The sequence below is a fragment of the Rhinoderma darwinii genome, chromosome 8 (assembly GCF_050947455.1).
Source record: "Rhinoderma darwinii isolate aRhiDar2 chromosome 8, aRhiDar2.hap1, whole genome shotgun sequence".
Lineage (NCBI taxonomy): Eukaryota > Metazoa > Chordata > Amphibia > Anura > Rhinodermatidae > Rhinoderma > Rhinoderma darwinii.
In genome coordinates this window covers 95,122,617-95,239,525 of record NC_134694.1, presented here as the reverse complement: position 1 = coordinate 95,239,525, position 116,909 = coordinate 95,122,617, and the positions used below count along the sequence as shown (strand labels likewise).

General features: G+C 44.1%; 2 protein-coding genes across 6 annotated transcripts; one reads left to right on the top strand and one right to left on the bottom strand.

Annotated features, from left to right (window-relative positions):
• Positions 1 to 43,856: 43,856 nt before the first annotated feature.
• On the top strand, positions 43,857 to 95,342 carry LOC142659622 (integrator complex subunit 6-like). Of its 5 annotated transcripts, none has more exons than XR_012850354.1 (19): positions 43,857 to 44,205; positions 44,330 to 44,407; positions 68,502 to 68,651; positions 69,453 to 69,542; positions 69,906 to 70,089; positions 70,372 to 70,500; positions 70,907 to 71,070; positions 72,411 to 72,563; positions 78,262 to 78,394; positions 78,489 to 78,583; positions 82,234 to 82,344; positions 83,587 to 83,802; positions 86,094 to 86,217; positions 86,385 to 86,527; positions 89,582 to 89,819; positions 91,814 to 92,197; positions 93,601 to 93,694; positions 94,320 to 94,561; positions 95,021 to 95,342. XR_012850354.1 is itself a non-coding variant. In XM_075835931.1 (18 exons), exons 1-18 carry the CDS (start codon positions 44,095 to 44,097, stop codon positions 95,025 to 95,027), a joined length of 2,604 nt encoding a protein of 867 aa, XP_075692046.1. In that variant the 5' UTR covers positions 43,857 to 44,094; the 3' UTR covers positions 95,028 to 95,342. The 5 variants fall into 5 exon arrangements, 3 of the variants coding, with proteins under 3 accessions (XP_075692046.1, XP_075692045.1, XP_075692047.1); XR_012850353.1 differs by having other exon boundaries at positions 94,320 to 94,660; XM_075835931.1 differs by lacking the exon at positions 94,320 to 94,561.
• An 11,299-nt stretch (positions 95,343 to 106,641) lies between these two features.
• On the bottom strand, positions 106,642 to 116,251 carry MMGT1 (membrane magnesium transporter 1). Its single transcript, XM_075834377.1, has 4 exons — positions 116,119 to 116,251; positions 110,764 to 110,816; positions 109,688 to 109,791; positions 106,642 to 108,260 (listed from the first exon to the last, which is right to left on the bottom strand). The coding sequence occupies exons 1-4, from the start codon at positions 116,195 to 116,197 to the stop codon at positions 108,098 to 108,100; spliced, it is 399 nt and encodes a 132-aa protein (XP_075690492.1). The 5' UTR covers positions 116,198 to 116,251; the 3' UTR covers positions 106,642 to 108,097.
• Between the last annotated feature and the right edge of the window lie 658 nt (positions 116,252 to 116,909).

Here is a 116,909-nt window from a genome sequence, read left to right as displayed (position 1 = left end):
CTCCATTCATCATCATCATCATCATCACTACTGCTTCCTGCACTGCACCTCCATTCATCATCATCATCACTACTGCTTCCTGCACTGCACCTCCATTCATCATCATCATCATCATCACCACTACTGCTTCCTGCACTGCACCTCCATTCATCATCATCATCATCATCATCATCATCATCATCATCAGTACTGCTTCCTGCACTGCACCTTCATTCATCAATCATCATCACTACTGCTTCCTGCACTGCACCTCCATTCATCATCATCATCATTGCTACTGCTTTCTGCACTGCACCTCCATTCATCATCACCACCACTATTGCTTCCTGCACTGCACCTCCATTCATCATCATCATCATCACTACTGCTTCCTGCACTGCACCTCCATTCACAATCATCACTACTGCTTCTTGCACTGCCCCTCCATTCATTATCATCACCACCACCACTACTGCTTCCTGTACTGCACCTCCATTCATCATCATCCCCACCACCACTACAGCTTCCTGCACTGCACCTCCATTCATCATCATCACTACTGCTTCCTGCACTGCACCTCCATTCATCATCATTATCATCATCATCATTACTACAGCTTCCTGCACTGCACCTCCATTCATCATCATTATCATCATCATCATTACTACTGCTTTATGCACTGCACCTCCATTCATCATCATCATCATCATCACTACTGCTTCCTGCACTAAACCTCCATTTCATCATCATTATCATCATCATCATTACTACTGCTTTATGCACCGCACCTCCATTCATCATCATCATCATCACTACTGCTTCCTGCACTGCACCTCCATTCATCATCATCATCACTACTGCTTCCTGCACTGCGCCTTCATTCATCAATCATCATCATCACTACTGCTTCCTGCACTGCACCTCCATTCATCATCATCATTGCTACTGCTTTCTGCACTGCACCTCCATTCATCGTCACCACCACCACTATTGCTTCCTGAACTGCACCTCCATTCATCATCATCATCATCATCATCATCACTACTGCTTCCTGCACTGCACCTCCATTCACAATCATCACTACTGCTTCCTGCACTGCCCCTACATTCATTATCATCACCACCACCACTACTGCTTCCTGTACTGCACCTCCATTCATCATCATCATCATCATCATCACTACTGCTTCCTGCACTGCACCTCCATTCATCATCATCATCACTACTGCTTCCTTCACTGCACCTTCATTCATCAATCATCATCACTACTGCTTCCTGCACTGCACCTCCATTCATCATCATCATTGCTACTGCTTTCTGCACTGCACCTCCATTCATCATCACCACCACCACTATTGCTTCCTGCACTGCACCTCCATTCATCATCATCATCACTACTGCTTCCTGCACTGCACCTCCATTCACAATCATCACTACTGCTTCCTGCACTGCCCCTCCATTCATCATCACCACCACCACTACTGCTTCCTGTACTGCACCTCCATTCATCATCATCCCCACCACCACTACAGCTTCCTGCACTGCACCTCCATTCATCATCATCACTACTGCTTCCTGCACTGCACCTCCATTCATCATCATCATCATTACTACAGCTTCCTGCACTGCACCTCCATTCATCATCATTATCATCATCATTACTACTGCTTTATGCACTGCACCTCCATTCATCATCATCACCACCACCACCACTATTATAGCTTCCTGCACTGCACCTCCATTTATCATCATCACTACTGCTTCCTGCACTGCACCTCCATTCATCATCACCACTACTACTTCCTGCACTGCACTCCATTCATCATGGCTACTGCTTTCTGCACTGTACCTCCATTCATCATCATCATCATCATCATCACCACTGCTTCCTGCACTGCACCTCCATTCATAATACTCACTACTGCTTCCTACTCCACCTCCATTCATCATCATCATCATCATCATCACTACTGCTTCCTGCACTGCACCTCCATTCATCATCATCTTCACTACTGCTTCCTGCACTGCACCTCCATACATCACCACTACTGCTTCCTTCACTGCACCTCCATTCATAATCATCACTAATGCTTCCTGCACTGCACCTCCATTAATCATCATCACTACTGCTTCCTGCACTGCACCTCCGTTCATAATCATTACTACTGCTTCCTGCACTGCACCTACATTCATCATCATTATTACTGCTTCCTGCACTACATCTCCATTCATCATCATCACTACTGCTTCCTGCACTGCACCTCCATTCATCATCACTATTACTTCCTGCACTGCACCTCCATTCACCATCACTAATACTTCCTACACTGCACCTCCATTCATCATCACTGCTTTGTATTGCAGTACACCTCCATTCATCACTACTGCTTCCTGCACTGCACCTCCATTCATCATCACAAATACTTCCTGCACTGCACCTCAATTCATCACCACTACTTTTTACTGCACTGCACCTCCATTCATCACCACTATTGCTTCCTGCACTGCACCTCCATTCATCATCACCACTGCTTCCTGCACTGCACCTCCATTCATCATCACCACTACACCTCCATTCATCATCACTACTGCTTCTTGCACTACACCTCCATTCATCGCTAACACTTCCTACACTGCACCTCCATTCATCATCACTACTTTTTACTGCACTGCACCTCCATTCATCATCACTATTGCTTCCTGCACTGCACCTCCATTCATCATCGCCACTGCTTCCTGCACTGCACCACCATTCATCATCACTGCTGCTTCTTGCACTGTACCTACATTCATCATCGCTACTGCTTCTTGCACTACACCTCCATTCATCGCTAACACTTCCTACACTGCACCTCCATTCATCATCACTACTTTTTACTGCAGTGCACCTCCATTCATCATCACTATTGCTTCCTGCACTGCACCTCCATTCATCATCGCTAACACTTCCTACACTGCACCTCCATTCATCATCACTACTTTTTACTGCACTGCACCTCCATTCATCATCACTATTGCTTCCTGCACTGCACCTACATTCATCATCGCTACTGCTTCTTGCACTACACCTCCATTCATCGCTAACACTTCCTACACTGCACCTCCATTCATCATCACTACTTTTTACTGCAGTGCACCTCCATTCATCATCACTATTGCTTCCTGCACTGCACCTCCATTCATCATCGCTAACACTTCCTACACTGCACCTCCATTCATCATCACTACTTTTTACTGCACTGCACCTCCATTCATCATCACTATTGCTTCCTGCACTACACCTCCATTCATCATCGCCACTGCTTCCTGCACTGCACCACCATTCATCATCACTGCTGCTTCTTGCACTGCACCTCCATTCATCATCGCTAATACTTCCTACACTGCACCTCCATTCATCAGCGCTACTTTTTACTGCACTGCACCTCCATTCATCACCACTATTACTTCCTACACTGCACCTCCATTCATCATCATCACCACTGCTTCCTGCACTGCACCTCCATTCATCATCACCACTGCTTCCTACACTGCACCTCCAGTCAGCATCACTGCTGCTTCTTGCACTGCACCTCCATTCATCATCGCTAATACTTCCTACACTGCACCTCCATTCATCAGCGCTACTTTTTACTGCACTACACCTCCATTCATCATCACTACTGCTTCCTGCACTGCACCTCCATTCATCATCACTACTTCTTCCTGCACTGCACCTCCATTCATCAACACCACTGCTTCCTGCACTGCACCTTTATTCAGCAGACTGATATAAGCTGTAGTCTACTCCAGAGAGGCCTCAAGGAAATTGAAATTCCTCCAATTTGGTGTATTCAGACTATTCATGCAGCTGAAGAAAGCGATTGCAAGAGTAACACTACTTAGGGGGAATTATTATTTAAGTAATTCCTTAATATTCTCTTACAATTAGTTTCGAAGGTGGAGCTTTACTTTATGCACAATTGCACTACTGTATAGGACACATTTATTCATACTGAGTGTGACTACAGAGGCAGTCTGTGTAGAAAAAATCAATAGCTAAACTCATGTATCTGTTCTGTTCCACTTTCATTTTTAATGTACATCAATGTGTGTGCTAAACATCACTAAAGCTCTTTATTCGTGAGCAAATGAGGCCCTGGCTGCCATTGTTCCACATGCTGAATGATATTGAATTCTTTCTTACAGCTAAATGCAATGTCTTACAAAACTGGATGGGGCACAGAACAGCTATTCACTGAGTGTGACATGCCCTACACACACTATATATATATTTCATAAACGTGTTGAATGTACCCTCTGGATAGCAGATTTCTTGCAGAAATAAGGGGTTCACAGTTTTCAGCATCTATAGCAATTGCCTATACAACACAGGACACTTGAAAAAAAACACACGTCATAAGGTAAATACAGAGAAAAAAAGTAAAACCAGGAAGTGCTCGCAGAGGAGAAATACGGACGGAACAAACGGATGACACACGGAAGCCACACTGACGCCATAAAAAACAGTCGTATTCGTGAAACACGGCCCTTTTTTTGCGCACGCAAATCAGATGCGCTTGTGTGAATAAGGCCTAAAGTAGGATCTTTTATTTAATATTATAATTTACTAAATGTTTACTTAAAAGTACTTTAGGCTGGTTTTCACACTTTTTTTGCAGGCGGAAAATCAGCCTCAAAATTCCGTTTGGAATTTTGAGGCAGATTTTGTTCTGCCTACATGCAGATTTTCGTGGCATTTTTCACCCGCGGCCATTGAGCGCCGCGGGCAAAAAACGGTGCGAAATACGCTTTCTCTGCCTCCCATTGATGTCAATGGGGTGTCAGAGGCGTAAATGCCCAAAGATAGGGCATGTCCCTTCTTTTACCCGCAAGACGGTTTTTCCGCTAACGGGAAAAATACGCCTCTGCCTCCCATTGAAATCCGCGTAAAAAAACTCGTATAATGCGTGGCTGCGTGATTTTTGCGCAGCCGCCATCATTATGACACTCTGTATGTTTGTAAACAGAAAAGCACTTGGCGGTTTTCTGTTTTCTTTCATACTTTTTACTGCTGTTGCGCGAATTACGCGCATCACACGGAATTGCTTCCGTGTGCTGCGCGTGATTTTCACGCACCCATTGACTTCAATGGGTGCGTGATGTGTGAAAACGCACAAATATAGGACATGTCGTGAGTTTTACGCAGCGGACACGCTGCGTGAAACTCACGGACAGTCTGCACGGCCCCATAGACTAACATAGGTTCGTGCGAAACGCGTGAAAATCACGCGCGTTGCACGGACCTATTATACGTTCGTCTAAATAAGCCCTTAGACTGTAAATTGAAAATAACACAGTAGTTTGCTCTACACAAACCCGGTCACATAAATAAGCTCCGATGATCTAAACTGGTGCGCTGGCAAGTGTGAGAATATTTATGCTAATCCAGATCCACGAAAGACGTGTAATGTTTAAAAAAGGACATCAACTCTGCAGCTCTGACCTGAGAATACAGCGTGGCTATTGTTTTAAGCTTCTGCTCTTGCCTAATAGATATATTTGCAATGTAAAATACCAGTTACATTCTCCAAACATAGATGCCTATTCACAGAGGCAACTTTTTCCTGTCACCTGTGTGTAAAAAAGCTTAGTATTTCGAGTAACCTTTTATTCATATATCAGGTTAGGCCTCAAGCACACTACAGTGATATTCTTCAGTATGCTGTTTTTTTTCAACGGATAGCACACTGACCCATTAATTTCTATGGGGCCCTGCACACATCCATGTTTTTTCTTTGCGGATCCGTGTATTTGCTCCGCAAATTATAGAACAGGTCCTGCTCCTGTACGTTTTTGCGGATCAGTCTCCCATGTGTCAAGCCATCCATGTGTGATCCGTGTTTTGAGGATACGTGATTGCTGTGCAGCACAGCAAGCGTGATCTCGCTGTAAATGACAGCACAGCGTCATCTTGATGTGCTGTGTGAGTAAGTCACACACAAACGTTACCGAAGTGTCGGGATTGTGAATAGACATCACGTCCTGGCTGAAGGTGATGTCTATTTAGTGTCAAGACACTTCAGTAACGTTAATGTGTGTGTATGTGACTGCACATATTGAACAACGCAGGGTCACTATGTGCAGAGTAAATGAATGGAGAGAAGTGTATGACACTGATTGGTCACTGATTGGTCAGTATTATACACTCCTCTGTACAACGCCCACTTGGTCAAAAGTAAAAACACGCCCAGTTGTCTATTTAGAAAGTCATTAGCATAAAGCTAATATAGGTCATAACTTGGTGAAAAATGATTGTTTTCTAAATAAAAAACACTGCTGTAATCTACATTACAGCGCCAATCACATCATGTACAAGATAGGGCACTTATAATGTGGTGACAGAGCCTCTTTAAATAGTATTCTTCAAATGAATGAACTTTGTAATACATTTAATTACATGAATTTGCACCCTAAGGCTTCGTTCACATCTGCGACGGGACTCAGTTCATGGGTTCCGTCTGAGCTTTCCTTTCAACGGAACCCATGAACGGAATCTAAAGTAAAACAAACAGAAACCATAGGTTTCCATTTGCATCACTATTGATTTCAATGGTGACAGATCCGGTGTAAATGGTTTCCGTTGTCCGTTGTTTTGACAGAAAGAATAGCGCAGTCGACTACAGCATTGATTCCGTTAAAACGATGAAACCCTTAGAAATAGTTTCCATTTGTTTCACTATGGATTCTGTTCACGGGTTCCCCTGACGGAACGCTCCGACGGAACCCATGAATGGAGCCCTGACGCAGATGTGAACGAAACTTTAATAACATTTCTCCTTATCTAGTGGCTTCTGTATTTAACTGATATGCAGTATATGCTGAAAACAGATTTTATGGAGCGCCAGATATAAGGGAGGTGCAGGTGTTTCCAAATGCAGTTCATTTAGTAAACTTGTCCAGGCTTAATAAAAAGGATCTCCTTTTTTCCAGAAAAAGCGTCATTCTTGTCCAAGGGATGTGTCTGGTCTTCAAGGGAATGGGAATGAACTGCAATACCAGACACAGCCAAAGGACAAGATTGGCGCTGTTTCTAGGAAAAATTAGCAGACCCTTTTCTCTAATCCCGGACAACCCCTTTAACAGATGGCCGTTGCCCCTGTACAAATCCGAAATCAGCTGTCCATACTATGCTATGGGCCACTGCTGAATCTCTGTGTGCCTTACATTTTTAGCTATGCACGTGGAGGTTTCTATTGATTGCTGTTCTTTCTGTTGCTGAGCATTAGTCTAAGGGTATGTGCACACACACTAATTACGTCCGTAATTGACGGACGTATTTCGGCCGCAAGTCCCGGACCGAACACAGTGCAAGGAGCCGGGCTCCTAGCATCATACTTATGTACGATGCTAGGAGTCCCTGCCTCGCTGCAGGACAACTGTCCCGTAGTGTAATCATGTTTACAGTACGGGACAGTTGTCCTGCAGCGAGGCAGGGACTTCTAGCATCGTACATAAGTATGATGCTAGGAGCCCGGCTCCTTGCACTGTGTTCGGTCCGGGACTTGCGGCCGAAATACATCCGTCAATTACGGACGTAATTAGTGTGTGTGCACATACCCTAAGGCTGGATTCACACGAGCACATTATGTCCGTAATGGACGGAACGTATTTCGGCCGCAAGTCCCGGACCGAAGACAGTGCAGGGAGTCGGGCTTCTAGCATCATAGTTATGTACGATGCTAGGAGTCCCTGCCTCGCTGCCGGACAACTGTCTCGTACTGGAATCATGTTTTCAGTACGGGACATTTGTCCCGCAGCGAGGCAGGGACTCCTAGCATCGTACATAACTATGATGCTAGCAGCCCGGCTCCCTGCACTGTCTTCGGTCCGGGAGTTGCGGCCGAAATACGTTCCGTCCATTACGGACGTAATGTGCTCGTGTGAATCCAGCCTTAGGTAAATCCAAATATGATGCCGCTTAATTAAAATCACTAGCCTTGGCACTTCAGAATGGCTGCCAATACTACTGATAGGAATTCTGCCAGAAATCAGCTTTTTAATGTTGAAAAATAAACTTGCTTGGAAAGAACTGGCATTATTCAGAAACATCTGTGATCAAGAAAATTGTGCTTGCTGAGTGAGGACTGCTATTTTTTTAAGTTAAAATAATATTGATTGAAAAAGCAATAAAAATATATTATATCAATACACTTCATAAATCTCTGCATACATTTCCTCTAGATTTAAGGGACAACCACTTTCCCTATCATATGGATGCCGTATCCCCCCTCTATAAGCCAAAACAGAGACAAACTAACAGCCCTCGCCCTTCTGGACCTGGTCCGTCCTTCTATCACATGGTCAGCCATTCATTGGCATGTACATTTCCCCTGCAGGAGGGGAAGGTATGGCTAGCTACAGCTTTCTGAGGTGATAACAGCAGTTTGCTAGGACTTCTGGAGCTATAGGACTTGTTCACACGTAACCGAATTGCTGCAGAATATTTTTGCAGCAATTCAGCACATACTATCAGGATTTCCGCTGCGGAAAAACCGCACCATTTCCTGCTTTTTTTTTACTGCAGAAATTGATGCGGATTTTACTGCATTTTTCTCAGTGTTGGGAGATGGTGACATCTCCTCTGAAAAACACAGCAATTCAGTCCACTTTGAAATTTGACATGATGCGGTACAGAAAATACGCACCGCAGGCCAATATCTGGTTAGATTTTTTACGCAGCATGTGAATGGGATTTGTTAAATCTCATCCACTTTGTTGCTACTGTATTTTGCTGCATATTTTCCATCCACAATCCAGACCTGCGGTGCGTTTTTTTAAATTTGCAGCATGTGAATTTATGCTGCGGAATCGCTACTCTACTGTTGCGAGTCTTTCCCATTGAATTCAATGGGGAGGTAAAACCCACAACAAAGAGCTATCTGATGCGACTTTAGTAGCGGAAATGCTGCGATTCCGCAGCAATAATGGCAAATGAGAGAAAAAAAAGCTTTATTTCATGTAAAATTCATTAAAAAGAGCTTATACTTACCCCCAACCATAGTCATAGTGACACGATCCTCTGTTCTGAGCGCAGCCCGCCCTCCTGGGATAACGTTTCATCCCATGTGACTGCTGCAGCCAATCAAAGGCTGCTATGGTAACATGGACTACAGCATCATCCCAGGAGGCCGGGCTGCGCTCAGAACAGAGGGATGCGTCGCCATGACAAGGCACGGGCGGTAACTGTGTTTTTATTCCAGCAGTATTTCCACAGCAGACATGCTGCTTGAGAAACTGTGAGGACTTAGTCCACAGCAGAAAGCGGACTGCCCATGCGCCGGACATAATACGAGTGGCGCAAACCTGGAACTACAAGAAAGGAAACAGTGATGAGCGCAGGGCTGAGTTGGGGAGGGTTCGATGCAGAGAGCACTTGCAACGCTTCGGACCACCCTGAGTGGTACTTGTAACCTAATTTACATATCGGAATAAAGTGGATATTCTCCAAAAGAAGGGTGATAGCAAGCAATACAAAGGTATGTGGGCACATGGTTTTAAAAGGTCTACCAAACACAGGTACTTGTTTGATAGGCAAAAAATACCTGACAAATTCCCTTTAAGAATTTCTGTCTGACTTATTGTTCTAATATATTCCAATATGTTTTTTGTAGGTTTGCAACATATTACAATCAGTATAAATTTCTCATGGAAAAAAAATGTCAATTTAAGTTTTACATTGGCCCGTAAGGGACATTTTTGGTCAGCTTTTATTAAAACATTATGCTTGTGGCTATAAGGCCAAACTATTTGTATATGTATGCATAAGTATGGCAAGCCTGACTGCACTCAAAACCGGAAAATTCTGTCATGACCGTAGTTAACCCGAATAACATAGTCACAAGTTTCCAGGAAGCTGAGGTATGGGTAGTTGTTTGTAGGTTAGGTCCACTGAAGGGCTGCTTTACCTCCCCCTGAAGTAAAGAGGTAACCGTGGTTACCAAATGATTAATTTTCTACAACTAGGACTTTATTCACATTGCTTTTGGTGTGTCCGTTCCGCAAATTCTCAGGGAAAGCTCCCGGCACATATGACAAATTTATCTACTGGACCCCAATAACCAAACAGACATTATAAGAGTATCTTATTGGCTTCTATCAAGGCGCAATACGTTGGTATACAAGTTTTTCAACTGAATGAAATAATGTAGTCAACTGCATTCCATACAGGGGATCCAGAAAGAAACATGTGCACTGCATGGTATACGTTTATTTTTCCTTCAATGTAAAACTATATATCATATAATTTTACCCTTTGCTATGCAAAGGGTGAAGTCCGCAGTAACATCCTATTTCCCTTAGTGTGACATGGGGTAGTACGGTTAATGCCTGCATTTTCTGATTTTTAGTGGAACTATACTTTAAATTCTATGTCCACCGTTACAACCATTTTATTTTTTATTGCACCAATGCATCTCAAATAAAATATAATAATTAGGTCAAATGACTGAGGTGGCCAATAAGGCATGCTTAGATTAGCTGCTATGGTCACCTGACATGATGTCATAATGGATGTCTTTTTAATATGACGGCCCTTATGGTTTCCAAACAGCAAGCATATTAAAAAATAAATATTACGCTATTGCTAGCACAGTACATGGGTTTTCAAAGATTCACTGGTCACTCATAATACCCCTATAAGTTCTTGCTAAACAAAGTAAATAAACGCAACTCTAACAACTTCAATACTCATAGCCCAAGCAAAACCTACACATAAATATGAAGGTATTTTTAATGGTATTATTCAGAATTATTCCAGTGCGATATTACCACTGATAATTATATCAGATTGTGCAAGGAACCTATGTATAATACTTTGGTTAGTTGCATTCGATATTTGGTCCTTGCTATGTGCAACATCTGGAAGCGGATCATAAGGTCATCTGGCTGCCAAATTATATCATATATTCACCTGATTCATGAGGAGCCATAGCAGGTTTACATGACAGCAACATCATTTAAAATTGCTTAACGTGTACGTTTTGCCACTATTCAATGGACTCCCGGGACCTTAGATATGGCTTTGTAAGGCTTTCCTGACAGATAAACACTCCTCAACATTGAAATTGCAACACCAAGTAGGATAAGTTCTGGAATTGTGGAAATCACAGGATCAATGGACATGTTAATGATATGCAAATGATTATAAAATGGAAACAACATATTCCAAAGATTTGAAATGTATTTGGTATCGAGTATGAGTGCCAAGCGCAGAAATACACGCACTTAAATGCCTTGGCATGAGGTTATTAATGGGGGTGCCTCCGACTGGACAACTGATGACCTATCAACAGGATAGATCATCAGTATATGATTGGTGGGGGTCCGACACCCGGACTCCGCACTGATCAGCTTTTCCAGCTGCCTCCGAGCACCAGACATCCATGCCGGAAGCAGATGGCTCAGGTCATGGAATAGTGGCCGAGCTGCAGTACTGCAGCTCTGCTCCTATTTAAGTGAATAAGAACAGAGCTTCAGTTCTGCAGAACAGCCGCTATGCAGTGGTCGGAGCCATACCCTTCAAAACATCCGGTGCCCGGATCTGGCCGGAGCAGCTGATCTGTGCGGGGTCCGGGTGTCGGACCCTCACCGATCATACACTGATGACCTATCCTGTGGATAGGACATCAGTTGTCCGGTCGTGGACAACCCCTTTAATGGTTGTCTGAGGAATGTTATGCCACGCTGAATGCACTTGAGCACACAAATCATCAAGATTTTGCCGACCAATGACGTTCCAGATGTGCTCGATGTGAGACAAGTCCGGAGACAATGCAGGCCATGGTAGCACGTTTAGGCCATGCAGGCTGCTCACAGTAGCACCAGCAACATGCGGCCTTCATTGTCCTGTTGAAAAACGGCTTCTGGGACACTTTGACGAAATGACCGTACCACTGGTGTAATGGCAGGAAGGAGGTGAAGGGAAAGTGAGCCCTAATCTACCCACCGCCCTGTCCCTGCCTACTTGCAACGACCCGCCCTAGGCGACGGGGTACAACTGGGCGGCGGTCCCTACGCTGTCTAAGTGCACGGGAGAACTAACAGGGAACACGCAAGGGAAGGGGAGTAGCCCACGGAACGCCGCGAGGAAACGGAGCGGTGAACGAATAGTCAGGACCAGGATGAAGTGGAGTATACCAACGTGAGCACGGAGAAGGAAGCAAGCCAGGGGCAAAGCGAAGCAGGTAAAGCGGAACTGCAGCAAGGCAGAAGCACGGCAGAAGCAGGCTGGAGCAAGCAGCAGTGGGGCCAGGAATCCAGAAGAATTACAAGCACTGAGGAAGAGAACACGGCAGGTAATAAAGGACAGGGGGCGGAGCTAACTCCGACTGACCAGGCCGCTATAGGCTCTCCCACTCCTGAGCCTGCCACCCTGGTTGGTGGGAGACGGTGTCAGTCTAACAGGTCTGGCCTCAGGTGTGGATTGATTAATCCCAGGAGTATACCTAGACGTAGTACCTGGCAGATCCCTAACAGTACTCCCCCTTTTATGAGGGGCCACCGGACCCTTACTAAGAGGACCCGGTTTAGTAGGGAAGAGAAGGTGGAACCTCCTGATCAATACCCCAGCGTGAACATCACGGGCAGGTACCCAAGTCCTCTCCTCCGGCCCGTATCCTCTCCAATGGACCAGGTACTGGAGGGAGCCCTGGACCATCCTACTGTCCATAATCTTGGCCACCTCGAATTCCACCCCCTCAGGGGTGAGAACGGGAACAGGAGGTTTCCTCGAGGGGGACCAGGACGGGGAGCAGCGTTTGAGGAGGGAGGCATGGAAGACGTCATGTATGCGAAAGGATGGGGGCAGCTCCAGACGGAAGGATACAGGGTTGAGGACTTCAATGATCTTATAAGGTCCAATAAATCGGGGAGCAAACTTCCTGGACGGGACCTTAAGGCGCAAGTTCCTGGACGACAACCAGACCAAATCCCCGACGACAAACCGGGGGTTAGCAGAACGTCTACTATCAGCCTGAATCTTTTATGCGCTCTGGGACGCCTCTAGGTTCTTCTGAACCTGGGCCCAGACTGTGCACAGTTCCCGATGAACATCCTCTACCTCAGGATTATTGGAACAACCAGGGGAAACGGAGGAGAACCTTGGGTTAAACCCGAAATTACAGAAAAACGGGGAGACCCCTGACGAGTTACTGACCCGGTTATTCAGGGAAAATTCAGCAAGGGGAAGGAATGAGACCCAATCGAATTGACAGTCAGAGATGAAACACCTTAAATATTGTTCCAGGGATTGGTTAGTCCTTTCCGTTTGGCCATTAGTTTCGGGATGGAAGGCGGAGGAGAAGGACAGATCAATCTCCAACTTTTTACAAAAAGCTCTCCAAAATAAGGAAACAAATTGTACCCCTCTGTCAGAAACGATATTGACTGGGGCCCCATAGAGACGCAGGATGTGTTTCACAAACAAAGAAGCTAACGTCTTGGTGTTAGGTAGCTTCTTAAGGGGCACAAAGTGGCACATCTTGCTGAAGCGGTCTACTACCACCCACACCACCGACTTGCCCTGAGATGGGGGCAAATCGGTGATAAAATCCATGGAGATATGGGTCCAAGGTCTCTGGGGAATGGGCAAGGAACGTAGTAGGCCCGCAGGTCGGGACCTAGGGGTTTTGGACCTAGCGCAAACCTCACAAGCGGCGACGTAAGCCCTAACGTCTTTAGGCAACCCAGGCCACCAATAGTTTCTGGTAATGAGGTGTTTGGTGCCCAAGATGCCAGGATGACCAGATAGAGCGGAGTCATGGTTTTCCCTGAGTACCCTTAGCCGGTATTGCAGGGGAACAAACAGTTTGTCCCCAGGGACGTTCCCGGGAGCTGAACCCTGATCAGCCGCAATATCAGAAGCTAAATCAGAATCCGTGGCAGAAACGATTATACCAGGGGGTAAAATACAAGCAGGATCCTTCTCGGAAGGAGGATTGGCCATGAAACTACGTGACAGAGCATCAGCCTTAATATTCTTGGACCCAGCCCTATAGGTAACCAAGAAATTAAATCTGGTAAAGAATAGTGCCCACCAAGCTTGTCCAGGATTAAGCCTCTGGGCCGATTCTAGGAAAACCAGATTCTTGTGATCCGTAAGGACCGTTACCTGGTGTCTGGCCCCCTCCAGGAAGTGCCGCCACTCTTCAAAAGCCCATTTAATGGCTAGAAGTTCGCGGTTGCCAATATCATAGTTACTCTCCGTGGGCGAAAACTTCCTAGAGAAGTAAGCACAGGGGCGGAGATGGGTGAGGGAGCTGGTACCCTGGGACAAGACAGCCCCCACTCCCACCTCGGATGCGTCAACCTCCACAATAAATGGCTCCTCTTGGTTGGGCTGAATCAGCACGGGGGCCGAGATAAAGCACTTCTTGAGGGTCTCAAAGGCCTGGACGGCCTCAGGGGGCCAATGGAGGACATCAGCACCCTTGCGAGTAAGGTCCGTAAGAGGCTTAGCGACGACCGAGAAGTTGGCAATAAATCTCCTGTAATAGTTGGCGAACCCTAAAAAACACTGTAACGCCTTAAGGGAGGCAGGTTGTACCCATTCCGCCACAGCCTGAACCTTGGCAGGGTCCATGCGGAATTCATGAGGAGTGAGGATTTGCCCTAAAAATGGTATCTCCTGTACCCCAAAGACACATTTTTCAGTCTTAGCAAACAGATTATTCTCCCGAAGGACCTGGAGCACCTTCCTGACATGCTCCACGTGGGAGGACCAGTCCTTGGAAAACACCAGTATGTCATCAAGGTACACAACAAGAAAATTACCCAGGTAATCTCTCAGGATTTCATTAATAAAATTCTGGAAGACAGCAGGGGCATTACACAACCCAAAGGGCATAACCAGGTATTCGAAATGACCCTCGGGTGTGTTGAACGCCGTTTTCTACTCATCCCCCTCTTTGATGCGGATAAGGTTATATGCCCCCCGTAGATCGAACTTAGAAAACCATTGGGCTCCCTGAACCTGATTAAAAAGATCCAGAATCAAAGGAAGTGGGTACTGGTTCCTTACGGTGACCTTATTCAGGTTACGATAATCAATGCACGGCCTAAGACCACCATCCTTCTTCCCCACAAAGAAGAAGCCAGCACCTACAGGAGAAGTCGAGGGGCGAATGAAACCCTTGGCCAGGCATTCTTGGATATACACCCTCATAGCTTCACGTTCAGGACATGAAAGATTAAATATCCTACCCTTAGGAAGCTTGGCACCAGGCACCAAATCGATGGCGCAATCGTAATCTCTATGGGGGGGCAACACCTCGGAGGCCTCCTTAGAAAACACATCGGCGAAGTCCTGAACAAACTCAGGAAGCGTGTTTACCTCCTCCCGGGGAGAAATAGAGTTAACAGAAAGACATGACATAAGACATTCATTACCCCATTTGGTAAGCTCCCCAGTATTCCAATCAAACGTGGGATTATGCAACTGCAACCAGGGAAGACCTAATACCAGATCAGACGATAATCCCTGCATCACCAGTACAGAGCACTGCTCCAAATGCATGGAGCCAACCAGGAGTTCAAAAACAGGAGTATGCTGAGTAAAATAACCATTAGCAAGGGGAGTTGAGTCGATACCTACTACAGGGATAGGATAAGGTAAATCAATAAAAGGCATCTTTAGAGACATAGCAAATGCCACAGACATGATATTAGCAGATGAGCCAGAATCCACGAAAGCACTGCCCGTGGCAGACCGGCCAGCAAACGAGACCTGAAAGGGAAGCAAAATTTTATTGCGTTTCACATTAACGGGAAATACCTGTGCGCCCAAGTGACCTCCCCGATGATCACTTAGGCGCGGAAGTTTTCCGGCTTTTTATTCTTGCGCCTGGGACAGGTGTTCAGTAGATGCTTGTCGTCCCCACAGTAGAAGCAGAGACCATTCATTCTGCGAAACTCCCTACATTGTCGAGGGGACATGGAGGCCCCGAGTTGCATAGGTACCTCCGAGTCCTCCGTGGAGGGGCGAGGGGACGGGACCTCGGGGGGGATCGCAGAAAAGTCAGAGGGGAGCACATTGAAACGTTCAAGCTGACGTTCCCTGAGACGTCGGTCAAGTCGTACTGCTAGGGCCATAACCTGGTCAAGGGAGTCAGAAGAGGGGTAGCTAACCAGCAGATCCTTCAGGGCGTCAGATAATCCTAACCTAAACTGGCACCTTAGGGCCGGATCGTTCCACCGAGAAGCTACGCACCACTTTCTAAAATCAGAACAGTATTCCTCAACCGGTCTCCTACCCTGATGTATGGTCACCAGCTGACTCTCGGCTAAAGCAGTCCTGTCAGTCTCGTCATAAATGAGTCCGAGGGCAGAGAAAAAACGATCAACAGAGGAAAGTTCAGGGGCGTCAGGAGCCAAGGAGAAGGCCCACTCTTGGGGCCCTTCCTGGAGTCGGGATATGATGATACCCACCCGCTGGTTCTCGGAACCTGAGGAGTGGGGTTTTAGGCGGAAATACAGTCTGCAACTCTCCCGGAAGGAGAGAAACGTCTTACGGTCCCCTGAGAACCGGTCAGGTAACTTGAGGTCGGGTTCTAGAGGTGAGGTGAGGGGTACTACTAAGGCAGCGTCACCCTGGTTGACCCTCTTGGCTAGGGCCTGGACCTGTAGGGAGAGGCCCTGCATCTGCTGGGTCAGGGTCTCAAGGGGGTCCATGATAGCGTCAGCGTAGGAGAATGGTAGACTAGGTATGGGCTTGTAATTATGTAATGGCAGGAAGGAGGTGAAGGGAAAGTGAGCCCTAATCTACCCACCGCCCTGTCCCTGCCTACTTGCAACGACCCGCCCTAGGCGACGGGGTACAACTGGGCGGCGGTCCCTACGCTGTCTAAGTGCACGGGAGAACAAACAGGGAACACGCAAGGGAAGGGGAGTAGCCCACGGAACGCCGCGAGGAAACGGAGCGGTGAACGAATAGTCAGGACCAGGATGAAGTGGAGTATACCAACGTGAGCACGGAGAAGGAAGCAAGCCAGGGGCAAAGCGAAGCAGGTAAAGCGGAACTGCAGCAAGGCAGAAGCACGGCAGAAGCAGGCTGGAGCAAGCAGCAGTGGGGCCAGGAATCCAGAAGAATTACAAGCACTGAGGAAGAGAACACGGCAGGTAATAAAGGACAGGGGGCGGAGCTAACTCCGACTGACCAGGCCGCTATAGGCTCTCCCACTCCTGAGCCTGCCACCCTGGTTGGTGGGAGACGGTGTCAGTCTAACATTTCTGGCCTCAGGTGTGGATTGATTAATCCCAGGAGTATACCTAGATGTAGTACCTGGCAGATCCCTAACAACTGGTTCCCCAACAAAACACCGAGCTGTTAGTGTACCTGAAATGAAGTCTAGAGGGTCTGGCTGCCATATGATTATGGCATGGGGTGGCATAATGTAAGAGTAGGACCAGTGTGATGTTCCCTAATGAAGGCCTCTTCATGGCATTGCCCACGTGCACTCCAGACCAATCTCCGGCAATTATTGCGTCCGAGAAAAAAGTGGGACTCATCATTGAAGAGAATAGACCTCCATTCCAGCCTCCATTGCCGTCTTGCTGTGCACCATGGTAGCCTTTGAAAGCAGTGGCGTGTGTTCAATGGAACATCTGTAGCTGGACGTCTGTCTCGTAGCCCAATGTCGTGCAAACTCCTTCTGGTGGTTTGTGTCGAAACCGGTTGCCACTCTTGGATGTGACGTGCAATTTTACTTGCAGTACAGAATGGATCACTACACGCTATTATTACAATCAGACGATCCGTCCGCGCAGAGGTTCGCCTCCAAGCACCTCTTGCTTTTATTCCCGTTGAACAGTGCTGACATCTCGGCCTAGGCGCGTAGTGATCTGCCGGAGTGATAAACCAAGGTCTTTAAGTTCAAGGATTCTGTCCTTCTCCGTTTACAACAACAGGCGATAACTGGCATGTCGACGAACAGGAGGCATCACACATTTCAATATTGAGGAGTGTATTTCATCTTTTCATATCTCTTTGCACTTCTGCAGAGAAGACCATCTAAAATTCCACAAATACATAGTAAAAGAGTGCCAAATTATAGGAAGGCTTTCGTTGCAATAATTGCTGCATATTTTTAGAGTCCAAACTAAATATCTCTAGATCTTGGAACAGTGGTGTACATAAAAGAGAGAGGAAGCCATAGCAAAGATCAAAACGCCCCTTTCCCCCATTATGGTCAACCTAGACTGGGGTCCCTTTCTCCAAGGGCCCCAAAGCAGCCATATGGTCTGTCTTTATGGTATGTATGAACATGCTTTGGACGTCATCTATGGTTCGTTATGAGCTGATCAAACTGAAACACAATTAGATCATGTGTAAAGGGGTTGTCTGCTTGGTAAAACCCTTTTTGTCAGAAGGGTCCCCATCGATAAGCAGATCACAGGGTGTCCTGCTGCCGGGATCCCCAACAATCCTCTGTAATCAGCAGAAAACTGCATTACCTGGTGCCCAATTTCCTATGTGGGAGATGCTCTTTGTAGCGGCCATTAATGGGTGTAGGACACCCTTCACCCCCTCTATGAACTAAAGTATTCCTTAGTAGAGTATTTAACCCCTTAATGACGAGCAACGGATATATCCGTCACAAGCAGGTGCTAGTTCCTGCATTACGACGGATATATCCGTCGCTCTGATCTGGTGGGTACTGCCAATTTACCCACGAGATCAGCAGCAGGAGCACGACTGTTATACACAGCCTGGCTCCTGCCCCAACTGCCGGAATCGAAGTGCTCTCTCCGATTCCGGTAGTTTTACCCATTAGATGCCGCTCTCAATAGCGACAGCGGCATCTAATGTGTTTGACAGAGGGAGGGAGCTCCCAAAAAAGTGGTTTTATTTCGTAAAAGCGTAAAAAAAAATAACACATACACGTATAAGGTTTTGACTCAAACAATAAAGTTAACACATTAAACTGCCGGGTGAACGGCGTCCAAAAAAACCCACAAAAAAATGCCAAAATTCCTTTTTTACTCCCATTCTCCCCATAAAAAAATAAAATAAAAGTTAACAAATAAGTCCCATGTACCGAAAAATACTACCAATGAAATCTACACCTTGTCCCTTGTCTTACAAATACATTCGGCCCTTTGAAGGCAAACATAAGGCTGATGTGGCCCTCAGTGAAAATGAGTTTGACACCCCTGTGTAACTAATTTTTTTTTTTTACGTTTTGACATGTCATAGTAAAATGTCAGAAGTTTTGATTGATGGGGGTCCGAGCACTGTGCCACTTCGTTTCTACATGGCTTTTATCGGAGTGGTGTAAGGGCTCAATAGAAAGTCTACGAGTCCGTACACTGCTCACTTGGCTTACCAAGGAAGTCCGATCAGAAACGAAGCGGCACAGTGCTTACTCGAGCACTTCTGCTGCTTTGTTTTAGCGATCGGTGGGAATCTCAGTGCTCGGACCCCACCGATAAAAATTTCTCACATGTCACTATAACATGTCAAAAGTTTTTTTAAAGTTTAGTTACTTTTAAGATCCTTCGTCTCCCTCCATTATGAATTGAATTCTAATAAGACTTACATAGAGGCAAAGTACATTTTGAGACTTTCTCAAGCTGCATATTTTTACACTTTTAAATTTTAGGGCTTCCTATATAGGATCTCTCTTAAGCATAGGCTCACCATGACCATAATTCAAAAAATAAGATAGCTAGTGGCTTCTTATTGAAACTCACTCCCTTTAGCAGCAGGAGAGTTCTGATATTAAAGGGATTTTCCCATTAAATACATTTATGGAATATCTACAGGCTAAGCCATAAAAGTCTGATAGGTACCTCTGGGACCCCCACTTTTTGTGAGAAAAGGGGACCCCTGAACCTTGATCACCCTGGTAAGGTGGCCGCCACATCCAGGTGGAAATTGAATGTAGTATGTCTGCAGCTCACCAGGCAGAGTGGAGGGTCAGGGTTGTCTTCCTGTTAGTTATAGCGAATTGTGAGAGGGGCAGTTAAGTGACCACTGGACACAAAGAACTGAGCTCTATATAACGGACACTAAATCCTACCCATCATAGATGACAGTGGTCATCACTGCATAATTAACGCCAGTAATGAAATACCATAACTGGCACTGGATTCTGGAGTCACGAGTGTATCGCCGGCACTTGACACTATATGAAAACAGTAAGACCCTGAGACCCTGTTCACACAAAGTTTTTTGGCATTGATTTTGACGCAAAAAACGCAGAAAAAAACAGCGGCACTAGTTTCTGAGCATTTTTTGCCCGCGGTCCTTGCATCAGCTTCAATAGCCGTGGGTAAGAAACGCTGCAAAATAAAAAGCGATAACCGCGGCAAAAAAACGCAGGCAGGTCAAGATCTGCCTCAAAATTCCTGAAGGAATTCTGATGTGTATAAAGGCTGATTGAGAACAGAGAGAACAAATAGGCGCTACGTAGGGTGAGTACGACAGATTAGAAATGGCTTTCTCTGTTATGTATAGTAAAAGGCGGCTCACCTTTAGGGGTTGTGCATGGCTAGGCACAACACTATTGCGGTGCCAGTTGGTTAGGAAGGATGCTGCCGGTGCCGTAATCCCTAGAGAGTCAGGTGCCAACCTCCACTGTGAAAAAGAGACACCATCCAGGCGCAATACTTCCACGAGTCCAACACTTTTTAGCAGAACGCCTCCAAACATCTGCTTATTATTTCAATGCGAAAACGGCGTTGAAAAACGGCCGCGTTTAAAAAAACGGCCGCGAAGAAGAAATGTCGCTTCTTGGGACGTTTTGGGAGCTGTTTTTCATTGACTCCATAGAAAAACAGCTCCAAAACGGCCGTAAATAACGCAGCGAAAATCGCCAGTGGCTTAAAAAACTTCTGAAAATCAGGAGCTGTTTCCCCCTATCTGAGATACAACCACTGACCTAGATACCGTTCACCATTTTATAATTATTACATTGGTCACAACGTCTCTTAAAGAAAACTTGCAAACTAACCTTAAATAGGACACTAGGCAGTTAAATGCAATCAGGAATTATAGCATTAGCAAAGAGAGGTTACACTAGAGATATAAGGCTATGTTCAGACAACAAATTTCCATCAGGAAAATCTGTTGCGGCGTTGCCCAAGAATTCGCAGCAGAAATACGAGGCTGACCCTCGGACTTCTGCCACAAGTTTGCAGTTAAGACTGCCCCGGATCCTCATGCAGATTAGCTTCATGAAGTAACAATGCTGGAACATCTTTTCCTAGAATTCTCCATTGTGCCATTCCTTTATTATTTCTCCTGGAGATGTATGAATAAATTGACAGTTTCCATTCCCCTTGTCAAATGGGTGGGTTCCTACATCTTCTAACACTGTCACACCCATTCACAAGGGGAATGGTAACACCTAGTTTTCAATTTATGCATACAATTCCAGGAGGAATAAGGTCATGTTCACACGTGGCGGATTTCCTCCGCAACTGTCCGCATCAATGCCGCACAGAATCTGCGTTGCAGATTCTGCTGCGGATCTGCACAAAATGTGCAGTAAATTGATGCGGACTTGCTGCTGCGGACTGCGGTAAAAGTACTTCCCTTCTCTCTATCAGTGCAGGATAGAGAGAAGGGACAGCACTTTCCCTTGTGAAAGTCAAAGAAATTCATACTTACCGGCCGTTGTCTTGGTGACGCGTCCCTCCTTCGGCATCCAGCCCGACCTCCCTGGATGACGCGGCAGTCCATGTGACCGCTGCAGCCTGTGCTTGGCCTGTGATTGGCTGCAGCCGTCACTTAGACTGAAACGTCATCCTGGGAGGCCGGACTGGAGACAGAAGCAGGGAGTTCTCGGTAAGTATGAACTTATATTTTTTTACAGGTTGCTGTATATTGGGATCGGTAGTCACTGTCCCGGGTGCAGAAACAGTTACTGCCGATCGCTTAACTCTTTCAGCACCCTGGACAGTGACTATTTACAGACGTCTCCTAGCAACGCTCCCGTCATTACGGGAGCCCCATTGACTTCCTCAGTCTGGCTGTAGACCTAGAAATACATAGGTCCAGCCAGAATGAAGAAATGTCAAGTTAAAAAAGCAAGACGCATCCGCAGCACACATAACATGTGCATGACAGCTGCGGACTTCATTGCGGAAATTAGAATCTCCATTGAAGTCAATGGAGAAATTCCGCCATGAGTCCGCAACCAGTCCGCCACTGGTCCGCAACAGACAGAGCATGCTGCGGACACCAAATTCCGCTCCGCAGCCTATGCTCTGCAGCGGAATTTTACGCATCGTCTAAACGAACACTGCTAAATTAAAGTGGAAGTCAATGGACAAACGGCTCCGCTGCGGATTAACGCTGCGGAGTGTCCGCAGCGGAATTTAAGTGAAATTCCGCCACGTGTGAACCCAGCCTAACAGAGGAATGCCACAACGCAGAGTTCTAACAAAAGAGTTCCAGAATTGTTAGGCTGGATTCACACGAGCATGTTCGGTCCGTAAAGGACGGAACGTATTTAGGTCGCAAGTTCCGGACCGAACACACTGCAGGGAGCCGGGCTCCTAGCATCATAGTTATGTACGACGCTAGGAGTCCCTGCCTCGCTGCGGGACAACTGTCCTGCACTGTAATCATGTTTTCAGTACAGGACAGTAGTTCCGGGAGTAACTGGTCTTTTTGTGTTAAAGAATAAAGTGCCATTAACCAGTCGCCTGATTCCTAGTTGGGGACTGTACAATGCTTATTGCTATTCTTGGACTTCGGTCCATTTCCCTGCTCTAGGCAAGTGTGACCCCAAAAGGCCTCATTGAGGTGATGATGTGCAGGGAGACAGAAGATAGTCAGGAGTTCACATCACTGCGCCACCTAGTTAACGGTTTCCGTGAGTTAGTAACGCAGGGAGCAGCTATCAGTGATTCTGGAAGGGGGGGAGATTTGGTAGGTGCATCTTCACATGTCTGTAGTGTGAAAACTCACAAATGTACAAAAGGTCCACAGACTAAAATATCTTCAAAGATGGATATGACCAGTAATACAGATTGAAGACTAGAAATAAAATCGTACATTTTTGTAGAAAGTGGCAACACCTATGGGATTTACATTTGATACCTATTTCCACGTCTCTTTCTCCTACGGTGACCCCTGATCCTCAAGCACAATTCAATTTCCATCTTCTAAGCGATGACTCAATTCATCCTCCAGGGTTCACATAAAGCACTTCTGTTTGCCCTACTTCCATTCAAAAACATTAGTAAGATAACTTTTCTGTATTTTTTTGTTCGCTTTTCTGAATTCAAGATATCGCTTGTCTAATAAATTATGTACATGTTTTTCAATAACAAGAAAGTTGCACAACTTTTTCAGCTTGTTTTATTTTCAGTCCATTAAATGTGTGCCAGGTTCAGTGTGACTTGCTGTGACGATAATTACCTGCAATGAGTGTGTCACGTGGACAGGAGGGAGCTGTTTGTATTAAAGGACGTGTTAGCGTTATGTCTATCGTCATGCCCATTGTATTAAAAGGTCATTCACAACTTTTTATCATTTTTCCAGAAATGGAAATACAATGTAATGTAAAAGCAGGACTCGTACATACTTAGGTCTCATGCACATGACGGAGCCGAGTACAGGAGACAGTACGGCGGCACCTAGAAGCCCGTGGTGATCCAAACTAGGACGCCAAAGGGAATCTATGTGTTGTTGTACAATGCTCCGTCAAGTGCCATTTGTATGAAGGCAATCTTTTCTAGCTCCATAATATGACATACAATGGAATATGCCATTTGTTTTTTGTCTGATTCGTACAGAAGAGGGCAGAAAAAACCTATATAGGAAATTGCATACAGAGGTAAAATAAAGCCTCATGCACCTCATGCACCTCTTTGGGTGCTCTATTACGGATCAGTACAACACAGAGCCGTATTACAGCCATGTGGGTGAGGGCTTAGGCCCCTTTAACACGGCAGTATTGCGAGGACTATTTAATTTCAGTATTTGGAAGCCAAAGCCAGGGGTGTAACCTACACAGAGAAAAAGTGTAGTGGAAAGATTTGCACCTCTTCTATGTTTTGGACCCACTCCTGGTTTTATCTTACAATTGTTGAAGTCAAATACTGCCGTCTGAAAGTGGCCGAAGGGCTTATTCAGCCGAACGAGTGTAAACTCAGACATGAAAAACTGTAGTTTTTCACGTATCCCTCATAGACTTGAGTCTATTGAGGGATCCGTGAAAACGGACGAAAAAAAGGACGTGTCCTATTTTTTCACGGGACCTTCACACAGTCCATTAAAACAACGGCCATGTGAACAGCCCCATTGAATTGAATGGGTCTGTGTGCTGTCCATTTTTTTAACCGACAGCTCACGAACGTATAATACGCTCATCTGAATAAGCCCTAAGACACAGTGTTTACTTGCATTTCAGTGTTTCCCCCTTTTTTTCCCTCCTAAAAACTGCTGCATACACAGGGTTTTTGTTTGTAACCTTTTTGGAGTTTCATTTTTGGGGTCAAAGGTGTTTTTTCTTTCAAAACACAGCATGCTCCAGGTATGCTTTTTTTTTTTTGCGTTTTTCACAATAGGCTTCTTAATAAATTTCAGAAACAACAGGAAAACGCATGAGCAAAATTACACTGAATAAAAAAAGTCTAAAAAGCCAGACAAAAACCCTGTATAAAGGAGGCCTAGGTTTCTGATGCCTTCAAGCATCTACTCTCCGGATCTGCTCTGCCTATTCTTTTAGTTTTAGTAGCAGTCAGACTATCTTAGAATATTTTGTGATGGTCAGCAGGGCCAGCTCCAGGTTTATGTGGGCCCTTGGGCAACACAGACTTAGTGGGCACCTTTGGGGGGGAACATACGGCTGCAGTAAAATGCCAAAAATCGTCACTTTGTGCCCCCATAAAGACGTTAGGCCCTGTTTATGCCCACATATAGAAGTTAGGCCTCCAGTTTGTACCCCCATAAACTTAGTGCCCTCCCAGGTAGTGCCACACAGCCCCATACTCCCAGGTAGTGCCACATAGCCCGACGTCACTGTCTATGAAAGAGAAAAGTTGGATCCAGCGCTGTGAGAGGTTAAAAAGAAACCATTTCCAAGATTTAATGGTATCGATGTTTAAAATAGGATCATGGGAGAAAAAATAAAGATGTCCTGAAGTGCAGAGAGTTTTCAATGAGGTAGGTAGCCTACACGTTTCGAACGCTAGCTGCGTCCTTATTCATGGCCTACGTTAGGGACAACCCCAGAGCCATAGTCCCGGGCAGAGCACTACTAGCACTCTGCCTGGGAGTGGCGTAGCTAAAGGCTCATGGGCCCTGGTGCAAGAATTCAGCTTAGGCCCCCCCTACCCCTCCCCAACACCACCTGGCCCCTGCGCACGCCTATGGCCTATGCCCAGCCTGACAGACCCCATGAATGCCCCTACAGTATAATGCCCCCATAGCTGCCCCCACAGTATAATGACCCCCCCATAGCTACACCCCACACAGTATAATGCCCCCCATAGCTGCTCCCACAGTATAAATCCTTCACACAGTATAATGCCCCCATAGCTGCCCCCACACAGTATAATGCCCCCGATAGCTGACCACCACAGTATAATGCTCCCCGTTCTGCCCCACACAGTATAATACCCCCATAGCTGCCCCAACAGTATAATGCCCCCATTACTGCCCCCCACAGTATAATGCCCCTATAGTTGCCCCATACATTATAATGCCACCTCAGCAGCTACAATATGACCCCCTACCATACCTAGTATAATGCACCCATATGTACCTAATAGAAAAATAATAACATAATTACTTACCCCCGTTCCCACGACGTGTAGAGGATCCTTTTCCTCCTCTGCACTGTCCTGTGAGTTACTCGTCGCAGACAAGCGCGATGACGTCACTACATCGCGCCTGCCTGCACCGAGCTGCTAACGGCACAGTGAAAGCTGGAGCGAGGCTCCAGCATTTAACCCCAACTGAATCTGCGGACGCAGGCTCAGTTGGAAGCGTGACAAGCGCGGTCAGCGCTATGTGGCAACGGGGTTAGGGGCCCGGTCGCAGTTACTAGCTACGACAGGCTGGGACCCTGCTCTGGTCCTGACATCACTGTCCATATATGGACAGCGATGTCAGGGGTTTTCCCAGAGACGGAGTCCCGGAGCAGAGCCGCTAGCGCTCTGCCTGGGACTCCTCTCCTTCTTACATCACTGTCCCTATATGGACAGTGATGCCTTAACGACAGCAGCAATCAAAAATAGATATTGGGATGCACTCCTCAATCAATTGGCGTGGTGCTAGTAAGGTAGGGACGAGAATCCCACAATATTGGAAATATATAACCCCAGCACACACAGAGGTACGCAAAAGATCCAGATGCAAACAAATTTAAGTTTTATTGCAACAAAAGATGGTAAAGTTGAGGTGGAAAGCGACTTGGTAAAGACGTTTCGGCCGAACCTCGGCCTTTGTCACGGTCGCTGTAAGACGATATCACTGGTATGGGTTGTCCGCCGGATACCAGTGATATCGTCTTACAGCGACCGTGACAAAGGCCGAGGTTCGGCCGAAACGTCTTTACCAAGTCGCTTTCCACCTCAACCTTAACGACAGCAGCGTCAGCACCCGACGAGCGAGTGGGCCCCCCCAAGTGGAGTGGGCCCCGCCACTTGCCCGGGTTTGCCGGGTGCTGACGCTGGCCCTGATGCTCAGTGTAACATCGTCATGCTGGGAGTTTTACAAGAAGGGCTCTATGTATAAGTTTGTGGCCCTCAAACTGTATCAGAACCACAGATCTTAGAATGCTCGCAACTTGTACTTCCACAATATCTGACTTGTTCTACAACAGATGGAGAACCATAGGTTTGAGCTGCAGGAGACTACACAGGACGACCATCCCTCATCCCTCCAGCTGTTGAGATGATACATTTTTCATAAAGTTCTAACAGCAAGTCCAAGCCAATAGGAGCTTGTCAATGCACAACAGCTGGGGAGCTTTGGGTTGTCCGAGTTGCATTACATGAGCAGCTTCATTAACAAATGTTAGAATTTTTTCTTTTACAAGTAGGACATTGTATTTATTTGTATTTATGCTGTTACTTGTTCTTTGGAGCAAATTGTCCTCTTTCCAAACAAAGCAGAAAATGACAGGATCAGAAAGTGTCTTTTCATATGTACGTCAGTAAATGCATGGTTAGCAAACAGCCTACAGTCATTGGTTGTAACTCCCGCTGAGGCTGCAGACAAACAGAGGATGAGTGAGCACCGACCGCGACTGTGGCAGAATGCATGTCAGGCGTTGTAATCCGAGCAGGTTCACACAGAGACATGGCTGTTAGCAAAGCTTTTGGCAAATCCTGGTAGCTGGATATTAGGGTATGTTCACACGCACTAATTACGGACGTAATTCGGGCGTTTTTGCCCCGAATTACATCCGAAAAATGCGCCTCGATAGCGTTGACAAACATCTGCCCATTGAAAGCAATGGGCTGACGTTTGTCTTTTCACACGAGGCGTATATTTACGCGCCGCTGTCAAATGACGGCGCGTAAATAGACTCCCGCGTCAAAGAAGTGACCTGTCACTTCTTTGGGCGTAATTGGAGCCGTTATTCATTGACTCCAATGAAAAGCAGCCCCAATTACGTCCGTAATGGACGCGGCGTTCAAGCGCCTGCACATGCCGTTATGGCTGAAATTACGGGGATGTTTCCTCCTGAAAACATCCCCATAATTTCAGCCGTTACGGACGCTGCCGTGTGAACATACCCTTAATGTGGATCTATGAGTTTATACAAGTTATAAGAAAAAAATCCAAAAAACTCTTTTAGGAGATATATTACTATAAACTATTCATCAAAGTACGGTTTGTAAACTGCGTTAGGGTTTGTTCACATCTGCATTCACATATATATACGTTTTTCTGTTCTTTGATGGAATCGGTGACGAAGTCTTCTTATAGAGCTTCCAATGCAGATGTGAACACAACCTAAATACTTGTATAATTGGAACCTATACACACTCCTCAACATTGAAATTGCAACACTAAGAAGGACAAGCCGTAAGTTTATGCAAATCGAGGAAGTTTCAGGTGTCACTAAGATCTGCAAATGATCAAATTTTCAAGCACCGAGCTCCAATCTGTGGCATGTGTGAGGGGCATAAAAGTCAGATTGAAAGCAAAGTTTTTTAGCCACAAGAAACCTCAAAAATCGGATCAAGTGATGTGGGATGATTGTGTGATGCTTTCTGTTCTTTTACGTGCCAGTTATCGCCACTTTTGCAAGCTGTGAGGGACAGAATCCTTGAACTGAGAGACCTTGGTTTATCACTCCTGCTGATCGCTACGCTCCTAGGCCGATATGTCAGCACAGTTCAACGCTGCGATGTGTCCCAGAGGTTGGGATAACAACAACGAACGAGAATGACAACAAGAGGTGCGTGAAGGCGAACCTCTGCACGGACGGATCGTCTCATTGGAGGAATGACGTGTAGTTATCCATTCTATACTGCAAGTGAAATTGGACATCACATCCCAAGCCTATGGTGGCAACCAGTGTCAACATAAACCATCAGAAGGTGTTTGCATGACATTGGGCTACGAGCCAGACGTCCAGCTACAGGTGTTCCATTGACCACGTGCCACCGCTCTCAAAGGCTATCATGGTGCACAGCAAGACGCCATTGGAGGTTGGAATGAAGGTCTATCCTCTTCAGCAATGAGTCACACTTTTGTCTCAGACACAATGATAGCCGAAGATTGGTCTGGAGACCACGCGGCTAATGCCATGAAGTCACACCGGTCCTACACCCGGGATTATGGTGTGGGGTGGCAATGTACGGTAGCCGGACCCCTCTAGTCTTCATTTCAGGTACACTAACAGTTCAGCGTTAATTGATTTGGTTGGGACTCCAGTGGTACGGCCATTTATCCAAAGTGTCACAGAAGCCATTTTTCAACAGAACAACGCCAGGCCGCATGTTGCTATTGCTTCTATGAGCTGAGGCGTCTCCGGACTTGTTTCGCATCGAGCACGTCTGGGACGTCATTGGTCACCAATTGCAAAGGGAGCTGCTAGCAGCCAACCTTGATAATTTGAGTACCCATGTGCATTCAGCGTGCCATAACATTCCTCATTGATAGCATGCCAAGGCATGTAAGTGTGTGTATTTCTGCATGTGGCGCTCATACTCAATACTGAATAAATAAAGATGTTTGGAATATTTTGTTTCCATTTTGAAATCATTTGCATATCATTAACATGTCTATCAATCCTGTGATTTCCACAATTCCAAAACTTTTCTTCTTGATGTTGCAATTTCAATGTTGAGGAATGTATTTTCCAAAAGAGAATCTCACACAGGTACCTCAAATATACAACAGACCAAAACCAGATCAAAAGATTTCTTTGTTCTTGCTTTGGTCTGATGTTAAACATTTGTACAAAACCTGGCTGTGAAAATGTTTCCTCGACCTGTCCATACCCGCAGATTATAAAACGATAAATTTTATTACTTCCGTTAAAGGGAATCTGTCAGCAGTTTTGGGACCTCAAAACTGCTGACAGTGTGATATAGGGGAGGTGGAGGGCATTGTAACGATACCTTTTTGTCTCGGTCATGCAATATCAATGACCGAGAAATCGATGTTTGATTCTCCCTGGTGCTGCAGTCAAAAGTGTCACTGAGGCGGGCACTTGATGTGGAAGTGCTCATTGGCTCACCTCACTGCACGCTGCCAGCCCCACCACTCTGCTCTGAGTGATGGCTCTAGCGGTCTCCTAATTGGCCTAAACATACAAAATGCACAAAGAAAAAAAAAAAATATCCCAGCAATTCCTCCCTTCATCTCCTCCTGTTATTTGATTTTATTTTGTCTCATACAGCCATTTCCCTCCTTGTCCTCCTCACTGTCCTGTGTATGGCTGTAAGGCAACTGGCTGCAGCTGGAGCCTACCCCCTCTGCCCTGTCTGCAGTAGAACACACTCATTGTAAAGCCCCGCCCCCTCAGCTGTTTACCAGCCAAAAATGGAACAGATCAGCAAGAAATTAACCCCTATGTTCTCTGCAGGATTTCTACAAGACTTTTTGTTTCAGGAACATGCAGAAGATTCTGCAGACTTACAAACACTGTTTACTTTTATCAATCATTTCTATGTTTAGTGTTCCTTTAAGGCTGGGGCTACACCTAAACTTTTTATTGCTCACTACAAAGCCATCTTTTATGTTTCTTCTCTACTTGCTACAGGAACTGGATGGTACCTACTGTAGGAACTGGTTCTCCTGCTTGTCACGTTGGGTTCGTGGACCCACTGGGCTGTACCGCCTTGGTGGCATGTCAGCTGGCCAACAGGGCGCAGGTTACAGTCTATAGTTCGTATAGGGTACCTGTGGCAGCTCGGACAGTAGCAAGGCAGGCTCGACTGGGACTAGGCAGCAAGTAGACGTCAGGCGTGGTGTAGCAGGACAGACGTGGTATACAGCACAGCACGACTTCAGCTCAGCACGGCACTTGACCAGTATAGCAGGGGATACAGAAGCAGGGAACACTGGGAACTGGGAAACACTAGGAGACCATTTGCATAGACAAACTTAGGGTATGACAACAACGCTCAGGCGTGAGAGGAAGGGGCTGAGCCCTTCTTATAGTCCAGGGTGCTATGGGCTAATTAAACATGAAAGTCCGATGCGCCCGCTGCCCCTTTAAGGCCCTACGGGACCAGGCCGAGGAGAGCGGAAGAGAGCCTGAGGAGGAGACTGGGGCCAGCGTTCGGAGATCCATGGCTGCGGGCGTCAGGAGGGAAGTGAGCCTGACGGCCCGCGGCCATGGGCATGACACTGCTGAAGGAACTGTATGGTGCCTTGCTTTCTTTTACTGGATCTTGAATAGAAGTCGCAGTTCTGGGACTGGTGATCTTGTTATACACATCTAATTTATTCGACTACCACTTTTTATCTTGGTGTTTTGTAGCAGCTAAGGAGCAATTCGTTTTAGCAATGTTTGTTCACCAACATTATAGATTTGCAGGAGCCATCATATTTTCACCTCCAGTGAGGATGCAGTTGCTAGAGCTGGCTGGTGTTACTTACTTCAGCCGGCTCCAGCGACGAGTTCCAGCAAGCAGCTGCAGGGGACCGCGACCTGGGAATCTCATTGGGAAAGTCCAAAACTCCTTGCGGGGCTTAAGAGTATATAATGCAGAGTTTCCTTGGACTCCACAACCTAGTCTAGCTAGCACCTAACCGATTGCCGCTTAGATCCATTTCTCCGGTGAGAAACTTAGCAGGAGCTGGCTATAAATATGGCTTCATTTGCGACATCACAGACATTCTACGCCCACTTACTGATGTCACATGCATTGCCCGCCTCTCACACTGACATCATATAATGACATCACAGGCACAGTCTCATTCCAACATTAATGTTGTGTGATGTGAATGACATGCCCATGCCCCACAGTGATATCAGGTGTTATAGTAGACATATCACATAACAGACATGGATGCTTCATTTATTTCTTAGCTTGTTCAGGAATCTGTATCTAAAGAGGGAGTACTTATTCAGCAGCATGAGTCACAAGTTCACACACAGTGTAAAATATATGCTGCGGAACTCCTGAAAATTGCTCATATAATATCTACTGTTCCCTGTAAGCAGCAATTTAAAGGAACACTAACCCTAGATAGCTTTAAAAAAAAAAGTGTATATAGTAAGAGCTGCTGATATTTCCACATATGTGTATAAGTGATTCTAGAGGTTTTCAGAACTGGAACGAAAGGTTCTCGGAAGGTTATGATTATAGGGGCAGACATTTTTTAGGACTTCCTGTCAGTAATCTTATTGTGGAACACTATAGTCAGCCTCTTTACATCCCAAAATGGCTGCTCCCAGGCAACAATAAATAATATTCCACTACACTGTACATATAAGATAACACTTGCCTAATTGTCCGAAGTCTCCTGAAATAGGGGAGATCTCCTGGATTCCCAGCAAAGCAGGCAGGACCCCTACAAAAGGCTGCTGGCAGCTGCCACTAGTGGGATTTACCGTAGCTGCATAGTATGGTCTGGTACTTATCTCAATAATAATAACATGAATATGAATTTTACATATAAATTTGGGGATCAAGAGAGAATTCTTAGATGTGTATTTGAGTGTAGAGGAGGGACAATTGCAAACTAGGGGATATTGGAAGCCCACAGCAACTAACACACTGTTAAGGTTCGATAGTTACCATACTATGCACATTATGAAATCTCATCCGTACGCTCAATTTTTAAGGTTGGGAATCAACAATAATGATGAGATGTTCTTTGAACAATCGGAAGAACTTAGTCAGAGATTAATTTTACAGGGGTATCCCTCTCATCTAATTTCTAATGCCTTTGAAAGGGCAAATAAAATGAGACAAAGGTCCCTATTACAACCCCAACGAAAGCAAAAAATGGATAACAAGGATAACAAGCGATTCGTAGTGTCTTATGCTCAGGTCAGAATTTGAGAGATTTATTAGTGAAGGGCCGTTTTGCATCAAATAAAGAAAAAGGAGGCTGGCTGTCAAAACTAGGGCCGAAAGGTAATCACAGATGCGGTCAGTGTAAATTTTGCAACTATCTTATACGTACCAAGTACCTACACATAGGGGGCTGTACGTTTTACATGAATGAATTAATTACCTGCAAAACGCAGTATGTAGTTTATGCAATTGTTTGTCCATCTGAAAATTTTTAGAGGTAAGACTATTCGTCCTAAGGAAAAAAGATTTGGTGAACATGTTCGTTCCCTAGAAACGGGAAAAGGCTGCCCTAGATTAATGCAACATACGTACGAGTGTCACGGCAATGATTACCGAGGCATGCCCTTTGCAGGAATTGTTCATATAAAACCAGTCCCTTCAGGGGGAGATAGACATCAAACTTTGTTACAAAAAGAGGCTGAGATTATTTTAAAAACGGAGGTGCTAGGACCGCTTGGTCTTAATGACCGTAACGATCTTGGCTCTTTCCTAACATAAATTTTGTTACAATTGTTCTCGTGTTATGTACACAGCATGTTTTGGTTACAATGTATAACTTATTGTTTGATAGTGTGTAACCTCTTTTGCTACTTCAATTTGAAAGGATATTATGTATGCTAATATTGAGCAAGGTATATAATGAGCAAAAGAGGAAATGACGCCAGGGCATTGAAAAAGCGTGTGTAGCGCGAAACAGCCGTAGGGTTATTTCACATCATACAGACCAAGACCTTGATGAATAAGGAAGTTTTATTGCCACAGACGGTGAGTGCCTCGATTCTTTCTACCTTTCTATATGTTCTTCTATTGCTCCCAAATAACATCACATAACGTCAGCTCTAAGAATCTCCAGGAACATTTACATACATATGTGTGCAGAATATTAGCAACTCTTTTATATGGTGCACTTTGAAAAGGTCACCTTCAAAGTTCTTTCACAGGATCTACGTGTTTGTAGTAGCCCAGATGCTGTATACATGAAAATATTGCTTTTATCCACAGTAAAGAGCTAGACAAACAAAAAAAGCTATATATAATGTGTCAAATACAGGCTAGAAGGCAAATACATGTATTAAAATGATGGTCTGGGACCTACGCTAGTACTTAGTACCTAGTTATACGTTGTCTGCTTTGGCCAATCCATTTTGTTACAAATTTTCCACTGAAAATAAGTTGTTGTTTTTTTAATAAATTCTTTTATTTATCAATTTTCAAACATAACACGTTAATGCAAAAAGAATATGCAACCATATAGTACTACGGCACGCAGGCCGGCATATGTGGTCATCCTGTATGGAATGTGTACAAACAAAGTCTTGTCCAACCTTCATTGGGGCTAGGGCCATGCCACTGAAAATAAGTTGATCACAGGATGTCTTACTGCTTGGGAACCCATCGATCAGATTTAATCTGTGGAGAAACTAAGTACTAAATGGGACTGTCCAGTTTCGAAACCCATTTTCCTGCACCCTATTAGAGATTTTGGAGTTAATAGGGGGGGGGGGGGGTGTCCTCTGTTCAGGATCCTCATCTCTTGGCCAGAGTGGAAATCGGATACAAAGAGGACTCTAGAGGACCTGTCCTGTCCTCCATTGCACAGACAACCCATTGATGTGAATGCTAGAAATGAAAGAAAAAGACACACAAAGCGCACATAGTGCATCAACCGATATAGAGGAGGAGGTATTTACAGGGGGTCCAATGTGCTAACCTGGTTGTGTTGTGCTGGGAGCACAACATCCAGAGAGATGTTGAATATATTAATTCAATGATTTGTCGGTCATAAAAACTTGCAGCCTAGGCTCCGGTCTGGAACAAGGATTCGTCCAGAAACAACATTGAGAAGAGGAGAAAATCCGGATAGTTGCCCTGGCGCAGCCGACTTCAATGAATTCTGATATCTGAAGAAACAGATATTGGAACTTTGTAATGTTTATAGATGGTTTATTAGTATTTCGTACATAAAACAACGCGTTTCGAAGCCGAACTGGCTTCTTCCTTAGGTCAAGTACAAGGGATAAAACAATTGGTGATGCATGCAGTTTAAATAACAGACTAAAATGGTGAGGAGCAATCAATTGATCGTTGGTGTGTGGCCTGCTGGTTCATAGGTCACAGACATTTCAAACGATCGCAGAAAACAAGATCGACTATGATAAAAGCTGATCTGAAAAAAGTGGTTAAATCTGATAAAAATTTGTTTTCAAAAATATAATATAATCGCTACCTTCGTAGAGTAGAAGTGGGAACATTAACAGCAGAAAATTGCATCATTAAAAATTACGAACAATATTTATTTTATTCTCTTTTTGCTAGTGATCAATTGTAAAAAACCACAACAAAGGATTTCTAAACACAAGACTAAGGTGCACAATCCAAGGTGATTAGATGTATACATCGAAAAGTTTTTGGAATGAATGAAATACATTTGTTTATTGAATTCTCAGAATTCTATCCGTATCTTGGAAAGTAGAGTTGCTAACAGATGATTGGATTTTCGTTGTCACCATGGTAACGGAGTTGATCTGGTTCACAGGTCACTAACCTTGAGTGGGATCGTAAGGAGCTAGATCAGCTACAATAACGTAAGTATTTGCTAAAGATTTAAACACCTTATGGAAGTAACCAAGTGAGATAGATGTCCTAAAAGTAATTACGTTTTAGTTGTTGCTATGGTTACTGGATGCTCAACCAGTTACTGTTGTATAGGGGCTGGTATATTATCCTGCTATACGAGCAAGGCATACGGAATCCTGGAAAGATCAGGAAAATCTTTAGCCCACGTTTGTCTGTTGGGGGGATTGTGTGGTGTTTGCAATTCAACCGCAATCCCGGTGCAGATCCTATGGAGTTTACAATGGATTGCATCGCTCAATTGTGGAAATGCTGTGTAGAACCAATAAGTATTCGTCTGCTTGTTTGATCGAATCTGACCTATTAGGCTGGATTCACACGAGCATGTTCGGTCCGTACTGAAAACATGATTACAGTACGGGACAGTTGTCCTGCAGCGAGGCAGGGACTCCTAGCGTCGTACATAGTTATGATGCTAGGAACCCGGCTCCCTGCAGTGTGTTCGGTACGGCCGAAATATGTTCCGTCCTTTACGGACCGAACATGCTCGTGTGAACCCAGCCTATTGGTATGTGCACACGCTAGCTGTCATTTACGGCTGAAATGACAGACTGTTTTCAGAAGAAAACAGCTGCGTCGTTTCAGCCGTAAATGCTCCTCCTCGTAATATACGAGGCGTCTGTGACGCTCGTATATCTTGAGCTGCTCTTCATTGAGTTCAATGAAGAACGGCTCAAATTACGTTGCAAAGAAGTGCCCTGCACTTCTTTGCCGAGGCAATTTACGCGTCGTCGTTTGACAGCTGTCAAACGACGACGCGTAAATTACAGGTCGTCTGCACAATACGTCGGCAAACCCATTCAAATGAATGGGCAGATGTTTGCCGACGTATTGTAGCCCTATTTTCAGACGTAAAACGAGGCATAATACGCCTCGTTTACGTCTGAAAATAGGTCGTGTGAACCCAGCCTAAGGGTATGTGCACACACACTATTTACGTCCGTACGATGCTAGGAGTCCCTGCCTCCCTGCAGGACAACTGTCCCGTACTGAAAACATGATTACAGTACGGGACAGTTGTCTTGCAGCGAGGCAGGGACTCCTAGCATCGTACATAAGTATGATGCTAGGAGCCCGGCTCCCTGCACTGAGTTCGGTCCGGTACTTGCGGCCGAAATACGTCCGCAATTACGGACGTAATTAGTGTGTGTGCACATACCCTAACTGTTATCTAATCCTGTGAGATTAGACATAGCCTTTAGCTCGTTCACTGCCCTTAACCACTGGGGATGTTGGCATTCACCCCTTCACTACCCTAGACTACCAGTGATGTTACCGTTAACTGTATGGCAGTTTTGAGTCACTGGATGGTGATGTAATGCTGGTTTCACACCACGTTCCACTCTCCCGATCATTTTTTTAATCAAAAGTAAAAACTCATCCCAGCACAAGGGGAAGGGAAACATTCCCTAACGTTATCTAAGTGAATGTTTCGTCCTTGTGCTGGGGTGTGTTTCTAAGGGTATGTGCACACACACTAATTACGTCCGTTACATACGGACGTATTTCGGCCGCAAGTTCCGGACCGAACTCAGTGCAGGGAGCCGGGCTCCTAGCATCATACTTATGTACGACGCTAGGAGTCCCTGCCTCGCTGCCGGACAACTGTCCCATACTGTAATCATGTTTTCAGTACGTGACAGTTGTCCTGCAGCGAGGCAGGGACTCCTAGCATCGTACATAAGTATGATGCTAGGAGCCCGGCTCCCTGCACTGTGTTCGGTCCGGTACTTGCGGCCGAAATACGTCCGTATAATACGGACGTAATTAGTGTGTGTGCACATACCCTAATTGTGATTAAAAAAATAGAACAGAAGAAAAATATAAATAATCACACACCTGAATTCAATTTAAAGAGGCTCTGCCACCAGTTTAATACTTCCCTTTCTCCTACCTAATCTAATAAACGCTTTGTTGTAGAGAACTACGGTTTTGTTTTTTTGTTTGTTTATTTTTTGTTTGTTTATTAGTGACAAAGTTCTAATCATTTTTACATTTTTGCAAGTTTTTTCTAAATGCCCAATCAACATCATACACTTCTGTTCATTCATTCCCAGCTTTATTCACAGCACAGCGTGATCTCGCGAGATCACGCTGTGACGTCGCTTACTCCCGATGTCTGGTCATTCTCCCGTCGCTCTGGTGAAGGAACTGCGGGAGTAAGTGACGTCACAGCGTGATCTCGCAAGATCATGCTGTGCTGTGACTAAAGCTGGGAATGAATGAAGAGAAGTGTATGATGCTGATTGGTCAGTGTCATACACTTTTCTTTACAACGCCCACTTGGTGAAACAAAAAAAAAAACGCCCAGTTGGGCATCTAGAAAAAATGTGCATAAATGTAACAATTATCAAAACTTTGTCATTGGATTGGATTAGGTAGGAGATAGGGAAGTATTAAACCGGTGACAGAGCCTCATTAATCTATCGATGTATCTAGCTATAGGCCGCTTTACACGGGCCAATAATTGGGCAAACGAGAGTTCATATGAACGTTCGTTCCTGATCATTTCCCTGTGCAATCAGGACAAGGATCAGCCGATGAACGAGCTGATCGGATCTTTTATATGGCCAATAATATGGCTGCTAGTCGGTAGCACATCTCCCTGTGTAAACTCGTTTTCACGGCCAATATCGTGTAAATGTCTATTTATCTATCGTTACATATAATGTGTTTCAGAATGGCGTGTGTTTCTATTTTAACTCTATCTCCAGCCCTTAGGCTATGTTCAGATTTGCATTGTGGTTTTCAATCATAACAGAAGCCAGAACGCTCTGCCAGATGATCCATCATGTGATGTATAGCAGTATCGCTCGACTGACCCCATTGACTTACAATGGGGTCTGTCAGGTTCTGGCGTTTTTTTCCGTCTTTGACGGGAAGAATAGCGCTGCATGCAGCGCTTTTCTTACTGTCAAATTTGCCAGAGCTGCCTCTGATGGAAGTCTGAACAAGGATTTCATCTTTAACATATTAGGCTTGGCTTCGTACAGTAGGTAGAGAATGAAGGAGTGGCAGTCAGCATTGGATCTTCTATAGTGTGTTACATAAGACCAGATGGAGTTGTTCTTCTTTTTAGACACTTCGGGAAACATTTATCAAATGAACAGCACCAGAAAAGTAATGAGTGTTAGAATAATGGTGCACGTTAGGGTATGTTCGCACGCAGTGTTTTCAAGTGTTTTTCGGGGCGTAAACGCCTTGAAAAAACGGAAGCTGAACGCCTCCAAACATCTGCCCATTGATTTCAATGGGAAAAACAGGCATAAGCATCAGATTCCGTTCATTGGTTCTGTTAGACCTGTCCGTTTGAGGAACCGATGAACGGAATCATAGCTTCCGTTTGCATTACCATTGATTTCAATGGTAATGCTTCTGTTGCAATTGGTTTCCGTTCCGTAAGGTTTTTGTTTATTTTTTTCGTTTTTGTTTTACAATCTGGTTGACTGAGTTGTAAAGAGACGCATCAAAGGGTAATCAAGTTACAATGGTTATGCCAAATTTATTATTGACTTATGTGTATGACAGCCATAAGGGAGTAAATGTCTAGTATACGTCTAATTGCACATAATATACTATGAAGCATGCACCATTTTCATAAATTGCATTTGCCGCCAATGTATATTAGTTTAAGACTGCAGTTTGACACGTCCGTCTCAATATATTCTTTTTATAAGGTTCAATGTACTAGCTCCCTCTAGTAGCAGCAGCAGGCAGCCTTCATGTTACTCAAAAATATATATTAAAAAATTAAAGGCTATGTACACCTATGAAATAATTTATTTATATATATATAATTGTCTATCAGTGTCATTGGAGCAACTTCTTAAATACATTATGAAATATTATTTTTACTTTTTGAGATACAGCTGCTTTGTATTTTGTATACAGAGCGGTTGTATCGTGGGCTAAGACCTGAATCCGTCAGGTCAGTGGCACTGACGGGTTCAGTGTCCGCAGGTCAGGATCGAGATGTTACCGATCAGATCTAAGTTCATAACTTACATGTGATCGATTACAGGTGGATCTGACATGCAGGACCCGCTGACACTGAACCTGCCAGTCCCGTGGATTCAGGTCTTCGCAAACAAAAAGGTCTGCAGTACCTAAGGTGTCTATTATGATGTACTTCAGCAGCTGGGACAGAGCACTGTATAATACATGGAGGCCCCACCTCACAACTTACAGGACAGGACTTAAAGGATCTGCTGCTAACGCCTTTATACCAGATACCACACGACAACTCCAGAGGTCTTGTGGCATCCATGAGTCGACAGGTCAGAGAAGTTTTAGTGGTGAGTAAGGGTATGTTCACACGCTTAGCAAAAAATCTGAAAATACGGAGCTGTTTTCAAGGGAAAACAGCTCCTGATTTTCAGACGTTTTCTATTCAAACTCGCATTTTTCGCAGCGTTTTTTTACGTCCGTTTTTAGAGCTGTTTTTCTATAGAGTCAATGAAAAACGGCTCAAGAAGGGACATACACTTCCTTTTCGCTGGCGTTTTTTTACGCAGCCATTTTTCAAAACGGCCGTGTAAAAAACAAGGCCCTGTCGGAACAGAATGCCGTATTTCCCATTTAAATCAATGGGCAGATGTTTGGAGGCGTTCTGCTTCCGATTTTTCGGCCCGAAAAACAGCCGAAAATAAGCCATGTGAACATACCCTTAGTGTTATGGCTGTACAATGTATTTGACACTTATGTGCTGCCTGAACAAACGGCAGGGCTCAGAATAAGGCCGGATTCACCTGAGCGTGTTGGGTCCATGATATACGGACCGTATGTCAGCCGCATTTCCCGGACCAAACACACTGCAGGGAGCCGGGCTCCTAGCATCATAGTTATCTAGGACGCTAGGAGTCCCTGCCTCTCCGTGGAACTACTGTCTCGTACTGAAAACATGATTACAGTACGGAACCTTTTTCCTGCAGCGAGGCAGGGACTCCTAGCGTCGTAGATAACGATGATGCCAGGAGCCCGGCTCCCTGCACTGTGTTTGGCCCCATGCACACAAACGTGTTTTTGCGTCCGCAATTCCCCCGAAAATCCACGGGAGAATTGCGGACCCATTCATTTCTATGAGCCCATACACACTATCCGTGTTTTCACGGGTCCCCGCATGTCCGCAAATCCGTGCCGCACAAACTCAGGACATGTCTTATTACGGCACACAAATTCGATGCGGACATGCCCATAGAAGTCAATGGGCCCGTGGAAAATGCGGGTACACCTCCGTGTGTCAACCGCAGTTTGCGGATTTGCGGAAGTGTTGCTAGGCGACGACCGGGAATGAGTTCTGTCGTCATCCTGTTTTACCTAGGCTTTTTTTTTTTATCCGCATTTTGCGGATTACATACGGATGAACTGCGGAGGACATTTCACGGAACACGGTCCTGGAATTTGCGGACCAGAAAAACACTACGGTCGTGTGCCACTACGGGAAATGCGGCTGACATACGGTCCGTATATCATGGACCCAACACGCTCGTGTGAATCCGGCCTAAGGGGATGTTCACATGTGGCAGATTTGTAGCAGAAAGTTCTGTAAATGCAAATCTGTTCCCTACATCTGTATAAGGCTTTTTCTGCGGCATGTTCGTGGATTTTTAAAACCGCATTCAGATTTTACAAAGAAATATATATATATTAGAACAAAGAAATTCCTGCAACAAATCTGCTGCACGTGAACATACCCTAAAGGACAGTTCTGCAGATTTTAGGGGGAAAATAATTATGTGGAAAACTTCAGTTCAGACACCTTTACGTTTTTGGCAAAGCTATCCTTAAAATGCAACAAAAAACAGGGCACACAATAAACTCTCCCAGCCACTCCTTTCTGTTTCGTTCATTGAGAGATGTGAACATAAAGCTCGTGGCCAAGAATTCACCAGAATTTACTAACTACAAGATATGAGAGTGGTCACTGACATGAGACTTCTGAGATCGGTCTAGTGACACCCTGTGTCATATTTATCAATGGCCGAGGGCGAAAAACTCAGAAAAAAAATGCAGGCAGTCCAAAATCCGCCTCCAAATTGCTAATGGAATTCTGAGGCCGATTTTTTTCTGCCTGCAAAAAACTCTGTGTGAACAGGGCCTAAGTGCAACATTGATCTTCCTTTACTTTTATTGCACTTTATAGTTTGTGCATGTGAGAGGTTTCCCAACACTTCTATGGCATTGTTCAGGAATGTGTGCTGTGTTGCCTAACAGCCATGTGGTACACTAGTTTTTCTGTAGGCATTCATCAATGTGCTGCAATGGGGAAGATTTACTATTGGTGTTGGCCAGAATTCTGGCCTAAGTTGCACCTTCTTTTTGGCGCAAATCTTTTTAGACAAATTTATTCAGGAAATGTGCCAAAAAGAACATGTTTTTGATTAGTCTAACAAGAGTGGCATGGCTTATCAGAAGAAGGGGAGTAGATTAAGATCCGCCAAAATTTTGCCACAAATAAATTAGACCAAATTTCGCCAACCAATAGGTGATATAAAGTTAGACAAATGTGTCCAAACCTGCGCGACATTTATCATCCAGCATGAGCCACTGTCATAAATTTTGTGGCTGTAGTCTAATTCTAAACTCTCTAAATTTAAGACACTGGGGCAGATTTACTAACCTAAGATTTAGGTTGGGTTCACACGAGCACATTAACGTCCGTAATGGACGGATGTATTTCGGCCGGAAGTCCTGGACCGAACTCAGTGCAGGGAGCCGGGCTCCTAGCATCATAGTTATGTACGATGCTAGGAGTCCCTGCCTCTCCGTGGAACTACTGTCCCGTACTGAAAACATGATTACTGTACGGGACAGTTGTCCTGCAGAGAGGCAGGGACTCCTATCATCGTATATAACTATGATGCTAGGAGCCCGGCTCCCTGCACTGAGTTCGGTCCGGGACTTCCGGCCGAAATACGTCTGTCCATTACGGACGTTAATGTGGTCGTGTGAACCCAGCCTTAGACATCATAAACGTAGACCAGGCAGTTTGAAGATGAGCCAAATTTATGACATTGTTGCCTCCTGTATGATAAATTTGGTGCATCTTGTAGACACTTTTCTGTTCCTTATACCAACCCTTGGTTGGCTTAGTCTTCGTTTAGCGCACTTTGCTGTATTTAAAGCCATGTCCCTTTTTTTTTGGACTCTTTATAAAAAAAATGTCTTGTGAGGCGCAAACACCTGGTAGTAAATTTGTCTAAAATGAAATGTGCTAAATTGCGTTTGGGATTTTTAGACACAGTAGTAAATCTGCCCCAATGTGTCTTCTACTGGAGGAAGAAAAGACGTGCACCTCAAACCACGCAGGAGGGCATAGTGCCAGCAGGCAGGGCTTGCTTATTTCCATGCACTTTACATACAGCTCTATAGATGCAGGCCAAAGTATTGCTTGCCATAGGCATTACATAATGGGGATAGTTACCAATTTTCCACTGTACCCGCCGATAGCAGGATTAACCGGACGGGCCGCCATGTCTCCCATTGGGGAAAACAAGGATGGTACAGGTTGGCTGTTTTGTTTCCCTGTAAAAGATGGCACCAGAGACCACGGGTGTTATATATTTTTGTCTACAAAACTAACATGCCGGTTTGGCTGACCCATATAGGCATGCTTAAAGTGGAGCCAGGGTAGATAGCTCACGTCTATGACCAATTTAAAGGGATTTTTCAACATTTGACTTTTATGGTGTATTCACTGGGTATGTTATAAAGTTAGATCGGTGAAGTCTTAGCGCTGGGACCCCAGCCTATCCAGGAAGCGTGGGCACCCCATTATTGTCTATGGGCTAAAGCCATTTGTTGGAAAAGTTTTCTAAGGGGTGGTGGTTGTTCACTTACCTGCCCTAACAGATACCTATATGGACAGGATACAGCAAGGACCAGTGGAGGAAGGCGCCCCCGGAGCTGCTGCTTTCCCTGAGGGGGCGGGGCACATCAATACCCCACCCCCATGCTGCTCAGAGATGTAATGCATTGTATGGCCACTGTAGCTGGCATTAATGTGGGCATTGTAGTTGCTATGTTTTAAATCGGCACTGAGACTGGTCGAAAGTGTCTCTATTATCTCATACATAGACCGCATCTAAACAATACCACCTGCAGACATGGTCCCTAATATTCAGCACATTTCATAGAAGTGTAACATTGATGTAGGAGTTATATAAACACCCTGGTAAGATGTAGGGCTATATGCCACCAAATCTAGCTAAAGAATGTGCCCACACAAGAAAGTGGCAGCCATAGTCACACTCTGCATATGCACTAGTACTACTTTACCATGGAGCAATGTAAGGCCCCACCAAATCCCTTCACATTCAGTAGCCTCCTCGTCCTTGACGTTTTTGATAAGGAGACTATTAAATCTCTATTTACAACCAACTGTAAACGCCCCCTCCTCCTCCTTTACAGAAATGCTACTGAGCATTGTTAAAAATACATTCCTACGGGAGGAACATGACCAGTCCTATACCCACACAGCGACACATCATGCCCACACTGCATACACAGCCCCAAAAATGGACACCGACAAAAGCCCTGACAGACTACAACTCCCACAACACAAAGCGGCTTCTGCAAAAGGCCGAACCCAAGTTATGAATATTCATTTATGTAAACGACCTGCCAGCCAATGGGACGGCGCGGGACCACGTGATGTCCTGGTATGGTTTTAGAAAGAACTGCTCATTAATATGTAAACCGCGGCCAGCCAATGAGGTGGTGGGCAGTCACATGGTACGCTGCTGAGGGTTTAGGAAGAGAAGTTATCTATCAGTGAACACGGTTAAGAGACTCAGAGCTCAAGTGAGCAGTACACGGGGCGGAGGGCCGTCCTGCGGCCGGGGACCCATAACACCACAGAGAGGGGGCAATACCCCTAACCCCCAAAATAACTCAATATAGACAGCGAACTATAGATGAGCAGCGACCCAGTGGGCTATAAACGGCAGCATTAGGCTGGCGCTTCGGTGGGGTTACCGCCTAGCATGCGCTAAAAATGCCTATTTTACTGTTCCTCATAGACACGTCCGCCTCTATGAACCAGCGGACGTATTTGGGGACGTCGTATTTGGATATTGCCAAAGGCGCGGTTGAGATATTTATGAAGGTAACAGTACTTATTCCTCAGGCGCTGAGGAGAGACTATGATGGGGTGTAATGTGTGTAGAATATTTGGCTTGTTGACTATTCTCTGCTATTGACTCCCCCTTATTGTGTTTGTGTCCCCGCAGCTGCGTGCCCGGGATCCGGCTAGTAGGGGCGACAGGTACATGCTGGTTACATATGACGAGCCTCCATACTGCATCAAGGTAAACGCATTTACGGCTGCTCCCCCTCCCTTCCCTGTTCCCCACTGCCACCCGACTCCGTGGCGGTTTGTTGCAGGGGGCATGTTAGGCCGCCTTTAAAAAAAAAACTGCCCTTCGACAGGGACTTGACCTAAAGTAGACACCAGCGCCGGGGCGGGGGGAGCCCTCGCAGACTGAGGCGGGCGGGGGTGAGTAGGGAGGGGGTATTTCGGCGGGAGTAGCCGGGTCGCAGCCAGTGAAGATGGCGGACATCTTGCTTTTGTATGGGTCTGAAGCGCTTGAGATGGAGGTGGGGAGGAGAGTACTGGAGGGGAGGGGCGAAGTGACGTCACCAGTGTATTTTTCTGACTGGTGGAGGGTGACTCCCGGACACGCCCCTTCCTGTTTAGCTTCGCTGAGCGGTGATTGGCAAGGTAATCAATAATACAGAGGCTGGCGCGGAGACCTGTTCTCTTGTCACCTCTGCGTCCTCGTGACCCCGGCGCAGTTATATTGTGGTCATACACTGGCTGTCACGTCCCTCAGCAGGGTACAGGAAGTTCATATAATATTGCCTAACAGTAATGCAAAGAAGTGGATGAGTACCAGAGATTCTGATAGGGTATTCACAATTAACCAACGGAGGGAAAGTGGGGTAGTTGCCCAGATCAACCAATCAGATTCTACCTTTCGCTTTGCAGGTGTCCTTTGGAAAAATAAAAGCAGGAAGCTGATTGGTTGTCATGGGAAACAATTTCACTTTTCCTTTGCACCAGTTTTAATAAATCTGCCTCACTAAGTTTACAGAAAATACTTTTAGTTCAAACAAGCAGCATTGACCGCTCAACATTACTCCCTAAAATCCCAAATGTATTAACGTGGCTGTCCTACTGATCACCCCGCAGGCGCGTGTTATAGAGCAGGAGGAGCTGAGTAGATCTATAGCTTTGTGGGAATAGATCAGTATAACTTGTAATTCATTTTAAAGTGGTTGTGTCGCAAACACTACCTCTTGAGAGAGAATTTTCCTCTGCAGGAGAAATATTGCATTAAATGCCGGCCACTTAAATAAATCGCCATCTATGTAATGCATGGGCGCACTAGGTCAGCCAGAGCGGCTTTCCATTCTGGCACATATAGAGGGGCGACCCTCTATAAAGTTAAGTCGCGCCGCCCCTCCCCCCCTCTTTGATCCCTGCTGACTCTGGCTTTATGTAATTATGTATTTAATCTTTTATTAGTATTGGGTTAGATGAGGTGTCGGACACAGCGGCTGCTGGTCTTTTCAACGCACTGATGGATTCGGCTCACAACGTTGTTCTGCAGCTTCAATGTACAGTGGGTACATAGAAGCTGCAGAACCGAAACAAAGCAAAATTTTTAATAAAACTATATTAGAAAAGTGCTTGGTATACTAAAATATACGTTACATAAAAAAAAAAAAGTTTCCATAGCCTTTAAAGCATACCTAACTTTTCAGATGACTTTTCAGAATAAGTTGTCATGTGTGTGTACATGAGGAATAAGACTGTATCTGGCCATTTTATTATTTATTTATTTTTTAGCAGTCTTCCACTCTGCAGGCTCTAAGGCTGGGTTCACACGAGCATGTTCGGTCCGTAAAGAACGGAACATATTTCGGCCGCAAGTCCCGGACCGAACACAGTGCAGGGAGCCGAGCTCCTAGCATCATAGTTATGTACGACGCTAGGAATCCCTGCCTCTCCGTGGAACTACTGTCCCGTACTTAAAACATGATTACAGTACGGGACAGTTGTCCAGCAGAGAGGCAGGGACTCCTAGCCTCGTACATAACTATGATGCTAGGAGCCCGGCTCCCTGCAGTGTGTTCGGTCCGGGACTTGCGGCCGAAATACGTTCCGTCCATTACGGACGTAACATTCTCATGTGAACCCAGCCTAATTCTCAATTGTCACTGAGCTAGTGGGTGGGGCCTAACTGCTATCATGTCTACTAGTCACAGCACACAGAAGAGGAGAGTCCTGCTCTCCTATCTCTATCACCTATATAGAAGCTGCAGCAGCATGGAGGAGATTATACAGCAGTAATGAGCAGTGTAGCTGAGAATCCGGCACTAATGTGACATATTAATCTTACCAGCAGCCTCTGTCTCGTCTTTCTGCTCCCTTACTCATAGACCTCTATGGACAGTGTCTCGCTCTGCTCCTGCCCCTCCTCCTTTCTCCTCTCCGTAGACTTCTATTGGCAGGCAGTGAAGGGACACACCCCTACCTCTGCTCTGTAACGAGGGACAGATTTTGCTTGACAATGAGGTGGACAGCAGAGTAAAGGAAGGGCGACACCTAGTGGCAGTAACTTCACACAGAATTTGCATGGATAAAACAAACTTTGTAATTTACTTTGTTAACATTTAATCTATATCAGGCATACTATTAGATCAGCATAAGTTGTTTGGAAAGTTAGTGGCCATTTAACCCTCGTATTTCTTGTTCCTAGTCCTTTCCTAAGATTTGATGTCAAAGACAGGAATGTATCCTATAGGTGGCCATGCGCATTAGACTAACGTCAGCTGATGGACCATCTAATGTGTATTCGGTGTTCAGCAGATGTTGAGGAAAAAAACCAGGTTGGCTATACCAAATTTCAACCCACCTGGGCCTTTGTTCTGAAGGGGGATAAGCCGCCGCCAGCAGAGTTTGACAGCGGCTAATTCTCATCTCCCCATTGAGAACATATTAACGCTCAGCTGACCCGAGCACGCATGTGTATGGAGGAGGTCAGGAGTAATAGCGGTCGGTTGCTATCGAAGGTGTATGGCCACCTTTAGAATAGGGAGGACTGCTGATCTGTCTATGGAGGTGAGACACAGTAATCCGATTACAGCATGTGCTTTTGAATGGCACCCGATGCATCACTTTTTAACCCCTTATTGACCAGGCCAATTTGAGTTTTTCCATTATTGGTTTTTCCTCCCTGCCTTCCAAAAGCCATAACTTTTTTATTTTTCCGTCGACATAGCTGTATGAGGGCTTATTCTTTGTGGGACAAGTTGTAGTTTTTCATGGCACCTTTCTTGCACCGCATAATGTACTGGGAAGCTGAAAAAAAAATACTTGTGGGGTGAAATGAGCAAAAAACAGTAATTAAGCCATTTTTTGGGGGGTTTTGTCTTTATGGCATCCATCGGGCAGTAAAAACAACATATTCACCCTATTCTACAGGTTGATATGATTATGTCGATTCCAAATTTGTTTTCTTTTGTTTTACCACTTTTAGGGCTCATGCACACGACCGTGTTTTTGTCCACCCGTAAATACGGGTCCTTGGTCACACGTATTCGACCAGTATTTACGGATCCGGTGTCACCCGTTTAACACCCGTATTTACGGGCACGTTTTTGGCTGCAAAATTGCACTGCACTAATCGGCAGCCCCTTCGGTCTATCAGTGCAGGATAGAGAGAAGGGACAGCCCTATCCGTAATAAAAGTAAAAGAAATTCATACTTACCCGGCCGTTGTCTTGGTGACGCGTCCCTTGACATACAGTCCGACCTCCCTGGATGACGCGGCAGTCCATGTGACTGCTGCAGCCAGTGATTGGCTGCAGTGGTCACATTGGCTGTAACGTCATCCCATGAGGCCGGACTGGAGGAAGAAGCAGGGAGTTCTGGGTAAGTATGAACGTCTTCTTTTATTTTTTTTTCTCACAGCTTTATTTTTACTCTGATCGGTAGTCACTGTCCAGGGTGCTGAAACAGTTACTGCCGATCGTTTAACTCTTTCAGCACCCTGGACAGTGACTATTTACTGACGTCGCCTAGCAACGCACCCGTAATTACAGGTGCACACACGTAGTCACCCGTAATTACGGGAGCCCCATAGACTTCTATGGGCTGCCCGTGCCGTAATTACGGCCTGAAATAGGACATGTTCTATCTTTTTCAATGGCACCGGCGACTTCCTGTAAGCATACAGGGAGGTACCCGTGGCCAATAGAAGTCTATGGGCCCATAATTACGGGCCGTAATTACGGGAGTTTTTACGGTCGTGTGCATGGGGCCTTAGAGAGAAAAAAAACTATTTGCAAAAAAAAAAAATGTTTTGTGTAGCTATGTTCTGAGAGCCATAACTTTTTTATTTTTCCGTCAATTTAGCGGTGTGAGGGCTTATATTTTGCTGGACGAGCTGTAGTTTTTGTTAATACTACATGCGACATTTTAATCACTTTACACACAGAGTGAACTATTTCCAGCACTTTGTTTATTTTAATGTTGATGATTATGGCTAAGGCCGTCCATTAATTTCTATGAGCCTGGATCACAAAACACCACCCGCCTGGGCCTTTGTAATAAGCCTGGACCTCCCGTAATAAGACGTGTCCTATCTCTTTGCGGTCCAGGCTCCTGGGACGTGCACGGACCTTGGAAATGACAGCCGTGTGCATAGGACCATTGGAATGAATGGGGCCGCAATTCACCCGAAGATTTGCAGGTGAATTACGGCTGCAAAAGTACATTCGTATGCATGGGGCTTTACAGTTAATGAAAACCACAAATTTAGTGTCTCAGAAAATTAGAATATTATATAAGCCCAATTTCAAAAATGATTTTTAATACCGAAATGTTGTCCTACTGAAAAGTATGTCCAGTATCTGCCCTCAATACTTGGTCGGGGCTCCTTTTGCATGAATTACTGCATCAATGCGGCGTGGCATGGAGGTGATCAGTCTGTGGCACTGCTGAGGTGTTATCAATGCGGCGTGGCATGGAGGTGATCAGTCTGTGGCACTGCTGAGGTGTTATCAATGCGGCGTGGCATGGAGGTGATCAGCCTGTGGCACTGCTGAGGTGTTATCAATGCGGCGTGGCATGGAGGTGATCAGCCTGTGGCACTGCTGAGGTGTTATCAATGCGGCGTGGCATGGAGGTGATCAGCCTGTGGCACTGCTGAGGTGTTATCAATGTGGCGTGGCATGGAGGCGATCAGCCTGTGGCACTGCTGAGGTGTTATCACTGCGGCGTGGCATGGAGGTGATCAGCCTGTGGCACTGCTGAGGTGTTATGGAAGCCCAGGTTGCTTTGATAGCGGCCTTCAGCTCGTCTGCATTGTTGGATCTGATGTCTCATCTTCCTCTTGACAATACCCTTTAGATTCTCTATGGGGTTTAGGTCAGATGAGTTTTCTGGCCAATCAAGTGCAGTGATACTGTGGTTATAAGTCCTGCTGGAAAATGAAAGCAGCATATTTGAGTTTCACTTTTTTAATTGAATTACTGAAATTAACTTATTGATATTCTAATTTATTGAGAAGGACTTGTGTGTGTTTGTATATATATATTTTACGGCGTTCACAGAGTGGGTTAAACAACGCTATATTGTAATAGTTTGGACTTTTACGGTGGCGGTGATATCAATTATGTTAACTTTTTAAAAAAAAACATTTTAACATTGCTTCAGGGAATAAATGGGAAAAGTTTTTTGTTTTTTTTAATATTTACATTTTTTTTGGGGAACATAAAAAAACCCCCCTGATGTAACTGTTTTTTTACTTTTTTTATTTTTTTATTATTAGTCCCGCCTAGGAGGCTTGAAGCAGCGATCTGATATACTGCAATACTAATGTGCCAGAGGGAGGGCTTCAAAGGAGTACAAAGGTGGCAGACCTGGGGGCCTTCATTAGGTCCCCAGTCTGCCAATATGACCATTGACACCCCCCTATCGGAGGGGGCCTACCCCACATTCTAAAAATGTAAATGCTGCGGTCGCGATTGACCGCAGCATTTACGGTGTTAACTGGGTGGAAATTACACTACGCAACTAGCCGTTGCACTGATAGAAATAGGTTATGCGTTCACTTTAAATTAGAAAATATCACTGCCTGTATGAACGATTAAAACTTGAATTTTATTATGGTAATCAAACACTAAAAGAAGGCTTGATAGCCAAACAACTCTTCAGGCGTTAGCACAGCGACCAGACGGGGTGCAGAAAAGGTAACACACAGCTATGTGCACCTCAAATGCCAACGTGTTTCTCCCCCTTGTTAATTTATGATATAAACATCTGGTCATCCATGCCAGTAAAATTGCGTCCCTACGCGTTTCGGCACCCCTAGTTTGCAGGGTGCATCATCAGGGGTCACACTAACTATTGAATTAGAACACCTAATGGCCGGCAAGCGCTTATTGCGTGCTCTGACATTCACCCCGCTCATGCACGACACTAGTCAGCTGGTCACCAAAGCATGGATGACCGGCTGTTTGGACGCCCATTCACACAGAGCATTTGTTTTTCAGACTAGCGGAGTTTGACATGAGCTGCCTGCAGTCTACTGGATCCTGTAATGTCTAGTGGAGGGAGGATTTCTTTATACAGCGGACAGGGTGGGTCATGGCATTGGCTGCTGTTGATCAGGGTGTCACCTGGCAGAACAGGTTAGGTTATACAACCATCTCTGCACCTCCGGGTTCTAGCTGAGTAAGACTTCAGAGGTGACCAGAAGTTGTTTAAAGTTCAGCTGATTTCTGTGTTTCTTGGAAAGCTGGGACACAGACAATATAGCTCCGCTCACAGCTCACACTGGGGTTGTATCCGGCCTTCCTAGAGCTCTGAATAACCCCTGGAACTACAAGTCTCAAACAGGACAGCTGGGAAAATGTATTAAAACTGCAAGGAAAAAGTGGAGCAGTTGCCCATAGCAACCAATAGAAAAAAAACAGCGGTTTCCATTCAAGGAGCTGCAATCTATGCACGGCAGCTCCACATTTCTAGAAGGCCGGGTTCACACACAGCGTTTGCTTGTGATTTCAGTGGCGTTTTTTGTGTCGCCTCCCAAAAAAACCGATGGCGGAATTAGTGTTCTTTTTTTTTTCTTTTCATTTCTACCCCACTAAATTTTGTTTTTAAAGTTTCTAAATACATTTATATGGTACAATAAATGGTGCCATTAAAAAACAAACATTAAAAAAAACCCACGTCTTGCAGTAAACAAGCCCTAATACAGCGATGATGATGGGAAAAAAAAAAAATTAAGGCAGGAAGGATAAAAACTCTGCGGTTCTAAGGGGTTAAAAGCGTATTTGAAGGCTGGGTTGCAACGGATCGCATACTCTTCATAAAACTACGCAGAGTATACGACTAAGAACCCGCAAGGAATCTCCGCCCGAAAAAATGCACCAAATTGTGGTGCAGGTTTTTGGGTGGAATCTCCGCTGCGAAAGTCAGTGGTAAAAAAAAACAACAAAAGTTTACTTACCCCGTTCTCCATTGTTATAGCAACGCTTTCTTCTGTTTTGAGTACAGCCCGGCCTCCAGTGATGACGCTGCACCCTGTGATTGGCTGCAGGAGCCACATGGGAAGAATTGTCATCCCAGGAGTCCGGGCTTTACTTGGTACAGTGCAACACATCGCTTTGACAACAGCCGTATAAGCTTTTTTTTATTCATTTGAAATAAAAAAAAAAAAAAAGCTTGGTTTCTCATTTGAGATTTTTGTGGCGAAACCACAGCGTTTCCGCCCCAAAAGTCACATTCTTGGCTATTTGTTGTGGGTTTTACATCCCAATTGAATTCAATGGGGAAAAGCAACGGATACGCGGAGTAAATTGACATTCTGCGGATTTAAATTTCGCACCGCAGGTCAATTTATGAATGTTTTCGCTATAGATTTTATTTTTTCTGCAGCGTGTGCATTAGATTTGCTAAATCTCATCCACTTTGCTGCTACTGCTGCAGAACTTCCTACATGTGATGTTTTTTGAGGCACAAAGAGTCCTTCCTTCCCTTTCCCGCCGCAGTCATTTTTCGGATTTTCACTTTTGTCCGTCCCTCCCACCTTCCAAAAGCCATAACTTTTATAAAATGTTTCCATCAATATTGCCGTACGAGGGCTTTGTTTTTTGCATGACGCGTTGTAGATTTTCACATCACCATTTATTGTACCATATAAAGTGGTGGGAAACTGGAAAAAGAGCGATTCCTCAATCTTTTGGGAAGTATTGTTTCTATGGCGTTCACAGTGCGGTAAAAACGGCGTGTTAACTTTATTCTACGGGTTAAAACAATTACGGTGATTACAAATTGATATCGTTTTTTTCATGTTTTACTATTACAAGGGAAAAACCTGGTTGTTAAAATTTTTTAGTTTTGTTGCCATATTCTGAGAGCCATAACTTTCTTATTTTTCCGGCAATTCAGCAGTATGAAGGCTTATTTTTTGCGGGGCTATGTTTTAGTTTCTATTGGTACCATTTTGAGGTACATGCGCCTTTCTTATCACGTGTTTTCAGCCCGTGAGCCCGCTCCTTGCCCCCCCCCCCACCTGATGTGCGCCGTATACGGCAGATGTCTTGAAGTGGTTAAGAAGGAAAAGTATAAAGACACTAACATGTCTTCTCACAAAAAAACTTCATAAACTGCATGTGTGTTTCCATTCTTGTGCTAGTTTTGATAAATCTCCCTGTTCCCGTTTCCTGCAGCGTAGACTGAACACCAGTCACACCTCGGGAGAGGGGAGTGTAAGGCCTTATTCACACGAGCGTATTTAACGTCTGTTACACACGTGAAAAAAACGGCCGTCGCACGGACCTTAGCAATTCAATGGGGACATTCAGTGTTTTTCACGCAGCGTGTCTCCGTGGTGTGAAACTCACTGCATGTCCTATACTTGTGCATTTTTTGCACATCACGCTCCCATTGAAGTCAATGGGTGCGTGAAAATCACGGACAGCACACGGACGCACATCCGTGTGCTGTCTGTGATTCACGCAACAGTTGCTAAAGAAATGATGAGAAAATGAAAAACACCTCTTTCAGTTTATTTTGCCGACGTAAAAAAAACTGCGTGAGATACGGATGACATACGCGTGTAAAAAAACGCAGAGGCGCACCGTACACGGATGTCACACGGAACTGCAACGCAAGAAAACCGCTGCGTTTTTTTACGCGTGCAAAATGGACACGTTCGTGTGAAAAAGGCCTAAATCGTACATATAAACATTTACATGGTCTCCTGTTGGATTTTGATGCAGGTGTGTGATGAAGTGAAATAAAATATGGGGGGGTTCCAATACCCAAGATTTTACTTTTGCATTTCTATATTATGTTTGTTGTTGTTTTTGTTTGACTGTATACGATACATTTAGCAAAAACATATATTTACAAGTCTAGGGTTAAACACGTATCACCCGCATGCTGCTGAAATCCGCACAGAAATCTGAGCATATTTTCAAATTCACATTGTGTTCATTTCTTCTAGATGTCCACTGCAGATTTAACCCCTTTCAGTGTAGAAGGGGGAAAATCTTCAACGATTTGTTGCGGGAAAAATCCACAAAAAAATATGTTAAGTGTGCGGGTACCCTGGAAGTTTCGGTGGCAAAATCCTCAAGTAATTGGCCGCTTTTTTTGTAAGTCGTCTTCAGGCATTCTGTGGTACAACAGAGGCATTTACTGTAAATTGAGTCAATTGACATATTTTTTTGACAAATATTGTGTGGCACCTGCTGACAGGTCTTTTTTGGAGTTACGTAACCTTAAGGGTATGTTCACACGGCAGCGTCCGTAACGGCCGAAATGACGGGGCTGTTTCCAGGAGAAAACAGCCCCGTCATTTCAGCCGTAACGGCATGTGCAGGCGCTTGAACGCCGCGTCCATTACGGACGTAACTGGAGCTGGTTTTCCATGGAGTCCATGGAAAACGGCTCCATTTACGTCTGAAGAAGTGACCTGACACTTCTTTGGCGCGGGCGTCTATTTACGCACCGTCTTTTGACAGCGGCGCGTAAATATACGCCTCGTGTGAACAGACAAACGTCAGCCCATTGCTTTCAATGGGCAGATGTTTGTCAACGCTTTCAAGCCGTAATTTCGGACGTAATTCGGGGGATAAAACGCCCAAATTACGTCCGTAAATAGGCCGTGTGAACATACCCTAATAGTTTAGCAGTCCTGACTGCTTTTTTGCCTTTAGAAGGACGTCGCTGTGGCGTTGTTTTCAGGCCATCCACTTTGCAGAACTGCTTTATGGTAAGGATGTTTTGGGATATCTCGCATGAACAGTTCACTGGAAATAATGACTGATAATTGGTGGGTGAGCCATAAGACATTTCAGTGGTAACGTGATCTTCTCTTCCATAATAAATGTAAGCATTGTCCTTTAATCAAAATTTAGTTTTTCTGTCTTGGTTTTCTTTCGGCTGACTTTTAAATGTTCACTTCAGATCAGGTCGTTCTAGGTGAAAACCAGTGAAGCCGTGTCCATCTCATGAAGATATAGGCCAAGTTCACACATAGCGTAAACCGTGCAGGATTTCTGACTGTCTTTTCTGACAGCATTTTAGCAGAGAAATTGACATTCTGCAGATTGAGAATCCACACCGCGGGTCAATTTCTGAACTACTTTTTTTGCGTTTTTTTTTTTTTACGCAGCCTGTGTATGAGATTTGTTGAATTCTTCTCCACTTGCTGCTACTGTAATACACAGCGGCATCGCCGTACGGATATTCTGCGGTATTTTTACGCTACGTGTGAACGTTACTTTAGGGTGCAGTGCCACCCGGCAGATTTTAGAACTTGTCAGCGACGAAAAATATCAGTTATTCATCTGGATGGAACGTGAAGAAATCCATGCACCTGCTGCAGAAACAGTCGCATTCAGATGATTGAAACTGGTTTTTAGTTGCAAATATTTCTGCAACAATATCTGCAGAGTGTGACTGCAGCCTTAAAAGGAACTTGTCAGTCATTTTATGCTGCCCTCTCAATCAATGACTGACAGCTTTCTCCCTATGCACAATGATACAGAGAAAGCTGTGAATCAGCCGCGGCTGGCCAGGCAGCTCGTGAATATGCTGGAAGTGACGGTCTGCTGAAATCAACGTGTCTGTCACTACTTTATGCTGCCCTCAGGGCAGCATAAAGTCATTGACCGGTTTCCTTTAAGGTGACCATGCACATTAGCTGTCAGGACAACCTCCCAAACACATGATGCTGAGTGGTCATGTGTAAATGAGTTGAGAGGAATAAGCCACCGCCAGGCATCGGGAAACCAAAGGATTGGGCTTGTTGAATTCTTCAGGTTTGGCCGATGTTCCTCTAATGTCTATGGGCACCTTTTTAAGGTCATGAATCTGATTACTTTTTTTTCCCTAGGCGTGCTTGTCACATAGGTGATCGGTATGTACATTTTTGTCACTTTTTGAGAAAATTACTGGTCAAATGATACATGCAGCATTGTTTATTGCCTGCATTGAAATGTATTTACCTCCTGGATTTCTATTAGGCTTCAGATTTCCAAACCTTTTCAGCGTATATGTTTTGGGAATTGTTTTTTTTCTGTTCTCTTCACTGGGTGAAAATTGCAGCATCAATAGACTGTTGTAGACAAAGTTCCTCCATTTTCACAGCTAAAGCTGCTTTTACAGACAAACGTTTTTGTTTTTTCATTGTTGGGTTTGTATGTAGCAGTGATGCAGTTCTCGGCACCACCAAGTGTGAATGAGGGCTTAGGTGGTGTCTGACATCTGGTATACACCAGCCAATGTTCGTGTGATACATCCGATAATTGGAATCGTCTTATAAGCGTGTATTTCACAAAGCTGACAAGAATATTTTCCTTTCGGGATTTTTCGTTCTCCTCTCTCTGGACTTGTTTCCAGTTTTTCCATGTGGTAATGACACAGGATAAAAATGTCAGCACAAGTGATGATCTTTGTAAATGTCAATATGCTTTTATTTCATATGGCTTTGGACCATTGACACTAATTGAATGTTGCACCAGTTTGTTTTTCGGATGCCGTGTGCCATTTCACAAAGCTGTATAGACTTTTATAACTCTTGCCATTTTTCAGGAAGAATGTTAATGACTGTTCCTGTCTGGACAATTAATATCTAGCTAGTAAAACAAATTATTGTTTACAAATGCGTTGAGTCTCGAAATATTGGTTGCTTGCCCTTCAGTGGAAAGAAGTGTTACTTGTTTTGCCCTTTGTGCTGCTGCTGGTGTAATTGCAGCATTCGAGCCAAGCTAGATTTATTATTTTTTGGGGAGGCTATTGTTTTAATCAAGGTTTTGTTTTTAATTTTTTAGTAACCTTAATGGCTTCATTAGGGTGTAATTGCTGAGGTTGTCGTTGCTGGGACCCCAATGATCCCGAGAAGAGGGGCTGGAGAAATGGCCCGTGCATATCCTGTCTCTTACCATTGAAGTGAGCGGAGTTCACACATGGAGATTTTTGTAAATCCTATTCCCAAGGAGAGTAAGGCGATGTTCACATGTAGCGTGTTTGCTGTGGATTTGTGAACGGAAAATCCACAGCGCAATACAAAGCGGATGAGATTTGAACAAATCTCCTCAACGTGCTGTGGACATTTTCTATGCAGAAATCAAGCGGAGGTGCAAATTTTTAATTCCGCAGCAAGTCCATTCCTGATGCTGAAAGGGTTTACAAGCAAGATTAAAATAAGACAAATAATATACTCACTACCCCAGGTGCTGCCATGGCAACACTTCCCTGGTCCACGCCGGTCTTTGTACACTCGGCCTCCAGCTATGACGTGTTGCGTCAACACTCGCCACGGGGAAATCGGTGCCAAAACCAGATCTGGTGCAGATTATCTAGCGGTTTCCTCTGGATTTACTGTGGGTATATTCCACAGTAAACCCGGTTCGTGTGGACATAGCCTTACTGTGGACATAGCCTTACTGTGGACATAGCCTTACTGTGGACATAGCCGTACTGTGGACATAGCCGTACTGTGGACATAGCCGTACTGTGGACATAGCCGTACTGTGGACATAGCCGTACTGTGGACATAGCCGTACTGTGGACATAGCCGTACTGTGGACATAGCCGTACTGTGGACATAGCCGTACTGTGGACATAGCCGTACTGTGGACATAGCCGTACTGTGGACATAGCCGTACTGTGGACATAGCCGTACTGTGGACATAGCCGTACTGTGGACATAGCCGTACTGTGGACGTTTTTCCTATAGGAAATGGTATCCCCCGCCATTTCAGCGGCCTATGTGCTAATTTATGAATAAATTGACAACTGAGCGGTCTCCCTGCCCAGTTGATGTTGGGTAGTAGAGACTGCCCAGTTGTTACTTTATTCATAAAATAGCATATAGGCGGCCGAAACAAATTGGGCTTATTGTGGGGGAAGGTAGGCTGGCAGAGAGAGAAATGAAATCAAAGCTGGAATTTAGGGGAAGGCAGGAATCAAGGTATGGCTGCAATTTAATGTTTTAAAGGGGTTTTCCCAGAAAACACATGTATCCCTTATCCATGATTGGGGATACATGTGTGATCGCTGGGACCCTCTGAGATGAGAATGGCAGACAGAATGTCCCCCTGTAGTGCCCCATGAGAATGGAGAGCTGGTGCGCATTCTGTGCCAGCTCTCCATTAATTTCTATAAGACTTCCGGGACCGCTGATGGAGCACTGGTCTCATGGAGTACTTTGGGGGAATTTCAGGTCCCCCATTCGCCACATTGATGGGGGACCCAGCAGTCCGACACCCCCCCCCCCCCCAGTGATCAGACACGTATCTCCCATACTGTGGATAGCAGATACATGTGTTTGTGGGAAACCCCCTTTAAGTGGTAATCATTTAACTTTTCCATTTTTTTGTCATGTTGCTTAATACTTGGAATAACCATGTCTAACCTACAGTATACATGTATATTGCTGACCTAGTATGCCTGCATGATCACATACAGGATTTTCCCAGACCCTCTGCATACCTGTTCTATCACCACCATGGATATAAGTATTGAAGTTATTACATTGTAAAGTGATAATGGGTAATGGTTTATATGAAGCAGTGTTTTGGTAAATTGTTCATGCAACAAACAATATATAATGTGTGAACTGACCCTATATGTGCAAGTACATGCGGAAACAAGCCGTACCAATGTAAGAATAACCAATAAATGTAAGACGATGTCAGACTTGGAAAACGAGTCCTATAATGGCCATGAATAGTGTTATTCCTCATGTACAGTCCTATGACCGCTTATTCTGAAAAGTTACCTGAAAAGATAGATATGCTTTAACAAACTAAGATTTTCTGAAGCGGGCAACCCCTGTGAATTATAAAGATTATAGTCACAATTGTGTTTTTAAAGGGGCCTTCAAGGAGTTAAGTGAATTAATGAGCTTCAGTACCTGGCACAGCCGCCTATACGGACGAGCTGATGTACCTGTGTAAGATTTGGCGCTTGCTGGAAAAATCTTGTAATAATTAAAGTATAGCTAAACGTTTGACAAACTTCTGACATGTCATAGTGACATGTCAGAAGTTTGGATTGGTCGGGGTCCGAGCTCTGAGACCCCCACCAAACTCTAGAACGAAGCAGCTGAAGTATTTGTGTGAGCGCTCAGCCGCTTCGTGTCTGTTCGGCTTTTTCCAGAAAGCCGATGTATCGGAGTACGGGCTCATAGACTTTCTATTGAGTCCGTACACCGATACATTTATTTCCGGAAACAGACATGAAGCGGCTGAGTGCTCACACGAGCGCTTCAGTTACTTCGTTCTTGCGATTGGTGGGGGTCTCGGTGCTCGGACCCCACCAATCCAAACTTCTGACGTGTCACTATGACATGTCAGAAGTTTGTCAAACGTTTAGCTACACTTTAACATTTTTGGGCTATACTCACCCATTCAGGATTTGCCTGACGTGTATTTATTTTTATTTTTTTCAATAGTTTTTATTAACTTTTTCCAAAAAAAGAACCCTGAGACAAAACATAAATAAGGTATAGAAGCACATACATAAAAATACATCATACAGGCATGGCACTACAATATACTGTAACAGAGTTATACAGTTATAAATGACAAAAGAATCGCACATTACTATTTCCCCTCTTCTTTTAACCCTCCCTCCCTAACCCTCAACATCCCAATTTACCCGAGAGTACCATGCAAACTAATCCTGCGAATAATCAATTATTGGAGGTGGTTATGTCTGCACTTGTATGCATGCAAAATAAGACTAGTGAGCTTATATTCAAACAGACCCGTGCATCACAGGACAGAAGTCTCGAAGAAGGTCTGCAGCAGGCAAATTAGGCGTTTCCAACCACACCGCCCATTGGCTTTCATATTTTTTCCTTGCCCCGGCTTTAGATATAGATGCTTTTCCATTTGAATAACTCCATTAATCCCATTAAGAAGTTTCCTATAACTTTCAGCCAACAACTTGCGCGTTTGATACGATATCTTTTGGGCAGTCAATTTCAGTGGTGCAGGTAAGGGTAGCTCCTCAACATAGCCCAACACTCCTACTAAATAGGTTCGGGAGATCATGACAGATAGTAATGTAGTTAGGAGACTAAACACCTGTTCCCAATATGGTTGAATAACCGAGCAACTCCATAACATGTGCATCAAGTCTCCACAACTATTTGAGCACCTTGGACAGGTCGCATCTGTTCGAATACCCATCTTCTGCAAAAGTACTGGAGTACGGTATACCCTATGGATAACAAACCACTGTGGGTGACAATGAGCTACATTAAGTGAAATTGTAGGAGTCCCTGACAAAATGGTACACCACATTTCAACTGTAATGTCTCCTACATCTTATGACCACCTTTACCTCAAGCGATCCAGTGAGGAGGGAATCGCATATCCTAATAGTTGACTATATATATATATATATATATATATATATATATAAAGGAAATCCGTCCCCTCGTGGAACCTGCATCCTCCAGTATATTTAGGATAACCGAGGATTGAATCTCCGAGGATGCCTGAGCTCCTAAAGCGTGTCTTAACTGCAAATATTGGTAAAAACATGAATTTGGTAGGGTAAATTCATCTTGTAGTTGCTGGAAAGTTTTATGGATCGAATCGTGGTAAAGGTGCGTCACAAGTCTAATACCACTACGTTCCCAGAGCTCAAACCCCTGTAGTCGATGAATCTCTCATAAACGGGCATTGACACACAGTGGCGTCAATTTAAATTTAGTGACACCAATAATGCCTTGCAAGTCTCGACACTTCCACTATATCTTATGCATAAAAGTAGGATCGTGGGTACAGAATTAGGTAAAAGTCTAAATTTATGTGATTCCAACAGGGGGAACAAAGGTCCCCCACCAAGTAAATGTATCAGTATTTTTCCATTTGAATCTCCCGGTTGTCTCGTCCCCCATCATCTGAAATGCTGTAGCTGTGAGGCCAGGAAATATGCTCTTGGATTGGGAACTGCCAGGCCACCCTCATCCGTCGGAAGTTGTAACGTTTCCAATTGTATTCTGGACACCCCCCCCCCCCCAATGAACCCCCGAAATATTTGATCCGGTCTATGGAATAACGAATTTGCTATCCACACTGGTGAGTTATGCAAGATAAACAGTAATTGGGGCATAAGTATCATTTTAATTAAACTAACCTTCCTCACTACCCCTAAGGGCAGTCTCATGCCATGCCTCAGTCTTCATTTTAAATTTGCCAAGTAGTGCCAATAAAGTCATGGGGATTAAGTCCATAACCCGACGAGTAATCTGTATGCCCAGATAACTGAATTGTGTAGCGGCCTGCACTACTTCTGCTCCCATCGGTAGGGGTGACACTAGGGGGTCAATGGGAAGAAACACTGATTTATCCCGGTTATTGGGAAAACTGGAGTATTCCCCAAATTCTGAAATAGTACGGATAGCACATGATCACGACGATCCCATATCTCCCAAGAAAAATAAAACATCTTCTCCAATTCGCTATACCCCAAGCCCACTATTCCAGGATCGGATCTCAACTTTGTTGCCAATGGTTCCACAGCTATAGCAAAGAGAAGGGGAGACAGGGGGCAACACTGCCGTGTGCCCCATCCCAATTCTATTTGGTCAGATACCGTATTATTAACTCCTAAGCGAGCAGTTGGAGCTCTATGCATAAGCTTGATCCATCCAATAAACCACTATCCAAATCCCATTTTTCCAAGACGGTCCACAAATAAATCCATTCTACACTGTTAAATGCTTTGGTCACGTCTAATGAAAAGACCAAGTGCCTGAATTATCTGGGACCACCTGGAGATAGAGAAATAAGCGACGTATGTTAAGAGCCATCAATTTGAGGGCATAAAGCCAACCTGGTCAGGGTGAATTACTGCGTCAATGACCGAACCCAATCGGATTGCTAATATTTTTGCCAATATTTTTACATCTGTGGTGAGCAAAGATATAGGACGATACGCATCTGGAGATTCTGAATTTTTATCAGGTTTTAACAGAAGTATTATTCAAGCCTCCCCTCCTCCTCAGGCGCCTGTAATGTACACAATAGTTTAGGCAATAAAATCTCTCCATATAACTTATAAATTTCCACCGGGAGTCCATCCGTACCTGGCGCTTTCTCATTTGCCATTTGTTGCACTGCTAATTGCATTTCCTCTAACGTGATGGGGGACTCCAAACTAGAGCATTGATCAAGTGTCAATCGCGGAAGAGTAATAGCCGCCAGGTAAGTTCCCAAGGCCTCCTCAGAGGCCTGAAAACAAGAAGAGTACAGTAAACAATGAAAAGATTAAAAAATTCTCAAAATATCGTAAGAATCCGTTACTAGACTGCCTCTATCATCACGCAATACTGCCACGAATTGTGACCTTCTTTGCGCCTTAGCCACCGATGCCAACAGATGTCCTGTATGCTCCCCCGCCTCATAGTATTGTCGCTTCATGAACATGTGCTTACATTCAGCATGGTGTTTATCATGAGCAGTACTTTAAATGTAAAGGTGAAGGGTCCGCTACATATCTACTTTCAGTGTCCTGTACCCTCGATCACTTTTCTATGCCCAATTCCGCACTTTTCCTCTTTATTCTACAGACTTGTAAATTCCCCTCAAAAACGCTTTCATTGCATCCCATTCGACAACAACAGACGTAGATAATTCCATAGCTTTTTTAAGTACTGCACATGAGAAGGGAGGCGGTATATACAATGCCATAATTATACATGCCTCACCATAGAGCGCCATAAATGCATATATATCGACCTTCCACATCCACAGTCGACCTGATCTACTCAAATGGTAAATTTCGGTGCACTAAAACACTCACTCCCCGAGAGTAGGAGGAAAAAGTAGAATAGTCCGCCCAACCTATCCAAGCTCTGTTAGGGTATGTGCACACGACCTCGAATTACGCCTGAAAAGACGGCTCCAATACGTCGGCAAACATCTACCCATTGCGTGCAATGGGTCTTACGATGTTCTGTGCAGACGAGCTGTCGTACACGTCGCTGTCAAAAGACGGCGTGTAAAATTACGCCCGCGTCAAAGAAGTGCAGGGCACTTCTTTAGACATAATTGGAGCCGTTTTTCATTGACTCCAATGAAAACCAGCTCCAATTATGTCCGTAAAAGACTCAGCGAAAAACGCGTGCACTTGTAAAAACGTCTGAAATTCAGGAGCTGTTTTCGCCTCAAAACAGCTCCGTAATTTCAGACTTATTTGGCGTTGTCGTGTGCACATACCCTTAAGGTGATGAACAGAGTCCACCATAAGGTGCGTCTCTTGAAGGCAAATGATAGCCGGTTGATGCTCCCGGAACAGACAAGAAAACTGCTGCATTTCGTAACGTCATTCAGACCTCTAACGTTCCATGTCAGGAAGTTAATCTTCCCCGCCATGAGAGTAAATTGGTAATAAGTGAAGTCTACTCTCCTTCTACCCCCATCTTAGTCTACCTAGATCAAGTATTGCATGGTGCTCCCCATCCCACAAATAAAATAAAACATATACAGAAAAATAAAAGTTCCTTCCCCCAAAAAGGAGGACGAGGGTAATAAAGTTTTGTCCCAGTCGGACCGGATCACGTAGCATGATGCTTAAAGTATCATGAAACCTATATAGTATATTCAGCGGTGTTAACAGTCCCAACAACATAGTTTCCCCTCCCGCCAAAATAGAACGATTCGTATCTTGCATGTATTTCCGTTTATAATCCCATCAATAGCCTACTTGGGCATTCTATCAGTAGTGAACTGATGATACGTTCAGTTGCACTAACATGTACTCACAGTTCTACTGAACCAAACCTAAGAAATTATAACAAACTGGCATATAAAGTCCTCAGGTGTCTCTTCCTCTTGCTTGCCGGATAAGATTTTCGTGACTGTCCAGCCAGTGAGCAACCTCTGCAAGATTACGAAAAAAAGTGGGTTTCATCAAGCGCCACAACCCCCAATTTGGCTGGGAATAACTTGCCATAAGCAATATTTAGCTGACTCATTCGCCTCTTAACCTCCAGGAACTTTGCCCTTTTTCGTTGAACCTCTGTTGAATAATCCGGGAAAATGGACACTTTGCTACCAGCAATAGTCAGATCTGGCTGATCCCTGGCTTTTCGAAGGATACTGTCCTGGTCTTTATAGTGAAGCAGTTTGATCAGGACCGGTCTGGGTGGGGCTCCTGGCGGGAGGGCAATGATTAGGAACAAGCATCCATATGAACGCTCGTTCGTCCGATCATTGGCTCCTGTAAAAGGGCCTTTAGTGTCCATTTAAGGCATGTAAAAGATTAGCTAAAATCCTGTACTGTTGAGCGCTTCCTTTTTAAAGTTTTGAACAATTGAACAGTTTATGTGGATAAGGCGGCTCTGGCCTAGTTTACATACCACGTGTATTTTTCATGCCAGTAAATGCAAAGGGAACTTTCTGCAAATGTTTCTAAAAATCAAGTGAAAATGCTAGTGTTTACATCGTGCTTTCCCTTCCATATGACGGAAGAACGCAGCTAAACTGCTGGGGAGTGCAGGTCCATCACACAGGGTTCTGTTATGGACTACAGTGATCTTATTTCCAGAGGGCCGCTTCCCTGTGGGGGGATGGTGAAATCATCTAGAACTTTACTTGAGGTTTTTTTTTATTCTCTACAATTATTGGGTGGAAAAATCACAACCGAGAAGCTGAATGTGTGAATAGATGCACTGAATAATGATTTTTGAATAATCTGGGATGAAAAAGTTAATTTTATCTTTTGTGCCAAGCTCAGAGGGATGGTTTCCTCTAGAAAAATGATGTGGTTTTTTTTACCACATTGTGATGAGGGCTAAGACCGTGCACAAATAGTAACGTGAGGGGCATTATATGCATACATTGTTTTGGGCACCGAATCATCAAAGGATTCGAGATAAAATGTGTATATATATATATATATATATAGGCGTGGGCTACATAATGAATATTTTTGTTATTATTATTCAAAGAGAATGTCATCTGCCCGATAGGTGACAAGGTAGTGCCAGACTGACAATCATGTAATTGGCATCCATGCTTTTTGGGATGATAAATTCCCTTTCAAACACGACCTGGACATATTGCTCTGGCAGCATTGAAAGTTTGGGGTTTCTGTAGCACAGGGATCAGCAAACTTTGTCAGTCCAGCTATTGTGAAACTACAACTGCAATGACAGCCACAAGCTTTAATATTCCAGCCAAAGGGGGTCAGGGCATGCTGGGAATTGTAGTTTCACAGAATCTGAAGGTTGCTGACCCCTGCTGTAGGATGATCATTTTCTTATTCGCTGTTTTGTCAATGGGGCTGCTATAGTAGTTCGCATGGCTTTGCTCTTCTGTCTATTGGGTATATCCTGTGGTTAAGATTTCCAGTAAAATTGAGAGGAGAGTGATTTTGGGATCGTTTGTGGAAATTTCAATGCATGAGACTTCCGACAGACGGCTCTTGTCATTCTGTTGCTTCTAGGAGTTTGGAACTTGGTAGTAAGTGTTGCAAACAAGCAGAGAGGATTTTGATGCGCTACCCTTTGTTCTGTGATTTTGTAGTTGTGCTGTTGTTCCTAGCACTTAGGCTCTATTCACACGACAGAGTCCGAGTGTCGGCCGATTAAAAGGGCCGTTTTGGTCAGTTTTTCTCGGCCGTTTTGTTTCTGTTCCGGGCATTGTTTCCGTTTTTAACGCCCGACTTTGACCGGTTTTGACCTTCTGTTGTTTTAACAGAACCGTGCGGCCGTTCCGTCAAAAATAAGGCAGGACCTACTCCTGTCCGTTTTTGACGGAACAGTCTCGGCCTTTTCATTGATTTTGTCCGTGAAACAACGGACTGTACACGGAAGCTATTCGTGTGCGGTCCGTGTTTCACGGAGTCGTCATTAGTGGCCGTACAATGGCCGATCGATGTGTGCATGAGGCCTTAGAGTTGTGAAGTTACTGGACGTCTGGAATGGCGGGAGGGAGAAGGGGTTAATAACTGAGCCCTTGTTTTGTGGTGTTTCCCTGCATATTGGGTTTGAGGTTCAGACCATAGATGGATATGGATTTATAATGCCTCCACTTCATCCTTACATTCTTTGCTTTTGTAGCATGAGGTATTGGACCAGATATAGACCTAGAAACCTCTCTGCTTTTCCACATTCAGGGGTGTAGAGCGGTGGTGTAGTAGGGAGGTGGTGTAGTAGGGAGGTGGTGTAGTAGGGAGGTGGTGTAGTAGAGCGGTGGTGTAGTAGAGCGGTGGTGTAGTAGAGCGGTGGTGTAGTAGGGCGGTGGTGTAGTAGGGCGGTGGTGTAGTAGGGCGGTGGTGTAGTAGGGCGGTGTTGTAGTAGGGCGGTGGTGTAGTAGGGAGGTGGTGTAGTAGGGAGGTGGTGTAGTAGGGAGGTGGTGTAGTAGGGAGGTGGTGTAGTAGGGAGGTGGTGTAGTAGGGAGGTGGTGTAGTAGGGAGGTGGTGTAGTAGGGCGGTGGTGTAGTAGGGCGGTGGTGTAGTAGGGCGGTGGTGTAGTAGGGCGGTGGTGTAGTAGGGCGGTGGTGTAGTAGGGAGGTGGTGTAGTAGGGAGGTGGTGTAGTAGGGAGGTGGTGTAGTAGGGCGGTGGTGTAGTAGGGCGGTGGTGTAGTAGGGCGGTGGTGTAGTAGGGCGGTGGTGTAGTAGGGCGGTGGTGTAGTTGGGAGGTGGTGTAGTAGGGAGGTGGTGTAGTAGGGAGGTGGTGTAGTAGGGCGGTGGTGTAGTAGAGCGGTGGTGTAGTAGGGAGGTGGTGTAGTAGGGCGGTGGTGTAGTAGGGAGGTGGTGTAGTAGGGAGGTGGTGTAGTAGGGAGGTGGTGTAGTAGGGAGGTGGTGTAGTAGGGAGGTGGTGTAGTAGGGAGGTGGTGTAGTAGAGCGGTGGTGTAGTAGGGAGGTGGTGTAGTAGAGCGGTGGTGTAGTAGGGAGGTGGTGTAGTAGGGAGGTGGTGTAGTAGGGCGGTGGTGTAGTAGGGAGGTGGTGTATGAGAGCGGTGGTGTAGTAGGGAGGTGGTGTAGTAGGGAGGTGGTGTAGTAGGGCGGTGGTGTAGTAGGGCGGTGGTGTAGTAGGGCGGTGGTGTAGTAGGGAGGTGGTGTAGTAGGGAGGTGGTGTAGTAGGGAGGTGGTGTAGTAGGGAGGTGGTGTAGTAGGGAGGTGGTGTAGTAGGGAGGTGGTGTAGTAGGGAGGTGGTGTAGTAGAGCGGTGGTGTAGTAGGGAGGTGGTGTAGTAGAGCGGTGGTGTAGTAGGGAGGTGGTGTAGTAGGGCGGTGGTGTAGTAGGGAGGTGGTGTATGAGAGCGGTGGTGTAGTAGGGAGGTGGTGTAGTAGGGAGGTGGTGTAGTAGGGAGGTGGTGTAGTAGAGCGGTGGTGTAGAATGGTGGTTTGCAAAAAAGGAAACGTCAGTTTTGGATGTGCTCCCTCCGTTTGAATGGGTGGTTTTTGGGTCACACGGACTGTTCTTTTGACTGTCTGGTTTCACAGGGATAGTTTTCTTACAACAAGGAATTGCTGCCAGACTTGGTATTCATCCGCTGCTCTGCAGGCTTCATTATTTGTAGCTCTTGTAAGGTGAAAGACTGCAAACTGCTTCCCTCGTACTGTGCAAGCGACACTTCTGGATCTGCCGGGTATCTGACTACTTCATATGGTTTTTCGATTTTTAGTAGCCTTGTTTTCCTTTACTGACCTGTCAAAGTATCCCCCATTTTATTTACTTTGTATATAAGATTCCTACACAGCCCTGCTCTCTTGGAACAGAACAATGGCCGACGTTTATCATGCAGGATTTGCCAGGTTTTGGCATAAACTGAGGAAAAAAAAAGTGGCAAAGCACAAAGTGCAACAAGTTTTTGATAAAATGTATTACCTTTTTGTCACTCCTCAGATGTGATAAGTGGTCGTGGTCTCAAAGTAAACATTGTTTTAGTCAAGCTTGGGTTTTTCGATCTCTCACTGAAAAAATGGCAGAATTTATTAGGAGGCATGAACGGTTTTAATAAATTAGGTGCAAATCACACCAACTATCTCCTTTACTAAGGCTGGCACAAGATACACCAGTCTTCGTAGATGTGTTTTCAGCATATTGCGCTCTCCTCGGCAGGCAGCAGCTTTCCATGCCAATAAATCGAGTGTAAGTAAAATGTACTCCACAATAGACAGGACTTCATATTAGTTATAATTTTTCCTGGCCAGCCGCTTCACTGCAGGGAAAGCCGTTACTGCCCAGGAGAGCTACGTCTTATCCCGAAGACAACATCAAAGCAGATTTGACATGTTTTTACTCTGTTTTATTATAATAAAAATAAACTACTATATGTGTTAAATATATTCATGGTAACCCTCCTGGCTCATGAGGAAAATAAAAAGCTGGAACTATAGTTAAGTCTGTCAGTCGAGTATAAGATAAAAAAGCACTTCTAGGGGTATTCCCATCTCCGACATTTATGGCATATCCACTTATCTCTGTTTCCGGAAAGTGGCTGGAGCCAAGTTTCCATGGCAAAGGGTAAATCGGGGGTCAGGGGGCCCCGTTCTATAGATGGGTTCGCATCCAAGAGGTTGGACTTGCATCTATCCGACATTTATGGCATATCCTGTGGATGGGCCATAAATGTCCGAGATGGGAAAACCCCTTTTAATGCTGCAGATTTTGCCAGTCAGTCCCTGACTTCTTGTGGGCACTAATGGTGATCTGATCTCATGCAGTAACTAAGTCACCCAGTCATTCTACAAATGACTTCACACAAAGGACAATGCAGGGACTTAATAAGGCCACCTTCAGTGACAATATAGGTCTAAAACATCATGTAAGCACTGCCATTCTTTCTTGGTAGAATTGTACTGTGAGAACTGGAGTATTTTAACATTTGCAGTCATTTTCTTTACAGGCCGGCTGGAAGGAAAATCATGCAACGTTCATGAATGAGCTGAAGAACCTACAAGCCTCCGGACTCACCACTCTTGGCCAGGCGCTAAGATCCTCTTTTGATTTACTTAATTTGAATAGGTTGGTGTCTGGAATCGATAACTATGGACAGGTGTGTATCACTAAAATCAACTTTTTTGTGTAATCTGACTTCTCAATATTTTAAGATTTATGGTTGCGTTCACATTCTGTTCACAGCATTAATGCTAGTTGCTATATTCATGTGTGCGGAATGCTATGATTGACTATATATTTTGCACCATTGTGGCCTTGACTGGGCACATGGCACAATAATTCAGAAACTAATCTTGCAGCCCTACACCCCCCCCCCCCCAAAAGGCGTTTTTACGTAATTGGGAGGTGGTCATTTCTAGAGTCTCCATATCCAGCCTCCAACATTTTCCCTAATTAACATTAATTTTGGCTTAAGCAAACGCACATGTTAATTCCAATAGAAGAGGGAGAGTGCAAGTGAGACATTTATCTTTTAAGGGTTCCCTGATAGGTCAGTAGAATCAGCTGCGAAAACTGATGGGTACGGTCCTTTGTGGCCATGCTACTTGGGGCAGTACCCCAACTTGGACTAATTGTTTTCTAAAAGTAAACACACCTGTGTGCTTGGCAGCTCTTTCTTGGACATCAGATTGTCAACTAATTCTGCAAAGATCATGGCTTTTACTGACCGGAATCGTCTAATTACTTCCCAAACGGAGGACACTTGTTACTGGCAACCCTTTTATGCATTCGATAGTAAACTGATCCTACAACAGACAGCGGGGTGAACTGCCAGGAATCTGACGTCTATAGGCGGTTGTAGACCATTTGTACGTGTTGGTTAGACACGTGTAAAAGATAATTTTGCTTGTAGAATTGTGCGATTAATAATAAATATTGTGCTATTCATGTTTTAAAGGGAAGAAATCCGTTCTTTTTGGAACCATCCATTTTAATTACAATCACAGATGGAAACAAACTAACAATCCCTTCAGGTGTTCTGGAAGAGGTAAGTGTCATTTTTATTGTGTATTCATATTAATGTCTGAGTATTGTTCCTCTATAATTCTTAAATAAGGCTCCGTTTACACTAGCGGCATGGGTTCCATGTATAATCTGCTATGCTGCATCAGTCTTCTCACAGATACCTGCAAATCCTGATGGATCTTATTAACTTTAATGGGGTCCAACAGGGTTCTCATATTTTGATAACCGGAACGGCGCTGCAGACGGCACTATTCATGCTGTCACGAATACAGCGAAAACACCATTATCACTATTGTAAACGAAGCCTAACCCGCATTCTTTACATTATACTGTCTAAGCAATTGGAGGGCGTATTATTTATTTTTTATTATTCTGCTTTCTTTAGCTCCATCTTCCCCTTAACTCTCCGTTGCCTGGAAGTGAGCTTACAAAAGAGCCATTCCGGTGGGATCAAAGGCTGTTTGCACTTGTACTTCGGCTTCCAGGAGCATCGTCTGTAGATCCAGAGCAGGTTGGGAGTGTACCCTCTGATGAATCTGCCGTTACTCAGATGTGTGAAGTCACTGGAGGTAGGATGCCCGTTCTTTGTCCTAAGCGCAACTACTTATAATGACTGTTCCTGATGGATGACTCGGGCTAAACCATCAGAAAAATGTAATAGAATTATGTAGGAATTTTCCCTATTTTTGTCCATATGGAATAATCGGGGTCACATCAAGACTGCGATTACCCATATTTCCACTTTTTTTTTCCATTAGTGTGAAGCTTTCAAACCATTAATAAGCACATCAGGTGTAAATTCAGGTGAATAGATGGTTACTTTACCTGTATTTTATTTATTCTTGTTTTAGGCCGGTCATACTGTGTCAGGACACAGAGGATGTTGAACCAATGTTTGGAGTCTTTAGTCCAAAAAGTTCAGAGCGGTGTTGTCATCAACTTTGAGAAGACCGGTCCTGACCCTACTCCAAATGCTGAAGGTAAAAAAGGTTTTGACTTGGTGCACACGATGGAGGAAAAATGACACCCTGGGGCTTCTGCTTGTCTTTACATCTGGGACTAGCTGAGGAGTTTAATATATATCAACGCAGCAAATATTTACTGTGGTAGGCAATTTGGGGGAGGTTTGCTTTGCGTGAAATCTTTCAGGATATTGCAAAGTGTTAGCGAAAATTCAATCCAAATTGGCAAATGGCCACCTTTCCAAATAATCCCATAATGTGACCTCAAATTCTCACAGCCTTAAGGAGACCCATGAAACAACCTGTGTGTCTGCAGAAGATAAATGGCAAAACCTCCGTTCTTAACAAGACGCCTCTGTAAACTTGTTTTATCATTCGTTTTCCATTTTTAATTAACCGACTATTTTGTTTTGTTTTTCTGTAGATGTTCTTCCAGATTCTGTTAGACCCAATAATTCTTTTGCTCCACAAGCCTGGCACAGTTGTCATAAACTGATCTATGTGCGGCCCAATCCAAAAACTGGTGTTCCTGTTGGACACTGGCCGATTCCAGAATCCTTCTGGCCTGATCAGAACTCTCCAACTTTGGTAAGTGCACTTTTGGTAGGTCATAGTTTTAGATTTTGCATAAACACATCCACACCTGTACAAAGGGATTTTTTTTTAGTTTTATATAAATAAAACTTAAAAGGGTTTTTCCAAGATTGTGAAAAATACCTGTATGAGACTGAATGGTCACACCAGGTGATGCCACCGTAGCTCAGAAGTAATGATTTCTCATTTTCGCGGTTACCCGCTCTGTGCAGTACTGCTGTTTGGATGCCAGCAAGACCTGCTATGGGTTGGATTATTATATAAAGGACTACAGTTCCCATGATTCCTCTCCTATTACAGACATTGTCTATATTTACAGCTGCCTGCATGCCCCTCTGTTACAAGCTGTAAGGTAGTGCTGTAATTACTAACGGTCTACACACATATCACAGACTCTGCTACTGACACTGCGCAATCTGCTGCCAAATCTATGACATACCAAAGAGGGGGGGGAGTGCAGGGACTAGAGGAGATAAGTCCTGTGTGGGACAGGGGATGTAACCACGTGTTCAGAATAGGAAAACCGAACACAAGCAGGAGGTAAACACGAGCCTGGTCATGTGACCATGTCAGACTGGCTTACAGAGGCATTTCAGCTACAGACAGTCTGTTAGTAAGTGCTCTTGCACACGACAGAGATCGGGCTGTGAAAAACGGTCCGAGTGTTGGCTGGATTTCCCGGGCCGACTGCGGTACGGATGGACAGGACTCCTAGCGTCAGACGTTTATGATGCTAGAAGTCTCTAATTCCCCACGGAACTGCTCTTCCATACTGTGTCATTTTGTTCAGTACGAAACAGCAGTTCCCTGAGGAGGCAGAGACTCCTAGCATCATAAATGTCTATGATGGCAGGAGTCCCGTTCACCTGTAACATGGTCGGGCAGGGAAATCCGTCCGACACAAACTCTGTCGTGTTCAAGGGATAAGGGATAGATCTTCTTGTATGTAAACCAGCTGCACATCATTTTTAAAAACTGGATTTGTTGAAGATTAGAAAAACAAACCTCACCATTCCTGTCCTTGGGTTGTCTGGTTTTGCAGTTTTCCCATGTTTCGTCAAGTTCAATTTCCTGCCTAGAAGACCGCTCATCAGTATTTATGAATCATTAATATTGATGACCTGCTGATGCTCTTTCATCTGTAAGACGTCCGTATTACATGCGTTTACTAATGCGCTGAGTATATTAATCAGCTCTCCCAACATTTCATATCTAGTTGTCATGTATACAAAATGAAAACAAACACCAAGTTATTTAACACTAGTGCAATTCTCTGTCATTACACCTACCAATGGTGTATTAATATTTGCGTTTTTATTTTGTATTTTTTTCAGCCCCCACGCACTTCGCACCCTGTGGTGAAATTCTCATGTGTTGACTGTGATCCTATGGTCATCGATAAACTACCTTTTGACAAGTATGAGCTTGAGCCGTCTCCACTAACACAGTATATTCTAGAACGAAAATCTCCTCATACCTGCTGGCAGGTCAGTGCAACGTGGCATCTGTGAGGTATTGCTGGTATATGATTCATGCCTTAGTATCCCTATGGTTGAACGATTAACTTTACAGACCAGATAAAAAGAATCTGAAAAATCTCTTATTTGTAAAGCTATTTTGGTGGGTTTTCATTTGTTCTCTACCAGAGTATTGTCCAAGCACATGGTGGGAAAGCGAGAGACAACTATTCTGTATTTTACATTAGCGCAAAAAATCTGTTCACACAGAGTATGTTCACGCAGTAGCAGTGACACCCCCCATGCCTGTTCGGGTGAAAAGACTGCAATCGCACCCTCGCTCATGCTGTGGCACTGTCCATATCTGATTGGACAGTGTCACAGCCACAGTAACACGCCCCCTTGACAGTACACGCCCCCTTGACAGTTCAGAGGGTTATTTAAATATCGGGCGCCAAATATAACGGCACTGATATCTAAATAACGGAGGGAGGTAGAAAAAAAATGTAAAGTGCCCCAGGGTTTGTTCAGCCCTCCCCATTACATGCTGCCGATGTATGGGGAGGTGAAAGGTTCTCTTTAACCCGTTAGTGACCGGACCATAGTGTTTCTACGTCTGTCACTAACGGGCCTTATTCCGATGCCATAGACTTTTTACGTCGCTGTCAAATCTCCCTGCTTTCAGCTGCCAGAGGTAGCTGAGGGCTGGGGGCGTCCCTGCTCGACTGGGTGAGATCGATATAAATATCCAGTTTAACCCCTCGGATGCGGTGCACAATAGCGAGCACCGCATCTGAGCGGTTTTGGAGAGAGGGAGGGAGCTCCCTCTCATCTCACGGACACCCGGCGATAAGATCGCCGAGTGTCTGTTTCTCCGATGGCAGCCGGGGGCCTAATAAAGGCCCCCAGGTCTGCCTGTAGCGAATGCCTGCTAGATCATGCCAGAGGCATGACCTAGCAGATGCCTGTCCGTTTTACACGGACAGGCATAATACACTGCAATACAAAAGTATTGCAGTGTATTATAAATGCGATCGGAGGATCGCATAGTAAAGTCCCCTAGTGGGACTAGTAAAAAAGAAAAACCCACTTTTCCCCTTACAAACTGCTTTATTATTAACAAACAAAATAAAGTAAAAAAGTTACACATATTTGGTAGCGCCGCGTCCGTAACTACCCCGACTATAAATCTATTACATTACTTAACCCGCACGGTGAATGTCATAAAAAATAAAATACAAAAACCTGCAGAAATTGCTGTTTTATGTGAATCCAGCCTTAAAAAAAAAAGTGATCAAAAAGTCGCATCTACTCCAAAATGGTACCGATAAAAACTACAAGTCGTCCCGCAAAAAAAAAAAGCCCTCCTACAATTGCATCGGCGAAAAAATAAAAACGTTACGGCTCTTCAAATATGGAGACACAAAAACAAATAATTTTGAAAAAAAAGTGTTTTCACTGTGTAAAAGTAGTAAAACATACAAAAACTATACAAATTTGGTATCGTTGCAATCGTAACAACCCGCTGAATAAAGTTATTGTGTTATTTATACCACACGGTAAACGGCGTAAATCTGGGACGCAAAAAAGTGTGGCGAAATTGCTGTTTAATAAAAGTTAATCAATAAATTCTATGTACCCCAAAATGGTGCTATTAAAAATGACAACTTGTCCCACAAAAAACAAGACCTTATACAGCTATGTCGATGCAAAAATAAAAAGTGTATAGCTCATTGAATGAGACGATGGAAAAACATAAAAAATGGCTTGCTCATTAACGTCTAAAATAGGCTGGTCATTAAGGGGTTAAACGACATCAACCATGTGGTTATCCAGATGTCCACAGGCTTGACTGGGTACTAAAGTGAACATAATAAGTTAATGGCAGAAATATTTCCACCTCTCAGATTTGTGGGTCTAGCATTGGAGTATAATACAGGCTGTAACTCCAGATCAGTACAAGATTCGTGATGTGATGTATTTACAAAGTTACTTAACTATATATAGAATGAACCTTAACCCCTTGCGTACCTTTGACGTAATAGTACGTCGCTGGCCACTTATGCCAGCGTACCTTCGACGTACTATTACGGCGCAGGAATAAACTGTCACTATGTGAAATCACATAGTGACAGAACAGCGGCGGCAGCTGTCATTGACAGCTAACCGTCTCTGCTACCGGCCTGGGGACCAATTAGCAGTCCCCAATGCCGGCGATTGCTGTGATTGGTCAGTCTCTGAAGACTGACCAATCACAGCCGTCTGTGACGTCGTCTGCAGGAGAAAGCTCCTGTCACTTTCTCTGATCTCCTCATTTCTGTGAGATACGTGAGGAGATCAGAGAAAGCAGTGTAAAAAAAAAACAAACACTTTTTATTAACCCCTTCCCGAAAATGGGCGTATAGTAACGCCCTGAGGATGAAGCGGGCACAGGAGCTGTGCTCGCTCCATCTTCATCGGATGTCGGCTGTAATATACAGCCGACATCCCACTGCAACTACAGCGATCACTGTCCTCTCCGATCGCTGTAGTTTAACCCCTTAAATGCCGCTGTCAATAGCGACAGCGGCATTTAAGTGATTGATACAGAGGGAGGGGGCTCCCTCTGCACCCCATTGCCCCCCCCGCGAAAAATCGCGGGGTTCTGATGGTTGCAATGGCAACCAGGAAGCCTAGCAACGGCTTCCTGGTTGCCAGGTACGGGAGCCTATTAGGTCCTGCCCAAGGCAGGACGTAATAGGCTCAACTGTCAGTTGTAAAGTGACAGTTACAATACACTGCACTACATCAGTACATAGAGAAGTAGTGCAGTGTATTGTACAGGGGATCAGAAGATCAGATCTTCCAGTCCCCTAGTATGTGTAAAATAAAAAGTGAAAAAAAAGTAAAAAAAAAAGTTTTAGATAAATAAATAAATACAAGTTTTACGTAATAAAAACAATAATCGCCTTGTTTCCCTGATCAAGCCCTTTATAATTAGAAAAAAAATGAAAAAAAAGACAAAAACTAGACATAATAGGTATCGCCGCGTTCGTATCGGCCTGACCTAAAAAAATATCATATTATTTATCCCGCACGGTGAACACCGTAAAAAAAATACCATAAAAAACAATGGCAGAATTTCCTTTTTTGGTCACGTTGTTTCCAAAAAAATGGAATAAAAAGTGATCAAAAAGTCGCGCGTAGCCAAACATGGTACCAATAAAAACGACAGTGTGTCACGCAAAAAATGTATGTACTCCGCACAGATTACATATGCCCCCACATTATAAACTGAAACACCAGTAAAACACTAAACAAAACTACTACCAAGCAAAATCTGCGCTCCAAAAGCCAAATGGCGCTCCTTCTGGGCCTGGCAGTGTGCCCAAACAGCGGTTTATGACCACATATGGGGTATTACCGTACTCTGGAGAACAGTTTAACAATTTATGGGGCGTATGTCTCCAGTGGTACAAGCTGGGCCCAACGCATTGGGCACTGAAATAGCATATATGTGGAAAATGTCAATTTTCAATCTGCAACATCCACTGTGCACTAATTTCTGCAAAACCTTTGGGGGTCAAAATGCTCACTACACTTCTAGATGAATTCCTTGAGGGGTGTAGTTTCCTAAATGGGGTCACTTCTCGGGAGTTTTCACTGTACTGGTACCTCAGCGCAATGCAACATGGCGTCAAAAACAAATTTTGTAAAATCTCCACTCCAAAAACGAAATTTCACTTTTTCCGTTTAGACCCTTGCCGTATGTCCAAATAGCCGTTTACAACCACATATGGGGTATTTCCGTAATCAGGAGAAATTGTGTAACACATTTTGGGGTGTCTTTTCTCCTGTATTCCTTGTGGAAATGAAAAATTCTGAGCTAAAGCTACAGGTTATATTTCACGGACCAATTCTAATAAAATCTATAAAACACCTGAGGGCTCAAAATGCTCACTACACCTCTAATTTAATTCTTTCAGGGGTATAGTCTCCAAATTGGGATCACATCTGGGGAATTTCTACTGTACTGGTACTTCAGGGACTCGCGACATGGCCCCCAGAAACCAATTCAGCAAAATCTGAGCTGCAAAATCCAAATGGTGCTCCGTCCCTTCTGAGCCCTGCCATGGGTCCAAACAGCAGTTTATTACCACATATGGGGTATTTCCGTAATCAGGAGAAATTGCTTTACAAATGTTGAGGTGCTTTTTCTCCTTTATTCCTTATAAAAATTAGAAAATTCTGTGTTTTTTCCAAAAAAAAGTCTCTTTTCATCTTCACAGACTAATTCCAATAAATTCAGCAAAAAACCTGTGGGGTCAAAATGATAACTATACCACTAGAAAAATTCCTTGAGGGGTATAGTTTCCAAAATGGGGTCACTTTTGGGGGGATTCCACTGTTTAGGTCCCTCCAGGGCGTTGCAAACGTGACACGGCACTGAAAACCATTCCAGTAAAATCAGAGCTTCAAAATCCAAATGGCGCTCCCTCCCTTCTGAGCCCTGCTGTGGGTCCAAACAGCAGTTTATTACCACATATGGGGTATTTCCGTAATCGCGAGAAATTGCTTTACAAATGTTGGGGTGCTTTCTCTCCTTTATTTCTTGCAAAAATTAGAAATTTTTACGTTTTTCCAGAAAAAAAGTAGATTTTCATTTTCACAGACTAACTCCAGAAAATATAGCAAAATACCTGTGGGGTCAAAATGCTAACTATACCCCTAGATAAATTCCCTGAGGTGTGTAGTTTAAAAAATGGGGGTCACTTTCGGGGGTTTCCACTGTTTTGGCACCACAAGACCTCTTCAAACCTGACATGGTGCCTAAAATATATTCTGAAAAAAGGAGGCCCCAAAATCCAAGAGGTGCTCCTTTGCTTCTGAGGCCTGTGTTTCAGTCCATTAGCGCACTAGGGCCACATGGGGGATATTTCTAAAAACTGCAGAATCTGGGCAATAAATATTGAGTTGCGTTTCTCAGGTAAAACCTTCTGTGGTACAGAAGAAAATGTATTACATATGAATTTTGTAAAAAAAAATGAAATTTGAAAATTTCAGCTCTACTTTCCTTCAATTCCTGTAAAACGCCTAAAGAGTTGAAACACTTTCTGAATGCTGTTTTAGATACTTTGAGGGGTGCAGTTTTCAAAATGGGGTGTTTTATGGGGGTTTCTAATATATAGGGCACTCAAAACCACTTCAGAACTGAACTCGTCCCTGAAAAAATCGCTTTTTGAAATTTTCTTAAAAATATGAGAAATTGCTGCTAAAGTTCTAAGCCTTGTGAGGTCATAGAAAAATAAAAGAATGTTCAAAAAACGATGCAAACATAAAGTAGACATATGGGATATGTTAATTGGTAACTATTTTGTGTGGTATTACCATCTGTTTTACAAGCAGATACATTTAAAATGGGAAAAATCATAATTTCTTCATATTTTCGCTAAATGTTGGTGTTTTTCACAAATAAGGAATGAATTTATCGACCAAATTTTTGCACTAAACTAAAGTCCAATGTGTCACGAGAAAACAATCTCAGAATCAATTGGATAGGTAAAAGCATTCCGGAGTTATTACCACATAAAGTGATACATGTCAGATTTGAAAAAATGGGTCTGGTCCTCAAGGCCAAAATGAGCTGGGTACTCAAGGGGTTAAAAAAAAAAACAACAACAAAGCAACCTGTAAAATAGTGTTCCTAGTGATTTTCTTATTTTATTTCCCCCCCTCATTTCTGTTGCAGGTTTTTGTGAGCAATAGTGGAAAATACAGTGAAATTGGACAGCCGTTTGGCTATCTGAAAGCAAGCACCACTCTTACCTGTGTTAATCTGTTTGTCATGCCATACAACTATCCTCTATTACTTCCTTTACTTGGTGAGTCCGCACTATCCTGCCGATGGTCCATCCTCTCATTACTTATATTGGTTTTATTGCATTTTGCAGCATTAATTTGACTTTTGTTTTATAGATGACTTGTTCAAGCTGCACAAACTAAAGCCAACACTGAAATGGCGCCAGTCCTTCGATAACTACTTGAAAACAATGCCACCGTATTTCTTAATGGTAAGCTCTAGCCTTTTCAATGCATTTGAGCAAAATATTTATTTTGTGTGATAGAGCTTCACTTCTATGCTCTTCTTCATTTAAAAACTGAAGCATAATGCTTGTGTGTAAATAACCAGTTAAAAAATAATTGATGCTAGTAACCAGTGGAATATAGACAAGGCTACTATACTGAACGAGGGAGTGCAAGACACCTCCTTCCTACTATAGCGATGGCTCAGCAAGGCTCTACATATCTACCCTGCTTGAAAATTGCTAATTGACACAAAATTTCAGACTGCTTGGTTATCCTTAACCCTTATCACGTACAGTTACGTGATTTTGCGTTAAGGGGAAGTATGGAGCGAGCTTACTGGCTGAGCTCGCTCCATACACCGCGAGTGACGGATGTGTTACGCAGGCGACGCCTCACTGCGACGGGCGGGATCAAAGTTCACATTGATTCCGCCCGTTTAACACCTTAAATGCCGCGGCTTTTAAAGTGTTACAATCAGGGGGGGCACCCCCTCAAACAAGCCATTGCGCAAACAGCCAAGCCTCTGGGCAGTATAGCGCTCGAGCCGCAGTACTGCAGCTCTGCTCCTATTCATATGGATAGGAGCAGAGTTGCAGTAACCCACACGGCCGCTATACATTGTACGTAGCCACCTGTTTCCAGCACACCGTACGCTGAACACTGCATAACGTCCAGTGCCCGGAGGCAGCTGGGACATCTGATTGGTGCGGGTTAAATAGATCTATAGGTCAACTACTTTCAGCCATCACAAAAGGTCGGGCTCTATTGCCCTTATTAGACTCTGGAATTCCTGGTCTTGCCTGTAGTCCACATCCAACAATATGTCTTATGGTAAAAACCTGGGACAAGGTTTAACAGCTGCTTAATAAGGGGTGCACTCTATTTACCCCATTTGGCATAACCTGAAATATAAGGTGTTCGCCCATGGGAATCGGCAGGAGTGGGTTTTATTGCTCAACTCCAGAAGGACACAATTTTGAAAACCATTACAGGAGGACGTGCACCTAAATCCAAGGATGTTTTACCAGTACTTATTAAGACATGCTTGATCGACGCCAAAAAAGATCTGATTTTTCCATTACTCCTCGTATGCTAGTTAACGATTTCTAGTCGAGGGTCTGCGGGAGTGATCTCTTTGTTTTATAAACTCTTAGGCCCCCTGCACACGCTGCAGATTTTGTTGCAGATATTTCTGGTTCTGAAAATCCGTTCCATTCATCTCAATGGGGTTGTTTCTCCAGCAAGCTCAAAATCTGCAGTGTGGGCAGGGGGCCTCATTGTTCGAACGTTTGAGAAAGAAAATTGAGTAAAAAAACAACAACTGATCAATGGAACTCTGTTCTCTAATACCTAAATTGCCTACTAGTAAAGCCCATAGGAGCTGACAGCTGTTCTTAGTGCATCGGAAATATAGAACACCTTGTTTTCTTAAAGAAAAAAAAATATAGGTGTTCGCTCAGTCGCCTGTTTTCCTAGATGTTGAAACGATCCGGCTGATGGTCTGCATATGTTCTGGACGTGTGTGCCCTCGGGACAATTCTGGAATGATCTTTTAGCATGTTTCCATACGGTGTTTCGGGTCCATATCCCTCCTTCTCTGCCGTATTGGGCTGTGTAGATGTCCTACCTGGGGATGAATATTTAAAACTTGCTATAATGCGTATACTATTTTAAGCCAGGAAACCGATCGCTGCCAAGTGGCTGGATAGCACTCCTCCTATTATGCAAGATTTTATAATTAGTTGGAATACTGTGTAAATACAAGAAATGTATAAAATGCTAAATCGAAATTTTAAAAAATTGGGGGATTATGGAAAGGTTCTAAATGGGTGCCTGCCCCCATGCCTCTGTGCTTGATCTCCTTAATTTGTTTCTGACGGATGTAGCTGATCCGGGAAGCAATATGAGCAATTCAAATCGAATTAAAAATAAACAAAAAAAAAAAAATCTATGGAAAAGTTGAAATGCTCCTTCTCAAAGATCTTGTATCATTTTAGGGTCCACCTTCCCCACAATCCTATTACTTGTGAACAAAACGCCATAGCTTTGGATACATGTCATGCACAACCGTCACCATTGATATCAACAGTGAAGCTGAGGTATACGTTTGCCTTTCCGTTGAGGGGTTAACCCGACGGAACCCCTCAACGGAAGGGCAACGGCGATGTGAACGCAGCCTTAGCTTGTAGTTTAAACCTGCAAGCCCTGCAGTTACATGTTACGATTGTATGGTTCCGCATAACATGTGATTGTTCGTGCGATCACCCATCTCCTCCTGCAGGCAGATGTTTACACATGTGGATGCACTGCCGGCAAATTCGATTCTTTTATTTGGTCATCCTGAAAAATTAACGACAAGCCAATTTTTTATCGCTGCACAGGTTTACTCCACACAATGATTGAGAACGATTGTTTATATGAACAATAGTTCAGGTGATTATCGCACTGTGGAAACGTTCCTTAGGGTAACTACACGTTCTGAAAGGCAATGTTTGTTTGCCGAGCAGCTAAGTAACACTGCAAAATCTGGGAACTTGTTTTACCTAGTAGAGGCTGCGCGACTAAGATCCATGGTTTCTTTAGCTTTGCTGATTTTGTGAAGATATGTGCATGTTGAACAGGCATAGGTATAAACTCTGCACATCTTGAACCTTTAATTTTAATGGGTAACTAAACTTTCATAAAACGTTTGATATGTCAGTGACATGTCAAGTTGTGATCGGTGGGGTCCGAACACGGAGAACCCCACCAATCGCTAAAACGAAGCGGCAGAAGCGCTCAGGCGAGCACTCTACCGCTTCGTTTCATGAGCCTGTACAACGCTTGTCTTCAATAGAAAGTCTATGAAACTGTACACAAGTTGCTTGGCTTTCTGAAGAAAGTCGATCGGAAATCCAGCAGCACAGCACTCACCCAAGTGCTTCGGCCGCTTTCTTTTAGCTATCGGTGGGGGTCACTATGACATCTCAAAGGTTTTTTGGAAGTAAAGATACCCTTTAAGGAAGCGCATCTAAGGCGAAGCTTGGCTCAGACTTTTAACCACAAACATTAACTTTGTTAGACAAAGTTATGTTTGATCCGAAATTGCATGAATGTGCCGATGAGTGTAAAGTGCTGGGTGGCATTTTCACAATGTGCCAGGTGTCTATTTTCACAAAAATATAAGGTATATAATATGATCTGGTCACAGACTAATGGAAATCTGTTTTCACACGAGCGTAATATGCCCGTATTACAGACGCAACACCCAGACCTTCCACGGGTCGTAAAAACTGGAGTTACTCCAGTTGTCATGAATGGCGGGAGGTCGTAATATGGGTGCAAGGAAGCTCCCGCATTACGCTAGTCTAAAAGCAGCCAAAGGGTTTCACTATAAAAGAATAGCAATCACGTGCACGGCTGTAATATGGCACATCCAACAGTCTATGGAGACCGCATTGTACCTAATGTATGCTTTCGATTTAATACAGAGGTTTTTCTGACATTCATACGAAACACAAACTCCCATGTGATGCCGTACGGACACTGTGCACGTGGCCCTGCAATGTGCATGAGGCCTTAGGATATTCTTACTTGCTGTTGTGATTTATATGCTTTACGCGATTAATTGTATTTTTTTTTTCTTGCATCCCAGCCATTAAAGAAAGCTTTGAGAATGATGGGAGCACCAAATCTAATATCTGACAACTTGGATTGTGGTCTTAGTTATAGTATCATTTCATATCTGAAAAAGCTAAGTCAACAGGTAACCATTTATTTGTCCTTATGGTAGATTTATACAGTTCTTCCCGTTCTCATATCGTCTCCTTCTTGTATTTCTAATCTTGTAAAGTGTCATCATCCGATCTCCATACGATGGCTTCAGTATAGTCAACTGGAAGTTGTAATGGGTGATATTTTTGTTGGGTGTCATTGACATGGTTTCCGCAGGTTCTCATCATTTTCATCTTCTGGACGATGCACGCTTTGAGTTGCACAAAAGCTTAATCAATTATTAATCTACTTTTAAGTTAAAGGGAACCTATCCGCCGTTTTAAGAGCGATTAAAGGGGCTGGGAGGACATTTTAATCATACCCTTTGTCTCAGCCGTGCAAGTTGCATGAACGAGAAAACTGTTTAATTCCTCCAGCGCTCCGATCTCAAGTGCCACTAAAGCGGGACTTGATGTGCATATTCTCCCTCGCTGCAAGCCCCGCCCCTCTACTCTAAATGATTACTCTAGCGGTCTCCTGATTGACCGCTAGAGCCGTCACTCAGAGCAGAGAGTGGCACTTGCGACCACCGCACTGGGGGAGTCAAACGTCTGTTTCCACTATAATCTTCGCCATTTTTCTGGCATAAATTATAGTATATCTGTTGGGCCCCATCCTCTTTTCCCAAAATTGGCGAGATCGGCATAAAATGCCTCAACTTTTGGGCCTTTTGCAAATTTTCGACGCCGGAAAACTAGCATAGAAAGTTTGATGAACTCCACCAAATGCAAAAGAAGCAGGCGCCTGGCAACGGATGTGATCAGAACTGATCTTGCGTTTGTTTAAGCCCTTTTACACGAGCCAATGATTGAGTGAACGATTGTTCATACAAATGCTTGCTCTGTGTAAAAGGGACAAAGTCAGCAAACGCTCATTTATCGACTGATCACATCTTTTCTTTGGCCATAAAAATGAACGCTAGTCAGCAGTGTAGAGTATGTGCCGGCGACCAAATTGAAATGTATGGGGATGAGCAATTGTATTACCGATCATTGCTTCATTTGAATCGAGAAAAACGAGCACTGATCAACCAGCTGTATTGTTGATCGGCGCTCGTTTGAGGTGGTAAACACGGGCGACTATCTGCCTGCGTAAGACCACCTTATGTCAAATATTGAGTTGTGCGCTTTCTGTGGTATTTGAGTCTTTGTGGATGCGTCTGTGCTATGTGCTTTGTGATTTCTGTTTCCCTCCCAAGTGTCTTCTCACTCATAACTTCTTTTGTATGTTCCAGACTAAAATGGAGTCGGAAAGAATAATTACATCTGTTGGAAAGAAGGTCCCGCAGGAGACTGGGATTAAAGTGAAAAATAACTCCACAAGACTGTCTTTAGTTCACAACAGACACTTCAAACAGCTGCTGCCGGGAATCTCTGGAGAATCCCCTGTACGACTGCTGGAGATGAATGTGAAGGATTTTCCTGGTTTTCAAATTGCCCTTTTAAATAAGGTAAAAGAAGAAACCTGATTCAGTCTGTATTCCAGTCCTGTTGTAATGGCCAGGTAAAGAGCATGTCCACAAAATCCTCATGTTCTTCTCTACCATCAAACGGTTAAAAATACTCCTTCAGTTTTTAGTTTTTTCTAGTCCTATCTATTTCTCAGAAAGCTGGGTGACGACACTAGTGTGACTACCATTGCTCTTTTTAGAGGTGGTTGTTTAGTTTTATTGCCCTCTGCAGAGATATTAGCAGATTCTGTAGACCTATGTGCCTATAAATAATGTATATAAAATAAATGTAATCACGCTCTAATTTGGCTAATTTGTCATTTAGGGGTCTTTCATGCATGTTGTAACGACGGCCATATTGTTTGTCATCAATCCTTCAAAAAGAGTGAAAGGCCCAATAAAATTTTTAACAACTTGGCAGAAGTATTTACAGGTGACGTCGAGTGGGTATGCTCATGAAGAGGTTGTTTCATCATAGACAAGCCCTTTAATATGAGAGCTGCAGTGGTGATCAGCAGATCTGGCTCCTGGATCTCTCCCCCCCCCCCCCCCCCCCCCCCCCCAAAAAAAACGGACTAGGAATTTGCTTCTCATTTCCCCTGCAGTTCCTGCTGCAGGAGAAATTTAGTATCACATGCGGCCATTCAGATGACTGGACTGGTTCCACCAGAGCTTGTTAGAGGCTCTAGATCTGAGGGAGGCGTCCCCACTCCGCAACGTCCATATGCCCTCATAGAGGAGAATGTAAAGAGATTATCCAAATTAGAGTCCCCTTTTTTTAAATGCATTTGTTTTTTGTTTTGTTTTTGTTTGGTTTTTGTAAATTAACCCCTTAATGACCGGGCCATTTTGCACGTTAATGACCAAGGATTATTTTTTGTTTTTTCACGGTCGCATTCCAAGAGTCGTAACTCTTTTTTTATTCCGTCGACATAGCCGTATAAGGGCTTGTTTTTTGCGGGACGAGTTGTATTTTGTAATTGTACCATTTTTAGATGCTTACAATATATTGATTAACTTTTATTAACTTTATTTTAGGAGAGAATTGAAAATAAGCAGCTATTCCAGCATTAATTTTCACGTTATAAATTTACGCCGTTTACTATGCAGCATAAATAACATGTTCACTTTATTCTATGGGTCGGCACGATTACGGGGATACCAAATATGTAAAGGTTTTATATGTTTTTTCTACGTTTGCACAATAAAAACCCTTTTAGAAAAAAATTACTTGTTTTTGCATCCGTCGATATGGCCGTACGTGGGCTTGATTTTTGCGGGACAATGTGTAGTTTTTATTAGTACTATTTTGGGGTACATAGGACTTATAGATTAACTTTTATTTTATTTTTTATGGGGGGAATGGGAGAAAAGAGAGAATTTTGCCGTTGTTTTTTGCGTTTTCTTTGGACGCCGTTCATCCGGCGGTTTAATTAATGTGTTCATTTTATTGGTCAAGTTGTTACGATCGCGGGGATACCATATATGTGTATGTGTGATTTGTTTTGACCGTTTTATTAAATAAAACCACTTTTTGGGGCAAAAAAGTAGTTTTATTTGACTTTGACTGTAATTTTTTTTTTTTTTTTTTCACAAACTTTATTTAACTGATTGACATTTATTTTTTTAGTCCCACCAGGGGACTTCACTATGCGATGTGCTGATCGCATATATAATGCTTTGGTATACTTCGTATACCAAAGCATTATTGCCTGTCAGTGTAAAACTGACAGGCAACCTATTAGGTCATGCCTCCGGCATCGCCTAACAGGCAGATGCTGAAGACAGACCTGGGGGTCTTTGTTAGACCCCCGGCTGTCATGGAAACCCGACGGCGACCCGCGATTTGTTTGCGGGGGCGCCGATCGGGAGACAGAGGGAGTTCCCCCTTCTGTCAAACACATTAAATGCCGCTGTCACTATTGACAGCGGCATTTAATGGGTTAAACTGCCGGAATCGGCGCGTGCTTCGATTCCGGCAGTTGCAGCAGGAGCCAGGCTGTGTAGAACAGCCGTGCTCCTGCCGCTGATCGCATGGGTACGCTGTCAGTACCCGCGCCATCACAGGACGGATATATCCGTCCTCCTGCGCGAACTAGCAGCTGCTGAGGACGGATATATCCGTCCTTCGGCGTTAAGGGGTTAAAGCAAATATTCTATGTGAACTTTAATCTGGGAACACCTCTACATTTAGAAATGTTGTAAGAAAATCATTCATATTGAAATAGCAGGTTATCTATGTTTTGTATCATTTTCAAATAGCATTTTTCACTCTTCACTTTGTCCTTTAGGATCTCAAGCCCCAAACGTACAGAAATGCCTACGACATTCCACGCAGGAATCTTTTAGATCAGTTGACAAGGATGAGGACCAATTTGCTGAAAACTCATAAACTGATCGTTGGTCAGGATGAAGGTATAGTATTGTTTTCTAGTGTAATGGATCTACTGCGAATCAGTCAAAATAACAAAAAAATAATCTGATGTTTGTATTGTTGCTAAAATACGTAAAGCAGAAAATCTGTTATATTGTTGAGTGATGGCATAAAGAAAGCTTAATGTTTGTTTTTATCTGGTTTGCAGATTGTCTGCATAGTGTTCCAGTGGCTCAGATGGGTAACTACCAAGAATACTTGAAACTTATGCCTTCCCCTCTCCGAGAGCTTGATCCAGATCAACCCAAGAGGCTTCACACCTTTGGAAATCCATTTAAACAGGATAAAAAGGTATTGTTTTTTTCCTTTCTTAAAGGAGGTCTCCGGGCAGTTTATATTAATGGCCTATCCTTCGATTTAAGTCACAAATATCCGATCGGTGGGGGTTTGACTCCCGACATCCCCACCAATCAGCTTCTTAGCGTGCCAGGGACTGCAAATCCGGTCCCATTCAAGTGAATTGGACGGAGCTTCTATCCCAGACACGGCTGCTATGGATGTGTACGTTGCTGTGCCTAGTAAACATTGAAGAGGCCACAGCATTCGCCACCGCGGCCCCTTAAGTCAACTAATCGGCGGAGGTGCTGGAAGTCCGACCCCCACCGACCTGATATTGATGACCATTTCTAAGGATAAGACCATCCATATAAAAGGCCCGGTGAACCCCTTTAATGCAATTTATCACTATATTAAGGGGTTACTTTTATGAACAGTTCTCTTATTGGAAAAGTTCTATTTAGGAGCTAAAGCGATTCCAATCGTAAATCAGAAACTGCAGGTAATGACATTTCCTGCCACTTCCCTGCAAGCTCCATCAGCACAATATAGTAGTCTGGAAACACTCGCAATGCCATCCGGCAAATCATTGCCACATTTGTGAGAAGATTCTGATAACATGAAGGCAGTTACCTAATAGAACAGTTGCAGTAGCTTTGCATCAAGAAGCACAGTCGTTTCTTCCAGACCAGATCGGTCATTGGACAGAAAGCAGTTTTATTATATTTCCTTTGTGAGAAATTCCATGCATATATTTATGTATGAAGACATCTTAAAGAATACTTCACACGATTTTTTTCCGCATGTGGCACGTATCAATGAAAAGTGCTACCGATATATTTTATAGGCAAGCATTGAATTTTACAAATCCACAAATATCAGCAATTTTCATCTGATGGGACCCACAGACCATCTATGCATTACATGGACGGCCATAGGTTTGAATGGCTATTCTGTAATGCTACATTATACAAAGAGTCAGATGTGGCTTCCCCTGGCGATCACCCGGTGTTAGAGCAGTCAGACCTGTGGTGATCAGCTGATCACGCGTACGGCTTCCATTCAACAAGGGATTGTCTTCAATAGACCGTCCCCTTTTAATGCTCTAACAGACAGGGCTGCATATACCTCTAGTATTCCGGTCACAAGAAGTTATGACCTATCCACTAGATAAGTGATAACTGTTAGATCAGTGGGGGTTTGACCGCTGAGACCACCACTGATCCCCCATTCCCTCAGCCGCAAGCCCGCTGCCAGGAGGCGTTGGATGGAGTGCAGGTGGAGCGTTTGCCCTGCTATATCATTCAGTCTATGGCACTGACGGAAACTGCCAAGTGCCCCAACCGATCTAAGGGCTAGTTCACATGGCGGGTTTTGCCTGGCGGATCCCGCCGCAAAATTTGCCGCAAAACTATTCCTGCCGATGCTCCCTCTCGTTGACATGGGAGGTGGAATTTTGCAGCAAAATTCCTAGCGTTTACACTTCTCCAGTGGATAGGTGATAACTTCTTGTGACTGGAATACCCCATTAAGCGCACACGAACATAAAGACGCTCCATTTTGGTGGTATTTAAGACCATTATCCTCAATCTGAAGCCATGCTTTATATAACTTTAATCTGATATTTTATTTTAGAAAGGTAGTACAATTTTAAACCCTCACTGGTGCCGGTTAACATTAACATCTCTTATCATATGTAGGTTTTCTAAAATATTTTGTTCATGTTTTAAACCTGAAGTAACAATGGTATGACTACAACCAATGGTTTGCAAATTTGTAATTGCAATTATAGAACACAATTCCTACAACTCAGTGGTAGGGTGTGCATGATGCATCGAAATATCGATACTATTTCGATGATGTGCACCCTCAAACGGTTCAATACCATTACTTCATGTATTTCAATACTAAGCTGTGCAGCCGCCCAGCTAAGTATAGTAACACATGAATGTAGTGAGAGCGGAGCAGCGGCTCACAGCCATTGCTCCGCTCCTGACAAGTGTGTCAGCATGATGTGATGCGGCCAGCGCTGCACTAATGAGCACCAGCACTGAACACAGAGAACATGGCTGGCGCACTGCAAAATACCCCCATGTTTTGTCTCCCGTGCCGGCGCTGCCACTAAGTGCTGCGCCAGCTGCATCACCTCATGCTGACCACGCGCACACACATGAGCGGGGCAATGGCTCTATTAAACACAACCGCAGCCCCACTCTAACGGCGGAGATCAGAGAAACCTCTGATCGCTGCCGCTATTCCCTTGAATGCTTCGATCAAAGCTGACCGCTGCATTCAAGGGGAAAATGACAAAGGGGATACCCCTTGGATCGCACAATCAAGGGACATACCTTATATGGGCAGACAGCCCAGGGTGCATTGAAGGACCCCAGGGCTGTCTGACCATATTTCCTGTTAGGATATACCCAAGTATGCCCTAACAACTGCCTGTGTACTATCAGTATATGGATATATGCCAGTACATTAAAGTTTAAAAATCAAAAATAAAAGTAATGTTGAATAAAAACATTTTTTGACAAAAAATACACACATCTTTTACAATAAACATTAAAATAAAAGTCTCCATGCATAAAATATACACATATATTCGATATTTTCACGACCGTAATCTGCACAACAAATTTATAGCGTCATTTATGATGTGTACGCTGTAATTTTTTTTAATAAAAACTGCTTTCTTTAACTTATTAATGTGAGGCAGGAGGTGTCATGAATTTTGAACCTCCATGTGCCTCACATTATTAGTAATTAACCCCATTATGTACCTCACACATTAACCCAATGTTACATAGTTACAGGGGTTAATTACTATTAATGTGAGGCACATGAAGGTTCAAAATTCATCACACCGCGCGCCTCACATCAGAAAATGGAAGAACTTTTTTTTTTATTATTATTGTTGGCAAAGTATCGTTTTGGTATTGAGTATCGCGATACTACACGAAGTATCGGTATCGAAGTCCAAATTCTGGTATCGTGACAACTCTACTCTGGTAAATACTTTGTTTATTCAACATTTTTCTTATGAATTTTTTTTCTCTCCACCTATAGGGTATGATGATTGATGAAGCTGACGAGTTTGTTGCTGGACCCCAAAATAAAATAAAACGTCCTGGAGAGTCCAACACTCCTGCCTCCCTGAAGAGAAGGCGCAGTATGTCTCCTTTGCTGCTAAGAAGACCTCAGACCCCTCCTATAATAACCAATCACGTAGGAGGGAAGGGGCCCCCTGTCACGCCTGGGAGCCCTGCCCTACACAACCTAATAAAGCCAATTCCCATACACAAAGGTAAGCTATCAAAATAAAGCTGTTACTGTTATTAGCTGATGTTGAATATGAGAGACACTGGTTTGGAAAGCATAAAAGATTTCCGAAGTCATTGTAAGGTTAAAAAGTCAGGTGACCTGTTCTTGTAAATGAACAGTAATGAGAAACTGAAGTTCAGCCATCAAGAAATTAGGCAAAATAAGAGAACAGGAGCCCTGTTGTGGCTGGACCTCATTAAAGGGGTTCTCCTACTAAGCATATTGATCACATATCCACAGGATAGGTGATGAATATATAATCGCTGGGGGCTCCACCACTGGTTCACGAACCGCGTTCATCCTCACTGCACAGTCGCAGTGATGTGAATTTTGAATGGAGCAGTGGTCTGTGCGCTTAAAGGGAATGTGTCGCTAGAAATTTAAAAAAAACAAAAAAAAACATTTCAGTTAAACAATGAGTATATAACTGATTACACATTGTTTTAATGTTTTTTAATTTTTTTCACAAGTCAGAAAATATTATAAATTAGATTCTAATTTATAATATTTCCATGTGCTGGCCACTAGAGGGAGTAGTTCCCAAAATTGCAGCATGGTCACTGCGGTAAATTGATTTCTGCTGCAAATTTGGGGTGGACACTCATCTAGTGTCCTCACAATCCCCCATCCCTTCTTCTGGCTAGTGCCAGGCGGGGGGAGGGGTTTGAATGTCTGCAAACGGCCTACAGTGTGTGCCGCCATTTTCTGAGTGTCTTACCAAGTTACGCTCCTCTTTCTTGCGCCTTCGCTTCGTTGAACATATGGCCGGAAGCCGCGGCCAGAATTCGTCATCTTACTGTCCGGCAGCGGCTTCCGTTCCACATGAAAATGGTGCCGGATTTCTCTCTAGGAACGAGCTTCGTTCTGGTCTGTGTGTAAACTGCACAGGCACAGACGGCAAACGCTTATGAGAACGGAACGGCTCCCGTTCACATTCTCTATGGGGATGTATGTGCCGTATAGCATCTTAGTATGTGTCATTAATCGACACATACAGAGATGAAGAAAAAAAATGTCAGCCCCCATAGAGAAGTAAAAGTATTAATACATTAAAAAGTTGAAAGTGACAACATAAAAAAAAAATTATATATATTATATAAAAAGCAATACAATTACAAAAAATAAAAATCATGACACCTTCCCTTTTAAGCTCCATTCAATGTCTATGGGGCCGATTGAAGACGGCGGTCTCTGTTGGCCCCATAGACATTGAATGGAGCCCCAAATTATCTATAACAACCACAGTCCATCAGTATATGTAACTTATTTTTATTTATTTTAATTACATTTTAATAACTTACCAAACCCCAATGTAATGCCCGTGCTGCCGCTCACTTCCTGATTCAGAGGCGAAACGCCGTTTGTTTTTTTTTAATGCTTTGTTTAATATAGAATTATTATCTTATTTTTTTAAGGAATGCAAAAACAGGCAATTCCAAAACTGTTCACTGTGCACTATTGCATTATAAATATATATTTTTTTTCTTAAAGAGAACCTTTCACCTGCCCATACATGTGCAGCATGTAATAGGCCGGGCTTCACAAACACTGTCTCACTTTACAGTTTTTTCGTTATATTTGGCGCCCGATAAGTAAATAAGCTTCTGATCTGTCAATGGGGCGTTTCTGTCTAACTAAATGGCAAGGGGGCGTGATCTCTTCTCTGACACTGACCAATCGGCTACGGACAGTGTCAGGGCGGCTTGCGCTGTGTTCCCTCCCGCGAGAACACACACAGACTGAGAGAGCGCTCTCTGCAGAACCGCCAGGTGTTAAATGGGCAAACTTGGAATTCGTTTTTATGGCCGTTGTCCTGGGGCGATCTCATGTGGACACCACTGCTGTCTGAATTACAACTGTGGCAGAAATGTACCATGCTACGCATTAAGCTTGTTGGAAACACTGCTTCAGTCTGGTGTACATGTAGACAATAGAGAAATGCGTAAGGAGCATTGTTGAATTGCTTCTGTCTTTCAGATGGTAATAACACTTTAACTACAGAAGGGAATGGAGAAAGAACGGACAATGGTCAGGCTGTGGAAAAACAAATGGATGGACTGTCTCCATTAATTGTTCCTGCTGCTTTGGGGGATGAAGATATGCTGCCTAATAACTTTGATTCTGTTACTAATGAACTAAATTGCTTGAACGAGGATAACTTGGACCACAAGCCAATTAATAACACACTTATAAAGGCGCCTTTAGAAATCTATGTGCCTCTGGAAGATTCTCTAATGACCCGAGAATGTACATCGGGGCTGATGGTGCCAAACTCACTGGAGGAAATGCAAAGTATCATCAATGGAGCGAACGCGGACATTAAGATTAAAGTCATGAAAGAAGTACGAAAGCCGGGAAGAAGTAAGTGAAGAGTATATTACCATGTTCTACAAATGTGGAGCTGGAGAGGTGGTCCGGATGTCGGTGTTACAGTGCAGGTCAGGGCATGGAAGCCGTAATCCGACAGCAATAAAAATCATGGTAAAATAAAGAAACCGTGCAGTGTTGCAAGTGTTATCGGAGAATATTATAGGTTTCTCTAATGACAGGACTGGCACATGGTAAATGTGGTATTAAAAAGGGGTCAAATAGTGAGCCTGGAGACTAAAGGCCTGTAAGTGTTATCCTTATTGGGGGGTTAAATGTTTGGCGGTTATTTCAGAGATGCTATCCTGGGGTATCTCCATAAAAATAACCTTATAGCGCAGTATCTGCATGGGACTATCTGATCAGCTTCTATGAGCAAGACTGGACCTAGGGGATTTATTGGATGTCCTCGATCTTGATTTTTCCAAAGTGTTTGATACTTATACATAGGAGGTTAGTATATAAAATGAGAATGATAGACTGAGGGAGCGCGTATAAGTGGGTAAGTAACTGCCTCAGGGATCGAGAACAGAGGGTGGTTATCAATGGGACATACTCCGTTTGGGTCACTGTTACTAGTGGGGTACCACAGGGGTCAGTATCGGACCCTCTTCTTTTTTTTATATATTAATGACTACATATAGGAATGGAACAGTAAAATATAATTTTTTGGCCAATAATAAACTGTAAAGTAATGAACAAAAAAAAAGAGGACCGCATTGGGATGCGTCAAAACAAGCATAGATGCACATGATGGGAACATAGTGCTACCACTTTACAAATTACTAGTAAGACCACACATTACATTTTATGTACAGTTTTGGGCACCAGTGTACAAAAGAAATCTAGTAGTGCTTGAGCGGGTTCAAAGGAAACCAACCAAAGAAATTCATAGCCTGGATGGACTGCAGTGCTCCCTTTTCCACTGTGGTAATTGGTGAGCTTGGAGTCAGGTCCCCTGAGGTTTTGCACCCTGTATGGTCTGTCATGGATTACTATGTTACTTTATATACTGTATATTTGATTTTATGCTAATTTACTTAAAAAGGATCTGTCACCGGATTTCACAATACAAACGGCATATATTATTAAATAGATCTTGTACTTACTTTAAAAATCCATATCGGAACAGCTGTATAAACCTTTTCAAGTGTTTCCCACCTGATATTAATGGGGTTCTCCCGCGACAAATTGATGGCCTATCAGTCTTCATCTCTGCCTCACTGAATACCCGTGAATTGATGAAGTGATCGATGCAGGGGGAGGGGAAGGAAGTAGCTCATAAGTGGAGAATAAGGATTATTACAAGGTTTCTTATCGCTTTTTGTTAGTTTTTTGGGGAAAAATTTAAACAACCGTTACGTAAAGAACTTTATTTGATATATTTGTATCTTTAGATTATGAAAAAATCTTCGCTCTGCTTGAGGAAGTGCAAGGACCATCTGAAGTACAAAAAACGTTTATAGAATTTACAATCAAAGAAGCAGCACGGTAAGTGCAAGTGCATATATTAAGGAACGCGAAATGTAGAAAATACACAACCAAAAAGTATCCTCCTCTTGTTTGATTTATTCTTTCATGTATTGGAATGAAAACTATGAGGAATGTATAAAGAGTTCTTCTACATGTGTCCCAGGAGATCATCTGTTGCTCCCACCCTCTTTCTCACAAACCTCAGATCTGTCTCTGGCTGAAGGCAACTGGCTGCAGCAGGAGCCCTCCCCTACTTCTGTCTTCAATAGGAGCCCAGGCATACTAATTACTGTTCCTTTTAACAGAGCTTTTGGCCATTTTAGAGAAAACTGGGCAGAAGTGAATTGTGATGAGCGAATATTTCAAAGAAAAGTTCCAGCTGGGAAAATTGTCTTAAATCACATATTCAATATATACAAGCCCTCCTTTTATTGTCGCCTGTTCAGCTACTGGAGACAAGTGGCCATCTTTTCAGAAGAGGGTGGTGCATCATCAATATATGCCACCTCCTTATTGACTCCCTAATAGTTTAATAGGATATAGATCAGTTCCCCTTTATTTTTTTTCATGGGGTGCTGTAAAGCATTACTTTGGAATTAACCATATTAAACGTACATCTATATTGTGTATTTTTGCTAATCAGGTTTAAAAAGAGAGTGTTAATACAGCACTTGGAAAGATTTCTTTCTGAACTGGATTCGAATGGTGTTCCAAACATTGTGAATCATGTCAACAGCAGATAGCAGTCTGCCCAGAAGACTAAGGACCAGGGTTGTGCTGGCTGTCGCAGAAGAAAGAAAGAGGACATGGTGACCTCCAACACCTTGCATCTCGGGACACTTTCTGGCCAGAGACAGAGGACAAGCGATGAAGTGACAAGTTGATGTAGGCATCAGGACTTGCAATGAACTGTGAGGCTTTTTCTGTATGGAGGGTGCCGCCCGGTGCGCAGGCTGGAGATCACCACTGGTGGCCCTCCCACAGGTGATGAATGTACTCATTTGACAGTAATAAGACCATTCTCATGCTGTAGAAAGCACTTGAGGGAGTGAGAGGCAAAACAATGCTCTAGCGCAGACCATTGTTCTGATCAAAGTTCAGCAACTGGTGGTTATGGGCAGACTGAGAGTTGTAGTTTAACAACTGAGGAACCAGCAGTTGCCTGAGTGCGATCTCTGTGATGATCTCTGCATGGCGCATTTATGAGTACATGAGGTAGCTTGTCCCGTTTTCAGACTAGGCTGCCGTTTTGTATTGAGGCACATTAAAGACAGCCCTGTGACTGTGTACATCCTATGAGTCCCTAAACAAACTACCTCAGACTCTCTTCTGTTTTGTCTGCAGACCTTAAGAAAGTGCACCTGAGACTCCCCAGGTCCCCGACTTCTTTCATCCTGTGAGCAGGACGGAGATTCGGCAGGTGGCCTTGCACTCGTTGTGCTTTGGAAGCACTAGAAAAGGAGAACTCCTTGTTTTTCATATTTTTTTATTTTTTTTTATTTTTTTTTAAATGTCTACTTAATTTTAATGTTCTTACAGAAGAGATATTTTGGACAGTATTGTTATTAGCTCTGTAATTTGATATTTTAACTGTATATAGAAGTTCTTGTCTTGTATATAAAATTATATACATAAATATATATATATAATAAATTTTTTTATTAAATTGTAATTGTTGCTTAAGATGAATTATGACTGACATATGGTAATGGGGTAAGGCAACGTATAAAACTCGTATAGTTTACCTTTATTGGATGGTCATGGAATGGGGGTATATGAAACAAAGATACAGAAACTCCAGTAAACAGCCTAAAATTTGTCTCCTACACAATAATCTGGAAACATAAGATCAGATCTATGTCAGCAGCATGTTCTTAGGCTATCCGAAATTCGGAATCAATGGAAGCCAACATTGATCATAGTGCAATAAATGTGATGTGAAGGGAGTCTTACAGATACGTGGAACTGCCGCCCGGTCACTGTTTTTTTACAAGTATGCTAACTTACATTATGCTTGATACGATTCTTCCCTTCCATCCCACTGTTAGTATACTCTTATGCATTATGTGGATCAATGCAGAGGCTGCTGTAAGTCACAGGGCTTTATTAACTAGCAAGTTGACACTCAAACCGCTTGTATTTTTTCTCTCTATAGAACTCAAGTATCCTCCTATTATATACCCTATACTGAAATTAAAGCGGCTTTCCCAAAAAGAACATTTATTACCTATCCACAGGATAAGAAATGTTTGATCAATGCTGGGACCCCTACCGATCACTAAAACGGGGGTTACGGGGTTGCCATGAGAAGGCGTTTGAATGGAGCGGTGGCTGAGCATGCCCTGCCACTACATTCAGCCTATGGGACTAATGGAGACTGCGGAGTACAACACAACTGTTTCAATCAGCCTGTAGACTTTGAATGGAGCGGCGGCAGCATGCTTGTGCGCTCCACCCAAACTCCTCACAGTGGTTGTGACGTGAGGAGGAATGAGGACTCAGTACCCCCCGCTCTAGTGATCGTTCGGACCCGCAGCGATCATACATTTTGTCTCCTAACCTGTGCATAGGTGATAAATGTTCTTTGTGGGGAAAACCCCTTTAGGGTACGAACACACTAGGTGGATACGCTGAGTAAAACAACACGGTGTATCCGCCCTGGAACCCGCAGGGTATTGCATCTGAAAAACCGCAATAAATTGTGGTGCAGTTTTTCAGGCGACATGTCCGCTCCGGAAATCCTGCAGCAAAAAAAAAAAAAAGATACTGTAGTCGTGGTGACGTGTCCCTCTCTTCTGAGCTTAGCCTTGCCTCCTGGGATGACTGTAGTCCATGTGACTGATGCAGCCTTTGATTGGCTGCAGCAGTCACATGGGATGAAATGTCACCCGAGGAGGCCGAGCTGCGCTTAGAATAGACTATGGCAGGGTGGAAGTGAGCTTTTTTTATTAATTTGAAATTAAAAAAATATATATTTTTTTCTCTCTCACTTGCGATCTTTTTCGGTGGAATTGCAGCGTTTTTTCCGCAAATCTCGCAACGCATCTATCTGTTGCGGGTTTTACCTCCCCATTGGATCCAATGGGGAAAACCTGCAACAGAAGAGCAGCGATTCCACAGCATAAATTAACCTGTGGTGTGGTTTTTTAATGATTTTTCAGCAGATTTTTATTTTTTTTGTTTCTGCTGTGTGGGGATGAAATTTGTTCACATCTCAGCCACTCTGCTTCTGCTGTAATATGCTTTGCGGAAAATCTGCAGTGTTTGCGCTGTGTGTGTTCCTAGCCTTAAAGGGGTTACATGGGGACAAAAATTTATTAGTGTACCCCCTGCAGTATGTGAGTACACTCGCTAATATACATTTCGGTCCCCCGTCACACTGATTCTGAGATTTTTATAGCGCTGCTCGGGGGCCAGAAGTCTAGTGGCACAGCCTTCTTGAGTGACGATACGACTCTTCGTCATGTGACCAACCCCGCTGTACTCTATGTACTACTGCTTGTACATCGAGAACAGCTAGGTCGGATACGTGACGAAGAGTCGTATCGTCATCCAAGAAGGCTGTGCCACTAGTCTTCTGGCCCCCGAGCAGCGCTATAAAAATCTCAGAATCAGTGTGACGGGGGACCGAAATGTATATTAGCGAGTGTACTCACATACTGCAGGGGGTACACTGCTAATACTTTTTGGTCCCCACATAACCCCTTTAATGAAGTGTGTAGCCTGCAACTGGTTTAAGCATGGAACACAATTATTGTTTTTATTTCAGATTAGGAGCTTGCATTTACACACCGAAGTATCTATCCTAACAGGTTCACTGGAGGTATGCTCTAAAACATAGTGTAATTCTAATCGTTTTCTTGCTGCCACGCATTACTTTGTGATCTGATTCCTTGGAATCCTCAAAAATGTATTTATTTATGTTTTGGTACATGAACAGAGCGACATTAACCCCTTTACTTACTTGCCATGTACACACTCCTGAGACAGGACATAGATGCATTTTCCTGCCCGCCTAGGGAAATAAAGGACTCGGCTCATATGAGGAGTTTGTTTCTCCTTCAGCGCTTGGCATGCTGGAGACTGTAAATGGGGCTTACATGAAGGTTCGCTGGGTACATTCCTTTTTGCATGGTCCTGCAGGCATTTTTGCTGTTGTGGGTAAAGTCATGACCCCACAGGAGAGGGATTTTTCTTTTCCCAGTATTAGGCCTCCCAGCATGTTCGGTCCGTGATATACGGACCGTATTTCGGCAATATTTCCCGGACCAAACACAGTGCAGGGAGGAACGCTACTAGCATCATAGTTATGTACGATGCCAGGAGTCCCTGTCTCACTGCGGGAAAACTGTCCCGTACTGTAGTCATGTTTTCAGCACAGGACGGTAGGTCCGCAGCGAGGCAGGGACACCTAGCGTTATACATAACTATGATGCTAGGAACCCGGCTCTCTGCATTGTGTTCGTTCCGGCAAATGTGGCCGACATGTGGTCCGTGTATCACGGACTGAACACCATCGTGTGAATTAGGCCTTAGTGCTGTTTTGATGTCCGTAATCACAAAAATAAATCGGATGTTCAGTCTCTTTGTAAACGGGTTAAAATGTAAAATGACGGAATAGATAAAATCATAATTGGATAATTGACTATTAATAATTGGATATATAAATTATAGTTTGGGAGAAGTTCCTTTTGAAATGCATTATCAACCAAATATCAGAGCTCTGAAGAACTTTACATTATACAATGAATCGGCTTTAGTAATATTTTACATGCGCATTACAGACTGATTGCAGTGAATGGGAGATTTCCAACTAGAGAATCAGATGTAAAGATGAAGGGAAGCGATGCTCCCCTAAGCGCCACAGCTCCTTCGTTCTAGCACTGAGGGCTTGTCCACACATAACGGAATTGCTGCTGCAATTCCGATGAAAGTAGCAGACTTTCCAAAAACGCTATGTCCTGCGGTTTTTACTGCAGAAGATGGTGTGTATTTTGCTTGTTTTTCCTCAATGTTGGGAGATGGCGACATCTCTGAAAAACGCAGCAATTCAGTCACTTTCCCCAGCAGGAATTCACATGCTGCAGTACGAAAAATATGCACCGCAGGTTAATGTCTGTTCTGAATATTTACGCAGCGTGTGGATGATAGTTGTAAAATCTCACCCACTTTGCTGCTACTGTATTCTGCTGCGTATTTTACGTCCGCAATTCCAGATGGAAGATACGCAGCACTTCCGCTATGTGTGGACGAGCCCTTAGACCTTCACAGATGACAACTTTTAAAACGGATCTGTCTGCCGAATATACTGCCCTATGTAAAGGCAGCATATTACAGCTACAGGCCTGTACTACTCTCCAAAGCAGCAAAAAAAAAAAAAAAAATGTCTGCTGTTTGAGTTATAGGAGTGATGGAACAATACTGCAGAGTCATTTCTATGAGTGTGCTGTATTCATGAGGTGAAAGCTCCCCTCTCCACAGTGACTGGCAGCCTGCCTGTCACCGCCAAGAGCGGCGGCGGAGGAGTGCTCTCCGGAATACAACAGCATTATTATGAGTCTATGCTGCCCTTACGTAGGGCAGCAGATTCAGCTGACCGATCCACTTTAAGACCAGGATCACACACGTATTTTTGATGCAGTTTTTGGTTCAGTTTTTTTCAGCCATTGAAATAAATGGGAAAAACGGCATTCTGTTCCGATGGGAAGTTTGTTTACGCGGCCGTTTTGAAAAATGGCCGTGAGAAAGAAGTGCAGGACAATTCTTAGGACGTTTTTGGAGCTGCTTTTCAGACACTATTGAAAAAAGCTCCAAAAAGTGCCGTAAAAAAACGCAGCGAAAATCGCGAGTGGCTTCAAAAACGTCTTAAAGTCAGGAGCAGGTGAATTGCCGACCAATTCATTTCTATGGGCCCATGCTCACGACCGTGGTTTCCCTGGTCCATGCATTGGCTGGAAACCAGGACTGCAAAAAGATAGGACAAGTCATTATTCGGTTCGAGTTTGCGGTCCGGGCTCATTTAAATCAATTCTGTGCACGGTCCGTGATTTGCGGGTGATTTGACACCCTGCAGGCTGTACGTGCCGCAATTGTGGGTCGTACTACAGTCGTGTGCATGAGGCCTATGGGTCGGATTTGCTGTGAAAACTTTTAGCACAAAAGTCTGCAAAGCAAATTTGCACCAAAATAGTGCGGATTTGCAGAAAACAGTGCTGAATTTTGTCTGCAGATTTCCTTTTGAACTAGAAAAAAAATGATTAATTTGAAATTCGTACATTGCCGATTTTCAGGTAATCCATAACAATACATGGTTGGAAGATTTCATAGCAAATTTTTACTTCCCTTTTGGAGTCATTGGGGAAAATCTATTGAAACTGCGCCCATTCTGTGTGTTATATTTATTAAATATTTTACACACTTTTTGTGCCACGCTCGTCGGGGGGGGGGGGGGGGGGCATGGTCTAGCAGAAAGGGGTGAAACTTGAAATGCAACACTCTGCGCCGATATTTTACCAGAAAAAACTGGCGTAAGTGGAGCCAACCAAAAGGTGGTATAAGGAAGAGAGAAGTAATGTCTAGCTAGATGCATGAAATTTATCACACAACATGCGCCACTTAAATTTGTCTTGTCTAAATTTACACTGTCTGAAACCTATACAGTATTAATATATCGGCCCCAATGTACAACTGCATTTGCAATATCACTGTAAGGCCTTATTCACACGGACATGTCCGTTTTGCGAGCGCAAAAAACTCTGCGTTTTGCGTGCACAAAAGGTCCGTGTGTCATCGGCATATGGTGCGCGGCTACGTTATTTTCGCGCAGCCGCCATCCTTATGACACGGTTTGTAAACAGAAAGCACGAGGTGCTTTTCTGTTTTCATTCATAGTTTTTACTACTGTAGCGCGCATCATGCGCGGCACCCGGAAGTGCTTCTGTGTGCCGAGCGCGATTTGCACGCACCCATTGACTTCAATCGGTGCGTGGAGCGCGAAACACGGGCAAGTATAGGATGTGTCATGAGTTTCACGCAGCGCACATACGCTGCGTAAAATTCACTGACCGTCTGAACGGCCCCATTCATTAACATAGGTCCGTAGCACGGACGTATTATACGTTCGTGTGAATAAGGCCTAATGGATATGGGGGCATTCAACTCCCACATGGTCGGTTTTGTTATTTTTATAGGGTTATTTCCAACTTCGACATTATGAAGATGCAGTTAACCGCACAAAAACCACATTGTAATATAATAGCAGCAGTCTGTCCATAACAACATTTTCACAATTGACTTCTATTAAAAAACTTGCTGCCGTTTAAAATCGCACTGTGTGGCCTTACCCTTAATCAAAATCACGATTAATTGAACATATAAACTTGATTACGATTAAATAACGATTATTTAGGTCACACCCCTTTTGCACACCACACCCCTTATTTGCATGTCATGCCATTGAATATTTATCCCGAGTTCACTGTATACAACTGTATATAATATACTCCCTGACACTGCCCCCACAGTATATTGCCCGACAGGGCTCCACACACCGTATAATGACCCATAGCTGTCCCCCACAGTATATCCCTATAACTGCCCCCCACACAGTAGATTGCCCCCATAGCTGCCTCCACACACAGTATAATGCCCCTATAACTGCCCTCCACACTGTATAATGCCACTATAGCTGCCCGCCACACAGTATAATGCCCCTATAACTGCCCTCCACACTGTATAATGCCACTATAGCTGCCCGCCACACAGTATAATGCCCCTATAACTGCCTTCCACACTATAATGCCCCTATAACTGCCCTCCACACTGTATAATGCCCCTATAACTGCCCGCCACACAGTATAATGCCCCTATAACTGCCTTCCACACTATAATGCCACTATAGCTGCCCGCCACACAGTATAATGCCCCTATAACTGTCCTCCACACTGTATAATGCCCCTATAACTGCCCTCCACACTGTATAATGCCACTATAGCTGCCCGCTACACTGTATAATTCCCCTATAACTGCCCGCCACACAGTATAAAGCCCCTATAACTTCCCGCCACACAGTATAATGCCCCTATAACTGCCCTCCACACTGTATAATGCCCCTATAACTGCCCGCCACACAGTATAATGCTCCTATAACTGCCCGCCACACAGTATAATGCCCCTATAACTGCCCGCCACACAGTATAATGCCCCTATAACTGCCCTCCACACTGTATAATGCCACTATAGCTGCCTGCCACACTGTATAATGCCCCCTATAGTTTCCCTCCACACACTATAATGCTCCTGTAACTGCCCGCTGCACACTTCTGAGGATGCAGATACAGTTGAAAGCGGGGGAAAATAAATAAAATAGAAGAAACCTAAATGCCCAAGATGACGTTGGTTAATTACGCTGAATTAAGGTTTCGTTATTTTTCGATTAATTGCCCAGCCCTAATTCTAACCGTGCTCCTTGTGGCTTTTGGGTGCTTATCTTTCATGCAAGGTAGGCGGCGGGTTTTGTGAAATTACCAAAAACTACTGATAAAACTGAATTTGCTGTTTTGTAATTTGTACAATATTCTTTTTATAAACCTGCCTTCAACTCCCTTCAATAGAGGCCGACAGAAGGAAACAACTGGAATCCATCAGCCACAGAAGTCACTGGCAGACTGTGGTTATGCTCATATCCTTCCGGCCAAGAAGCACGTGTTCCTTGGCAGACATCTTTCCTATATACTTTGTTTCAATTCCTCTGCTTGCTGTACAGTGAATAGAAATACTAATTGTTTACATCTAGGGACTGATTGTATTCTATGGACATTGGCTCGTTGCAAGAGAGATCTCTGATACAGGTGCAGGGTTGGTTTCCGGGGGTCAGAACATGATTCAGATGGGTTTTCAGCATCTGCATATTTCCTTTCACTGGTAGCAATCGGGGTTCTTGAAAATGAAATATTGACAAACTTGCATTACATTATAATATAATTAAGGTTTTTCTTACATAAACCCAAAAAAACCATTTAAAGCCTCTACCACCAAAATACCACAGACTGAGGAAAGGGAGAGAAGTTGATTTATTCCCGTTTTAGGCCTTCACATTTTTTCTGCGTTTTTAAACATGTAAAAAACGTTTCAAGATTTTATTTTTTAAATATATGCTTTTTACTTAGTATCATTTTGCCGGAGTGATACTTACAGCATACATAAAACGCCATGTATGCATTCTCATATTTCACCAGTCTATAATGAACGCCACAAAGTTTTTGACCACAAAAGAAAACACGCAGAAAAACACCAAACAAAACGCTTTGTGTGAAACTGCCCTAACACATTTCTGTGTGCAGCATTTTCCCCAGCTGCTGGTCCCCCCTAAGGGTATGTTCACACGTAGCGTAAATACTGCAGAACTTCTGTCTGCATTGCCTATGCAAAAAAGCTGCAGCGTTTACAGTGGCGGCAAAGTGGATGAGATTTCAACACATTTCATCTACAAGCTGCAGAAAAAAGTGCGGAAATGTACTTGCTGTATGGATTTTTAATCCGCTGCATGTCAATTTATGTTGTGAAAACGCTGCAGAATTTCTGTACAGAACATGACGGAAATTCTGCAGTGTTTATGAACCGTGAACATACCTTAAGGGTGTGTTCACACGGCAGCGTCCGTAACGGCCGAAATTACGGGGCTATTTCCAGGAGAAAACAGCCCCGTCATTTCAGCCGTAACGGCATGTGCAGGCGCTTGAACGCCGCCTCCATTACGGACGTAACTGGAGCTGGTTTTCCATGGAAAACGGCTCCATTTACGTCTCAAGAAGTGACAGGACACTTCTTTGGCGCGGGCGTCTATTTACGCGCCGTCTTTTTACAGCGACGCGTAAATATACGCCTCGTGTGAACAGACAAACGTCAGCCCATTGCTTTCAATGGGCAGATGTTTGTCAACGCTTTCAAGCCGTAATTTCGGACGTACTTCGGGGGTTAAAACGCCTAAATTACGTCCGTAAATAGGCCGTGTGAACATACCCTAAGGCCTCATGCACACAACCGCATTGGTTTTGCGGCCACAGGTCCGTTGCGGTCCATCGGACTGCAAAAAAAACCTTTATTGTGCATCCGTGTTTCATCATGACTCACGGATCCACAAAAATTCATCAGATGGGTCCGCAATATGAAATATTAAACGCACTACAAACATAATTTTTTTTGCCTCAGTGGTGTTTTTACAAAATCGCAGAAAGGCTGGGTCTGTTTTATCCAGGATTTAGGCCTTATTCACACGAGCGTATTTCACGTCCGTGTTACGCGCGTGAAAATAACGCACGTCACACGGACCTATGCAATTCAATGGGGCCATTCAGACATTCCGTGTTTTTCACGCAGCTTATGTCCAGCGCGTGAAACTCACTGCATGTCCTATACTTGTGCATCACACCCATTGAAGTCAATGGGTGCGTGAAAATCACGGACAGCACACGGACGCACATCCGTGTGCTGTGCGTGATTCACGCAACAATTGCTAAAGAAATGATTTTGAAAAAGAAAAACACCTTCAGTTTATTTTGCTGACGTGTAACGCGTGACATACGGATGACATACACGCGATACACTGATGTCACACTGAACTGTAACGCAGGAAAAACGCAGCGTTTTTTTTACACGCGCAAAACAGACACGTTCGTGTGAATAAGGCCTTAGTGCCGTTTTTCTCCCATAGACTTTCATGGGCGGTCTTTTTTTTTTTAATAAATCATGCGTTGCAAAGAGCAAATTTTTCATCACATGATTTGCAATGTAAAAAATGGCACATAAAAAAACTGGAGGTAGTAAAAACACAAAACGCCATAAAAAACTGGAGGAAGCTTACGGGTGGGTTTCCATGTAGCGTAAACGCTGCAGAATTTCCACAATGGAATTCTTTGTGGAAATTCCGCAGCATTTACAGTAGCAGCAAAGTGGATGAGATTTGAAGAAATCTTATACACACACTGCAGAAAAAATCTACAGCGAAAATGCTCATAAATTGAACGATCGGAAGAGAGAAGACACATCGGCTCCAGAGAGTACAGTTGAATCTGCAGCAGCATCACCATGTGCAGGTAAGCATAGTAAACTCCCTAGAGACGAGCATATTACCCTCTTGGATGGCTGGAGCCGATGTATCTTCTCTGTCCGACGCCAAGGTTGAAGGACCTGTGGGTGACGTCACGCTGTGTGTCTGCAGTGAAAGAAGCTGGGTGGGAACGATGAGAAGTGTATGACGCTGATTTGTCAGCGTCATACACTTCTATTCACAACGCCCAGTTGGTAAAAACACAAGACACGCCCAGTTGGTAAAACGAGTAAACACGCCCAGTTGTCCATTGAAAAGCTAATTTGCATAAATATAAAATTGCTCATAACTTGGGCAAAAATTATAGTTTTTAAAAAAAAAAAAATACTATTTTGCTGTTCTCTACATTGCAGCGCCGACCACATTCAATAGGAGAGAGGGATTTGATAATCTGGTGACAGAGCCTCTTTAAGGTGTGTGGATTCTAAATCTGCAGCATGTCAATTTATGCTGCGGATTTGTTGCTTCCCCAACAACAAATAGCCAAGCGTTGTCACTTTGCGGTGGAAACGCTGCAAAAATCGCATCTCCGAAAAAAAGCTTTTTTTGGCTTAAAGAATTAAAAAAAAAAAAAAAAAAAAAAAAAGCTTATGCCTCCCACCCGGCCTTTGTCATAGCGACGCTTTGCTCTTCAAGGCCGGACGCCTGGTATGACGTCTATGTGACTGCTGCAGCAATCACATGCGCTGAAGCGTTACCCCAAGAGGCTGGACTGCACGGACCATCGAGAGACGTGTTGCCATGACTCCAAGCCACGGTAAGCATGAACTCTGTGGTGCGGTTTTTTGGACGGAATTTGCCCTGACTCTAGTTTGCATACGCTGCATACTTTTATGCAGCATATCCGAATCGTGGGAACCTGGCATGAGGGTATAATGACAGCAGCAGGTTTGTTGCAGACATTTCTTCGACTGTCCCTTTCATCCTAATAGAACTTGTAGAAATCCACAAACATGCTGCAGAAACGACGCCATTCAGACGTAGGGAACAGATTTTCAGTCAAGACATTGCGGAAACAAATCTGCCATGTGAGAAGCCACTCCAACTCTAATAGCCCAAGTGACTGTGCCTGGGAGAAGCTGGTGCACGGCCTCAGCTCTAGGAGCAATTGGTCCTCACCTGCTCACAATGCCAAACCTCTCTCTTCCCCGGAGCCACACGGCCGATCGGCCAAGAGATTATCGATGTATCGTCATCAGTTTGCAATTCCTCCTCCAGCTTTGCTGCTCCTCCCCCAGTGGTGTTTAGACCTCATCCTTAGGGCTTATTCACACGAACGTGTTTAACGTCTGTGATACGCGCGTGAAAATCTCGCGCGTTGCACAGACCTTTGTTAGTCAATGGGGCCGTTCAGACAGTCCGTGATTTTCACGCAGCGCGTGTCCGCTGCGTAAAACTCACGACACGTCCTATACTTGGCCGTTTTTCACGCATCACGCACCTATTGACGTCAATGGGTGCGTGAAAATCGCACACGGCCCATGGAAGCGCAGCAGTAGATAAAGAAATGAAGGAAAAAATAAAAGCACTTCCTTCATTTATTTTTCTAAACATCAAAACCAAGTGTCAGAAGGATGGCATATGCGTGAAAATCACGCAACAACCACTGATGACACACGGCACTGCAACACGCGCAAAACGCACACGTTCGTGTGAATAAGGCCTAACTACCAGGAGCAGCACTGAATGGTACTAATTTGCCATGGTAAGACTTGACCAACTCGGCCTAAACCGCCACTTCATCTGATGAGCGACCATTCTATTTTGACACTTCTACTGAATTTGCCTCCCTTGGAACACCCTTTGTTTCTTCAGTATTCTAGACAAATGCAAAGAATGTTTGACAACAAGAGATGGGTCAGTGACTGGTCCTTTATTTAGGTCCATCTGGTTCCGCGTTCAAGTAGTTTTAAAGAAAAGAGAAAATAATGAATGCCAGTGTATTGTCTAGAGCGGCTGTAGATCTGACAATATCCAGGAATATCCTGTGTTTATTCTCAAAGTATCAGAAATAAAACTTATACCAACTAAACCTTGTTAGATTGAGACTTTTAGGGTAGGAACACACTGGGCGTATTTTAATGTAGAAAATCTGCAGAGTACTGTAGCAGCAGAGCGGATCAGAGATGAACAAATCTCATAGCACAGTGGAAACAAATCAGCTGAAAAAACCTTCATAAATTAACCTGCTGCTCTTCTGTTGCAAGTGTTCCCCATTGAGTTCAATGGGATAAAACCACAACAAAAAGCCATGTGTTGTGACTTTTGCGACAAAAACGATGCCATTCCTTTGCAAAAAATAAAAAAAATCGCAAATGACAAAATAAAAACTTTTTTTTTATTTCAAATTAATAAAAAAAGCTTATACTTACCCCCAACCTTAGTCATAGTGACACAATCCTCTCCTTCTGAGCGCAGGATGGCGTTCTATTTCATGTGACTGCTGCAGCAGTCACATGGACAACAGCATCATCCCAGGCTGGGGTCACCTCAGTCCAGGCTGCATTCAGAATAGAGGAATGTTTTGCCACCACAACACCTAGGTGGTAAGTATAAACTTTTTTTAAAAATTATTCCTGCAGTATTTCTACAGCAGACATGCCACCTGAAAAACTGCACCACAATTTGGTGCGTTTTTTGTGTGCGGAATTCCCTGCGGCTTCCAGGATGGATACACTATGTACTTTTAGGCAGCGTATCCACCCTGTGTGTTCCTACCGTTAAAGTGATCTGCAACCGTGAATCTTCAGCTGTGGCAAAACTATATCCCAATATGCCCTAACAGATATAAGTGGTCAAAGCAAGCTGAGAGTTGTAGTTCCTGCTGTTTTCTATAAGTGCATGGTGTTAATGAATGGTCCCTGTCTCTTCGGTGTATACAGGAGCAGGCAGTTCATGATGACTTGCGGGTGAACGACATGATCACAGCAGCGACAAGTTTTGAGGCCTCTCCTGCTGGAGGAACATTGGGACTACAGGTTTCTTGATCAAATTGGCCACGTACATATTCTGAACAAACCTCTGTTTCTCTCTTATTCAAGCCAATTTAATCGAGCGGCAGCATTGGGCGATGTTTCCAAGATAAAACAACTTATACAGCATAATTGTAGCAATAAGTTACAGTGCATTGCTCATCCACCACACAGTCCTCCTCCCATTAAATGTACAAAGTAAGTCCTCATTTCCCATCTTATAAAGTCTGGAAGATCAATATAAATACTGCTCCAGAAAAATAAAAATAAAAAGTTTACAGCCCGGACTCCGATGTTATCACAACGTTCTGTTCTATAATCATCTGTAAAAATCTCTTGTTTTCAACGTTGCATAGCTTCTAGTTTTCGTAACTTCAGCGACGCGTTGGATATGAGGCCAGGCTGATTTTGATGAGAATCTTCGGAGTCTGGGGATTGGAACATGACCTTTCCCCGGTGATTGAAAATATAGAATGACGGGTGATTCCTTAAAGTATCAAATGTCCTTTAAAAAATAAATAAAAAAATGCATGTTTTTATACAGTGCTATATAGGAACGGTCAGCCCGAAGTCCTTTAACATCTAAAGTGCTAGTAAATTAGGTGGGCACGCAGGCGTGTGACAGTCCATAGGATCAGATTACGCCCCTCCTCCCCCTTCACTGCTGCGAGGAAGAATTTAGGAACCATGCAAAATTTGCAAGTTGAAAATAGACTTTTTTTTAAAAAAAATATTTAAGGGTTTGGCTCATGAAGGCGGCCCCTGCCCATAAGTCAAACAGTTGGGCTCTCCCATTCAGGCAGACATTATACATATGGCTAGTCAATCGAATGGCTGCACATAATACGGCAGTGTAAATATCCCTGGGGGCATCGTCTCCCTTGGATCCATTCTGTGGAAGTGCTTCCTTACCCTTACAGCGGCTATGCAGAAGTGTTACTATATTCTCTATGACAGTACAAAGGTACCTCTGAAGGACAGATCCAAGGGAGATTAAGTTTGTTTACTTTGGCAGCAGAAAAGGCCGTAATGTCTTAAGGCAAAGTGAAGAATGTCTCATATGTAAACTAGTCAAGAGAGGCGCACTAGAAGAAACTGTGGCCTGACACCAACTCTTAAGCCATGTTCACACAACAGCATTGTGTCAGGACTTGGGTGCAGACTCCACGCTAATGGTCAGTTCACACGGTGCATTATGGGTGGCGGGTCCCGCCGTAAAATCCACTGCAGAGATATTCCTGCGGACGGCAGGAAGATTCCTCCTCCCATTGACTTAATTTAGAGGTTCGGGCGGATTCCACCCAAAGATCAAGCAGGATGCATCTTTTTCCCGCTAGCTGGAAAAAGAAGCGTCTGACTGTCATTGAAATGAATGGGAGGTGGAATTTTGTGTTGGAATCTGCCGCAAAAATTCTGCGTGTAAACAGGGACTTAAAGAGGTTTTCTCAACCCAAATATTTGTGCCATAACCCATAAATGTCTGATAGATGCAGGTCTCCGCTCTGGAATCGGCACCTATATCCAGAACGGGTGTTACCTGCCTGGTGAGGTGGCCACCGAATCCAAGCAGAGATGTACAGGTGGCTGTGCATGTGCGGCTTTCCCCATTCCTTCTCATGGGAGTTATGAAAACAGCCGAGCAACCCGTTATGGAGAGAAGTGCAGATCCCAGGGCTTGGTCCAGCATCGATCACGTTCATGGCATATCCCGTGGAATTATGAACGCGTCGCAGATTTTAAAATCTCGTTCATTATTTCCCCGGATTAGCTCCCTTGAATTACACACGGATCTGCTGGCCAATCCAGTGTGGATATCTGCCACGGGTTTTCAGAAAAAGCCATTCCTATGGCAAATCCGTGACGTATAAACATAGCCTTAGTGCTATAATTGCAAACCTTGCAACCCATACTGATAGAAGTAAACATGCATACTTATGCTTCAGTTCCGAAGTGGCATCCATGTCTTTAAACTCTCCAGCAATATGTACTATGCCGTAGCACGCGACTACAAACGCCAGTAAAGTCTGTAGGACGATCTGCAATTCAACAAAATTAGAAATTGTTAGGACCATAAAAAATATGAATCGTTTATAGGAACCAGTATAGAAAATAAAGCAAATTATTGCAAAAGCCCCCTTGAGCTGTGATAGGGTCACACAGTAGTAGTGGGGAGTTTGGCTTTTTCAGTAGCCCCTACAGTCCGCAGACAGGGAAGGAGATGGGATTTGATCTGCCTTAATGTATTACTGATTTACTTCCACTATATAAAGGAAACTATTCCTAGAAAAAAAAATATATCTATCTATTTAACCATAGCTCTAATATACAGATTATAGGGATGTATTTACATTTATGTACCAAGAGTAGAAAATTAGTATCATCAACCATTCTAATGCCAAATACATTAATTTCTACAGGCAAATTTTTTCCCAAAAAGTTCTAGATAGAATGGAGCTCGTCACTCGCCCTGTACTGGACTGATCTAAGGCCATCTTGGCCATGTTTAGGTGATCCATTAGACACTCCTGCTGTCCGCTTCCTCATGTTTTACCAGCAACTCACTCAACTCTAAGGGTACGTGCACACACAAAATTAAAAACGTCTGAAAATACAGGTGGTTTTTTTACGCCTCCAAACGTTGCCCATTGATTTCAATGTGATATACGCCGTTCTGCTGAATACCCTAAGGCCTGCCTGGAGAGGTGCCATGTCAGGGCATGGGAAGAAGGCACCTCAGATCGGGTGAATACATTGATGTTGGGGTTCTGTCCCGTAAAACTAATTTTGCTTGGAATTTTCCTTTGGCCGTAAAGGGGTTGAAAATGCTTTTTTCCCGAAAACAGTGCGGTTCTTGTCCATGGGCTGTGTCTAGTATTCACTTGAATAGGGCGCAGTGGCAGTGTTTTTATTTTTGGAAAAAAAGCAGACCTTTTTTTACCGCCAATACTGCATTTTTTATGTTTTCCAACGTTTGAATAATGTGCCTGGCTACTTCAAGTACGACTTACATCTATTGGTAACGTTTCATCTTCTTTTTCAGTCAATCTCATGTACGAACGATCTAAAAATAAAAACAGAATGAACACAGTCATGTCCTCAGTAGTGGTCCGTGCCCACCCATGGACTATTGCTTTGCTTATAAACAGTGACCTGTATTAATTGGGTTTTCCAATGATCAATCATTATAGATACTCTGATAAGGTTTAAAGAGAACCTTTCACCTCCCCATACATGTGCAGATGAGTGCAGCATGTAATGGGGAGGGCTGCACAAACCCTGGGGCACTTTACATTTTTTTCTACCATCCTCCGATATTTAGAAATCGGTGCGGTTATATTTGGCACCCGATATTTAAATAACCCCCTGAACTGTCAATGGGGCGTGTAATGGCAAGGGGGTGTGTTACTATGGCTATGACACTGTCCAATCAGCTCTGGGCAGTGTTACAGCAAGACCTGGAGAGAGGAGAGCGTGCGCGCGCGCTCTCACTCTTCAGCTACCAGGATCAATCTTCTGCCGAACTGTCAAGGGAGCGTGTCTCTGCTACGGACAGTGTAAGAGCTGGAGAGAGGAGCGCGCTCTCCTCTCCACAGCTCTTACACTGTCCGTAGCGGAGACACGCTCCCTTGACAGTTCAGTAGAATACTGATCCTGGTAGCTGAAGAGTGAGCTCTCCTCTCTCCAGGTCTCGCTGTAAGGGTATGTTCACACGGCCGAAAAATCGGAAGCAGAACGCCTCCAAACATCTGCCCATTGAAGTCAATGGGAAAAACGGCCTACTGTTCCGATGGGCCGTTTTTTTACGCGGCTGTTTTGAAAAACGGCCGCGTAACAGAAGTGCAGGACACTTCTTGGGACGTTTTGGAGCTGTTTTTCATAGACTATTGAAAATGGCCGATAAAAATGCTGCAAAAATCGCGAGTGGCTTCAAAAACGTAAGAAAATCAGGAGCTGTTTTCCCTTGAAAACAGCTCCGTATTTTCAGATGTTTTTGAGTTTGCATGTGAACGTACCCCGACACTGCCCAGAGCTGATTGGACAGTGTCACAGCCATAGTAACACGACCCCTTGCCAGTACACGCCCCATGGACAGTTTAAGGGTTATTTAAATATCGGGCGCCAAATATAACGGCACCGATATCTAAATAACGGAGGAGGGTAGAAAAAAAAATGTAAAGTGCCCCAGGGTTTGTGCAGCCCTGCCCATTACATGCTGCACAAGTATGGGGAGGTGAAAGGTTCTCTTTAACCAACAGGGACAATAGTGATGGAAGAAATGTCCCTGCACCACCTTGCGATGACCATGCAAGCGCTCCCACCTCTCCACTAAGAAATGGGATTTACATAAATCTACATGTGAGCGTCGTCTAAAACCCACTTAATAACAAACTGTTGACTAGGCAATAAAACTAATATTTTATGACGGAGGTACTTTTTAAAGCATATGGTCACTTTTGAACACTTCGCAATAAAGAATTCATTTAACTTTGTTAATACATTGTAGATCTTATCTTGCACTGCTCCCGAGTTACAGCCTGTATTATAGTCCAGAGCTGCATTTACAATTCTTCAGAGCTGAAATCTCCCAGCAGTACTTACTGGATTAACATCTACATAGACCTTGCTCTGCCGATCTGTATTCTTGGAGTCTAGGCTATACACCTGACACTACAGTAATCTGAGAAGCTAGTTCTTCCACTGCAGTATTATTTTTAGCAACCTCTTTTCAGGATATCTTTTAGGGTCCCCCAGCTTAGGACCCCCTCTATTTATCACAGCCAAAACCCGCCGCTGTAAACACATATCATAGCTGTTCACTGATTTTTAACGGCTTTATGTATAAAACTCTTCTAGTGCCAGTGTTAAGGTGGCCATACACATTAGGCTACGTTCACACGAGCGTGTCCGATTTGCGTGCGCAAAAAACTGACCATATCTCCTGCATTTCACGTCCGTGTGCTTTGCATGTGGCATCTGTTTTTCACATCCGTTATCATCCTCGGCAAGCACTTTATTTTATTTAGTTCTCTCTGCATTTCCTTAGGAACGGATGCGTGAAATAGACAACACACGGAGGTCATCCGTGTGCTGTCCGTGTTTTTCACGCATCCAGAGACTTCAATGTGCGACATAGTCCACAAAAATGGACCAATATAGGACATGCAGCGAGTTTCTCACGCAACAGACACACGCCGAGTGAAAAATCACGCATGTCTGAATAGCCCCATTGACTTGCATGGGTTTGTGTCCTGTCAGTTATTTCAGCGGACAGCACGCGGACGAGGAACACACGCGTCTGAATGAGCCCTTAGATGTATGTCAGCCAAAACCCCCAATTTTGGTGGGACCAAACGACCATCTAATGTGTATGACCACTTCTTGTCCCTCCCCCGACGGCAAATGTCAGGAGAGAAGGTTTGGGCATGTTAAATTTCTACCTACTTCCGTTTTGTTCATTATTAGATAACACATGTACCCTCGGCCAAGCCCAGCGCGCAAGCGATTTCCAGACTCCGACACCATAATACTTTTCTTCTGAACTGCCCTTAGATTACTACAGAACTCTATGGTCATCTCCGTTCGGTACAGGCTGGGTCTTGCGGTCATATCATGGCTGACTGGATGCGGCTTAGAACGCAGTCACACGCGGCAGATTTTATTGACGAAATTTTGCGACTGAAAATGATTTCCATTCATCTGAATAGAACGTGCAGAAATCCATGCACCTGCTGCAGAAACAAACCCATTCAGGTGAAGGGAACGGATTTTCAACCGCAGAAAAATCTGCAACAAAATCTGCCGCGTGTGACTGCACCCTTAAAGGGGTTTTCCCGTAATCAATATTTATCACCCTTAGGGTATGTGCACACACACTAATTACGTCCGTAATTGACGGACGTATTTCGGCCGCAAGTACCGGACTGAACACAGTGCAGGGAGCCGGGCTCCTAGCATCATACTTATGTACGATGCTAGGAGTCCCTGCCTCGCTGCAGGACAACTGTCCCGTACTGAAAACATGATTACAGTACGGGACAGTTGTCCGGCAGAGAGGCAGGGACTCCTAGCATCGTATATAACTATGATGCTAGGAGCCCGGCTCCCTGCACTGAGTTCGGTCCGAAACTTGCGGCCGAAATACGTCCGTAAATTAGTGTGTGTGCACATACCCTTAGGGTATGTTCACACAGTGACCAGAAACGTCTGAAAATACGGAGCTGTTTTCAGGTGAAAACAGCTCCTGATTTTCAGAAGGTTTTTTAACAACTCAAGTTTTTTACGGCCGTTTTTGGAGCTGTTTTTCAATGGAGTCAATGAAAAACACCTCCAAAAATGTTCCAAGAAGTGTCCTGCACTTCTTTTGACGAGCCGCCATTTTACGCGCCGTATTTTGACAGCGACGCGTAAAATAAAGGCTCGTGGGAACAGAACATCGTAAATCCCATTGCAAGCAATGGGCAGATGTTTGTAGGCGTAATGGAGCCATTTTTTCAGGCATAATTCAAGGCGTAAAACGCCCGAATTACGTCTGAAAACAGTGCGTGTGAACATACCCTTCCACAGGATAGGTGATAAATATCTGATCGGTGGGGGTCCGACCACAAGAATGGGCTTACCTTGCTGTCCCCTGTGAGCCCCATATCAATGAAGATAGCGCTCGGAAGCCCCATAGAAATGAGTTGGTCGAGAATGCGCAGTACCGTTCTTAATATTGGGCTTACAGGGACGGCAAGGTAGGCCAGTTCTCCGAATCAGTGCAGGTCCCAGTGGTCGGACCCCCACTGATCAGATATTTATCACCTATCCAGTGATAAATATTGGATTATGGGAAAACCCCTTTAAAGGGGTTGTGCCATAAAACACATGTATCTCATCCACAGGATAGTGGATACATGTGTGAACGCTGGGGGTCCGACCGCTGGGACCCCCCCGTGATAAGGAAAAGAGGGGACCAAAAGTCGCCCAGAGCGCTACATGAGACGCTTGGACTTCCGGATTCTGTGTTCGGCAGCTCCATAGAAATGAATGGAGAGCCGGTCACGCGTGCACAGAGGAATTCAATTTATTTCTATGGAGCTGCCGGACACAGAAACCGGAGGTTTAAGCCTCTCATGTAGCGCTCTGGGTGACTTTTGGTCCCCCGTTCTCCTTATCGCTGGTGGTCCAGGACCCCCAGCGATCACACGTTTCCCCTATCCTGTGGATAGGGAATACATGTTTTACGCCACAACCCCTATAAGGCAGATGACGAGTTTAGTCCTGCGTATTCGTGCAAACGTCATGACACCTCATTATCTTCTCTATTGAAGTTGAAATCATGCAAGGAAAAGCTACGCAACGCGACTAGGGCAACAGTGTGATGCAAGTCACATGACCTGCCCCAACGCAATTTTGCAACTAAAGAATAGACCTAGTTCTGCAGCGACAGAAACGGCCTTAGTTATCGGCAGTGACACCCCTTCCACCACTTTCGATCGACGTCTCCAGCAAAGGACAACGTAAAAAGCTGGAAATGTCAATCAAAAGCGGAGGGGGGGGGGGGGGGGGTTCCGCTGCCAATAACTCAGGAGACTTCACAGACGAAGTCTTGGTTTATGATGGCAAACATGGGGATGTTTAATCTATTTTCCCGAAGACCTATTTAGCGTGTTAAAGGGGTAGTCCACAGAAAAAAAAAATAACGGGCCGTCCTCAGGATAGACGATCAATATCTGATTGCGAGGGTCTAACTCGCAGGTCCCCTGCGGATCAGCCGTTTAGACACTCCAGCGAGCACGGCTTCCCCTTGATTTCTTACACAGCTCCATACTGTACAACGCCTCCTAGCTGCAGAGCACAGTACTACAGCTTCCTCCCATTCAAACACCTGATCGGCAGGGCTGGCGAGAGTCTGACCCCCACCGATCAGATATTGATTATCCTCAAATCTAGCTCATTTATTTTTATATCACCAGACAACCCCTTTAAGAGTCTATGGGGTCAAATCTGCTGAGAGATTCCCTATAAGCTTTATAGTCCAGCCCGGCATGAATGTCTCACGACGCTGGATCTCTGGTGCCCATGGGTCTGCAGTGTGCCACAATCCGGCAGCCATAACATCACAGTTTCATTTTTGTGGCTACAAGAGCCAGAGATCAGAAGTCACCGGAATATGAGAGACGCTGTATGTAGATTCATCCCAGATCAGTCCTCCAGCGCACTCATACCTGCACGGGTCTCTATAGGAGGCAGACGTACAATATGCTCCAGTGATAACAGCTGGGCTCCCCTCCCCCCACGGCCTCCAAGGCCTCTACCAATGCAGCCGCTTATTCTAATCACCGCTCCTCTAATAAACCTCATTCTCCGTGCCCATGACTTACGCTGAGCCGCTGAAAAAGCCGCATGTGCTAATGCAAAGAGACCGACCCCGACCAGCCCTTTCCAGATTGAAGACGCCATGTCCCTGAAGCGCCTCCACTTCCAGATACTACAGCAAATAGCCGGCGGTCGCTGTCAGTGACGTCAAACTGCTGAGACGGCGTATGTTTACGAATGACGTTCTGTCTGCCAATCACCTACGTGCACAGTGGGAAAGTGTGCCATATTGTGGTTGGCACTTTATTTGCTCTACTGAATAATTCTGAGGGTACGAATGGAAGTTTTCACAGTGAAATAATGTTATGTAAATCAAAAGTAGTTCCGCTCTATAATAATAATAATTATTATTATTATTAATAATAATAATAATAATAATAATATTACAAAAAGATAACTTGTCAGAATAGGTGAAGTTTTCTTTAATGTCTAAATTTAAACTTTATTGCATGCTTGCCAACAGTCCAGAATTTGCCGGGACACTGTCCCGGGACTTGTCCCGGCAACTGTTACATTCAATTGTATCTGCGTCCTCAGGACACAGATACAATTGAATACTATGGCAGGCAGAGCAGCAAACTATCCGCTTCCTGCTCTTCCATTCATTCCTCCTGGAGCGCCGGAATCCTCGACCAAAGCATTACCGATGCCCTGGCCGGGAATTCCGCTCATAGACGGAGCCCCTGACTTCACTGTTCATATAAGGCAAGTGATGTCAGGGGCTTCCCCAGCCGGAGTCCCGGAGCATAGCCGCTTCTAGCACTCTGCCTGGGACTCCAGCTCTGCTCCTGACATC

Coding starts and splice junctions, on each gene's coding strand:
- LOC142659622 (XM_075835930.1), top strand. CDS start 44,095: ATGCCTATTTTACTGTTCCTCATAGACACGTCCGCCTCTATGAACCAG. Junction 44,408..68,501: donor AGCCTCCATACTGCATCAAG/GTAAACGCATTT, acceptor TTTTCTTTACAG/GCCGGCTGGAAGGAAAATCA. Junction 70,501..70,906: donor CCCTACTCCAAATGCTGAAG/GTAAAAAAGGTT, acceptor GTTTTTCTGTAG/ATGTTCTTCCAGATTCTGTT.
- MMGT1 (XM_075834377.1), bottom strand. CDS start 116,197: ATGGCGTCTTCAATCTGGAAAGGGCTGGTCGGGGTCGGTCTCTTTGCA. Junction 109,792..110,763: donor ATGAAACGTTACCAATAGAT/GTAAGTCGTACT, acceptor GTTGAATTGCAG/ATCGTCCTACAGACTTTACT. Junction 108,261..109,687: donor ACTTCGGAACTGAAGCATAA/GTATGCATGTTT, acceptor TATTTTTTAAAG/GACATTTGATACTTTAAGGA.